Here is a 136,178-nt window from a genome sequence, read left to right on the forward strand (position 1 = left end):
ACGCCATCGGAGCGTCTTCTGCATAGACTACACGGGGAAGACCGTTGAGCCGGAGAAGTGCGACCCCAACAAAAAACCCCAGCCGGTCTCCACGGAATGCCACAACAACGAGTGCTTATGAGGAACGCCTGTGCGGGGAACTTTACGTCCAGTCGGTTTCGACGGCGATGGATTATCCATCGGGCCCGGAGACGCCACAGTGACCCCGACGGCGAGCCAATGGTCTCGCGGTCCGTCCGTAATTCACCCAAATATGCTGCCACCATCAGGTGACGTTGGACAACCACTATTGCGATTTAAAATAATGGTGATCTACCTCAGGATGTACATGTGCTATCTGCTAGCCCCGCGTCTAAAGCTAATCTTTTCCCCCTTTCTGGCTAAAGTCTTTTAATTTAGCCACAACGAGATCATTTACCTGCGCCGCAATACTCCAACACAACCCAAATAAGCTCTTGTGTGTCGTCATGGAAACTCGGATTTAGCTGTAATTGCGTTAAATCGTGGCTGCAGCATATAAACTAAATCGAACTGATCCACCGGGGCCCCGTCGAGATGTTTACTGGTCGACCAGATGAGTTCGTGTGATTGATTCCCGATATTTTACGCCCCGTTTTACTTTCGGCGCTAGCATTCTTGCTACATCTGGCAGTAGTCAGGGCTACTGTAGCGTGTCAAAGCTAACTAGACGAGTAGATTTTATGGGAGTTAGCTGCTGCGTTAACGGAATTAGCCGCAATAATTTCCAGGAACCCCACAACCGTGAATTCCCCCCCACCCGGTGGATTAGCAGAGTCTCAGCTGCGTTGCGATACTGGAACGCACCATTTTGATGGAGGGGGGAGGTGTTATTATTAAGTGATGGACTATATTATCTCTTGTATATGAAAGACGCCCATTAATTTTATTCACTTCCAGACTTCACAGATGTGTATATTTGATTTCCTCATTCCTGTCGTTGATTTGTTGTAAAACTAAAGAGCATCGGGCCGATATCCCTTCAGTGAAGGACCATACTATTTTATAATTGCAGCTTCCTTTTTAGCTATTTATTTTTGTAAAGATTTTTACATTGGACGTGTAATTATCACGGCTGCTGTCATTGAGATTTTGTCTATACGAAAGGTCAAATAAACACATATATGTCAAATCCTGATCCTTTATCGTCTGTACTTTGGTGGGTCGGGGGCAACGGCAGCGATACTGCGAGCAGCCGGTTCAGACAAACGTTCAGGTTTTCCATATTTGTCCATCGCATGTTTTACGAGCACCGCGGGCCGTTAAAAAAACCCACCAATGAAGGCCAGACAAGTGGAATTCTTTTAGGGCGTTTGCCAGCTTTTTAAATGCAGAGTGAAGCGGGTTTTATTGCTCCCATACTGGAATAAATTCTCTGCTGAGACGTCTTTAACAGACAACCTATAATAACACACTCAGCGGGGAGGATTATTCACAGCTGAGTGGGCCGAGGAGATGTTTTTATGTACAGATAGGCCCACAATATGATGCACAAGCCTGAGTGGTCTGCTTCCATCAGTCCTCCCCGTGTTTGTGGATGTCCTGACAATAATGGTTGAGAGGCCAATGCAAGGTAAAGAATGGTTAGAATCTACATTTATTGAGAGACATTTTGTCATTTCAGTCTTGATAAGACCTCGGCCGGTGCGTAAATATCAATATTGGTCTTTAATAATAAGAGAAAAACGAATCTAGATGAGGTTCTGTGCTGCCAGATTTCACCAGAGGAATAAAAATGGTTCTTTCCCACATCCCTAAAGATGAAGAACAGTAGGAGAAGGTGTAAAAACGTTGCACAGCTGCGGGAAGCGCCACGGGAAAGGTCCAATTTGTTGGGAAAAGTCGGAATTCCAGAGCAGCCGTCGCGGCTGAACGCGACACTTCCTGGGTCGGTACCGTTAGAGGCGCGCGTTGCATTGTGGGAAAGGACAACGGCGGGCACAAAGGAATGGAAAGAAAAACAAACCCGCCGCTAAACTTTCAACCTGCACCTGTTGGGATGTGAATTGGGCCCGGGGTTAATTGGGTGTTTCTGGCGGCTGGTGGGCGGACGACAGCCGGAGAAGCGGGGGGAATGTGAGTGATCGGAGGGAAGCGGCAGAGCGCACCGCTGTCCTCAGCTACCGCTGCTTTATTTGTCAGCCGAGCCGTTCGCGTCCAGAGGCCCAGACACAACCACTGGCCCCCTTCCGAGAAGGTAAATCCCCTTCCCCGGCTCCGCCCGACAGCGTTATCCCAGATGCCAGCGCTGCCGTTCGGCGACGTTGTCGCCTGCGTTCCGGTCTTGTCAAAGAGACGAAGTGCGTCGTTGTCGCTAGCGCTAGCTCGGGAGCTAACCGCGGCTAGCCGCCGTACAGCTGCGTCGGTTTCACCGCGGTGGAAACGGAAACTCGGATGACGGGACTTCAAAATAAACCCAAACAGCGAAGCGGAATCGGCCGCTTTCAGTGTCCCTTTAAAGGCGGAATGTTTAAGATTGTATGCGTATGTACATCTTCGAGAACGTGCGGGGTTTATAGACACGTTTAAGAATAAACTTCAATGCTTTTCTTTGCTATTTACGTCACGTGAGCTTTATTTTGAAAGCCAACCGGATGTACTCCTCCGCGGCTGCGTCAACTTGTGACGACTAGCAAGCGTTTGCTAGAGTGAATAAATTAAATCCACTTTCCTGTAGTTTATATTGTGGCACAAACGTGCGTGTGCAGCCTTTGTCCTCTCGTGTCCCCCCCAGAATTCCGCTTCAGTGCGTGACGATGCAGATCTGCGCTGATATTCTTCCATAATATGATGGAAACAGAGGTGCCAGGTTTGAGGCTAACGTTACGCCTCCCTGCCAACGAGCCCCCGAAACGGCTCCTTTTGGTGGCTTTTCCCAGTTCCACGGACCCAAACATGCCAGTGTTTTAAAGCTTCTTCACTCAATCCATGGATCGTTATTATTCCCTAAACACAGCATCAAGTCACTCCCTTTATTTAGCGACCAGGTGCCCACTTGTGTCACAGCAAATGTGCATTATTTTATGTCAAAAAAAGGAATCCAACTCGCCATAAAGTTTGACTCCACCAGGTAACCATTGAAATCGCTTGACTCTGCTAATGGGATAACTGGGGCCTGGGAATGTCTTTTGAGTTCCATCTTGTTCACAATCCGCAGCTTCTGTGTTCCCCGGGCGCCAACAGGTCCGCCGTCTGAAGTGTGTTATTTCTGATGGATTATTTCTCCACGGCTTTAAGTCAGGTATGGGTCTTTGGATGGGCTTCCAACCCCCCTCCCGCTCCTCCCGCACAGACCTGATCCATAACTCACTCCCCCTTGGCTGAGCCGCGGCAGCGCGGAAGCGAGTGTACTTTTCCTTGGGCCTGAGCGTGAAGCGGAGCGAGCGCTCCCTGCGAGAGCCCCTCACTTCAGCCTTTGTTTGATGGAAAATCTCATGCCTCAGAGAGTCCAGACAGCTGCTGCGCATCCTGTAGTGCCCTGGCCTCCACATGGGGCTGGCTCGCATCGCTGCGCATCTGCTTTGATTGTTCTTACGTAACCCGGCGTTTTGTCCCCCCCCCCTGTTCCGTACCCTCTCTTAACCTCCCCCCCAAGCGCACCTCAGTCCATCACCCACCAGCGTTACGGCGGGACGATGTGGCGCAGGCTGACGTCTCTGTTTCCACGCCGATCTGACGTAAATCCGAAGTTTTCCCTCCTCTAACTCCTCTGCAGGACTTGGTTCCGGCTCACAGGAGACCCGACTCCACCATGGGGGCGAAGACCTTCACCCACAGCTCCAGCTCCCACAGCCAGGAGATGCTGGAGAAGCTCAACGCCTTACGCAACGACGGTCACCTGTGCGACGTCACCATCCGGGTCCAGGACAAGCTCTTCCTGGCCCACAAAGTGGTTCTGGCCTGCTGCAGCGAGTTCTTCCGCTCTAAGCTCCTGGGCCGGCCGGAGGACGAGGACAAGTTCGTGCTGGACCTCCACCATGTGACCGTCAGCGGCTTCGCTCCGCTGCTGGAATACGCCTACACGTCGACGCTGTCCATCAGCACGGAGAACATCATCGACGTCCTGGCGGCGGCGAGCTACATGCAGATGTTCGCGGTGGCGAGCACGTGCTCGGAGTTCATGAAGTCCAGTATCCTGTGGAGCCCGAGCAGCGGCAACAACGGCAGCAACGGCAACATGGAGGTGGACAAGGCGCACGAGGCGCCGGCGGAGAGCGCCTCGTCCAACTGCGCCATGACGCCGCTGGACGGCAGCGTGTCCCCCGTCTCCTCCGACTGCAGCGTGATGGAGAGGAACGTCCCCGTGTGTCGCGAGTCTCGGCGGAAGCGCAAGAGCTTCATGACGATGGCGTCGCCCGAGAGTCCGCTCAAATGCAGCGCGCAGATGGTCACCACCTCCCCGCAGATCCCCAACCCCTCGCCGTCCTTCTCCGACGGCACCGCCAGCCCATGGAGTCCTCCCTGGCCTTCCCGTGGACCTTTCCCTTCGGCATCGACAGGCGGTTCCACTCCGACAAGGCGAAGCTCCCGGAGAGCCCCCGCTGTTTGGATCAGGGCGCTGCGGGGACGTCGGAGGTGGTGGTCGCGCGGCGCCTCGGCGACTATCTCGCCTGCGAGAGCTCCAAGGTGGCGTCGTCGCCGGTGGCGGCGGAGGAGGAAGACGTGAGGGTGAAAGTGGAGCGCCTGAGTGACGAGGAGGTCCAGGAACCTCCGCAGCCGGTCAGTGCCTCTCAGAGCTCCCTGAGCGACCAGCAGACGGTTCCTGGAAGCGAGCAGGTCCAGGAAGAGCTCCTCATCAGTCCGCAGTCCTCGTCTATAGGTATCCGTGTTTCACCGCCCCCTACAGGTGTCCGGTGGTACTGCAGCATTGGAACTGCCGATCTGACTAATTCCCCCCTCCCCGCAGGATCGATGGACGAGGGCATGTCTGAAGGTTTGCCCTCCATGCAGAACGCCCCGAACAGCGGAAGCCACGCCGAGGATGACGAAAGGTGCGTCCCGAGCAGGCGTTTGAAGCCACGCCTCATAAATTTAGGCGTCCCCTGAAGTGCCAGAACAGACGACGCACTATGAGTGAGTCCTGCCTGCCGCTGTGATCGACTGACTCTGACGGCGTCTGTGTTTCAGGTTAGAAGGGATTCAGTACCCGTATCACCTGTACATCAGCCCCTCGGCCCGGTCCAGCACCAACGGGCCCGACAGACCCTTCCAATGTCCCACCTGCGGAGTCAGATTCACACGCATTCAAAACCTGAAGCAGCACATGCTCATTCACTCCGGTAGGTCCCAGGAATTAATCCGTCAAAGCCGGTTCCCACCGCTAAGCTAACGTTGGTGGTGCAGCCACCAGCAGGTTTCTGTAGGGGCACTGATGCATTCTGGGAAACCAGGTGTTAGCACGCTGCTGTATGGATGCTAACCCCCCCCATTTCCTTCCCATCTTCCCACAGGCATTAAACCTTTCCAGTGTGACCGCTGTGGGAAAAAATTCACACGGGCCTACTCCCTAAAGATGCATCGGCTGAAGCACGAAGGTAAACGCTGTTTCCGGTGCCAGATTTGTAGCGCCACATTCACGTCCTTCGGTGAATATAAGCACCACATGAGGGTCTCCCGACACATAATCCGCAAGCCGCGGATTTACGAGTGCAAAACGTGCGGGGCCATGTTCACCAACTCTGGCAATTTAATTGTACACCTGAGGAGTCTGAACCATGAGGCGTCCGAACTAGCAAACTACTTCCAGAGCAGGTGAGGAGTCACGGGGCGCTGGCCCCCATCATTCACTCAGATCCCACCTGGATCAGAACGTTACTGCAGTCTGGGTTCTAGAACCGCGGGTCCATTTCACCCTGTCGCTGCTTCTGTTCTGCTTTCTTTTGCTTCTGTCGTGACTGAGATGACTGACGGGAGGTGGAGGCGTGTGTGTCTGCATTCATTCCATTTAATTCCAGGGCCCAGCTTCACTTTTTCCTCTTTCTACAGGAAGTGGATGGAAATTAAGGTGGTGGATGGGAATACGCAGCTGTTAGCTTAGCATGTATAGCATAAACGGGGGGGTAATATAACAAGTATGCACCGTCAGGAACGCTCGGTCCCTTAAACCGCCTGTCCAGATCCACCTGGGAAGGTCAAAAACTTAGCATCATTATGCTAAGCTAAGCAGCTGTCTTGGCATTAGCATCCTTCCAAACGTTTGGTATCAAACCTGAGGCACTGTCACACGTGCTTTAGCTTTAGCTTTAGCGTTAGCGTGTGTGTGTGTTCCAGCATCTGGCCACACAGCAGCTTAATGCACCTTAAGTGTGTTTGTCTCCACGGAGATGGATTTTCCCCGATATTAGCTTTAAACAGTAGCCGCGGCGGCTGCACAGCCGGGAGTGTTTTCGCTCCTCAGACTTTTCCACTTCCCAATCAACTCGAGCCCTCACAGGTCGGCGGCGCTCGAGCGCGGACGCCGACTCCCGGGTTTTTACGGCAGCAGGTCTGGGATCGTAACGGCCTGGAAAATCCTCTCAGCTCCACATAAAACAAAGGAGACTCGGAGATGGAAGCTGCTGATCGCGCAGAGCCGCTCAGCTGTCATCTCTGCCCCAGAGGGGTTTAATAATTAAAAGTTTCCACGAGCTGCTTCTTTCCTCTGTTATATAACAGGAACGGTCAGGAGCGTCTGGGAGTTGTCGGAAAAACAGGGAGAAAAGGGGGAGCGGCTAACGCTTTAGCCTCCCAGAGGAGCTAGTGCTAGTTTAGTTCACCTCTGTGTGTGTGTGTGTGTGTGTGTGTGTGTGTGTGTGTGTGCGCGTGTGTGTGTGTGTGTGTGTGTGTGTGTGCGTGTGTGTGGTGCTTTCAAACCATCTCAGAGGCCTAAACGTGGCCTCAACGTATTTAAACGATAGTTTTGGGTGATATTTCTGGGAAAATGCTGAAGAAAAAGGCCTGTGTGGGTTCCAGAAGGACTCATTGTTTCCGTCTTTGCAGTGATTTCCTCGTGCCCGACTACCTGAGCCAGGTTCAGGAGGAGGAGGAGGCCTTGGGAGTCCAGTATGAACTGGAGGAGTCCCAGCATCCCAGCGCCTTCCCGGGCGGCTGCGCCACCTCCTCCACCGCCGCGGCCCCGTTAGCCTCCTCCTCCTCCTCCTCTTCCTCCTCCTCCTCCTCGGTCCACTTGCCCGTCATCGCCCAGGTCTCCTCCTCCACGCAGAACTGTGAGAACTTTACCGACTTCCGTTCGCCGGAGCCCCTGGACCCCCTGGAGGTCCAGGGGTCCCCCAAGGCGGGCGTGGCGGCGGACGTGGCGGCGGAGGCCAAGACGGACAATGGCGGAGGAGCGAGTTCTCCGGACGAAGAGCGGCGGCGCAGGCAGCTGGCTTCCATCACCGCGGAGTGATCCCAGCCACCTCCCCGCCCCCGCTGACCAATCACGCCACACGGGAGGACGTGGGACGAGCGAGGCGGCGATCGGCCCGCCTCCGGCCGTTAGCCCCACCCCCTTTTTTAGCAAAGTGCCTGAGAGTTCCTGCGTGAGCCAGGCGGCCGCCGGAGTCTTTGCGAACTGAGCGGAATCAACGTGATCGTGGTGTTTGACCCGTGGTGACGCTAGCTGGTCAGGCCGGGACGGCGTTCCCGGGACGGCTTTCCCGTCAGCGGCGTCGCTGAAGTGTTCAATGTCTTTATTATCTATACTGCTAACACTTGTCGCTAGTTTTGTATTTGGATGCTGGTTGTCGGCTGTTGTGCGTACGACCGTCCGCTGTGTGCGTTTCTTTTAGCCACTCCCCTTTCGCCTTTCCCTTAAATCGATTTTAAAAACTTGAAATGAGTCGAATCGATCATCTGTATCATAAAAATTAGCTTCAAAAGATCAAAACTTCGTACGTTTCTCGTCCAGGTTGTAGCGTTTTCCTCCTCGACGCTAATGTAGCATTTATGTACGAGCTCAAGTGGTCAGAAGTGTTGAGATTATGATTATTACCGTTACATGTTTTTGGGTATCCCTCGTCTCCATTAGCAACAGCTAGCAGCCGATGCTAGGGGTCATCGGCTTACCCCCCCGCTAACCCCGAGTTTAATATTTTCTGGGGTTAAAAAGACGTTGCACTCCCCAGATTTGCACAGCATAGCGAGAGAAAAAAAATAGCAGCTACAAGACACTAGCATTTAAGAAAATCCTGCGTTTTAAAACCTCCGAGGAAGATCGCTAACAGAAATTGGGAAGAAATCTAAAGCCAGCGCAGCTATCTTAGCCGCTAGGTGTCACGTTTTGCACCACGAAAGCTGCGACGTGTTTTTTTTTTCTTTTTCGCAGCGTAAAGGCTAAAGTAGCCGTTGCCCCCATCATTCACTGAGAGCTGTCTTAATCCCACCGGCGCTAGGTGCCGCGCTGCCCGGTTTAACCGGCAGAAAATCATCGTTCCCGTAGGACCAAATATTGTCGGATTCGCAGCGGCAATCCGTAGTTGCACACGGATCAAAGAGATAATCGTTGGATTAAGTTGTTTAAGAGGCTAGCCTTAGCTAACGGACCTATCGACCCCAGTTGCACAATGGCCGATTTTAACGAGAAAATTTTCTATCCTCCATTTCTACGTCCTGCTTTTCATCCATTTTTCTCCGATGTCTGTAAACAAACTAACCTTTTTTATATAGAAATGCTGCTGTTTGTCAGAAAAGTGCCCAGATTATTTTTGTGAATCACTGTGTGCAATAAATGGACGCTAAGTTTGTGTCGAGATGCTAACTCAGAAAAAAAAAAAGAAAAGAAAAGAAAAAAACACGAATGTATTCTCTCGTGTCCTTGAAATGTGACGGAAGGTCAAATCAAAAGAGGCTCCGCCCCCGTTAACTAAAGCATGTGCGTTTGACGGCGCGGGGTTAGCGTCGGTTAGCATGCCTCCTTCTCTTCTGCCCGTTTGTGTGCAGTGTTTTCGGAACATGCCTTTTTTTAGCGTAAACTCGATGTTGTAGAACGTTTTTCCAGTCCGAAGATAAAACCGCGGTAGCTGTTTATATTAGCATATATATATAGATATATATATATGTAAATGTGTGTGTGTGTGTGTGCGTATATATTTCTATACACACTGTATTTTTGGTGACTTTTGTATCTTTGCTGTTTTCTGGCATCTTCCGATATTCTTGTTAAATGTGAATAGAGGCGTTTAGTTTGGGGGCGTGGCCAACGTTGTGACTATATAAATCTATAGAAAAGTACGTACACTCACACGCTGTTGCATATCCTTTCTACTGTTGACGACCACCTGACAGGTGTTGTGTTCCGTGTCTTTGATACTGTATTTAAAAGTGGGCGGGGCTAAGCCCTTTCTAAAAGTGGGCGGGGCCAAGCCCTTTGTGGTGTTGATTGTTTTAACTGGATCGTGTTGAAAAGCCGACTCTGTATTTTGGACTTTGTGGTTGTTCTTTGATCATGTTCTGGCTCTGATGTCCTGTTTTCCCTTTGAAATATATAAATATATAATTTCTTTTTTTTTTTAGTACCAGATGTAAATAAAAAACTAGTCTAAACCCGTTTCTCTTTGGTCATCGAGGGGAGCCGGTTGGTTTGTTCGAGTCGGACTAAACCAACTCTGCGTAGCTGCTAATCGCTTCGACTTAACGATGGATGAAACTCGACTCCACTAGCACGCCGCCCCCTGCTAAGCCCCGCCTCCTGACCTTCTGTCAACACCCATTTTCCCCTGAAAGGCTGATCCGATTGCTCCGGGTCGCCTCCAGCTGCTCCGCCTTTGCTTTCGGTAACTTTGCTAATCGACTTTGGCTAGCATCGCTAGCATTGGCATCTGGTGTCAGGCAAAAACGGCTAGGTCTAAGCTTAGCGTTATCGGTGTATGCGCTACTCGCTTTGATGGGTAAAAGGACTTTAATGTAGTTTAAAGAGCGCCACGCCCACCAGGAGGCGGGGCTTCCCTTCCCTTCTTATTTTCCGATGATTTGAGGATTCCGGGTCGCTAACGGGGCTAATTTACTCCTTTTATACCGAGCTTTTGTTGAGCCGAGGAAGGGACATCAAAGGAAAGCCCGTCTTCCGAGAACCGTTCCTGGAGACGGAGAATATTTCTGATTCCGATTATGTAACGATCCAAGACGGAACGCCGTTGACTCTGGACGCGCCGCCGCTCCGTTGCGTAACTCCGGGCCTTCGCTTCGGTCCCGCGCAGCCAAAAATGCGTTCGCAGCTTGTTTACGTTTGGGGGGGGGGCGTTTGATTCCAGCTGCCAGGAAAAGAAAACGACTGTCACATATTCCCAATCAACGTAGGGGTCGGATCGAGCGGAACGTTCCACGTGTGGCGGCCGTCATCGGGCGCCAGTCGGACACTGGAGCTCCGTGTTGGGCGGAATGACCTCAGGGCGGCCGGACGCTCCCGACATTGCGAAATCTATGTTTTTAACTTTCCAAGGTGGAGGCAGCGTTGACAGACATCCCCCTTTTCCACAGCGTGTGTGTGTGTGTGTGTGTGTGTGTGTGTGTGGTGTGTGTGTGTGTGTGTGTGTGTGTGCGCCGCACCACAAACACGTCCACTTCATTCACTTACAGTATTATGTCAGTTTCCATTCATTCCTGATGAGCTTCCCAGACTTGTGCTGGCTGTTTGGTTCTTTCCACTACGGCTCCGGACCTTAATCTTCCTCTCTCGTGTCGGAAAACCCTCAAATTAGCCAGACGCGGAACATCCAGCCGTCATTCCAGGGTAAAATCCTCCTCGATCACGTGACGTCCCACGGCGGAGCGGCTACAGGAAGGAAGAGGAGGTGAACACTCTGGGAAGGCTGTGCTGACGCCCCCGGAGGCCAGGGAAGGACAGGGAAGAGCTCCGGGATCCTTTGTTTGGATCCGTGGATTTCCGAGGTCTGTCAGCACCCCTCCTGCCCTCGTGATGGAACGTTCCACTGGGGAACTTCCTGACACCAGGGTGCTACTTGGCAGCTACCGACGGGTCACCGTAGTTTTAAAGAACAGACGGTATTCCCGGCGGCGAGTCGAGGGAAAACCGTGTCGTCCGTGTCGTGGATTTTTGACCATGGTTAGCATGACGCTACGCGGTAGCTACCAACACCAGACGGCGGCGTAGGGTTTTACGTTAGGCCCCGCCCATCTCGTGCGTTACGCCTAAACAGCGTATTACGTTAATAAGCCGACCAAAGTCATCCCAGATTTCTTCATTAGCTTGGAAACGTTTTTTCCCATGATTCCACTTTGTCTCTACGAAATATGTTTCCTAGCCCGACGTTTAATATCGCCCGGAGACTTTAACACCTGGTGAAACCTCGTAGCGCCGGCGTTCGGCTCCACCGGAGACATGGAACACCGCCGCGGACACTCCTCGCATTCGTCTTGGCGATTCCAACATCCCGAAATGTCGCGTCTTTGAAGTATGGTTACATTTTAGCATGTTTGGGAAGCGCGTGCTTTATGAGGCTGTCTCGCGGCGCTCCCGCTGCTTACATAAGCCTGATTTATTACCCAGGAATTTGGCTCCGGACTCTTGGTTGGCTGCCGGGACGCTTTTAAACGGCTCATCCCAGTTTTAGCTAAACGGGAAAGTGGTACCGAGCTCTGTTCATGCTGCGCTAACCGGCTACCGTCCCAGAAGTCCAGGCAGTGCAGGTTAGCGACAGTAGCTTGGTATTCCGGTGCTTCCGTGGCTCCCGAGCCAGGTCGCTAGAGGGTCCGGACTCTAGGGGACCCGGCTCCCAGAACCTGCCGTCCACGTGAGCCCTCAGAGACCCGAGCCAGAGCCTCAGTTTGTTCTGGTTCAACAAACAAAATGTGAAGCTTTTTAGCGGCGCCGCCAAACGCTTCGCTCTTCCCTTTAAAGCCGAGCCAGCAGCTGAATTTAGCCCCGAGACGTTTGGGCGACGTGTTCTCGTCGTAAATTACAGCTTCAGACAAGTTTCCTCTGCGTTGCCAAGCTGGATTTCTGAAAGGCAACGTCCTTGCTAATGGCTAAAGCTAAAGCTACTACTGTAGCAGCCACTGGGGTGGCTAAGCTAGCTCGTAGTCCAGTTTGGTCAAAACTAGAGCGACAAAAGTAAAAACGAGCGGGTGTTTTAGCTGCCGTCGGCCACCGGGGGCGCTACAGGTGCTATTAGCGGCTATTTTAACAGTTTTTTTTCTGTATTTTTCTGTATTTTTCTCTCTGCCAACGTGGCCAATTTGACGCCAGACGCTATCGAGTTAAAACTGCGGCTAAAACCGCGCAGAGATGAATGATGTCTTTCCCCTTTGATCTTCTTTGTTTCTATCCTTCACTTAGAACACAGAAAAGACCGTTTTTGTTTTTTATTTAAAAAAGAACAGATTTCCTGGAAACTTGGTATTCCCGCTCCGTAAATCATCCCTCAAAGGCACCAACACGTGTCGGCTGCGTCTGATCTGCATCTGGTTACGACCCCAGCAAGTTTCCTCAGAAGCTAACAGGAAGTCACGGTCTAGACTCCGCCCCCAGCTGCTGTTGGAACCTTTGAAAATGTGTTTAATTTTTAAATGTGCAAAAATCCTGGGATGTAGGGGAAAAAAAGGGGGGAGAAATGTGCGGAACGCTCTGGGAACGCCTGTTTGGAACGTCGGGATTGAAGCTAAAGGCTGCACGTGTGCTAGCATTTCTGAAAAATGTAGCTTTTATTGGTTTTTTTTCTCTTCTTCTTCACCCCCCCAAGCAACAAACAACCAATGTTTGATACCAAACTACTAGCTTAACTCTGCTAAGCTAAAGTTGTAACAGTGAGATTTGAGTCATCGCCGATTCCAAAGAGCGGGAATGAGTCAACGACGGACTCGCGTTTGCTGTAACACAACGGAAAAGGGGGGCGGAAACAGCTAATTTCTCTGGAACGTATTAGCATTCTTCTGAGAGCGTCCCGGCGCTACGTAGCAGCAGCAACGCTAATGAGTCACTTTTGAAACATTCCAGTCAGAGTTTTACGGGTCCAGGATTTCAGCCAAAGAGCTTTCAGGAAAAAAAAGCCCCACCGTTGCCACGGAGACTATCTCTCGGCTTGCGCTGTGGTACTTGGACGAGCCGTTAGCGTCTCCAGCGGCTCACATAAGACGAGTTTTTGTTCCATCCTTCCAGAACTCTTTCCGTGGCGTTTCTGGGAAGGCGACAGTAAACCTCCCGCGACACCTGCGACATTTTCCAGTCGACCAGCAGATGTGCTAGCTAGCCTCCGCTAACTGTCAGTGGTACAAAAATATCGTGACAACTTTATTTAGACAGAAAATCCGTTGGCAGGCTAACGAGGAAAATGTCCCGATTGACAGCTCCTGCGAAAGGCTACCGGGCCTGCGAGCGGTTGCTAGCTGTTTGCTAACGGCTTATCGTTAATGTGCGCTAAGGGTAGCGCTGGCGCTCCTCCACAGCTTCATATTTGTCATATTTCCAGCGTTAACCGCGTCTGTGCTCATCGAGCCGTCTTTATTTCCATCCATAGCTACAGGATAGCATCGATGACATCATGCTAGCGCGGTTAACCGTTTACAGTCGCGCGTCTGTGGAGGGGAAACTACAACGGACAGTTTCAAAAACAGCGACATCACTTCCTCATCAGAGGGGAAAATGAACCAATGAAAGGAGGAATTTTCCCCCGATCCCGGTCGCTTCAGAATTCCACAAACGTCCCGGGACTGTTTCAGCACCTTCTCGCTCTGGACCTGCTTCAGTATGTGGGTCAGCAGATGGAGCTCGTAAACAACAGACGAGGAGGAGGTTCTGGATGCTCCTCTCCTCAGGAATGAGCGCCGGTCCTCCGCCAGCGGTGCTGACGTCAGGAGCGGCCTTGGGTCAGGAGCAGCTGGCTGCTAATGAACGCGGCCACGGGCAGAAATGTGGGCGGAGCCGCGGCGAGGCTGAAAACACGCCGGCAGGTGTTGCGTAATCAAAGGTGAAGCGAGCGAGGTCAGTTTGAGCGGCGAAACGGAGGCGTTCCGAGCTTTCCAGCGTCATCGGAACGGTTCGAAGGGCACATCTGGGAGCCGCGCTGATCCAGGAGGCGGCTTTTACTGTAACACATGTGTCAAACCCGGTCCTGGATCCTGCCGGGTTTTCTGTCCCACCGGGCTGGAAATGCTCCCGGTGGTTTAGAAAACCCGGCAGGATCGACACGCCTGAAGAATCCACCTGTTGACGGAAGAGCCCGGAATTCTTCTCCTCCTCTTTTCAGTCTTTCTCTCCCTTCCTCTTTGTGCTAATTGGCTCATTTGGCCCCGCCCCCACTGACAGCCAGCGACTGACATCCACCGACTGACGGCCACCGACTGACGGCAACCGACTGGCATCCACCAACTGACGGCCACCGACTGACGACCAGCGACTGACGACCACCGACTGACGGCCACCGACTGACGGCAACCGACTGGCATCCACCAACTGACGGTCACCGACTGACGGCCACCGACTGACGGCCACCGACTGACGGCAACCGACTGGCATCCACCGACTGACGACCAGCGACTGACGACCACCGACTGACGACCAATTTAGCATCTTTTCGTGTCAGTCTGGTCGTCGTCGGTAGTTTTGTTAAACCCAGACAACAAAAGCGCGCAGCCGTCAGTGCTGCTAACTGGGTTAGCTGCGTCAGGGCTCCTGAACGGACCTCCCAGAGTCCTGATCAGGTTCCGGATCAGCACCCGACCTTGTTAGAAGCACCTGAATCCCGTATTTCTGTCTGATCCCAGGTCAGAGCTCCCGAAGCTGTCAGAGCCACTCAGCCCCCAGGAAGTGAAGCAGGTGCAGGTGGCTCCTCCCACAGGTGGACCTGAGCGTGTGTGTGTGTGTGTGTGTGTGTGTGTGTGTGTGTGTGTGTGTGCTCCACCTCTCACCCTCACACACATTCCTCCAGGTCTGATATTCAGCTGCGGCCTTAGATGACGTCTGGCCCGCCCCCCCGCTGACCTCGCAGCAGCCCGTCTGCCAGCAGGGGGCGGTTCCTGGTCCGAGCGAGGCGCCGCTGGAATCCTGATCCAGACCCAGGAGGTCAAGAGGTGAACGTAAATATTTACAGCTGCTGCTAATCTGCTAATTGGGCCAAATCTGCCGTTTAATCCGACGCTCTGGACTCCTGAGTTGAGCCGGAGGCTAAAAGTTACTACTGAGTGTTAATATTTCCGTCACTGCAGGTTTGCATGTGCTCTGAAACAACTTTAGAGGCTTTAGCATCCAGCACAATGCTAGCACGATAGCAGAAACAGTTCAATAGCATTGTGCTCTAAGCTTCATCAAGCTACAACGTTCTCACACATTAGCTAACCAGACAACCACCTGTTGTGCGCTGTGCCTCACGCGCATTAGCCTTTAGCGACGTCGTTTTTCTTCCTAATTTGCAGCGCCGTTAGCCTTTTAGAGACGGTTAGCCTCGCTGTACGGTCACCTTCACCAGATGTTTATTGAGATCCTCTTTCTCACGTTTATGAATGGAAATAGCGAAACGGTTATTTCCCCGCGGCACTCTGCTCTTGCTAACGTGCCAAAGCAAACATTAGCGTTACCCAACTCAGCAAAGCGCATCTTCCAGGAATCCCGAGGAATCCTGAAGGCCCGGAGCAGCCGGACCTCGCAAACATAGCAAAACTCTACGAGATGGAAGGGACAATAATCCCTTTTAGTGGGAGAAACACACGGGAACTAGGAAGGATCCCGTCCAACATTTTCCTCCCCCATCCGAGAAGGAATCTTCTGTTCTCAGGGAAAATTCCACTTGGCCGTCCAAGACGGCGTCCTGAAACACCGTTAGCCTCGATGGTGCCGTCTGTTACGACTTCACGTAAACACCCGACAGCGAACATTTGAATAAATCGGCCGAACTCGATTATTCGGAGGATTCGCAGGTTCCGATATTAACCCAAACTTTTGAGAGTCTCGGGAATCTGGCTAGCTATAGCCACCATGGATCTGCACCATTTATCTGAATGTTTGCCCTCTAAACAAATGCTATTATAGCTGCTAACTTGTAGCTCAGGAGTCTTTCAACATGTCGGATCCCTCAAGGACAGGAGACATATTTAATACCAACAATCCTCCATGCGTGATGCTAATGTGGCGATCCGTTTCAATCGTCTAAGAGTTATTTTTGAAGCTAATTAGCAGGGGGGAAAAAAAGCGGGCTTGACTTCAGTTTTGCGGCTAAGCTCATCAGAGGAGTGCTTCGCTAGCTTGTTCCGTTATTTTGTCGGAATGCTTGGAAGGGACAGGCTTTTACCGCCGGTGTCATGATGTCAGCCGGCAGCAGCCAGGTCGAGTAACTAGCCAAACGCCGCCAGTGTGGTCCTCGCTAGCAGTTCCAGGGAAAGTTCCAGACGGGGGGGGGGGGGGGAATATTACATCAGCCCTCAACACCAAAATAACCTCGCTGTTTATAAGCTGCACATGTGGAGGGTTTAAATGGCAAAAACACACTGTTAGCTGTTAGCATGAGCCAAACGGCCCCTTGTGTTAGCACAGTGGGGCTAGTTTTCTCTGTAGTTATAAAGAGCTGGTTCAGCCACATTTATTAAATGTACTTATTAAATGTACAAACTTATTAAATGTACTTATTAAATGTACAAACAAGGGATCCGCTGATAGAGGCGACTCGCGGCTCCGCCTCCTGTCACGTGTTTGTGTTTACATCCGTCTTCTCCTTGAGTCGCTCCAGTCCACCTCCGCCGGTGTCTTGGCGCCCTATTGCGGACAACCGTGGTACTGCAGCTGTAGTGCCGCAGGCCGCCGCTGGAGGGCGGCAGAGTCACAGTCCAACTGTGTCGTGACAGAGAACTATTTATTCTAAAATGAGGAATAAAAGGAGCTCAGAGGTCCCGACCTGCCGTCACCTTTGAAGCGTCTCACAACCTGAGCAGCACTTTTTGGCATTTGTGATTGTTATTTCTTGGCTATTAAAGCGGCGCGGTAACGTCAGCTGTCAGCTAACTTTAAGGTAAATAAGGAGAGAGTGGGGGGGGGGAGTGTTTTCTCTCTCATTTGCTAACATTTCGCATGTAAAATTCCAACTTTCAGGTGTCTTTGATGGTGTCGGTTGAGGAACGCCGCCGCCGCCTGATGAGACCAGCACGAGTGTCAAAGGTCAGCAGGTTGTGGAGGTGACGGCGCTGACGAGGAGGACGAGTTAGCATGGCGCCACTTCCTGTCCCCGCCAGTTCGGAAGCGAAGCCACTTGTTTGGTTTTCGGGTCTTTGGCACCAACTCGTAAACACGATCGCGCCGATCCGTCAACAGCCCGGCGGCTCAGGCGCTGGGATCAAAGGCGAAGCGCATCACTTCCTGTTGGTGTCCAGCGCCGCGGCCTCCCGTTCTCGCCGCCTCCGGCTCCTAATCTCCACTGCGGATGCAAATCATCAAGAAACGTCCCGACCGAACATTTGCATTAAACAAATGTGGGGAAAAAAGGTCATTTTGAAACGCTGCCTCCGGGCGGCTGCGGCGGAGTGCCGCCCTCCTCACGCCGGAGTTAAAGGCGCCGCCGCCGCCGTGCCACGCTCAGAACGGTGCTGCACGCCGGGAATTACCACAGCCGGGGAGAGGAGAGAGAGGCTGGCGTGTGTGGATGTGTGTTCGCACGTGCGCGCGCGTGTGTGTGTGTGTGTGCCCAGGACCATGGAGGCAGGTGAGTTTCATTCATTCCCGGAGCTCAGGAGGGAAAACGGGAACTCCCGAGGCCCCGGATTACTTTTAATCCTTAATTACGGGCGGAAAGTCTCCTAATTTTTCCGTCCTCGTTGATGATTTCCTCCAATTTCAGCTAAGTTTTCGCGTTTTAAAGGTAAAGACGGGCAAAGAGGTTCGGAATTCTTGCTTTTAAACTCTCGGCAGGGATTATTGATTTTTGTGTTGCTGGGAATGTCGAGGTCTTAATCTGCCGGATTGATCGGAAGTTTGTCGGATCCACTCGGGTTTCTGCGTCGGTGTGAACCGCCTCATTTCGGCGGCCCCATTTGCATGGCGTTCCCTGGCATTTCCATGATATTCCCACGCCGGCGTTCCCGGACGCCGCTAAAACTGTGGCGCATTCAAATGACGACTCGTTTGTGGGAAATTGGACGGACTGTTGTCCGACTGTTCCGGGGACTCACCGCCTGTTTCTGTATTCCAGATTATTCCAAGCGGGTCTACCAGGGCGTCCGGGTCAAGCACACGGTCAAAGACCTCCTGGCTGAGAAGCGTTCCCGGCAGACCGCCGGGCCCCGATACAACGTAAGAGCCGCCACCGCCGCCGCAACGGCGAGCAAACGCCGCCTTTTGTCCGTCTGTCCCCACGTTTTGTCCCGCCAAGCCAAACACGGCGGCCGTGCTTCGCCGTTCCGTTGGTGTCGCCATTGTTGATGTTTTGGTTTGTTTTGTGGAGCAGCCATGCGTGACCCCGCCCCCTACGCCGACCTTACAAAGGAGCACAATGCTCGCCGCCGCCGCTGCCGCCGCCGTGAGCTCCCGCAGGTGGAGGAGGGGTGGGAAGGCTGAGGTGGACGGGAGCAGAAGAATGGACAACCTATGCAAAGTTTGATCCGTGCGCACCTGCCGGCTCGCATTGTCCCCGCGGCGGACAAACCTCCCATTGTTGCCACAGAAACGCACGCCATCACGCTGGCGACCGCAGCCTGTAGACGCCCGCTCGCACAAGCAGGACAGCCTTTTCATCCCCACAAAAGCCCTCTGACACACAGAGATTCCCTGTTTGTCTTCTGTTTGCGTCGGCATGCCGACACTAAAGCTACGCAGGCCGGCGGCGGTGGCGGCGGCGGGCCTGACGGGGCGGGGCCAAGTGCGAACAAAAGGAAATATCATTAGATGCAGTGAAAGGTTCGTGTACACAGACTCAAACGTTAAACCACAGTTCACGACCATCCCCAACGGGGGACACGTGAGCTCACTTTAGCATTTTGTTAGCTTTTGCTATCTGTTTGATCCAGCTGAGTCACAGCGAGCTAGCTAGCGGCGCACCTGCTAACGGCCCCAGCTGCTTGTCAGATCATTGATTTTGTCTTTTTATTGGTTCCAAGGCAAAAAGATTTGCATGCTCGGATATTGGCCTTATCTAGCGTAGCCTAGCCTTTGATGCAAAGCAGCACTCGCCGTCCGAGCTTCATCTGCGACCTCCAGCGTGAGGAGGAGGAGGAAGAGGAGGAAGAGGAGGAGGAAGAGGAGGAGGAGGAGGAGAAGGAGGCAAATGTGGCCGTCAGGGGTCAAACAGAGGAGATGACAACAGCTCCAGATGTTTGAACTTGATCGTTAGTGATGAGAACGTCAATGAAACATTAGCTTGTCTAATTCAGTCAGTTAAAACAAATACCAGTAATTTAAGCGTTAGCATCACTTCTTAAAAGATAACAACAAAGGAGAAATAAACAGGCTAAAATTTCTGTCCGTGGTGGTTAAAATATATCATTTTTAAAAAGACAACAACAACATAATTTTATCCCTTAGCTAAGTCCTAATGCTAACACTCACAGAGCTCCTGGAGCAAAATATTTTATTTGGAGCTGTTCTGAGCTACCGTGTGTGGCCCACTGACCTCTAATGCTAGCTGAGGTGTCGACTGAGTATCAATGCCAAAAATGAGCTAATTAGCTAGCCCTGGTAGCTCACGCTACGTTTAACATGAGGGCGTCGTCAAGCGGCAGCTTTAATTAGCCGGAGTCTCCCCACTAGTCACTCATCTGCTTCGGCCCTCCGAACCACCTGTTAGCATTGCAGCTATCGTACATATGGGTATTAGATTAGCATAAGCTAACAATTTTATAGATGTTGAGGAAGCATTTTTTTTTTAATTATTGAGGAATTAAGGTTGGAAAACAGCATTAAAAACATAGATCTAGCGCTAAGCTAATTTTGACCAGTGACCCATTTGGAGGCCTAGTGACGCGGCGGCGGCGTAGCTGCTAGCACCTTTAATGTGAGGGAATAAAAGAGCTTTGAGCTGAGAACAAACCCTGACCAGAGTTGACCCGGTCGTGTGAGGACACGGCAGCACGCAGAGCTCTTACATCATCACGCCACATCTGGTCCCCCCTAGCCCCGCCCCCCCTGGCGTGGGGGGGGGGTCAGAGCTCAGAGCTTTGGAACGGGAGAGTCCAGGAACGTCCTGAGCTGATTTCCATACGCTCCCTTCGGAGCCGCACTGAGCCGTAGCCGCGCCGCAGGAGGAAGTCTTGGCTCCTGCAAATCACATTCAAATTCTGCCCTCAGGATTTGGTTAGCTCCCGGCCGCCGCGGCCGTGCTATCGGCCCTTTCATGCTAGCAGTATGCAAAGAGGAGCGCCGCCCCTCCGGGTTGAGGGGGCAGCTGGTTCCACAGCAGGAAGCAGAACGTTGATGACGGAGGTCATCTATGGAACATCGGCGTTCCCAGGAGCCCTTTGATCAGGGTTTCCAGGGTCCCCCCCCCCCTAAAATGCAGATTTTTGGAAACCCGACCTCGGTCTGGATGGATCAGAAAAGGCTCCAGAACTACTTCCTGCCCAGACAGTCCAGAACAAAACAGCGTGTAGAAAACGATCGGCCCTCCGACGGAGCCCTGAGGGACGCCAGAAACCAGATTAAAGCAGCTCAAGGAACAAGGAAAGTTTATTTCGTACAACAAGAGTTGAAACAAACAAAACCAGCTCTGGGTTTGGTTGCTATAGTAACGGGTGGCTTTGGCCCCTCCCCCTCCGCCTGACCCTGCTCTGGAGTAGAAGTCCGAAAGGTGCTGATGTTTTCCGGCTCTCTGCTTGTGTCCCCAGGGCGGCTCCCCCAGTCCATCCTCCCTGGTCCAGGTTCCAGGTCAGACTCGCTCCTCCCCTTTGAGGCTTCTTCTTCTTCTCCTGCTCCTACGATGACGACGGTTCTTCCTTCTCCTTCCAGGCTCCCACGTGCTGCCCGGCTACTACGGCATGAGGCGCCCCTTCATCTCCGACTCGGACTTCTCCAACAAGCAGTTCTCGCCGGACGTCTACTCCACCACGCTGGCAGGGAAACCGCTGTCCTGCGAGTCCGCCGCCGTGGGCGGGTACCCCTCGCTCATCGACAGCTACTACCCAGAGGCCTTTGGCGAGTACCGCAGCACCGCCGCCTTCTCCGCCCCCGGAGGCTCCTTCCTGCCCTCGTCGGCGCTCTCGTCCCTGCTGCCGAGCTACGTCGGAGAGTCCTCGCACCTGTTTGTGGTACGACGGGTCCGTCTGGGGGGGTAGAAGAAGAAGGAGCAGCTGTTTATTTTGGTTTGTCGGACCTCCCGTCACAGTTTTCTGGTCTTTTTCAGAGGGATTCGTGGGACCAGTCAGTCCCAGAGCCAGTGTCCCAGGTGGAGCCTCTGTGCCCCACCAGCCTGGCCTCGGTTCCACCCTCCATGTCCAGCCCAGACCCCCCCGGGAGTCCGTCCCAGTACCGCTCCCCCAGCCGCTCCTCCTCCATGAGCGGTCAGCCCTACGCCCTGCACCCCCTGGAAGATGCCCACTACCACTCCTTAACCCCGAGCACCTCCTACCCCCTGGCCTCCGCCCCCTTCCCCTGCCCCCCCTACATGAGCAGCCCCATCGGAGACCTCGTGTCCAAGATGGGGACGGAGGAGACGCCGGAGGGGCAGGTGGGCCTCAGCGCCGACGGCGAGGGGCACCCCTGCTGGCCCAAAGAGGACGGAATAAACTCCTGGTCCCCCTACGAGGTCAGGAGGGCCTTCTGACCAGGGAGGGGGGTCCACACAGACTCCCACAGCTGCCCGATGTTTTGTTATCTGGACTTCGTTTTGGACGAAAAAAAATAATCTTTTCGTTGTTGTTTTCGTTTTAATCCAAAATTAATTTCACGCGGATTCTTTGAGTTCCATCTTTGACCACCAGGTGGCGCCGTAACAAAGACTGAAGCTGAGAGGAGCAGGAGGGGGCGCGTTGGGTCGGGATTTTAGCTTCTTTCCTCCCTTTTTGACTTTTAAAAGTTTTCCGACAGACTTAAAACCGGAAATTCTGCTGTTTCGACACCTGAAAAACTGATTTAACGACCAATTAAAACAGTTCTGAACCTCAAACGCTCAAAAACCATCACTGGAATTTTCTGATGTTTTCAACATCAACATTTTCTCCCTTTTTTTATTGCATTTTGATGAAAATATCAGCAAAAAAAGAACAATTAAAGGTTGAATCAATCTGGGCTGTAAAAAAAAGGGCTGTAAATATTTGTACAAACGACTTTTTCCCTACTTTTAATTGTAAAGTTTAATTCTGCTATAACTTCGTTTGTTGGCGACGATTTATTTTAATTTAAATGGGATTTATTTGCCTGTTTAGCTGATTAATTACGCCTGATTAACCTTAATTAACAGCAGAAAGTCCCAGCTTGACACTATTGAGCACTAGAAGAGATCAGAACTTATAATAAATATAAGTAAATTGTGATAAAAGTCGGTTTATTTAAACGTCGGGATAAAAGTAAAGTTAATTCTTCCTGCTGCTTTTGTTAAACATTATTTTTTAATGAATTTTGATGCGTTTAATCACCTGATAACCTGGAGTCGCGGCTGCCTTCTGCTCTGCGGCCGCACGGGGGCGCCGCTGCGGCGGCTGCGGGAGCGGCCTGCGCAGTCCTGCGGAGGTCCCCGCTGCTGGGACCGAGCAGAGAAAGACGGATGAGCAAGTGTTCGCCTCAGAGATGCGGCGGACACTCACGCACACGCGCGCGGAGACGCACGGAGACGCAGGAAGGCCGCGGCGAGGCTGAGAAATGTGCGTTTCTGCGGAGAGGGGACAGAAAATAAACACTATTATTATAAACATACATCGTCAGCCGGCTCAATTAGTCTGTAATAATAAGGAACCCACCTGGGGGGGGGGGGGGTGGTGGTGGTGGGGGGGGGGGGGGTGATAGTTACGGGAGAAAACTAAAGAAGAGTGAAATGTGTCCAGATGTTTGTTTCCTAATGAATGTTGTCACGTTTATTTCAACTGCATGAAATAAAATGCAAATGTGGCTGCAATAAAAGTTGACTTATTAATAACGTTTTCGCTGGAATTGTGACGCGTTTCCCTGTTAGGACCCGTCATCAGGGCCAAACTGGGTGGAATCGTTAAACCCTGGAATATTAAACAGGTGAGTGCGGGGCAGCTTCAGTCAGCCGGTCACTGCGGGTTCAGGCCCGGGTGGGCCCGTTCAGAACCCACCCGGGTCCCGCGGAGCGTCCATCCCCATCGGGCACAGTCTCCCTGCGGTCCCCCGCCGCAGCGGAGCTCTGCGGCTGCGGGTTCTGCCTCCCGCAGCCTCCCGCAGGTGAGTGCGGCTCGAGGCCTTCGCTCCCAAAGATGGCTGCTGCACTATGCCACGCCCACTTTCCCCACATTTTTATGTGTCTTTCTGCGAATTAAAGCTTAAAATATGCCGGAATGTGATGTGGGCACGCGCAGCGGTCGCGGTCCGGGCGCCTTGGCACATCTGGGGCGAGCTGCGGTGCCAGGCACGCGCTCAGGGCGCATCCACAGCTGCAGTGCTCAATAAGGGGGTGTGATGCTCTGATATTGCAAAAGGAGGATAAAATTGATCAAAATACGGTTTCTGTTCGGTCAAAGTGTGAAAATGGCCTGTATTACATTAAAGTAGACCCTAAACAACGTCCGTGCGTGGTGATTTTTAATGAAAAATCGATAGAAGTCCGCTGCCTCTGAATATTCAAATTGAAAGTAACGCGCAATCAAATCATTGTCAAATCATTGTGTTCTAGGGGTTTTAAATAGTAGGCATGGAGGGAGAAAATCTCAAACTAATATGTCCCCAGCTATATTACAATATTGTTGTATGCTCTGAGTCTGCTGGAAGACGTTTGTGTCGAGATTTTTGGAGACTTTTGCGCAAATTTCGTTCTTGGCCATTTTTGCTGAGGCAGAGAAGGACATTGTAGAGCCTCCCAGGTCTGCTCCAGGTCCCCGCAGCTCGTCTCAGTCGTCATGTCTGGTGAGTTTGACCTCGGATTTTCACCTGCAAATGTGTTTTGCGGCATTTTCCGTTGCTGAAAGAGAGAAAACGGAGAAAAGAGCTGCTGATTAGAGGCAGAATTAGACGCACCGCCGAGTCACGTGCACGGCTGCGCCGGCTCTGCCTGGAAATCCACTTTAACACTGTAGTTTAACTCATTTCTGGGGAGACTTAGACAACATAACCTCGCGAGGACGCACATTTGTACACTTTAATGACACCTGGCTCCTGTATGACGAAATCCACTTTGGTTTTCCCCGCATTAAAACACGCATTTAACGCAACTTTCTCAGACACTTTGGGGGATTTTTTGGCCACAGACGCGGCTCAAACCTGCCGCCCGGCGCGTCCTGTCTCTTAGGTTAATGCTAATACTTAATAGAGTGCGTGACAGCAGCGATGGAGCCGTCTGTGCGCTCTGCCTGCGCGCACCAGGACGCTGGCGCGGGGAGCCGCGCTGGAGGGGGGGAAGTGTCGGCGGCGGGAGCTCCCCGCGCCGTCCGCCGCGCTCCCAAATCATCCAACAGCATTAATTGATATGAATATTTATCAGGTGAATCTCCGAAGCAGAAGATTCGGCTTTTTGTTTTTTTCGTGTCCCCCCTTTGCCCCAAACGCTCGTCACTGAAATGACGCCTTCAGGCCCCCATTACGCGCACCTATGCGTCGTCTCCCAGTTCTTTAATCGAAGTCACCTATAGGAAATACGCCGTCGATAACTGCGCCATATTACCCGACTGGGGCATTAAAGGGGGGCAGGAGGGATTTGAATATTAACCGAGAGAAGCTGAGGTCTCGGAGTTCGGAAAAACCCCGAACTTTATCGTCCCGGCGCGGTCCGAGTTCGCGGCGCCGGGTGACGCGACGCCTTAAAATGGGATTTTAGTGGGAATTGTCCCGGTCGAAATGAGCCAAAGTGCAACTAAAACTCCGAGCAACCAATTCGACGTTTTAGCGGCTTATTCTCGAGCTGTTTCCAACTCTTTGTTCGCGCGTCCCGCGCGTTCGCCCGCGGCGCATTTTTGTCCCCCTTTTATCAAAACGATCTTTCGCTTATTCCCGACTGCGAATCTGCCCGAATCGTGGTATTTTTTACGGTTGGTTCTGGTTTGGGAATCCCCCCCCACACACACACACACTCATGCGTACTCACGGTTTGGCGTTTTGCGCCGGTTTTCCCCTCTTTTGTTCCGGGACTGTGCAGCGTGGCTCCGCCACAGGTCGCGCTCCGGCAGCGGTGGGAACACACTGCGGGACCGCGGCCGGAGCGCGGCGCTGCCGGAAACAGGCAGCTCAGCCCGGGAACAGCGGGGTGCCGCGGCTCGGGGAGCGCCGGGACCCGACGGCGATGCGCTTTTACGCGCAGCTCAACTCAAATCAAACCCCAGATTTCACTTTCATTCCTCTTTTTTTTTAGATTAAGATTAAGATGTACTTTATTCATAAAGATAAAACATCCACATTATGTCGGAAGGTGTTTGCGTGCAAAAACACACTTTTTTTCCCCAGTTTTCACTGCGGATGAGTTCGGTGTTTGGATTGATAAACGAAAATCTGTTTAATTCAAAGAAAACACACGTTGTGGTATTAAAGGGAGTGCCGCTGTGAGGAGGGTGAGGAGCGGTGGGGAGGGGGGGTGGGGGGGGGCGTGAGGCCGTCAGCGTGCCCGCTATTGTCCCTGGACAGCGACTGTTTGATAAGCTGCGGCGGCGCTGTTGTCTTCATGCAGATAAGCCGAGGGTGTACCAGGGCGTCCGGGTGAAAACCACCGTCAAAGAGCTGCTGCAGAGGCACCGAGCCCGCGAGGCCAACAGCAAAAAAGTCAAAACGGTAACTTTCTCCCTCCTTGTCCCCCCTCCCTCCCCCTCCCCCTCCCCCTCCCTTCCTCTCCTCTATTTACCATTAAACCGCCCCTGAGAGGCGCAAAATCTGAGCGCATATTTGTCTTTGCTATTTCTCATGAAGCAACCTGAACTCAGAAACCCCCCCCCCCCATTATCCCCCCCCCTCCACAGATATCCCAGGCATGCTTGGAGCTCCAGGAACTCTGCGCCTCAACATTCACGGGTAAGTTCGACCTCCCCACATTCGAGCCCAGAACCGGAGCGCGAATACGCGTCAGTCAAACGGCTCCTCGCCCCCCCCCCCCCCATGAATCCCGGGGGATCCAGCCATATCTATCAGAGCCGCGCGTGTGGCAGACGAACGCACCGGTACTCACGTGGACGCGCCGGCGGTGAAAAGGACCCTGAACGGGCGAAATAACAGCCGCGCGTCTTTTATGGTGACATTCAAATGCGCCGCTGATGCCATCACAGCATCACGCGGCGAGTTTACAGGTCCATTCAAATGTCCCCGTGTTATCATGCAGATCCAGAGGACACCCCCCCCCCCCCCCCCAAACACGCACACACACACACACACACACATCGGGGCTCAAACGCATCAAAATGCATTTATTTACCAATTCAGCATAATTTAGAGGGGAGCCTATCAGGCTGCGCTGCCTTCACGGACTCTGTTCCTCCGCTTAGGTCGCTACCTGGACCTGGACCCTCCTCCCGCCGCTCCTCCCGCCGCTCCCACCGCCGCTCCGCCAGCTGTTGACGCGCGTGCGCTCCAGCTGCGCGCGGCCCCGCTCCCCTACGCTGACACTTGGTGCGGCATCCAGATGCAGGACGGCGTCTTCGCCGACTTCCCCCAGTCCGGGGACCGGGTGCTGCCGGCGGGGGACCACTGCGGCGGCGACGGCGGCCTGGAGGGCGGCGGGGGCGGATACGGCGGCTCCGCGTCGCCCTGGTGTCACGGCCTCTCCTCTGACGCAGACTACTACGGACCCGCGATGGTACGTGCACGTTTCATATATTCCAGCATCCTTGTCTTTGCAGGGTGTGCAAAAATCCAGAGATTAGGCGCGCGCCCCCGGAATGAGATCCTCAATCCAAATCTCGCGGCATCTCGTGTGCAAAAATGAGATCCTCAATCCAAATCTCGCGGCATCTAAACGAGATTTTATTGGTGTCACTTTGCTGGTTTCCCTCCTTCGCCATCGGAGGTTTCAGCACCTCGGCTGCGTTAATGTGCAGCCGCGGACACAAACGGGTCCGAGATCACAGAGCGACTCTTCGGGGGGGTCAAGCACCTGTAAATCCAGAGTGACCCCCCCCCCCCCCCCCCCCCGAGGAGGTCACCGTAGCGAGGAGAGCCGACCCAGAGGGCTGAAGCCGCTCTGCTGCTGCCTTCACCATCCTACATCTTCTTTCAGGCTGCCTGCTCCTCCCCGGAGTCCCTGAAGTTCTGCAACCCGGCGGACCCGAGCTGCTACTCCCCACAGGACTCCTTCTCCTCCTCCTCCTCCTCCTCCTGCTACGACTCCCCCACCAGGATGGAGTCCGGCTACGGCGGCTTCGCTTCGGAGCACTTCCACCACCCGCACTGCAACCTGCAGGACTGTTGCTGCCTGTCGCCCCGCTGGCCGGCCCAGCAGGAGGCCTTCTCCATCCCGGACCACACGCCTTACTACACCCCCACAGAGTATCCCTACGCCTGTCCGGTGGAGGAGAACTATTTCAGGAGGGATCTGTCGATGGGCTCTGAAATGTGCTACAACCTTCTATAATGAGTGTTTCCGTGGTTTCCAACTGTAAATATTCCGCATTTCATCCCGTTTTGTTCCTCGTGGCTCCGAAAGTGTGTGTGTGTTTTTTTTTTTGAGAACTGAACGGATGGAGAGCTTCTATCAGTCCGATTTTTTTAGATTTATTTTCATATTCTGTTTCTAATAAAAATGTGTCGGTCTCACAGAACTGGCTGTTTTCTTTTCCGGGGAATCCTGCCAGCGGCCTCGGAGCAGATTTACTGCAGGAAAGGGCAAATATGAGGGGGGGGGGGGCAGAAATCCAGGGCGGTTACGCAACGCCAGGCGGATCTGACCCGACATGCAGGTCCGGCAGATAAGAAAACACGAAGCAGAGCCCGACTTGTGCCGACACCTTCGGGAAAAACAAAAAAAAACCAGGAGGGAAGTTTGGAACGTTCGCAGAAGCAAAATAGGAACCAGGTTTTTATTTTAAAAAATAATCATTTTAAAACAACCCCCAGCCCCCAATAAAAACAGTTGTGTGACCTTTGACCCCAGGGCTGACAGATCTGACCCAAATGTTGCCTTTCATGTCTGCGCATGATGGAACCAGGGCTGCAGGCCGATGAAGGTTTCTTCCAGGTAACGGAAAAAGTCCCACTTTTATAAAAAACGTCAAAAAGTTCGTAAAAGTCACGGTTGACGGGCGAAAATGTCAAGCTGGGCTCAAGATTTACTGCTCAAAAAGCACTGTAAAAACTTCATGGAGTGCTTTATCGTGGACAAAATTCCTGTTTTATGGCTTTTAAAAACTGTGGCGCGGGGCTAGCCTCGCCGCGGCGCATCGACGTTTGGAGCTAAAACTTTGTCGTCCGGCTGTTGAGTTAGTCAATCTGATAAAAGTGACTTAAAAAAAATATGATGCAGGAAAGAGTTAACGGTTATGGTCCCAAAGCTAATTGGAAGCTAATCCGCAAGACAGACGTTGAAAAAACGAGTTGACATCAGTGAGAGTCGACCCAGAACAACAAATCCAGACATGTAACTGAAACCGCCCCCACATTTCCGCAAAGCTTTGCTTAGCTATTGACCTTATGATAGCTACTGATAGCAGCACATTACCCAATAACTTTAAAACAACTTGATTAAATGTCTCGAGGTGAAAAGTGCACAAACGTGTTAGCATCACTTTTTGGCAGAGTCAAATTTGAGATTACTTTAACGACTTTTGGTTGAACTTTTGGGTCCTGGCTGTAACGGAAAGAGAAGTTTATGAGCTAACCACGCTAGCTAGAGCTTCTCCACGTCACAGACCCTCTACCGGGGTCACACCATCAATACCCGTTGTGAGCCCGTTGTGTTTGGTTCTAGGGCGCTAACAAAAGCAGATGCAGTTCTTTCAACACTGAGTTCCTGACGTACGGCTTGGCAGTTAAAATAAAAGGCTTAGCCCAGAGCTAGGTATGGTGGCCAAGATGCCTGCAATCATGCTACAATCGCAGAGCAACCCCCCCCCCCCCCCCCCCCCCAAAAAAAAAACAACTGCAAGAGAGAAATCCAGCAAATTCACTCCATAGCAAAAGTGCACCAGGCCACTAGGGGGAGCCGACAGTCTTAGCTGAGCAGGATTCCCAGATTAAAGTGAGCGTTACTTGCTAGTTCCTAACTTTGTACGGAATAGAAAGTATGTCAGCGCCGGGCCGAGTCCCTAACGATCCGATCCTTAGAGTGACCTCTCTTCTGTAACACACTCAACCTTCCGGATTCCTGGTGGCCAGAAGAGGTTGTGATGAATTCAATCCCTTCAGAGGAGTCCATTGTTGCTAGAAACCTGCGCTAACTGTGAGCGATGCTAGCACCTGGGCTACTTCAGAGGAGCTCCTTTATAAGGAAATCGATCCAAAGACATCTCAGTTTTCTCTTTTGCCTCCAGAAACGACCTCTATGCTACGACCTCTCCACCTGCCATGTTCTTGCTTTTACCTATTGATATGTGCACGTTGGAACAGCGCACGAGCCCGAGGAACCGGACGGTTTTCCGTCTCGGTTTCTCGCTCATTTTAAAGTCATTCCAATCGCAACGTTCTCTGGCTCCAAATTCCCGCTTTGACCTTAAAGTAGGTGAGTAAATGCCAACTTTGCAGGGAAGGTGAAAAACCCTCGGAGGATGACGGATTTAAAAGGAGGGAATTCTTAAAATCCTGATGGAATTCAGCTGGTGCTGGTTTCATTCCCCTTCCAGTTAGAACTTGAGTGGATCTCTCTGTCATCCCAAAAGAAAAGCTTGGACGAGCCAACTGGATGAGTGATGGAAATCTTCCCAGCTGTTCGTTTCGGCTCTGCGACGCCGCGTCTGTTAGCTCCCAGCGGTGAGCGACCATCTAAACATCCCAGAATTAATCAAGTGGTTTAAACTGGGATTTGAGATATATTGATTTGAGCAAACGTAATTTTCCTCACACGCCAGCGCCGTCTGTTGTCCAAGCCCAAGCGGCTAATGTCGCTAATGCTGGTTAGCCCCTTTGACAGGACCCCCCCCCCACCCCGTGACTCAGACGAGCACATTAAAGTGAAAGAGTCTGGGAATGTGGCTCTGACATCAGCCGTTTGTACGGATCCACCCAAACCTGATCAGTCTGCTGATGCTCGCTCTGATCTCTGAGTGTAAACAAGCTCTCGCCGCCGCTCGGGCCCCCGTTTACCTCCAGGGTCGCCCCAGCAGCACCGTTGCAACTGGCGCGAGTGCACGTGGGCGTGTTGCTCTCATGGCTCCTGATGGGAAAGTGTTTATGGATCAAACCTGTTTGGTTTCACTGGTTTATCACCACACCAGGCGTCTCCATCTGTGTTATCACAACATGCTGGAGGCTAGTATGCAAGGGGCTAGCGAATTGAACCAATCTGTTCCGGCCAAATTTGCTGATTTGCCGAGGGGGTCAAAGTTGAGACAAAAGAGCCTGTAGCTGCTCAGGCGCAGGACAATGACTCCACAGGTGCCCTGCAGCCTCCAGACAGCCCAACGGCCTCAGTCTTCCTGCTAGCTTAGCCGTCATGTGGAGCTAAATAAAGACTGACTGGACATCAGAAAGAGTCGCACCTCAGACAGGCGAGTAGCGCTCATGCTAATGATGGACGACTTGGATAGAGGAGGGAGGTATTTAGAGACATTTCAGCTGGCGCCAAAGACAATAAACCTCTAATGGAGGCTAACATAGCAGGCGGCGCTGGGAATGTAACCCCCCCCCCCAAGCCCCCCAGCTCCCCCTTCCAGCATCCAACGAAAACCACTTTAATGTTGAAACTGCATGATCGTTTTTTTCAGGTTCTAGTTGCTCCAGAGGCTGCAGCCACGCCATAAAAACAATAATAAATCTTCACAAAAATAAACGGGGTGTGTGTGTGTGTGTGTGTGTGTGTGTGCATGCGTGCGGGTGTGTGTGCTTCCACTGAGCCATCACCGGTGGAAATCCCCCTGCAGATGTTCAGCAGCAGCTGATCAATGTGGGGAAACAGCTTCAGTTTTAATGAGGACAACAACCCTCTCCCATGCAAATGTTGATTCATCTGAAAGTCATTCCCGGTGTTTCACACCTTCCCACTGACTTCCTGGAGGCTTTTGTAGCCTTTGCTGTGGGAAAAGACGCCATTTGTCGAGTTGTAGGCTGCCTGGAAGGACATCCAAGCACTAAAACTGTCCCTTTATAACAAGTCTTCTTATTTCCACGTGTACAAAACATAAACAAACTGAAGGGCCAGAAACAAGATAACACAACAGCAAACTCCTACGTATTCGGAGAGCCTGAGATGAAGCATTAATTAATGATTCCCAGCCCTTTTCCACGAATCCCAACTGAAGCGATTCCTTGTCTTTCAGGTCACCTCAGTCCAGAATAAAGTGGGGATTTATTTGGGTGGGTGGGGTGATATTAGCTGTGTGAAAATTGTGTGGAGGGGAGTTTTTCCTTGCCAGTGTTGCTTGTCTGGGGTTAGGTCCTGGGATTCTGGAAAGTGCCTTGAAACAATTTTGATTATATAAGACGCTATATAAATAAAGATTTGATTGATTTGATTTGATTCCAGTTACCCAGCTCAGAGCCAGATATCCCACACATGCAGATATCTTTCACTCCAGGGACGGTAGGGGCTTAACAGTTCTTGGGCTCGGGAAAGTGGAACTGAGCACATTCAGGACGGCCGGCGTGACCTCGCAGCCTTAAGAAATGCTGTGATTAATCTGTTGTGAGTGGATCCTCCCCCGTGAGACACGTCCGCCAGCAGGCCCGGTTCGTTGACCCAACGAACCGGGCCTGCTGGCGGACGTGTCTTCTGGGAGCGCCCTTATCAAATCAAATCAAATCAATCTTTATTTATATGGCACTTTTCATACGCTAGGTAGCACAAAGTGCCTCACAAAGGATAAAAACAGCAAAGAGAACAACAGAATTAAGAAAAGGACAGACACACACACATGCATACAACACACTTACACACACACCCACACACATAAACAAGCTGAGGCAAGCTGAGACATGGCTGGGCACCGAGACCTGAGGCGAAGGAGACGCCACCTTTGGAGGCCCACCAGGCCGAGGGAGGTCACAGTCCGCGACCACAGGTGGTACCGCCACAAAGACCACCCCGACCCGGACAGTCCGGAGGCTCCACACCAAAGCACAGAGCCCCCTAACCACCCAGTCCAGGGTCTACAATGGGACAGCACCCCCAGCGGTAGACCGGAAACATCTCCCAGCCTGGCAGGCCCCCATGAGGAAACACCATGAGGAGACACTGGAGCTAAAAACTGAAGGACTAAAACAGTAAATGGGATAAAAGGTATAAAAGCTAAAAGCTGAGGAACTAAGAATTGGAGCAGTAAAACAGTACTAAGACTACAACAGACTAAAACAGTAAATGGGATAAAAGGTTTAAAGACTAAAAACTGGGAATAAGAACTGAGGGAGTAAAACAGTAAAAGTGTCAAGTAAAATAAGGATAAGACATAAATTTAAAATAATCAGAAAATCAATTAAAGGCTTGATTAAAAAGGTGTGTCTTGAGCCTCTTTTTAAAAATCTCAACAGTCTCTGCGGCCCTGAGGTTCTCCGGCAGGCTGTTCCACAGTCGGGGACCATAATAACTGAAGGCCGCTTCCCCGTGCGTTTTAGTGCTTACATGTGGAATGGTTAAAAGGCCGGTGTCGGAGGACCTCAGAGTCCGCGAGGGATGATAGAATAAAAGCAGGTCGGATAAATAAGTCGGGCCAAGACCATTAAGACATTTAAAAACTAATAGAAGACCCCTTATGAGGTGCTGCTTCCGCCCAAATAACAAGTTTATATCAAAACCATTAATGCTCATCTCAGGAAATCAGTGACTCGCAGGCAGGAGCGCCACCTTCGCAGTTGGCAGATCTATTTACACATGAAACGGAGGGGGGGGGGGGGGTTAGCATTACCTATGTCTCAACAACCACCATCCCGGCACTAGCGCTACCCGCATTAGGAATTTGATTAGATAACTACGGGGACACCTCCATGTTGAGCGGCAGCGTTGGGAGCAGGTTGCTTGGAACGAGCCGTAGCATCCTGGACTGTTTCTGGATAATCCTCAGACCGCGGCGGGGCAGGTCCCGGCAGGCTCGAACCCGCGTGGCCATTTCGACACGGTAAACGCCAAATTCGGGAAAAACCCGCACTCACAAAAAACAGTTAACACGGTCATGCCAGATCAACCAAAGCCGGAATGCCAGGGTAGACCTTAGCAAAGGGTTTACTTTCACTACAGATGATTAAACAAAGGGATTTAAATTGTTGTTGATCACGTTCCTCCCACAAAGCTTAGCTACTTTAGCGAAATACTTTACTTACTTTTACTTGTTTACGTAGTTTATTACAGAAAAGAAATTAGTGGAAAGTAAATAATAGGACGAACATCAAGTTGGACTCGATGGGGCAACATTTACAATGAAGGAGATGAATAATAAAGAGCAAAAAAAAGAGAAATAGCTTTGAATTAGCAACAAAATAAGTTAAGGGCCTCAGTAGGGAACAAAAACACCCAAATAGGCACTTTTCCACTGGTGGGATTTACTGGTGAATACCCAGGGAAAATTACTGGAACTATTCATCTCACTTGGCCATCTCACATCTCCATGGTTGAGTCTGGACGGCGGGGTGGGACCCTTGGCTTTGATCAGTGTGTAATGGTTGTGCAACCGTTTCCACCGGGCCAGCCGCCAAACGCCGAAATAATTACGGATTCAGAACAGAACAGAAAACAAGTGGGAAGGAGGTCAATTTGGAAGGAGCTGAGGCCAAAACAGGTACCATTTAAGCACCTCAGGCCCCACCCAGGAGTTCTTTTAGGCTGATCTAAGTACCTACCCTGGAGCTAGGACTCCGTAAAATTACCCCAAAGTTCTACAGCTATTTTCCTGCTATGAATGCTAATCCCGACTTAAAATTGTTTATTGCTACCTTTAGCCTTGTTCAGAATTTACCAAAACACGCACCCATACGGACAAGCACGCCTCCTTTGGCACTCGTTGTCGCTGGGGTTTCCCCTTCATCCCGTACAACCTGTCAGACGCTTTTACTCGCCACCATGTCAGTTTGCATCATCAATACGCGTCCGCGGAGCGCCGCAGCTGCTCTTCTTCCGTTACGATTCAGCAATCGGACATTTTCCTCAATCAAACATTCGTTGTCAAGGAAGTAGTTGTGATTTTAATGATTAAACCACAACAATATCACTGGTCTATGTGGACCGCTTTGGTACGTTTAACATGTCGATCCAGACTAGTTAAAGTTAGACCGAGGATCTGGTTTGAATCTGGATGGACTTTGATAGGAATATGTAAGTAGCATGATGCCACCCTGGTATATTGCGCCGGTCTCTACCTTTACCCTAACACCTATCAAGAAGGTTAATAGTACATTTTATTTGTAAAGCACGTTACATTTTAGCATTAGATTTTGGGCGTGAAGTGTTTTATATTAACGCAGGATCCTTGTGGCACTCTTGTGAATGTGTTATTACGGTAGTCGAGACCTGCGCCCTAATGCTAACACCTTCTCTTTGGCCCCTGATTATGTTGGTACTTGTAAATGAGCCTAACTTGAAGTAAAACTTTAGCAGCCTAGAAAACATCGGACTTATAAAATATGCTCCAAAGGCTGAGTCGAGCAGGTTTTGCTGACATGTGAGGACCCCAGAGGTCTAATTGTTTAGACCCTCCAGAAAAAAAGGGGACGTCTTCCTAGAAAGTGAGAGCAGAATTAACAGGAGTTGTCTATCCGCGGCCCCTTTGAGATGCCGGTTTTCTGACACCTGGGGCGCAATCTTTGCACAATCGTCTCCAGCAACTGCTCACACGCTCTGAAGTGCTGCACGGGCATGTTGCTGCCGTGCCTCATGGCGAGGTATTCTGTCAAGGGAACGCTTCGGCGCGCACACACCTACCTTTAAGATTAAATAAACTGTTAATGAAGGGAGAAGGAGGAAAGGACCGGATTGAGCATATCCCGGCCAATTCCAAACCTCTCGGGAGATTAGCGTCAGACAGTTTGCATGCTCACAAAGAGTTGCAAGGCCAGGCGAACAATAGCATTCACAGTTGTGGAGTCAGCAGAGCCCACCTGTTAGATTACGCAAGATTTGACACACAACCCTAAACAAACAGATTAATCCTCAAAGGGTGCAGTAGGATACGAAAAGGGAATTTTATGACTACAATGCCTTAAATTCCTCATAGTTCTGACTCACGACTTATCGGTATCTTCACTCCTGCCCACTTCTTGGGTAATTACTCAGGATCACATTTGTGGTTGCTCTAATCCAGCATCAACTGTTTCCCTTCTGTGACTTTTAGCCAAGAATACCAAGTTCCCACCAAGTTCCCATAGCAGAAGCACGATTACAAACGGGTGTTTTCGGGTGTGGGATTTAACAGATATCTAACAGATTCAACAGATACGTTTCCTTCCATGATAATGGTTTTCCCCAAGGCCGTCGGCGTGAAGTACAGTCAAACATTACTCGAGGGCTTCTGGAGGCAAAACCATTCACACAACATGCAACACAATCTCCTTCTGCTGTTGTGAGCCATGTTAGCGCCATTGCAAACACCAGAAATGTGATTCAGGCTAACCTGACGGATCATTTCGGGACATATTTCGGCTAAATTCCCTGGAAGTTGGAGGCCACACGACCTTGGTGACCCTGTGTGATATCTTTGCCAGGTTTTCAAGAGCCGCGTCTCAAAAGGTATTCCCCGGTTGAAGACCCTTCCAGGCACCCTTAACCCACCCATGGGGCTCTAAGTTCACCGCGGGGACTTTTTAAAGTTACCCGGCACTTAATTGACCTGGGAATATTAATTTCTAATATATTTTACTCTCAGTTTAACGACCAAGGTCAGGAAGCAACCATCTATCATTAGAAAACCTCCTGAGGGTGATTCCAGGTATCACTCACAGGGTCACAGAGCCCAGCAACACCTTTGATGAATATGGTGGGAGTTAGAGATAAGGGACAAAGCGCTCGCTGTTAACCCCCAGCTAACCGCTAGCGCAAATTCTGATTTCGATTTCGATTTCTGATTTTCCGCAGTGGTGTTGTTGTTGTTACAGGGACGGATCAGCTCGTCGTCTCTACCAAAGCAACAGCACCTAATGGACAGGAAACAAGTAGTTTGGGGTCTTCCGTGCTTCTGCAGGCTCTTATTAACTGCCAGTGCTAATGAGGCAAAGGCAAACGCCTCAAGGCCAGAAGAAGATGGATATCGCGTCAACTGTTTCAGCAACCAGCAGTCGTGTATGAGAGACCTCCGGCAGGCAACATCAACAGCGGTAACGCCTCCATGACACATGGAAGCTAACGCTAGTGCTCATAAATATCTCGAGAGTGCAGTAAATCAACACAGCAGCATAACAAATGTAAAATACTTAAACTAGTTCTGGTGATAAACGTCCAATTTAAGTGGCTGTCATCTGGACTAGCAGAGCCGCCGTGCTGATTGATCACACCCAGATGTCACTTTGCTAGTCAGGCTTTTGCTAGCTTCTCTTTACATGTTTCTTTACATATTTAATGCTACTTCGAATCCCGCTGGACCAGTTTAGCCAATGTTTGCTTGAAGACTCTGTTAACTTGGACTTTAGACTCTATAAACATGTTTTTATATTATATATGTGTGTGTGTGTGTGTGCGTGTGTGTGTGAGCCAGATACTAAAGTGTCAGATGTTGTTTTTGCTGAGGTTGATGACAATAATAGTTGTGAGGGGAACTTTTTACCTGAAACGATTAAACAAATGTTCCAAACTTGTATTTTGAAGCAGCTACAAACCCAAATACATTTGCTATTTTGCAATTTAACAGAATATTTCACAAACATTCCATGAAAAACAGGACGGTCTATTCAAACATTTCCCTCAGACATTTGGAATGAAGAGGGAGCTCCTGTACGAGTCCTTGACCCCCTCTTCCTCAGCTTTTCGTTCCTCCAGGAGTTTATCCAACAGGCTTGGGGATTCTGACTCGGACCCAGTGTCCTCGTCCAGAGGCTGGTCAGGCAGCTCGCAGTCCAGCTGGGGGTGTGGGTCCTGGTGGAGCTCCGGATCTGTAGTCTGAGGGTCCGGCTGAGGGATCATGGTGGTCAGAGACATGGACAGAGGCATGTGGACCAGAGGTGACGCCGGAAGGGCTGCAGCACTAGCGGCGAACTGGACCCCCGGGTTGGACATGGTGGATATGGTGGTGAGGGGTTGGGCCCAGGGGAGGTAGGTTAACCCAGAGTCTGGGAGCTCCATCTGAGGGAGGGTAGCTTGTGCAGGGGCCATCGGTATGGTCTGAAACACAGTGGAATGGAACCATTGGGGCTATCGAGCACAAGAACGAGAGAAAATTTCAAAAAAGAAAAGCAATATCTTAATAGCGTTGTTACATAAAATGAGCTCTGCCAGGTTTCCTTACTGGCCAGAACTTCCTGGCCAGTCCAGTCCTGGTAGTTTGTCGTAATTATCTTAACCGTTTCCGAGGTAGTTTGGTTTATTTTAGGGTTTTGGTTTGCTGATCTAAACATACTGTGGTTTGTAGCAGGGCGACGCTAGCGCACTGTTTCTACTACTAACGAGCAGATCTTGTTGACGTTTACAATGCAATAAACCAATTATGATGGATCCAGGCACGCAGGATCTTTGGCCTTTTAATTGCAGGATCATAGGTCAGCATCCCTCCCTGTGGTCTAGAACTGCACCCTCACCCCAAAATTGGTCAGCAGGGGGGTGTGGGTGTAGGTCAGCATGGTGTAGCTGGGACACAGGGTCTGCATGTACACGTCAGCGGCGAGGGCGGGCGTGGCCGAGTACGCCATCGGCTGAGTCGAGCCATCCTGTTGGCCACAGTCGGTCGGAGACCAGGGGGTCGCTCCCAGCTGCAGGCCGGCGCCGGCGCCAGGGGGGGCCCTCCAGCCCTGCTGCGCCGCGTCGCTGGCCTCGGCGGGGTGGCACACGCCGCCATCAGAGCTGAAGACTGAATGAGACAGACACGGCGTTCAGAGACAAACACGTCACCGTTTCAAACTGCCGCAGCCGGCGTGAACACGTACCTGGCGCGTACGACGATTGGCCGCTCGGATTCACCGCATCCTAAAAATAAATACGTTAACGTCAACATTCCCATCTTCATGTTGGTCTGTAAATATGCCGAGTTTATACTTGCAGCAGCTCGGAGAACCATAAAAGTACAGTATGACGGTGTGTGTGTGTGTGTGTGTGTGTGTGCGCGTGTGTGTGCGTGTGTGTGTGTGTGTGTGTGTGAGGAATTTGGTATTTGGTATTTGGTTTGCATGCAAGCACGGTCTTGAACAGCTTCTCTTTTCCACTCGATCCAGGGAGATGGTTGTTTTGCGGATGACATTTCAGGAAAAGATCGCTATCGCTGCATCGTGAAAGTAAACAATAAACAAAGGTGTGTTGTTGCTACCAACGCTCACCTGTTAGCCTCTCTGATAGGTTTGAGATTCAACGAAAAAAAATACACAAAAGTCTTTCTTTGGAATCAAACGAAAGGATTCCTGCCACTCCAGAAGATCCCTGAGTTCTGAAGAACCACTTCAATGCACTGAGGAACTTTTCCATGCGTGACCAGCAGGGGAACCTCATCAGCAACAGGGCGGATCCGTCTTTTAACGGGTTCACGTGTTTCTCTGAAGTGAACCATGACAACAGATGTACAGAGGTGTTTGTACAGCGTCTGAAGTGTCTAACGGATGTTTAGACAACCACTCTGGGCACTGAAATCTTTATTTTCGTTCCTGTTGGGACTGTAGTCCAACTAGAGTGGGCGGGTTCAGAGAGCCTATGGACACAGGCTAGCATCAGAACCCGTTTGTTGCTGTTGTGGAGGTAATGCCTGTGAACCCTAACCCTAACCCCTAACCCTAAGCTTAACCTGAACCCTAACCCTAACCCTAACCCTAACCCTAACCCCTAACCCTAACCCTAACCCTAACCTGAACCCTAACCCTAACCTGAACCCTAACCCCTAACCCTAACCCAACCCTAACCCTAACCCTAACCCTAACCCTAACCCTAAGCCTAACCTGACCCTAACCCTAACCCTAACCCTAACCCGAACCCTAACCCTAACCCTAACCTGAACCCTAACCCTAACCCTAAGCCTAACCTGAACCCTAACCCTAACCCTAAGCCTAAACCTAACCTGAACCCTAACCCGAACCCGAACCCGAACCCTAACCCTAACCCTAACTCTAACCTTTGGCTAATCCAGGATTTGTTGTGGTTTCTGATCAACAAATCCCCTGTTTTAACTGCGTTTTTAAATGTTGACCACGTAAAGAGTTGGTCTCCACGGGCCCGCGGTTAGCCGGGACAAACAGAAGCCAGCGCAGGTGGAGCAGAAACTCCTTTGACAGCTAACGTGCAGCTGAAGAAGAAAAACACTTGGTCTCATCAGTCAAAACGTGTCAAGAAAGCACTGATGCAGTTCAGATTCTGTGGTTAGAAAAACAGCGGAATGAGAGCGGAGGCAGAGTGGTGTGGACAGATGGCGTTTAAAAACCACGCCGCCGTGGTGCTATCAGAGGGTGCGGGGACCCTGCTAGCAGACAGGATTGCAGGTGGAGTCAGGCTGAGGGAATTATGACCCTGGTGACCTTTGAACTTGCACGTCAAGTGGTTTTGAAAGTACCCGTTCTGACTGGAGGAACATTGTGGCGACTGGCTGCGAATTCTGTGACACGACCAATATCTCCTGGACAGTGGCTTTAGCTTTGCGCTAACGCTAACTAACGTCACCTACTAGTTGTATCTAATCACCGGCAGTTTTAGCTTTTTTTGGTAATTGCTTAATTAGTGAGGCTAGTTTTTTTTACCGCATCTGACTACCCTCCTGGCCCATCCAGTCACGCAGGTGCGTCACAGATACCGCCAACGTTTGGTCATCAGGCTTTTGGTGAGATAGCAGCGTAGCATTTTCAAATGGTGCCGTCCATCGGACGCTGCCGAGGACTGACGGCCTGTCTCCTGAGGGTGGACTCTTTTTATCTTGATAACATCAACAAACACAATATCAGTTGTCGTAAAGTGGAATTCAGGCGCCGGGCATGTTTTAACTACAAACCGAGCACTTTTTGATCAAAGCTCCACGTCGGCTACACACTCCTAAAAACAAAGCCCACTGTTGGAGCAATAATCCAGTGGACTTTTGCCGTCCGGCCGCCTCTCGGGTCAGGGAAAGACGCGTTCCGCCCTCCTGATGCAAAGCAGGAAACTGCTGAAGGCTTTACAACATCTAGACCGTTATTACCAGGAAGTCCTCTCTCTTTTTTTAAAAATTTAATTATACATTTGATGAACTTTGCACCGAGCTCAAAGAAGCGTAAAGAGATCGGCGCTCTACTTTAGGACGCTCTCCACCTGGGTGAATAGAGGTCCACAGGTGACGCACAGGGGATTAATTCTAATACCTGCGATTAGACAGAGGTTAAAGGGACAACCGCTGGTAAATGCGAGTAAAGAAGCGACGCTCAAAGGCAAACCTGGACGGTGATACCGGAGTTTTTTAGTCTTTTTCCTTTGCCGACATTCTTTTATTTCACTTTCAAGCGGTGCAACTTTTGTATGATACTTTTAACCACTCTGTAACTGTGTGTGTATGTGTGTGTGTGTGTGTGTGTGTGCGTGCGTGCGCGTGTGTGTGCGTGTGTGTGTGTGTGTGTGTGTGTGTGTGTGTGTGTGCGCAGTAAGTGGGAGGACTTTGGGACCTTTGGCACAGCAGAGCCTTTTTGCATAGGGCTGCGTGCCGAGCCCTGGAGCCTCGCAGGGAATATCTGTAACTGTCATGGAAAAACACCTGGATTATGGGCCCCTGTGTTCAGCTCTTCATGTTAGGAAAATAGCAAAAGCTGTGTGGCAGAGGATCAATGAAGAGAGCTGGATACAGGAAACGGCCCCCGAGTTTGAGGCAAAACACCTACTGGCCAAACGGTGGTACTGCAAAGATGCTATATGCTGTATGCTAACATGGGGAAAGTCTAGATCCCCATTTAATACTTAAAACCAAGTTCTGGTGTATTATTCTCCACATTGCTGACGTGCAATGGAGCAACGGGAGCGTTCGTTAGCTCATCTGCATGTTAGCTTTGTGGGATCAGCAGCTTAATTATTGTTTAACCCGCTCAGATTAATGACCATCAGTAATGTGCCCCACCTTCAGTTAATGTAGTCACTGTTCAAACTCATGAAGTTAGAAAGATATTCACAGATCCGGCGCTCAATATGACTACGTTGATCATTCACTCGTTATATTAACGAACCCCTCTAACAGAAACACACGGCTCTTTGATATTAGTTCCTGTGTTGGGTTTTCATTAAATTATTATTCATTATTTTTGACGTTAGAACTTCCTGAACCGCCGCCTCCTCATAACGGTCACGGTTGTGGCGGCTCGGCCACAATCAGCTCGTTACCGGGCTAGCGAAGACGCAGCTACGACCGTGGAAACTGTTGAATGAGGCCAGGAGAGCCCGAGTGGTAGTTCGGAGATGCTAGTGTGGAATCTTGACCCCTACGGGGCTACGGAACCTGCGTGTTTTTCTCACACACTGAAGTGGAGCAATTTTTTCCTTCATGGGCCACTGAGCAACTTAGGAATGAATGAAGGCTCCGCCCCCAACGCGGTATCCAGTTCTCTAAATAGATGAGATAAACAGGCTGGTTGGGGGGGCGCAGAGAGAACGGTAACCTGTGCTGTAAGGCTCCACGCCTCCCTAGCGATTATTTACGCACCTCAACAGCAGGCAAATCCTTTCATTCATTTCAGGTTGGCGGAATCACAACGAGTACGATCCAGCCCCCATCACCAGTAAAACCACCTCAACCTTCTGTTAGCTAGCTAGCTAGCGCTAGACCTTACTTACTATAACACCACCCGTGACACCCGCGTATCATCTGATCCTCTAGTAGCTGGAGTAGGGAAACGGACAAACTCACCCCCCGCGGATTTGTAAACTAGCCTTGACTACATCACATGACACGGAATATCAAATGAATGTCCATTAATAATCAATGACCCTACAGACACGTGCATTTTGGTTGGCGTTGGGCTACGATGTCGTCACAGCGTTAAAATCTTGGTGATATTTGACTGAAACCTCAAACGCAAAAATCGTCCCGTCGTCTTATATCCATCTCAGAACATTTTCCAGCCTCCTCTCAACCCTCCCGATGTCGCCACATCAGCCTCAGGCCGACCTCAAATCCCCCCCTAAAGCTAACCTTTAGAGACAAGCGTCAATTTACTTTTCTTTTAGCCGTCGTTAACCTTTATCGTTAACCTTTTACGCAACAAGTTCATTATGGACTGGTCATAGTGGGACGTTGGCGGTTGCAGGGGGAGAATCTGGAGGTTTATCTCGCATGTTTGTGTGTTTGTGTGTATCGTGTCATGCTCTGCTCACCACAGCAGGGGGCGCCGTCTTTGTGCTCTGCAGCTCTAGGCTCCTCTTCCTCCTCAGCAGTTCTTTGACGGGGTCTCTGACGCGGACACCTTGGTACGGTTTGGGTCTTGCCAGGGCTGATGGTGGCACCAAGAGAGAAAGAGAGAGCACGGATGCTAAGGCAGGGTTGATGAGCTAAAGGGAAGTGGCGTGTCGAGATAGGGAAGACGGCTTCTTACAGATGCTAGGGCAACATTTGGGGCAGGGCTGAAGCAGGTTCCCACCTCCCACATAAGGAAGAAACAATTTAAAATGTGGCAACACTCGTGTCAATTCTGTGGCTATACTGGGATAGCTTAGGAAGACAACTGAGGGGGCGGAGTCAGTGGCTGTGTCCTCGGCCTCTAAAGCCCCGCCCATCACCAGACTATTAAATCACCAGCTTTTTACACGAGCGGCACACGTCAGTGGGGGTTCAGACTGAATTTATGGGGGGGGAATCATTCCACAAAATAGGTCCAACTGGTTCAGAGATCCAGGTTTTGTTGTTGTTGTTGTTTTTATACCCCTGAAGCAAATGAGGGAGGTAATAAAACTACCAAGGTTAAAACACATGGAAAGGATGCAACGTGTTTTATGGCTATGCAGCTTGTGAAGCTTAATAAAACGGAAGCAACGATACCGAGAAAGTGTTACAGCCGAGCAAGAGAAGCATTCGGGTTTGGTTTCTGGTCCTGTCGCGCTAGCTGAGCTCTTCATTGTGATTCCTCGTGCATGTTTGTTTTGCACATTCAAACGTTAGCGGTTTTCAGTGGCGTATCGTAGCGCTATTGGCTCTAACGGTGAGAGACGGTGCCATAAACCAGTAAAACATTCAATAACGATACCAGATCTTAGGATCCGCAGCCTGTCCACAGCTAGAGATGCAGATTAGCTTAACATTCCGATGTTCTTGCAACAGCTGTACAAATGGCATGCATGTCATGGCAGGCATAAACCCGGGACAGGTCCTGCTCCCTGCTTTGAGGTTTATCTGACTCAGAGGACATCTTTATATTTCTCTGATTTACGTGTCCAGAACAAGCTAAATTCGAGCGCTAGGCGCAGGAAGTGCTTTGCAAATAAATAAATTTCTTGAATTAGTCTTTTAATCTTCGACCCGTATTGAAATGAAATGTTTTATTATCACTGTTGTCTTGAAAGAATCTCGCGCGTAGATCCCTGCACGCCTCAGACCCTCGCACCCCAACTCAAAACTGATTACACTTTTATGTACGTTCTATTTTAGACGCGAACACACGTGCACGCCGCTGCACTGGGACTCAACAGAAAAGAGGAAGTGCCACAGCTGTGCGCCAGTTTTGCATATTATCATTACAGGCCAGTCACAATATACAGCCAACTTCCAAATAATCACCTTCCTCTTTTCAGCAAAGTCCAATAAAACGGTTTTAATGTGTATCCTGGGCCTTTGCCTTTGTTTTCCTTGCCAGGAAGCTCCGCAAGCCAAGCCAAAACTTCCACGCTAACATTCAAAGGGGGAGAAAAGAAGCAGTAAAAATTCCCGAAGCTAAATCCAAGTCCAGATAACAATCACGACCCAACAAAATCAGCCGCAACAAACAGTCGAATCCACCACGAAGGAGCCCAAGTTCACACGGGTTCTGGAAGCAACCCCAAACCCAAGCGTGGCGGCACGGCGGGTGAGACGTGAGTTTAAAACCCCTCTAGTTTAGGAACAGATACATTTATCAGAACTTACATTTGTCCCAGTGCATGCTGCGGCTCTGGATCACTTAGAAACTGGATCAATCTAACGAACGGGAGACGATCCGAGTGTGGGGCCGCTGACGGAGGAGCTTTATAACCCCGAGATGGGCAAGAGTCCCCCGGGACCTCGCTAGAGACATCTGCCTCACACATCTGGTTTCAGTGCTCGTCATTACGGCTAAAAAAAGACCCGAGAACAAAGATTATTCTATAGACGAGCTGAGATGCATCAAAGCAGACTGGGGGGGGGGGGGGACAAAGACTCGTTAATTCCTGTTAATCACACAGGAAAATAGAGTCGTATAAGGTAAAGAAACACAAACTTTAGTAGGTTTCTTCCTCTAACAGGGAGAAACCTTGGGCAGGACCCGGGTCACATGGGTGGGGGGACCCTCCTGCTGGAGGTGGCTGGGTAGAGAGAGGAGGAGTGGGGGGGGGTGACAGGTAGAGAATAGATACACATCATGCAAGTGCTTTAATTATGCTGCGCTATCAAAGCTAACTGGGTTGCTGGGGTCAGAGGTCAGCAGATTGTGCACAGCTGTGGTGTCGTAATACCTGTAGATGGATGCAGAGATAGGCGGCGTTGGGCGGTAGAAACAAAAACTGTGCAAGAGATTGTGCGAACACAATAGCATGACAGAGCTGTGTTGTTTCTGGCTCTTGGGACATTTGCATGCTTGAGAAAGTGAATCATGATGAGGCCCAAACTTCGGTTCTTCCAGATCGACGCTGCTCAGCCAAGAATCGCAGGTTTTACTCCCCAAAAGCCCCCGCGTGCCTTGGTCAACTGTGGGACACCTGTTGTCGTCCTTAACGGGCTCATAGAGTAGCGATAATTACAGCAGGAAAGAAACGAGCCGACGAAGCGAAAATAGCCGCCGGCAGTGCAGCCTGAGAACTGTAGCTGCAGGTGTTGGGACCAGTCTGGTACCGGACGTGCTGCTAAAATGTTCCCTGCGCGTCGTTGCTAAGAGAATTTTATTTATGGGAAACACATATGAGAGTTGGGATTGAGAAGAGGAAAAGAAGTTAGCAATACCGCACGAAGCAGTCGCTCTCGATCGCAACATTTATCATTTATAACAGGAAGTGTCGTATTAATGATCCAGTTTGGAGCCGCGTCACGTTAGCTAACAAGATTACCGGAAAGTTTCCCAAGAACAGCGGTAAAATGGGACCGTCTCACGTTGGGGGCTAGATAACCCGTCCTTGGTGAAAATCTGGCCGCTTCCTTGGGTTTTTATCGACGTGCATGCGTCTGCTGGTGTCGCAGGGAAACACCTGCAGCCACGTTCGGCTTCACTGACCAGCGCACCAAAACCGCAGGTGCTTCTCAAATGAGTCGTCTGTGTTTTTCTGCGTCTCTAAACTGCTGGTGGGAACAAACGACGTACAGACTCCAGGCTGAAATGCACAAATGCTAACCTTATACTCTTACACATCACTGGACATTTCTGTAAATGTGCCAGCGTTAGCGTAGCGTTAGCAGTGCTAGTGATAGCGTCACCAAACTACAAACAAAACATAGAAAACAAAATGAGACATGAAGACGGAGACATGGGGGACGATGCGTGCTGTGGGGGGGGTCCATGTAGCAGTTTATACCCCCCCCCCCCCCCCACCACCACCACCACCACCACCAGGCTTGTTGGGGTCTCGTCGGCTGCATTTCAGGGCTGATCTTATCATCTGGACCTTCTTCCTGCAGGCGTCACCTCAGGGGGGGTCACCGACACCTGAGGGCCCAACCAAAACCACCAGGTCCATCAGCCCCGATCGGTCAAATGTGTCTCTAAGGAGGTGTGTGTGTGTGTGTGTGTGTGTGTGTGTGTGTGTGTGTGTTGTGTGTGTGTGTGTGTTGCTGATGGTCTGAGCACCATTGCAAACCCTTAGAGACTGGGAGACCAGTCCGAGCCTGGTCCTGCTCAAGGGTTCTTCCTGCTCAAAGCAAAGTTTTCCTGCCACTGTTGCCTGCTCAGGTGTGTGTGTCTCTCTGTGTGTGTGTGTGTATATGTGTGTGTGAATGTGTGTGTGTGTGTGGTGTGTGTGTGTGTGTGTTGTGTGTGTGTGTGTATATGTGTGTGTGTATGTGTGTGTGTCTGTGTGTATATGTGTGTGTGTGTGTGTGTACCTTGTCCTGGAAAACCATAAAAGGTCTGAAACACGCCTCAACCTGTAAGTCAAACAAATCTGACAGGGCGGCTTCACTTTCACCTTCCCTCTCTCTCTCCTTCCCCCTCTCCTTCCCCCTCTCTCTCCCTCTCTCTTTCCCTCTTCCTCTTGTTCTCCCCCTCTCTCTCCCCTCTCTCCCCCTCTCCTCTCTCCCCCTCTCCTCCCCCTCTCTCCCCCCTCTCTCCTTCCCTCTCTCTCTCTCTCTCCCCCCTCTCTCCCCCCTCTCTCCTTCCCCTCTCTCTCCCCTCTCTCCTCTCTCTCTCTCCTCTCTCTCCCCCCTCTCTCCTCCCCCTCTCTCCCTCTCTCTCCCCCCCTCTCCCCCCTCTCTCTCCCTCTCTCTTTCCCTCTTCCTCTTGTTCTCCCCCTCTCTCTCCCCCTCTCCCCCCTCTCTCTCCCCCTCTCCCCATCTCTCCCCCTCTCCTCTCTCTCTCCCCTCTCCTTCCCTCTCTCTCCCCCTCTCCTCTCTCCCCCTCTCCCCCTCTCTCTCTCCCCCCTCTCTCTCTCTCTCTCTCTCTCTCTCCCCCTCTTCTTCCCTCTCTCTCTCCCCCTCTCCCTCTCTCTCTCCCTCTCTCTTCTCTCTTTCCCTCTTCCTCTTGTTCTCTCCCCTCACTTTTTCTCTCTCTCTTTTGAGACCCTTCCCTTCCTCCCCCTCTCTCTCCCCCCTCTCTCTCCCCCCTCTCTCCCTCTGTCCATCCCTCACTCTTCTTTTTCTTCTTCTTTCTGTACAGATTCAATCAAAGTTTGACGTCTGAAAACCTGAAACAAACAGATGGAGAAAAACTGCTTGCACAGCTGCTGGTACTGAATAAGTGATTAAACTGTGCGTGCGTGTGTGTGCATGTGTGTGTGTGTGCATGTGTGTGTGTGTGTGTGCGTGTGTGTGTGTGCATGTGTGTGCAAGTGTGTGTGTGTGTGCGTGTGTGTCACACTCTCTTTGTTCTCTTGGAGTTCAGAAGTTCAGGAAGAACCAAACGAGTCTCTTCTGCTACTGATCTGCACGAAAAAGCTCCCAAAAATTCACATGAATAAGTTGATCCCGTGATTATCTTGATGACCTTTGACCTCGGCTCAGAGCAGACTAGCGTGCAGGACGTGGGGTCAGGACCTGACCACCGTTAGGTCCGTCGTCGGGTCCGTTACATTAGAAAAACACGCCAGCTTCTTCTGGTTGAGGTCAAAGTTCAAAGCTGCGTTCAGCCGTGCGCCTGCTTTGAAGCAGCTAGCCGCTAACGGCTAATCTCGATTAAAGAGACCGAGTAAGCAACCGAATCGGAGCAGATCCGGAGTGGATCTGATGTCAGCAGAGAGTTTCACTCCTGACGAACGCATCAAAAATGCCAATCGGGTTGGAACTAGTCGCTCAGAAAGTAATTTGAGGTGTGACTCGGGTGAGGTGAGTCGGGGCTTGTAGCGCGGGCAGACTCGCGCACACCCGACGCTAACCACCTCCTCATCCTCTGCACATTCCTGACTCTCAGGAGGGAGCACCAGCACCGGCTCCTCACTTCTGATCCACAGAAACTGCGCTGATGAAGCAGCGTGCACGTGTGGGCTTGCTCAGTTTCTGCTAAATGAATCCACACACACACTCTGACACACACACGTGTGTGCCTTGCCTCCACAAAGAAGGTCGTCGGCTTAACACTCGTTACTGCTGTCACTACTCACTCCTAAAGCCCTCACACTGATCTTTAACCCCAACCTTGAGTCTCAAACCCTCAAACACACCTCTCAAGTTCTGAGGACTCGACAGAAAGTCCTCACTTTGTTAGTAAAACACAAATATTGGTCCCCACTATGTACCATGCATTCATACACACACACCTATGTAGGCTAAGAAACACAGAACTGGGACTGTAGTTTCACATGCACGTACATTTAATTACAGATTTGCACCATGTTATTTACAGTTTATCTGTAGATTTAAACTAATGTAGTTTTATTCATTGTGTTGCATGTTAACTGTATACAAGTGCTAAATTATTTTTTTCACAGTTTGATTGCTTTTAATTTACACTGCCCGTGTTAAATAAAACTAATATCAAAGTAGAACTGTATTAATTTGTTATTTTGCGTCAAAAAAGTCTCTTTAAGTCTCTTTTATAGTACTTTTTTAGTGTTTTACTTTTTTAGACACTTCTGACATCTAGCGGCAGAGTGACGCAACTGCAACGCTGGCAAATAAATATGCAACCACGAGATGGCGCCAGAGAGCTCTCAAAGAAACGGGACTAAAACGAGTTTGTTTGTCAAGTTTTACCGTTTTTACACCATTTTTTTTAAAATAAAAAGATTTACTTATTTATTTGGTAGGTGTGCAGTTCTCTAAAAGGGATTCTTAAAATATTATTTTTCTTTAAGACATGGCCGTGTTGGTGCAGTAATCTGAAAAGACTCAAGTAGATTAATATTGTTATTAAGTTATGACTAAATCAAATATTTAAGACGACTTTGATCTCTTTTCTTTGGTGTCCCCGTATCATTCCGGGTTTTTTTTGGGTTTTTTTTTTGCTGTTTTTAATATGGTTAAAGGCTGTTTACTTTCTTAATTGTGCGCCTTAGAAAATAATAAAACACAGTTATATCAAACGTCTCAGAGCTGGAGCTAAAACGGCAACAGCGCCACCCACTGGTCAGGTTCGAGGTCAGGTTCAATGTTAGGTATGCGGGTCAGTCTGCCGGGCAGCAATAGTCACGAATTCATGTTTCAGGTTCATCAATAGAGAAACGAATTGAAAATTGAATCACATTAAAGGTGAAAATCAACCTCCATCGAGTCAAAAACGCGAGGAGAACAAAAAGCCACAACCGTCGCCATAGAAACCGGCTCCAAATCGTGATGACGGTGAACTGAGGAACCTCTTGTTAAAATAATGTCAGATTATTGTGATTTATTGTCTTCTGGATGGGATCAAATCCAAACTCCGGCAGTTTAATCAAGTTCAGTCTTTTCTTCGACCCACCCACCCACACCCACACACACACAACACACACACACACACACACACACACACACACACACCAACGCGTTTGCTGTGTGACAGCAAACGCGTCATAACAGGTCCTACCACATGTGCGCTGAAAGGGCGTAGTTTTCAAACACCCAGTTCCAAGTAACAGTTTATCTGTGTGTGTGTGTGTGTGTGTGTGTGTGTGTGTGTGCGCGCGTGTGTGTGTGTGAGAAGGGGGTGTGCTGGGCTTTATGACATTTAAACCCACCTATTAAAATATTTATGATCCAAGTTTCAAATCCAGAAACACAGTAATCGTGATATTGAGCCTTTTTTTGTCGAGTCTCAGCTATTTATTTAACTAAATTTTTAACAGGAAATAGTGTCAGAGCGATCTGTTAAATCGATGACGTCCCTAAGGTGTTTTTGGACGGCGTCGGATGGGCGTTCTCAGGCGGGGGGGGGGGGGCGGGACCTCCACCTCTCCGCAGCCGCGTCGGAGTCGCCAAACCCGGACCAACACACAGGTGCGGGTCGCACAGCCTCGGTCTTCCCTGGACTCCAGTTTGATCTCCAGCACCGGTTCGAGATGAGGGAGCGTTTCAAACGGAAGAACCGGGATGAAACGGCCGGTGGGGCCGGCGCTGAGCTCACGGCCTGGCCCGGGGCTCCTGCAGCGGGCTCCTGGGAACCTGCAGGACCCAGGTTACCTGGCAGCAAAAAGGGTACGGCAGCTTATCCAAACAAAATATAATAAATTCAGATATTATATTATATATTATATATATATATATTTATACTATACTATAATATACTATACTATACTATACTAATATACTATTATAAAATATACTAGAGAAACCTGGCCCACAGTTCCTCAAATGGCCGCATGGGTCCAAAAACAATGCGAAACCACAGAATTGTCAGAATTTGATGCGGCACTTTAAACAATAGGTCAGAATTCTTGATGCCCCTGAACTTGACCGTGTGTGTAAATAGTGGACACGCTGCTCCATATGTGGACCTGGAAGTTGCAAAATATGCACATCAACATCAACACAAATGACGACCTTCGTCTCTCCTGCCCTCGCCAGATGCCAAGTGCTCCATTTATGATAGCAACAAGGTTTACCTGGGCGTGCGGGTTAAAATGCCAGTACGAGATCTTCTGAAGAACATCCGTCTGTCACAAGGTGGTCTACCTCTGGAGGATCAGGTGGTTTTACTATTTTATGATGGGGCAACAGTTTTTTCTTTGGTAGGGTTGATTTGAAAACTTGTCTAAATGTGCTTTTTTTGGGTAGGGGCAGGAAAAGAGAGTCAAAGGTGAGTAAACTCAGCTGAAATAGCTGTTCCTTTGCCTCATTTTAATTAAAAAAACAATTGTGCGAACACATAAATTGTTCTGAAATTCTGCTTTCAGTCGACAAAAAGCGTGTCAATACCCGTGCCGCACGCCAAATGCTGAGGGTGAGTGGCAGTGAAAACGTACGTCCCTTTTCCCACCGTTTTTTGATTGGTCTGCATTCCTACAGAGAAAACATGCCAGTAAAAGTTTGGAGGAGCTGGCCATCATCGTGGAGGTCCTAGAGGAAGATCTCAGGACCAGCACCAACCACGGCTCCTCTCCCCCCCCCTTCCAGCCGCCCCAGTCACCCAACTCGAACCCAGTGGGTAAATCGGGCGCAGGGTACAACAGTGACGAGATGATCCCAAGCCCTGAGGCCTACCTCACCAGCTCACCCGGCAAGGCAGGGTACCAACAGGTCCCCTCCCCTCCTGGGTTCATGAGTAGTGGCCTCCAGATTTGCAGCATGTCAGGAGGAGATGGACAGATGCAGGATTGGACAGAGCCCCCGAGTCCTGACTGGGACCTCAACAGTTCCTTTTTCTTCTGGACACAGCTACAGAGAGAGGAGTGTGTCCTCGGGGGCATCACGGATGCGGTACTACTGCGCACCGACATACATGGCAGGACGTAAGTTCAGTTTGCTCTGGATTTGGGAGCTAGCATCGTGGTGAATGAAGCCATTAAATGCAGTTGTGCCTCCAGATCCCTACACCAGGTGGCCTGCATTGGGAAAAGGGCGCTAGGCTACTGCATCGCCAAAAGGATGGTGGTCCTCAACAGCCTGGACCTCAGGGACTCTGCTGGAATGGTGACATGAGAGATTTGGGTCATGTAAACTTATATCTTCAGTAAAAGTCACCCTCCCCCTCTGTCCATAGACCGCCCTCCTCCACGCCGCTTCGCACAACCACCACCTGATGGTTGCAGATTTGATCCACCTGGGAGCTGATGTCAATGTGAAAAACAACTCCGGGAAGTCTTGCCTCCACCTCAGTGCCGAAAAAGGCTACATCCGGGTCCTGGAGGTTAGAGATGGGTTTTCTTCTGTGTGATCCTTGAAAACAATTCGAGGTTAAGTAAAGATGCGTTCACGTCACTGCTTTTGTTGGTCTTCCTGGGAAAAGGTGGGACGAGTTAGCCTGTCGGAGGGATAGTCAACAAATGTTGTTGGATTAGGTTAAACGGTTGATATAAACCTTGCAGGTTGAATGATCTGGCTTTGGCAACAATGTTCCCAGGATAGCATCGCCCACTTACAAGTTTGCACGCACATAGAACATCATGCTAGCTTCAGTCCTTCTATTGCGTTACGATGTGTCGAGCTGAGCAATGAAGGTATCAGACTGTGGAGTTGAAAGGCTCCGATCAAAACCTACTGAGCTGGTTTAGCGCAGTACATCTCTCCGCGATGTGACATTTGGCGTTTTGTTATTTTTGAGTTTACTCAGAAGCTAGTGTGTCACCAGCGATTGAACTTGCTCCACTTCATTGTTCCTCTCAAGAGCTAATTTACTGTGTCGCTAATATCCTTACTTTTAGCGTCACGGTTGTTTTTTTTCAACTTGGACGGTAATTTTTGTCCTGTGTCTACCTGCCGATACTTTAGCTGTCCTAAGTAGGGCTGAGTGATTTATTGCATTTGCGATAGTATCACGATAGGATAAAACAAGGTGTTCTAATGCCAAAGGCTGTAAATCGACTTGTCATGTGGTCTGGTAGTGTTGCTCGTGGAGCAGGGCAGGATTTAACCTGTTCCACAACGGTGTCACAACTGTTTCGCACGACGGCGAAGCGCCGCGAATAGCTGAGAAGCGGCGGCAGTTTCCTTTCCCATGTTAACAGAATTGCACCATGCGTCACTTCAGTGTCTGGTCCATTACGTGTGCGAGCCGAGAGCGACCGCGTTATGCCGAAGGGATCTGGTCGATTTTCCGATCCGGTCGATTTTCAGAATGAAACAAGTAAAACAGCGCAAGTGACAAATGCGATGCTACTGGCAGGAGATCAGTGAGCTTCATTTTAGCTATTTCAATATTGATTTAATAAAAATTGCCATTAGATTATTGTCCAAATTCATTTAGTATATAGGTCCCAACCGATCCGAAGTATCGGATTGGGCCCTGACACCGTTTCATTGTGCAACAACGTGACATCTTAAAAACGGCAACCACTTGATCGGCTGTAAATGCAACAATCTGACATTTTGATGCTAGTGGTGGTGGCTTTTGTTTAGCGTTAGATCTGGTCCTGTTTCCTCACATGTATGGTGGTGCTACATCAGTCAGCACACACACCGGTCCAGAGACTGGTCCACCCCCAAGGACAAAACACCCCGACACGAACAGAGGAACAGTTTTTGCTGGTGGTCCTGGGATCCCCCCAGTTAATTTAGAACTCATGAGGCACTTTGGAAAATCAATCAATCAATCTTTATTTATATAGCGTCTGTTACAATCAAAATTGTTTCAAGGCGCTTTCCAGAATCCCAGGGCCTGACCCCAGACAAGCAACAGTAGCAAGGAAAAACTCCCCTTTAACAGGAAGAAACCTTGAGCAGGACCAGGCTCATGTAGGGGGACCCTCCTGCTGATGGACGGCTGGGTAAAGAGAGAGAGGAGAGGAGAGGAGAGGAGAGGAGAGGAGAGGAGAGGAGAGGAGAGGAGAGGAGAGGAGAGGAGAGGAGAGGAGAGGCACGGCACAGAGCATAGGTGAAATGTCTTCGAAAAACGAAAGGAAGCCAGTTGAATTCTCTTAAACCAAGAGATCTCAACCAGACGCTTCTATTAATTACTTCTATTAATAACTTTAAAGTTGGCCTGCTGTTGGCTTGGCAAACTGGCTTGGCAAACTGTATCGGATTGGTATCGGCAAGACAGTGTTTATTTAGTCATGCATCGGATCCGCGGCAAGAAAAAAAGGATTTGGGCAACCCTCTTCCACAGGCCAAATGAACACCTGCATGCTAACTAGCGCAGAAGTAAACGAGTCAATGTGAAATAAAGAACTTCTATTCCTAAAGTTCACCGAGCTTCATCTCTTCAAATGTGCTCAGGCTCTGATGTGGGGTGCTAGCTAGTCAAGCCTGAGTGTGTGAAGTCCTTTTGATGCTTAGCGACCTTTTCCAATGATACTAACATTTCTTCTTCTTTTTGAGCGTGCATAGCTTGTCATTCACATGTTCAGAAGTCGGTGACTCATAGGAATGTATCGCAAGACATACTGTAAATATCCGCGGTGTCGACGTAACCTAGTTGATAAGGCTAGCTTTTAGGCGAACGATACGAAAATATAAAACTGCTTAGAGATCCTAATGTAGCTATCATACCTTGTACTTTCCTCCTCGGAACAAACATCAGATTATCTCTAATCAGATTTCCTAAGTGATTGAGGTTCAGGTGGATTTAAATCCCAACCCCTCATCATCTTTTCCTTTTAGGTGTTAAAACAGGCAATGATTGGAGGCGTCTATGTGGATGTTGAAGCCACCGACAACTCTGGTAAGATAATCATAATATTAAGGAAACAAGATTTAGCTAGTATCCTTTTTTTCTTATCCTTTTTACTAAGTTTTCCTATATTTCACACACAACCTTGGCATGGGACATTGCAAAAAAATAGATATTTAAAACAATATAAAAATGATTTAGTTTTGATTTCCAACAAACACACCAGTGGATCTAAGGGACCAACCAGTTTGAGAAATGCTTGAGATTTCAGTTATGAAATAGAAAGTGGGAGAACAGTAACATGAAAGCCTGCGACGCTGTTGCTGTACTGGTTCTTCAAGTAACCAAAACAGACTAATCTAAGTGTGTGTTTGTATTCCCAGGAATGAGTGTCCTCCAGTGTGTTTCAGTGGCCATGAAGGCCACCATGAGGGACCTGGAAAATGGTCAATCCTCCCATTGGGGCAGACTCCACGCCCTCCGCCAAGAGCAGATGATGGAGACGCTGGAGTGTCTCCTGCAGATGGGTAGCTACCTTCACACCATGGTAAACACCCGAGTAGCAACATCATTTTACGACATTCAACTTGACTTCAGACAGTCTTGACGTTCACACAAGAAAACCAAATTTCCGCGGTAGTTTGATTATATAAAATGCATGTGAACGCTGTAGCTTGACAAAAATCCCCCCAGAGAAGTCTGAACGTAGACGGAGCAACAGCCCCCGGACAGCTCAGATGTTTTATTCGAGCATGTTGACGGCAAGCTGCCACAAAATCCAGCTCCATAAATTATTCGCGCCAATTGAGCGACAAGTGGAGTCCGCTTTAGATGCGCATGTACTTACTGTCAGTAAGCCAATGCTAGGCTAAGTTCCATCAAATAAATTATACATTTGCAACAGTTAGCTTTCCCACATCAGATGCCTTGCCGCCTGTTTTTTAACAGTTGTAGCCCTGAGACGATTGTCCTTTGTTTGGATTTCAGATTTGCGCAACAGAACAGTGAATAACCTTAACAAATAATGACTCAGCTTGACTTACAAACGTAGGCCTTGTGCCTATTTACAAAGCTAGGCTACATCTTTCTGGCTCCCACACCGTTATTACATGGTAGGGGATTATTTTAGCTTGCTTTAAGTGTGCTTGTATTCTTTTAAAGCGTCATCCTAAAGAATTCATACCAGAGAGGTCAGACTTCTGCACCCTACAGATAATTAGAGGGAGGTTGATCGGTATTAGGCTGTCAGCGCTCAGCTAGCACCTTCCCTCTGGCATGACATAAACAGGTTTTACAAAATAACAGAGGCCCATAAAAAATGATTGTAAAAATGTCAGGGTTGACTGAACGTAATTATAGCTACTACTCGTATATCATGCCGGTGTAGCCAAACCATGGGAAGGGCTAACTTTAGCTAAAATGAGGGTGATAAACACATTTCATTGCCTTTAATGTTCAGCCTTATAGGTGCTGAACATTGATTGTACTTCGACGTCGATATTTTTGGAGTTGCCATAAGTACCGGGCAGAGTTTTTTATGTTCGCCAAGGGTAGCTATGGCAACGGTAACGTGGGTCGTACAAATTTACAATGAATTTGCATATGTGAAGACACTTATATTACCCAACTGTCGTCTCATCCTATTTTTCTTTTTGTCTTTTTTCTTAGGGGAATCGAATGATGCAGCCAATTATTGTTTGACCCCATGGCACTCTGGCCCAACTGGGCCTTTTTGGACCCGACAGTAATGTTCTGAGTTGGTTCAGGCTTGAATTTGTCATAGAGAAAACCAAAGGCCTTCATTTGGGTCGGCCTCTGAGCACAAATTCAAGCCCGTTTCGTCAAGCATCGAGGTTTTTGTGCCAGGTTCTGTAACCTGCACAAACACCAGGTGATCCTCTGTTGGTTTCTATGAAACTTCAACCGTTGGTTACATTGGAGTAACTAACCCAGTGTGTCTGTGGGGATGCACATCTGTTCTGATGTTTCGTGGCACATTTAAGGGTTTTTTGTTAAAATCCTGGGCCCAAAATATCCCAGCAGACACAAAGGATGTAAACATACTTTAAACATTTTTAAATAGTGTCTTGATTCAGCATTTGCTTTGCTAATTTCATTTACATTTGTCCTTGGCTACTACGACTTAAGGTTCAAGGGATCTCTAGATTTTCGGTTCTTTAAGCTTTCTTTTTTATACTTTTAGCAGGTTTTACACCAGTCAATGTTAACGAAGCTAATTTGAATTATTCAGCTTTTATATTTCCTTTAAGCTTCCAAAAAGTTACCATTAAATGCTTAACGTGCTGCAGGAAAAAAAAGAACAAAGAGCTGAACAAAAAGAAATAAAATTAAAAGGAAACTAGTGTTTCTGTTGGAAACTACATGAATGAACTCTGACACTTGTGTTGGGTTTTAAAGCCTGTTGTCATATTTCCTATTTATACAAGACGGTTGAAAAGACAAACAATAGGAAATTTGTGGCACTTGTATTGATATGTTTTCATTAATAGCAAAGATTTGCCGATATCTAATCCAGGGGAAGGCTGGTGATTCAAATGTATTTATCATAGCATAATGTATTTATGCTAGTGTTGCCTTAAAGTGTTGACACACTCTTTAATCATAATGTGGGTACTTATAAGGCATGGAGATTGTTTGGTGGTTGGTTTTGTTTGCATTCTAAAAATTGGAAACACCTATTGTCACAAACCAGTACAAACTGGGCCAATGCTAGCTAGCTAGATCCTGAAATGTCTATAATGTCTTGTGGCAACGGATCACATCAAAGGTCACTCTGTATCGCACAAGGTACTTGGAATTGTTTGATCTTTGAAGTCCGGTAACGTTTGTGCTCCAAACTGTCCCTTTACTGAAATGTGACGTATGTATGATTAAAGGTGTTTTCACATTGGTGATGGTACAAGTCAAAATTATGTAACAATAATTGTACTTTTAAGCACATTAAAGATCAGGTGGCTGTAACATTGTCTTTCCATTTATTTATTTGACAGTTCCTATCGATAAAGCCTGCCCCCACGGCAGGACTGCTTAAGCTAACTCCCATTGTAAAGAATTCAACGTTCCAGGACTGAAACATGCCTTCTGCTCTGTTCCTCTTGAGCAAATGCTAATGCTAACATGAACAACACTTGCATCTTTTTTTTTTTCCAAACCAATGATATTTATTAATCATGTTGCAACGATGCGTTTCACAACCCTCGGCCAGATGTGTGGGGGCTTGCGTGGCTGTTCCTTAATTTCGTAATTTCATCGCTCCATTTGATGGGAAAAATCATTTATAATCTCTTATACGCGCCCTTAGATGACACTCACAGGTGGCCAACATGCAAGTGTACACAGAAATAAGAGGTTTGAGATGTTTTCTGGCTCTCTGCAGCTGTGATTAATTAGATAAGAACGAAATTACACACCAACAGCAGTTTAATCAAATGTGTGCATTCGGCTTTCCTTCATTGGAAGGGGTGTGTGTGTGTGTGTGTGTGTGTGTTTGGGGGGGGGGGGGGGGTAGCTAGATAACAAAAAAAGTTCACCTGCAGGGGAAAACTGGATACAGTCTTTTTAGAGCATTCAGATTTCTGACTGATGGAAATTTAACCCTGTAATTATTAGGGAATGTGAAACGGAATGTGAACTCGAACATGAACGCACAAGGTTATCAGACACGTCATTTTCGGAAGCGCTGCGATGAAAGAGGCCTGGAAATGTGACGCCTCTGTTGAGAAAATGCCCTTGTTTAAATGCTGGAAACTCAGATTTGACATTTGTTCAAGGTCAGAAACTGCAGTTCCTCTAGCGGCCACTCGAGGCTTCAAATGAGTCCGGATTTAATTTTTTCATGTAATCTAGTTGCCATCATTAAAGCTAAACAGCAGCTAGCTGTCAGCTCAAAATCACAATATTCTGACCCTAAATATTTCTACTATGTTGTCTTGCGGAAAAAGGGAAAGTAGTTTTTTGGTGGTTGTGCCTGTTGGCTGATATTCTGAAGCCTCTCAAACCCCCTATACGACCCTCTTCCTACCCCCCACCCCTGTTCTTCTCCCTATTTGGCTATGCTGCTACAACCTTCTCATAATGAATTTAAAGCCTCCTCACTGGTGTGCACACAGCCTGGAACGGTGCTGCAGGCCGTCTAGCACCACCGAGTTCCATCCCATCCTCTCCTCCATACCATCACTTCTGTGGTTCCCCCCACCCCCCGTCCATTCCCCCCCTATTTGCAACACCCTCCACATCATCTCCAATTCTACCGTGACGCCGCGTTGCTCGCGTTTGCCTCGCCTTGCCTTAACGCTTCCACCAACCGCTGTTTCCAAGGTCGAGCTGAAACCGTTGCACGTTCCTTTGCCGCATTAATTGCCCCACATCATCCAAGGTTACCATTTACACAAATGTGGGCATATGTTGCATCATTTAACGTCAGTCCAAAATCTGAAATATATTTCCATGTTTCTTTGTGCCTCTATGTGTGCACATGCTGGGGAAACAGTTAAAGTTGATGATAAAGGTCGGCGCATTCATTCTCTGAAAGAGACGCTGTCTTAAATTTAACCAAGAAAGGTTCGGATGAAAACGATGTTAACGGTGATGAAAGCTGGTACGTTTTAAGCACCACCAGTTCCAGTGAAATTACATTAAAAAAGTGGCAGCTATGTTAGGAATATGATTACTTTTATAGCAGTATTGTCCTCTAATGCCATTTACCTGCGAGGCCCCTGAAAGCAGCGCCGCCCTTTTCCCGCCCTCTGACGCATTGACGTCACTCTTCAGGCCTCCAGCTCAACCCTTCCAAAATATGAAAGAAACGCGGATATTAAAGGATAAATAAAGAAAATGACAACGTATGCATCTTTAATGAGGAGCTAACAGTGCGCCGGGATCGCTGAGCCCGTCTAAAGCATAGAGGAAGAGACTTTGACGGCAGCTAGCCTAAATGTTGCTAGCTAACGCGATACTCGTTAAGGTAACGTGAGTGACAGCGAGCTGAGGGTTTAGGTTTGGTTATTGCTGAAAGGGCCCCTGAGAGATGGCTGACATTGGCCCACGTATCAAACAGAACGATTGAACTGCTTTTCGACACCGACGCGTCGGGAACCCCCCACATGGGGCCCCCGACTCGCTGTTGCTGGCTGGTGGCTGTGAAGGGGGCTCCGAGGCACGATTGATATTGATCCATATCAGTGACACTAAATAACTCGGCGGTTCTCTCGAACCGGAGAAAACGAGGCGAAAATGTCCCTAAGGACGTGCAAAAAGGAATTAAGAAGAAAAAGAAACAAGAAAGTGGTAAGTTGTATACTACGTACCTGTTTAAAAGGTAGTGACGTCACTTCGTCCCAATCCCACCAAGCACCAGAAACCGTTCTCAGCATTTGTGTCCAACATAAATCGATTTATCCGCTCGGTCTGTCCAAAATGTAGCTAATATGTATTTTTTCTTTAACATGGAATATTAACATGGAGCATTGATAAAGCTGGTCTTTAGTTATCCCACACAGATTTTAAATGTTGAGTTTGCGCAGCAAAACACAAATATAAGTGTGTGTGTGTGTGTGTGTGTGTGTAAACAAAATAATTTGTAAAGTTCTGAACGGATTTAAATGAAATTTCCAGGAAATGACAAAGGGCCGATGAAGAGCTGATTATTAATATGTGGAGAAATGACCTGTTGGTGGCGCTCTGGGCTCTCCTTTCTAATTTCTATTATTGTGTATCATCATTAGTATTTATTGACATTATCTGTTGCTATTGTTATTATTGATTTCCTCATGTAAAATATGAAAAAACCTTTTCCTGTGAAGATCCCTTCCTTCCTTCCTTCCTTCCTTCCTTCCTTCCTTCCTTCCTTCACTCCACCATACCTGTCATCATCATCAAAATCTTCTTCCTCTTCCTCACTCTACTGGGTTATGTGTGTTTATTCTCTTCAGGCCAGCAGGGTCTTGATTGACAGCTGATCCTACAGACCATAATAACCCTGCTGGATGCACCGCTGAGTTTTTTGTTTTTTTTCCCTTACGCAAGAGCGACACCTGGAGGACATAAAGACGCGGAGTCTTTCTAAATATTCCAATGCGTGTGATTATAGTGATGTAGGTTTTGTTAACATTTGACACATTTTAGTCGTCCGTATGAAAACTGTAAAAAAAAAAAAAAAAAATCCAGAATCCAAACCCTTTTTTTCGGCGCAGCACCGTATTTATGGCTCGATGAACAATCATCCGACGGGCAACAAACAGATGGAAGCCTTGATCAATACATGCTGCAGCGCTCTGCCAGCCTGGTGTAATTTTTTATTCTGATAGTTCACTCCCGTCTCCTCTCCTCCTCCTCCTGCAAGTATTGTGTTATGTTGCCTCATGCACTTGAAAGGCCTACAACTGCTCGGAGAGATACCAAGAGATTTCTCTCTCTCACACACACACATGCACACACACATGCACACGCCCTCTGTGAGCTGGGAGATGAGATAGGCAACGCAATGCTGTCTGTTGACTGCCCGAGCTTAATATCCAGGAGGGTGTTCAGGTCAACCACGTGCAGTAAAGACCAGCGAAGACATCAGTGAGAATTTGTTTATTTGGCTGTAATTTACCTGACATATCATCTCCTGACATCGACCTGAATTTCAGATGCTTAAAATCGATCGATTTAAACAAAAAACAAAAAACCCGACACACAAACAGGAAGTGGTAGCCAATGTTCATCGTGTCAACAGGTGATTGTTTAATCGCAAAATACAGCCGAGACAAAAGTGAACGTTTGCCGGAAGAGAAAAACCAAAACCTGAGAGTGATTTGGGTTGGGGGGGGGGGGCAGCGGATGACAGGAACGAAGTTAACTCAGTTTAACTGATGCGTGGAGGTCTTAAAGCCATGCAGCTAACAGAATATTGCCTTCAAGTGACACTCACACATGCTTTATCCAAAAGCAAACATGCATCGGGTAATTCAGGGGTAACGAATATAAATACTCAACTTTTTTTGTCTTTTTTTTTTCTAGCGGTGCAAATCTTTGAAACAGTTCCGATAACGAACAGAGCATTTGCACGCACTTTTTTCCAGTCCGTCAAGTTCAGCTACTGAGCAAAAGTGGCGGTGGGGAAATGGAGAGGGATCAAATAATATCTGCGATGGATGCGCGTCAGTGCTGTGTGTGCGCGAGAGTCACCCAAAAAAGCACGAGCAAAGTCCGTCTCTACTACCGATCCAAAGAGCGTTGTTTTCCCCCTAAAACAATCGTTAAGCGCCAGGAAGTGAAAAGTGGTCACAAGGCTGTGAGTGCAGTTCAGATCACAGTGGTCACGGACAAGTTCAGCATCTCCTCCTGAAGCCACCTCGCTAAGGCTTGAAGTTAGTGGTGTCCCACCCTTGGAAACCTACGTTTTCACCTCCTCTTGAAACATATATGTGTATTTTTATATATAGTAAATTTGTAGATTTTTTTAATTTTTTTTTTAATTTTTTTTTTAGAAAAGAACTACCAAAATCATGCAACTACCATTTAATTTTTGTGTGAGACAAAAACCAGTTGGTGCTCGTGACTTGATTGATCTGTCAGTGCTGGTCCGGGGGTTCGGAGGTGAGGGTTTGTTTTTTTTAGGCACTGCCGTCCTGTTTCAGCCGCTGACTGCGAGCCTTGTAGACCTCGATCAATAAATCTTTGACGTACTGGATTTCCCGCTCCACAGACTCCGCCTTGTCTCGAAGCTCCCTGTTCTGTCCCTCCAAGCAGTGAAGCTCCTCCTCCAGAGAATCAAGCTCCGCCCTCTTTCGCAGCCTGTACCTTCAAAACAGGGAAAAAGAAGTAACTCTTTCTTGCGTTTTCATGAAGCCACCCTGAGCCCCCCCCTCCTACCACGAAGAAGGTTTTTTAAAAATGTAAATAAATAAAAACACTCTCCCCGACAACAGTAGGCAGGGCTGACTTTGGCAGGCAGAGAGGGACTTTCCACCGTCTCCGCTCTGCTGGTCATCTCTAGTTCTACGGCTGCTCCGCTCGTCCTGCAGCACCTCGACCGCAGAGTTCAGGTGATTCCGAACATTTGAGAGTTATTATTGTTTTTACAAGGCTGATTTGGTTAAGTTCACACAATGCAAATGAGGCTTTTACCCACGTTGGAAGATTCCATAGACGACAGATGCAGGTCACACTTTAATACTGAGAGTGCAACGGCAGTGGTGACATTTCGCATTGAGTCCGTGTTTAAAAAATATTGTTTCCTCTCAGAATTTGTTATGGATGAAGAAAAGGTTTTTCCTTCGGGATTAAGTGATATTTTAGTTATAGCACCCTCTAGTGGATGATGTTCATTAGACGACCATTATATGTCAGTGACCAATTCGAATTACTGTCACATCCAATACATCTAAAACATGCTAAAATTCTGTTAATTAACTGATTAGAATCTAAAAATAACACTTAAATCCCTATATGACAGAGGTTGACCAGTGTAGACAGATGGATGACCTCACTTTACCCCATAGGGAAACTATGGTTTTAAATTAGTCATAATTAGTTGAATAGGCCACTCCCACTCTAATAAACGTGGTTATTTACAACAAATTCATTGTTACCGTTCTTTAAAGGTTATCAGATTAAGTAGATTCAATAACCCTATAACAATAATGGTAATGATCATAATTACTATTAGCATTATTAATATTGTCATTGACAACATTATTATTATAATGAGTAGTATTCGTATGATTATTGTGTTAAACATTTTCGTATTCCAGACACACTCCTGCTTCACTAGGATTTGACGGCTGAAGTCTTCGTGATCTGTCACCAATCCTGTGGCTCTAAATTAGGAATCACTCAACCAGATATTCGGGATTGCAAATGTGTTTAAAGTAGCACCACCTGTCGGTTGCCGCATGTCATTTTTTTGCTGCGATGCTACGTTTGTCAGGCTACACAAAAACGCCAGGCTCCTCTGCATCATCGCCGTTTGGCAGGACGCAGAATCTAACAACCATAACGAGCAGCTCGTTACGGTTGGTTCAACTGTGTTTTTTCTAGATCATTTTTATGAGAAAAAGAAAGAAGAACTACGCACAAAATGCCATTTTCTGTATATTTTCGTTTTTTCTTCAAATATTAATTTTGACAAATCCGTATAAAATGACTTGATACGCACAAGCCATTTTATTTTTTTAACAATTCTTTTTCTTCAAATTTTAGCTCTTTATTTTTCTGGTATCTTTGCCTCTCTCTGAATGTCTGACTTGTGAATAACATTTGAGACTTGCTCTCTTCTACTTTTAAAATAATTTCTGAGGGAAAATAATTAAGATATTTATTGGAATAATAACACATTTAAATTATCGTCGTGACAAAGGTTGGACATGGTTTTAACCTTCAACCAGTTGACAGGATTAAGTAATTCTAACACAAATTAAAATCTCTTTGTTAAAAAAATATTTCAATATTTGAAAATGATGGGTAGTTTTAAGTAAACGTGTACCAACTTGGGTGTTTACCTGTGAGCAGCAGTTTTGTTCTGGTCTCTCTTCTTCTGCTTCCTCTCTCCACTGTTGCACTCCTGAGAGCCGGCGCCCATCACCAGAGCCGGTTTGATGGGGCAGTGCTCGTCTTTTAGCCTCTGGGTGGGGCGGTGGATGGTGGCCCCCAGGAGCGTCCCATCGCTGTCTCCTCTGGACAGACATTCGTAGCTTTGGTCTGCAAGGCATTCTGGATAGAGGTAGTGGCCGTGTTGCGGCTCCACAGCCTGCGTTTGTGGCGGCTGCTCTAGGTCACCGATAAAGCTATGGTAAGGCTCCGTGCTGGCCATGGATTGGTGGAAGTAGCCGTCACCGGCCACCATTGTCTCTTGGGGAATCCCCCCAGAAAGTCCTCCATCTTTGCAGTGCAAGACCTCAAGCCCCGTGCTGTCGTAACTTACGTTGACCTTCACGTTGTGCATCAGCTGTCCCTCTCGTTTGTGGTGGCCATCGTACGAACTGGCCAGGCAAAAACCTCTCGCAATCTCTTCGCTGCAAAACATTCCTTCCGAGAAACAATAACTTTCCTCTTCCTTCAACGATAAAGCACATTCTCTCACCTTCTTGACGGTTCCGAGGCTGTTCTTGCTCACGGTCTTCAGTGTGGAGTAGTGGTTCACCGACAGCTCTGTGCTTCCCGAATAACTTCCCCTGGGGCCCCAAGTATCAAGTCCCACTTCATCCCCGACTTTCACAGCCTCGCTGAAGATTCTTCGCCCGTTGTTGTGGTGGTGGTAGCGGTGGTGGTAGTTGTACGGAGCGGGTCGCGCAATTTTGGCTCTGCTGATGGGACTGCCACAGAAGCTGGCCAGGTCCAGTTCCCCTGTTGCCAAGGTAACAACCACAGGGCTGGTTTCTGATTGGCTGGTCCCATATGAGCCGTAGGGTAACTGGTAATAAGACTGGGAGCCCATGGCTTGAGCACCCTTGTCACATTTTGAAGATTTCTCAAACTTGTTGGTGGTCGATGTGTTTTCGGATCGGAAGTAGTCCTCCAGCTGAGCCAGCTCCTCCTGTAGTAGTGAGGTCATGACCTCGAGATCCGAGGGCACCTTGACATCGTGTTCCAATGGCGAGGGCGGAAGGGATGAGCTGGGGGAAGACTCGGTCGTCGACACAAATGAAGACAAATCAACTTTTTCTGTCATCCAATCTGAATGACCATCACCTAAAAAATGAATAAAATCATCAAGTCAACCGAGAAATCCATTTTTTTTCATTCACTCACGATAACTGAAAGCTAAATTAGAAAGACAGAAAAAAAATCTTAAAATCACGCACGGCAGAGGACAATCGTAAAAAGGAAAAAAAAAAAAAAAGCAAAGTTAAAACTACGCAAAATACATCCAACAAATCCAAGTGAACAACTAACCGATCATCTGAAAATGATTGAACAGCATCGTCTGCATTCGATAAAAATCCACTTAGCTGTACTCACTGTACGACATTAGCCCCGTGCTGCACTGCGGCTCCGACCTCGGAATGTGGAAAAATAAAAAACCGTCTTGGCCAAACTCACCAATTAAGTGCTGCCTCTCTGCTGGCTCCTCCCCCGTCACAAACCCTGATTGGCTGCGGCTAGCCTGTTGGAGAGGGGGAGCGCAGAGCTCGCCCGTGCAAGTGGGAGGAATTTTGGTGCGAAGGATCGATGCCGCCATTGTGTCGCCTGCTCCGATTAAATTGTTCAAAAGCATGAACTATACAACCGATGAAAGAAAGAGTTGTGGAAACACCTGAAGACCTGCGAAAGGGAATTAAGCAAAGTAGCAAAATTAGAAATGTCACAGGTTTTGACGCAATGTTAAAATGATTCATCTTCATCGGCCAAACAGGTTCATTTGGGTTTAACAATGGGAAAAAAACAATTTAATGTTTAAAATGACATTTAGTTACTTTCCTTGAACTCTATTGATTTATGGCTGCCAGTGCACCTGTCCTAAGTGGTGTGTCAACACAATTATCAGGCTCAAAGAGGAAAATTGTTCAATAAATATTAGAAAATTAAATAAAACAGTTAATAACACTTTCCCACACCAATAACACCATTACAGACTCTTACATGTATAATGTTTTTTTCTCACAAATATTTATTTCTTTAACAGAAAAATAAAATAAAATTCAAATGAAAATGAAGTTTAAATGAAAAATAGAGTCTAAAAAAAGTGAATTGATGACGTGAAGGCAGTTGTACTTACCCCATAGTTTCGGACTAGTTCTGTATAAGGTGGAGCGCAGCGCACGGAGCTTTATTCTGAATAGAAGGAAGACGAGTTGAGCGGTGACACTTCTAAAAAGCCATCTTCGGGCTCTTTTTCTCTGCTCTTAGGCGTCAGGGACTCTTCATCAGTCGCTATTTGCACGGACAAGTCACGCCGACACAAAGTTTTTAAATCCGCTACTTCGTGTAACTCCTAAAGCGCGGGCCTGATCACGGCGGACCAGATCACTCCGCAGCGTCCACCGCTCGGACGGCCGTTACGTCATCAGCCCCGGGACTTTCCCCGAGAACCCGAATCTGCTCCAATTCTCTTTAATATCACACCTGATCCGACGCCAGTGGTGTTAATCTGCTGGGATCCGCATTAATTGTTTACCGAAGTCATTACCATTTGTTTTAAAAAAGGTTAACAACCTGGATAAAGTAACGGAGCAGACGCGGCGGCGGAAAGTAAGCGACCGAGGAATGAATGATCCTAAAATGCCGAGATTATCCTTAAAAACCCGAGAAGTGAACGTTAAAAGTGCAGTGGAAAGGACGCCGAGCCGCCGGAGCGTCTTCAACAGCGTGCACTAGTTTCGGGGGCTGCGAGCGGAAGGAGACGGGGTTGCGGTTCGAAGGTGTAACTTTAGTTGCAGCCCTGTTGCATCAGATCCGCGGGGGATTCTGGAGCGCCTCAACAATGTGGCCACACCATTGGTTTAACTTTTTTAACATTTAATTTCTATTGGCCCCCCCATCACCCTAATCACGAGCCATCAGCACCAGCGCCAGACTGGTTCCCAGTAACCAGACTGGTTCCCAGTAACCAGAGAGCACTGGGGGCGCAGCGGCAACTTTGTTGCCCTGCATTCTGCTGGTTCTGCTGGTTCTGTCAACCCAGGCGGGATTAGTTGCTGCTTTAGGACAGAGCTGACGTCAGAGGTGATTAAAAAAGGCTCTCGCGCTGAAGCTGTTTTTGCACATATAAAAGTTTTATTTATTTTTATTCAGTCCAAAAGTTCTAATTTAAGTTTCAGCAACCAAAATTTAATAAGCAACTTGTTCTCTCAATGATTGGGGGGGAAAACCCTACAAAAACAACCACTAACAATACCCCCCCCCCCCACAAACAAGCTTTCAACGTAGTTTAATTCACGTTTTTTTCTATTAAAAATCCATTTTTTTCTGAATCGACACGCTTTTATTCTAATCGATGGATTTTATCCATAAACATTGTCTTTTTAATCCCACACTATCAGGCTGTTGCATTAATGTAATCATAATGAATAATAATAGCAATAAAGTCAATAAAGTTTTTTGACATAAAATGTCAGTATTTAATGATTTAATCGCATTAATGGTGATGAACGAAGCTTTAGAACAATGTTTCCACTTCAGCGTAATTAGAAATTTAGCATCAATTAACGGAGCTGTGTGTCAGACTCAGGTGTGTGTTGACACCTGAGCTCAACTCATCCAGGAGTGTGTGTGTGTGTGTGGGGGGGGGGGGGGGGGAGCTCAGTGGGCCTCATTAGTAAAACTGGAGCAGCTCCTAATCTCCTCCGCCTCTCCTCTTCCTCCTTGACAAACCAAACATTGATGGAGGCAGCAGGTCTTCCTGTTGCTATAGTAATAGGCAACAAGGTCCACAACACCGGAACCAGTTCTGGTTAGACTGGGAACAGGGAGGCTAAATGGACTGGTTAGACTGGGAACAGGGAGGCTAAATGGACTGGTTATACTGGGAACAGGGATGAATGAACTAAGCAGGAAGCTATTAACCAGAGGTGTTATAACCCAGTTATAAACACCTCTCCCCGTGTGTGGTGGTAACCAGAATGAATCCTTCCCTCTCTCCCTGATTGCCAGTTCAGGGCGCAGTCTTGCCCCCATCTGTCCGTCACTACTGTAAGTGCAGACGGGGCCTCTCCAGCAGCGCTCGCCAGGATGGGCGGAGCCTCCTTCAAAGACGCAGGCGGCCGCGGCGCGTTGGTACCAGTTACACCATCATTTCATCACCAGCGGCTCCCTGTGAATCCTGCTTACATTAACTTTTTACCGGCTTGGCAGCGCGGGCAGGGATGCGCGGCGGTGCCAGCGCTCCAATCCAGTTAGGCTTCACCCCCCCCCCCCCCCAACGCTTGCACCCGGCGTATTGTTATTTGTTGATGAGCTGTCGTGTTTGCGCGAACAAACGGTGCAAATTGTGGCGGCTCCTCACAGTTACAGTGGGATTACGGGGGGGGGGGATTAAGAGGACAGTAGGACGGGGGGGGGGTTCAAAGTGTGTGTGAGGGACGGCGGCATTGTTGTGATAAGTGTTCCCCGAGGAGACCGTGTGAGGGAGGGTCTCACCTCTGATGGGAGGGGGGCAGCCTTAATTGATTAGCATGAAGCTAAATGGACGCGCCGGGCCCGGAGGTGGCACCGGTGGCCGCCGGTTCCGGCCCAAAAAGGCCAAGGAACAAATGAAGCCGCCGTTTTTGGCGCTCGCTGTCGGGATGAAAGGAGGGTTTAAAGCCGCCGCCGCGTGAGCAGCGTCCTAATCTCAGGTTATGCGAGTTTTCTGCAGCAAGTGTGCGTTTATTTCTGCGTGTGTGTGTGTGTGTTTTGTTCTGTGTGTTTTGCCCTCAACGGTGGGGGGGTGGGGGTGGGGGGGGGGACTTCTCCCAGCTGCTCGCTCTGATACACGCAATCTTTGAGGAGGTGTTGCAAGTGCCCGGTCTGCTGAAGCCGGGGCCGAGGCTGTCACGCCGCTTTTTACAGTTACGAGAGGAGAAGCTGACGCTGGGAAATAGACGCGAGGTGGCCAAAGATCCTCTTGGTTTGATGTCGCGACCTTTGACCCCGGCTCGATGAGCCAGTTTACGTCCTGGATGACCATCGTGGTTGTGGTCAGAGGAAGAGGGCTTCACACCCGCGATGGCGTTGTTAGCTTCTGCTAACAAATATTGTTCTCTGCTACATCAGCACATCCACCCGACGGCAGGTGGGGGGGGTCTGGTTGTCACAGGTGAGGGGGAAACTGGTTTGCTAGTGTAAAACCATCAAACACCACCAGTTAAGAAGAGCCAGCACATGTTATAATCCCACGTGGAAGAAGCTAATATCTTTAAAGTTGGAGCCTGTTTAGCCCTTAGCATCAACTATCTTTATATTACTCACCTGAGTGTTGCCCTCTTGTGGCGGTCCGCTGAACTGCACCCTCCTACTTACACAGAAAAAAGATCACTTTGTCCTTTTCAGGTCACATTGTGGCTAATATTTTCATTAGATGCTATCAAATTGTAGCGGCTACCCGTTGGCCAGCGATGACGTTAGATATGTCATCATTGTTATCCTGAAATATCGGCCAAGCTAGCTCTCCCCGCTACAATAACAATGACATCACAGCGGCGTGTTCGGAAGTCCTCCGGCGGGACGTTTCCCTCAGCGTCATGGAAACTCCCCCAATCAGGAACCAGCAGCTGCAACAACAAACACACTGTTGCAGCATTGAGCGACCGCGCCTCGTCCACGCCGGCAGCCCCATCGGTTTCACGTCATCGTGCATCGGCTACTCGCTGTCACGTGACTGGAGGATTAAGTGGATCTGGTTACCCGCTTTCCCATCATGCACTGGGGCTTGCATCCAGCTCCTTTAGCACCTGGATTAAAAGTTAGAACAGGAAGATGGTTGTGAGAGTCAGAGGAGCGAGACCAGAAGACGAAGAGTCGTTCCATCAACTGAGCTGGAGACCAGATGACACCTCAGATGCTCCTCAGCCGTCGGCCCGAGCGCGGATTTGGATCCAAGTGTAATCCGACTTGTTAGAAAACGCGCTTTTTGCTCTCTCTCTGTTGTGTCGGTGATTGACAGGTGTGTTTCTCTCTTTAACTGTGCTGATCTTTCAGCTCCCCTTCTTCTTTTTTTCTGGATCCTCCGAAACTCGTGAGGCTTCAGTCGCCTTTTATCGTTTCGTTTGACCCAGAAAAGTCGATTGATTTTCTTCTGTGTGTGATATTTCAAACCCTCCAGCACAATCCAGGCTAAGCTAACAAATGGAAAAATGGGTTTATTATTGTCGCCTAGCCTAGCGGAGCTCCAGCAGAGGACGTGCCGTTTAATGAGCCGCGGATGCTAATTGTGTTGGAGGGTATTTGCTCTGTGTAAACACGCGGATTCGGGCGAACCTGAATGACTTTGCCTCCTGGATGTCCCTTCACCATCGTCCGACCCTCCTGTGGGAAATCCGAGGGGCTGTTGTCACACAGAGGCAGAACAAACCGCAGACTGGGTCTCGGGGCGCCGGCGGAACTGTCAGAACAAACCGGTCAAAAGGAGAGAAGACACCAAAGGCTGCGGTTTCTGTTCAAATCCACCACCTGGAGCGCAACATATTCCTCCACACACACACACACACACACACACACACACACACACACACACCACACACACACACACACACGCACTGGTGGGTTTTGTGAGGATATGGCAGGAATCACCCGGGCCGATGTGGACCCGGTACGGCTCGTGTTCGGCTGCTCTCGCCTCTGTTTGTCCCTGATCTTCAACATTTTGGTAGAAGTGTGGATTCCAATAAAGGCTTGTTTAACAACACATTTGGCTCCCCGACTCCAGAGAGCCCCTCATGGCCCAGAGGCGTGAGCTGCTCCTTTGAACATCCAAATCCCCGCGCAGCACCCGGCTTCCCTTTGTTAGTCGCTGGTGGATGTTCCTTCGCCGTGTTTACGCATGCGCTCTGGAGACGGCGGCGGCGGCGGCGCGCGCTGGGAGCTTTTAACAGCGAAAAGATCATCTCGTTCAGCTCATCAAGGCCCAGTTAATTGAACTTTTACGCATCTCGGCAGGAGCTCTGGGTGAACATATTGTTTTAATAAAGAATTCATCAGGCATCCGCGGGGGAGCCGAGCTAACGAGCTCCTCCCTGGACTGGAGACGAGAGACCTGAAACAAACAGGCTGCTCTCAGCCCCGACGTCTGCCGCCCTCTCCTGCCTGCTGCCGCGAACACACGGACGTGCGCGCGCGCGTGCACGTGTTGCGGCTTCAGAGGCGTGCGGCATTTCGGCCTTTCTATATTTACCTTTCTTAACGAGGTGCAAATTCCACCAACTGTCAGCAATGCCGGGGCGTTCTGCCAGACCGGGACCTCCTCCGCAGGTCGTTAATACCAATTAACAATGTCGACGGGGCAGCAGATGCTCGCTGAGCCGGGCAGGACTCATTGGACCGGATTCTCAGAGGTTCCTGCCCCGGTTGGTTCCTCTTTGAACGGCAAAAAAAAAAGGAAAGTGGGATCAGCTGTTTGCTTTAGCCTCAGTAACATTTAGCCTTACACAGAGGCTCCTCTATACGCCGGATGGGTGTGTGCAACATGCTTCATTAGCTCTGAGCGCAAGGCTAGCTAACAGGAAAAAGCCTGTACGGAGCAGATATCCACTTCTTTCTAATCCCCAATAGCCCAGGCGGCTAACGACCACAGCAGGTTTGCCCCACGTCCACCCAGCAGCTTGGATGATGACAGGATCCTGGCTGCCCTCTTCACCTCCTGGCTGTTGGTCTTGTCTTCGGGCTAGCTGGGGGCGGTTTCGGCTGACCAACACAACAACTGTCCGATGTTTGTCGACCAATCAAAAATGTTCCCCCGCGAGAGGAAAGAAGTCGCGAATTTCTTCCGATTTGATAAGGGAAGAGGAGGATTTTCACACAAAGGCTTGAAAGTCCCGGGGAGTCATCCGCTCATTGAAGCTCCGGCGCGTCGTCTTAGACCTGAGGCCTCGGCCAGGCGGAGACGCTCGCCATTGTCATCTTGGGCGCGACGCACGCCGGTGGAAAGCGGCGGATCAAAGGCGGGGAGGAGACGAGCACTGAAAGAAAGACAAAAGAAGAAGCTAATTCATCAGAAAGTGTCGCCGCTCCGGCAGAGCGGAGGGGAGAACCTCCCCAACACTCGCTGTCAAACTGGTCACACTGGTCCCTGAACTGGAAACTGCAGCGAAACCCATCAATCCAGATCCTTTGATCTTTGCTTTTCCATCTCACCTTATCTGGGCCGTTGGAGGCCTGGAATGACGTCCTCGTTATGCAGGATCGGCGAGGTCAGGTCAGGTCAGACAAGCTAACGCACCACGGTAGTTAGCGAGTTTATCAAACCCATGGAGGGTGGTTCCTGCTCAAGGGTTCCGGCAGTGGCCGGAGTCCAGCTTTGGACCCACCCCCAACATTTAGGCTACTACGGGCCTGCTGTTGCTCAACATGTGGCATCAATGATTCCCTTAGAAGCGGACCTGGCTCCGGACTGTTGTCTCTCAGGCAACTTTTGGGAAGCAGAGCTCCTCCGGGAAAAGGGAGGAGGCTGCAGAGGTCCAACGAAGTTGGGGGGGTGTGACTGGAGCGGGAGGGGGTGGAGGTGGGTCGGGGGCATTATAAGCGGCAGCCTTCCTCCCCCTCCTCCTCATCAACTTTTGCTCGCGGCCGTGCGTGTTCCGCGGCTCTGCAGACATGACGGCACCTGTCCTGCCGACGTTCGCGCTCATCGCCGCGCTCGCGGTCCTGCGAAGTTCCGCGGCGGCGCAACTCAACGACACGTGAGTTTTGCACACTTTTCGCGGAAGTTTGGCGCGCGCAAGCGAGCGCACGCGCCAGTGTTTGGCGTTGCGGGGGGAAAATTCGCCTTCGCTCGTTTGCGTGATTGTTATGCAACAAACCTGCGCGTGTTTGGATTCGGCTGCTTCTCTAGCTTGAGACCATAAAAAGTTCCTCCAAACAAAAATAAAGACTTTTATTGCGTCGTTTGCTATTACGCAACTTCTTTTTTGCCCTTTTTAAACTGGTGGGAGTTCTGGTGACTCGTGACCATGACCAGATAATCAGCACGTGAAAGAGTCCAGATAATGAGGTCTTTACTCTGGTGACCAGTTATCAGGCCGATTGTTTTGCTCACTCATCCCAGCATCGACCTGTTGTGCTCTTTTATCTCCTCTGTTCCTCATGAAAGGGTCACGTTAAAGCTGACAAACACTCCAGACTTTCTCGGAGATCTCTGCCACGCCGGTGAAGCAACGCCGCGTTTCTGAGCCCTGACCTCATGCGTTCGGATGACTTTGTGACCCCCCCACCCCCAACCCAAACAACACGGACCGTTATGAAACCGCTGTGTGCTAATCCCTCCCAGCCACAGCGTCATCAATATAAGCGTCGCTATAAGCTAACGGCGCTTTAACCTCCGTGTTGGTTTTCTTCTCTTTCCCGTTGACATTTGTTGCCGCCCCCCACCCCCTTCTGCCTGCAGGATTTTTGCAGTGACTGTGAGCTCCCAGGTCAGAGGAGGGGAGCAGGAGACCCTGTGTGCCCAGATCCACGGCGCCACAGAACCCGTCGCTCTGACCGTCACCCTGGAGATGGAATCCACCGCCAGCGTTGTCCTGAAGGAGGACGTCAACGTTGACTTTTACCGCTGCCTGAACTTCCAGGTCTGAGTCCAGAGCCACATTTGGCCGAAGCGCGTCTTTAAATCCCTGTTTTCTCCTTAGAGACCAGCGTATTTTGCTGTCACACACACACACACACACACCACGTTTCCTGACATGCTATTAAAACTGACCTCTGTTTACCGCCCAGAGGAGGCCGTCGATAAAATTCTTTCTCTTTAAAGTTCTGCTCTGGTTTCCATCGCGTGGTTACGCAACTCGCAGGATATTGATGTGCACCGACCCGCCGACCTCAATCAGCTTTGTGACAATAGCACTTAGTCTCACGTTGCTCCCCAGCGTTTGGCCACTCATCAGCTGAACAAAGGCTGCTTTCTGCCAGGGGCCGTGGTGTACCTGCATTCCTCCAACCCCCCCCCAGAAATGCAATCCTGGATCCCGCAGCACAAGCACCCGGTTCCAGTACCTGTTACGCAATCGCAGCCTCTTTGGCGAGTGAAAACATATGGCATAAAAGCATGACGACGTTAATTTACCCTGGGAAGCCTGTTGTTCTTCAGATTTGACAGATGTTGCAATGGAAACTGGGAGGAACGTGAAGCAAAGCAACGTTGTGAGCCTCCGAGTTGCGCTAGCTCGCCTAGCACCTCCCACCTGGAGTAAATCCAGTGCTTCCAGCTGCTGCTGTAGTTTTATTTTGAAACTTAAGGGTTGCCAACGACGGCCTTCTGAGCGTCTTTGCCACTTTTGCAGGTTCCGGTGGTCCGCTCCAGAACCGTGGCGACCGTTAATGTCACCGTTGCCGGCGAAAGCGACTCGATGAGCAAGAAAACCAAAATCCTCATCGAACCTCCCGCTTTCATCCACGTCATCCAGACCGACAAACCCATCTACAAACCGGGGCAGACCGGTACGTCTCCAACTTTGGCTCCCAGATCTGCGCTTCCTGCTTTAGCTTCCCTGCGCTGCTCACCGATTCAGCTGCACTGGCAGAAATTAGCATAACGCTGAGTCTAGCCAGAAAACTTTAGGAATTATTTCTGTGTTCAGCACACAGAACTGTGGTTCCTGAAGAGTTCCTGCTGGTTAGCTTTGTCTCCTGGGACATTTCATGGATTTATGAAGAGGGCTGAATACCATATTGGGGGCGGAGCCTTCATTCGTTCCTATTAGGCAAAAAACAGTTGACTTCCGGGTCTGGGAAAAACGCTACAGCGCAGGTTCCGTAGCCCCGTAGGGGCCGAGATTCCACACTAGCATCTCCGAACCACCACTCGGGCTCTCGCGGCCTCATTCAACAGTTTCCACGGTCGTAGCTGCAACGTTCGTGAGCCCAGTAACGAGCTGATTGTGGCCGAGCCGCCACAACCGTGACTGTTATGAGGAGGCGGCGGTTCAGGAAGTTCTAATGTCAAATATAACGTAGAATCATTTCAACAATTTTAACTGAAGGTGGGAAACATTACTGATATTCATTAATCTGAGCGGGTTAAACATTAATAATTAAGCTGCTGCTCCCACAAAGCTAACATGCAGATGAGCTCACGAACGCTCCCGTTGCTCCAGTGCACGTTAGCAATGTGGAGAATAATACACCAGAACTTGGTTTTAAAATGTATGTAGCAACAAAGTATTAAATGGGGATCTAGACGTCTCTTTCGCCATGTTAGCATACGGAAGAAAAGTGTTTTTGGGTCCGGTGGAAGCGCGTGACTGACGCCATCTTTGCAGTACCACCGTTTGGCCAGTAGGCGGGAGGCTTCCTGTAGCCAGCTCTCTTCATTGATCCATGGGATATTTCAAGTTAGCAGTTCAGTCCCGCGCGCTAACTTCTCGTAAAAAACCCCACAATTATTAGCGTCGAGGGCCACCAGAGTGCAGGAAGGTACTTCACCCTTCCTTTGGTTCCCTCCAGCAGAACATTGACCCAGACGTTCTGTTGACTTCCTCATTTTCCACTTTCCTTTCAGTCCAGTTCCGGATCGTCTCCATGGATATCGACTTCATCCCTGTCAACCGAGTGGTGAGTGCGTTCCGGTGCCGTGTGTGTTTTCACAGGTCGGTTCTGGAGAGCGGTGCCATGTCGAGCACGCGTGTGAATGTGAGCGCCGAGGTCTATTTTGGTTCAGGAGAGTGGGAGGGGAACGGAGGGGCTGTTTGTTGATTTTTGAGGACCACGTGGGCGTGAAGCTCCGTGTGGCGCGGCATGATAAACACGCCGTCGGAGTTCATTTGGCACACACTCTGACCCAAACATCTGAATCAATACGGACTCGAGGCGTTTTCCATGGGTGTCGCCAGGATGAGGACGGGAATTCATTCAGATGTTCAGACTTGTTCGGGTCTGGCGGTGCCCGTTAGCGCCGGTGTCTGTGCGTCCTAACCTTCTCTTCTCTTCTCTCTCCCCCAGTATGAGCTGGTGGAGCTGCTGGTAAGACCACACATGACATTTGACTCATTTCCCTCCATTTTCCGAACCTTCACCGAGGTCTTCCTCCTCAAAGGATCCCAATAACAACCGAATCGCCCAGTGGCTGAATAAACCCATCGCTGGGGGCATCCTGGATCTCAAACATCCCATGATCCCCGAGGCCGAGCAAGGACGCTACACCATCAGCGCCAAGACGGATAAAGGGGAGACGATTCTCCACGGCTTCGACATCAAGGAATACGGTGGGTTTCGGCTCCCATCTTCGACCTTCTGCCCTGAGATCTGTGTTGAACTGGGTCTCTTCTGCCCCAGTGTTGCCAAAGTACGAAGTGAAGGTGCACCTGCCCCAAGTCATCACCATCCTGGACCGAGAGGCGACCTTCAGGATCTGTGGCAAGTGAGTGTCGTTTCCACCTGAGGATACCGGGCCTCTTCCTTCCTTTGACCTGCTCCTCTGCTCCTGCAGATACACCTACGGAAAACCCGTCATCGGGTCCGTGAAAGCCGACTTTTGCAGGAACGCCTTCGCGTTTTACTGGTACTCCGGCGAGCAGCCGAAAGACATCTGCAAGACCTACCAGCTGACGGTGTGTAGTCCCGATCCGGCGCTGGCGCCTCTGTTGCCAACCGCTAACTTTCCTCCCGACCTTCCAGACGGACAAAAGCGGCTGCGTGTCGCAGACCGTGAACGTGAGCGAGTTTGCCCTCAACAGGCACATGTACGCGGACCGCTTCGAGGTCAGCGCTGAGCTGGAGGAGTTCGGCACAGGTGGGTAGGGGTAGGGTTGGGGTCCGAGAGGCTCCTGCTGGTCCTGAGCTCTGCTCTCTGGGTTGTTCAGGGGTGGTTCTGAAGGGCGCCGGGCAGACCAGCTTCAGCAGTCAGGTCAGAACGGTGACCTTCAAAGATGTTCCTGCGTCCTACAAACCCGGGATCCCGTTCCAGGGGAAGGTAGCCGGTCCGGTCCGCCTTTTACCCGCCGCTCGCCTGTGCAGAATTCAACTTTGTGTCATTCGCAGGTGAAAATGGTTGGCCCGGACAGCAAACCGGTCCCAGACGAGCCCGTGTACGTGTTCGTCGGAGACTCTAACCTGACGCTGACGACCGACGCGAAAGGAATGGCGGCGTTTTCCTTTGACACGGCGCCGTGGAGCGACTCGGTGACGTTGAGGGTGGGTCAACAAACGCGTCCCGTCGCTCCTCACATTCTTCAAGGTGCGACTGAGATTTCCGTCTGTCACCAGGCGAGGTCGAGAAAGACGGAGGAATGGGAGCGCTACGAGCCAAACCTGCGCCGGCCCGAGTACAGGTCGGCCAGCCACCACGTCGCCGCCTTCTACTCCAAGAGCCGCAGCTTTCTAAAGCTCACGCAGGGCAACGGGAAGCTCCCCTGCAGCCAGGAAGCATCCGTGCGCGTGCAGTACATCATCCAGGGGGAGGAGCTTAGGAAGGGACAGGAAGTGCTTGACCATTTTTACCTGGTGAGGCTCTGGAGGTGACACACTGGCTGCTTCATGTGATCGAAACTGATTCTCCATTGTTTTGTGTCTGCAGGTGATGTCCAAAGGAAGAATAGTTCAGCACGGTCGTGTCCCGGTGGCTGTTAAAGCAGGAAGTGGTAAGAGTCAGACGATAGGTCTTAAATCAATAGTAAGGCGGTGTACCACCATCCCCCAACAGGGGGCAGTAATGAGTTTTCTCTTTCTGCCTCAGTCAACACGGGGGAGTTTTCCGTGCCGCTCCGTCAGGTCAGCAACTTGGCACCGGTGGCACAAGTGGTCGTTTACGCCGTGATGCCGAGCGGCGAGGCCGTGGCCGACAGCCAGGACTTCCCTGTGCGGCTCTGCCTCAACAACAAGGTGCAGCTCCAGACCCTCCGGGAACTGGTGTGGTCAGGCGGTCTGGTCTAACCCTGGCGTCTCTGCAGGTCTCCCTGAAGTTCTCCTCCCTCCAGGAGCTTCCGGCAGAGAAGACCACCCTCAGTCTGAAGGCCCACCCGGGTTCCCTGTGCTCCGTCAGAGCCATCGACCAGAGCGTCCTCCTGCTGCAGTCGGAGGAGGAACTCTCCGTCAACTCTGTGCGGTTCGCAGCGTTAGCGATGCGGCTAACAATTCAGACTCCTCCTGACCATTTGCTGCTCCGCTCAGGTGTTCCAGGAGCTGCCCTACCAGAAGCTGTCCGGATACAACTACGACGTCGAAGACAACGAGCCATATCCATGTCTCCCGTCGCCGGTGCCGGACTTCGGAGCAGGCGGCCGCTCGAAGCGCTCATTCTTCTACGAACCTCCGGATCAGAAGGACGACGTCTACAGCATCTTTAAGGTACCGAAACGTCCACGTCGATTCATCGGAAAGGGGAACGTCTGTTTCTGACGATGGGATCTTTTCCAGGAAATCGGGATCAAAATTCTGACCAACTCCGACGTGAAGAAGCCCTACAACTGCAGGGAGAGGCTCTACGAGGACGACATGTTCAGATTAGCTTTTGACGGTGGCTTCCTGCTCCGCAACCAAGGCCTCGTTTCTGTCCCAAGTGTATTCGTTAAAGCCGATCTGTTCTTTTCTAGTAGAAATGGATGCTCCGGTTCCTCTGGCCTTCAACACTATGAATTCCGAAGGGGTGATGAAAAAGGATGACCAAAAGAAGGAGACGGTCAGGACGTTTTTCCCGGAGACGTGGATCTGGGATCTAGTTTCTGTGGGGTAAAAAATGGACCCACTTTCTGCACCTTTTTTGGGGTTTTTTTTAAGTTGAAACCGGTTCAAACTGTTTTTTTTTGCAGAGACGGCGGCTCGACGGACCTGGAGAAAACCGTCCCGGACACCATCACGAAGTGGGCGGCCGGAGCGTTCTGCGTCTCCTCCGTGGGGTTCGGCGTGGCGCCCAGCGTCGGGCTGACGGCGTTCCAGCCCTTTTTCGTCAGCCTGACGCTGCCGTACTCGGTGATCCGCGGGGAGGTCTTCACCCTCCGAGCCAGCGTCTTCAACTACCTGTCCGAGTGCATCATGGTGAACTCCCGCCCTCCCCCTCTTCTTCTGCGCTTTGTCACCGTTTGTGAGCCGGGTTCTGTCTCCGCGTGCAGGTCCAGGTCACGCTGGCTGAATCGGACCAGTACGCCTTCAGAAACTGCGACGGGTGCCAGTACTCGGTGTGCCTGTGTGGCGAGGAGAGCAGGACCTTCTCCTGGATCGTGACTCCGGCCGTTCTAGGTATCGGAACTCTGATCCCGTCTGAATTAAATGAGCTAGTTTTGCTGTTCCACAGACGTCGGATCCGTTTTAACCTCCTGAAATAATAATGGCGGCATTAAAAGCCGTGTCAGACGCCATCGCATTACTGTCCCGCAGCGGCGCCGCCTGCGCTTGCATCACCTTGACTTTGACTGTAATCTAACGACGCGGCTCCACGTCTTCATAATTAAAGACTGATGATGTTTGTTCCGTCAGACGCCAAACTCAGACGTCGGCTGACAAAGATGAGACGCAGCCGGCTAATTAACGCGCGCTAACGACACTGACAGATGTTGCGTTTGCAGCGCTGGGAGCGAGGAACGCGCGCCGCTGTTGCTGGCTAGCCTGAGAGCGGAGGATTTCCGTGGGCGCCATCAGCGGCGGCGCGGGCGAGGCTCTGATCAATGTCAGATTGCGCTCATCTGACAGTCACTTGTACTAACAAGTCAGGTAGCATCTCTGACGAAACGGCGGGAAACCACCCTGGGGGGGGCCGCTCCGTACGTGTCCTCGGAGTGAGGGATGCTGGGATGGGAAGAGGGAGCGGAATAATCAGGCAACAAATGGGGCTTAATGAGGCGGCGGCTAACGAGAGGCTGCGATTGGTGGTCCGTGTGTGCAGGTCAGGTGCAGCTGAAGGTCAGCGCAGAAGCTCTCAAGACCGACCTTCTCTGTGGCAACGAGGTCGCCACGGTACCCAAGACGGGCCAGATCGACACGGTGGTGCGCACCCTGCTGGTGGAGGTGGGTAACGGTCCCCCAACGTCGCATGTCCCGATGTTGCTGCTAACGTGTGGGTTGCTTCCTTCTGAAGGCTGAAGGAACGCCGCAGATGGTCAGTCACAACGCGCTGCTCTGCCCGGCGGGTGAGGGCCGCTTGTTAGCATAACATGTTGGCGTTGTTGAGTTTCCCATCATGCTCTCTGCTCTCGTTGCTTCAGGGGGACCCAAAGAGAAGAAAGTCTCGCTCCTGCTGCCGGAGTTCTTTGTCGCCGGATCCGCCCGGGCCTCCGTCTCCGTGCTGGGTCAGCTCACAGCCTTGTTCTGTAGAGGTCCTCGGCAGTCCGGCTTAGCGTGACTGGGAATTTGGCTCTCCGCAGGTGACCTGATGGGCCGCGCCATGAAGAACCTGGACAAGCTGCTGGCCATGCCGTACGGCTGCGGGGAGCAGAACATGGTGCTGTTTGCTCCCAACATCTTCATCCTCAACTACCTGAAGAGCACGGGTCAGCTGACCCCGGACATTCAGGAGAAAGCCACGCGCTTCCTGGAGAGCGGTAAGTTTCGGACGCACTTAAAGTTAGCGTTAGCATGTAGTGACGCGAACTGTTCCTTTATTTGTTGTGCTGCTGGTTGTGGTAGGTTATCAGAGGGAACTCACCTACAAACACGACGACGGATCCTACAGCGCTTTCGGAAAGAGCGACGAGTCCGGAAACACCTGGTGGGTACAAGCGCCCCCCCCCCCCCCCCCCCCTTCGCTTTTCCCTCGGAACACATGGAAAAAGTCTGACTGTACAAGTGGGACGTGGGTTGCGTCAGCGTTTCGAATCTTTCGCTAACGTTTTTAGCTTCGGTCTCACTCTCGGTTTGACGGGGGAAGAAAAACATCCCGCCACGGTGGGAAGCGTTTGGCACCTTCAAAATAATTCACTTCCTGCCAGAAAATATTAATAATTGCATTTAATGGGCTTAGAGCTCGGAGCCTGGGGGGGGGGGGGGGATTAGCCACTGGGCAGCGTGGAGAGTGTGTGGGTGTGAAACAAGGACTCAAAATCAGAGCAGGGATGGAGGAAGAAGTTGGATCGGTTAAAACTGCCTTTGAAAGATTTAACCCCTACGCTAACGAACGAGGTTTTACCGTCACCGCCCAGGCTGACCGCCTTTGTGATGAAGTCCTTCGGCGGCGCCAGGCCCTACATCTTTGTGGACCCCAAGCACGTGGAGGAGGCCAGGAAGTGGCTGGCCAAGCACCAGCGGCCCGACGGCTGCATCCGATCTGTCGGCAGACTCTTTCACAACGGCATGAAGGTAACGCCGCCGCCTCCAGAGAAACCGCACCTGGATGGTCCGGCGGAGGCTAACGCCTTTGTGTTCAGGGCGGAGTGAGCGACGACGTGTCCCTGACGGCCTACATCGCCGCCGCCATGCTGGAGCTGGACGGCAACGCTGAGGCGAGAGCGGCGTTCCACCTTCTGAGGTTTGAGGTAGCTGCTGAATTGAGGGTTTGATGGTGCCGTTGCGGTTGCCTGACAGGAGCCGGTGGTCCAGAAGAGCCTGGACTGTCTGAGACAGGCGGTTTCAGGGCAGCTGGACAACCTGTACACCTCCGCTCTGCTGTCCTACACCTTCACGCTGGCTGGAGACCAGGAGATGAGGAGCAAACTCATCACGTACCTGCACCAGAAATCCAGCGCTAAGGGTGAGCTGGGAGGGGACCAGCGCCCCCTGCTGGTCATGTGCTCGGGTTAACGGCCCGTTCTCCCTGCGACCCCGCTGCAGGCAGTACTCGTCACTGGGACCGAGCTGGGGCTTCGGGGAAAGGTCTGGATTCCCTGGAGGTGGAGATGACCTCCTACGTGCTGCTGGCCCTGCTCTCTGGCCCCGCCCTGCCAGAGTTCGGATTGGACTACTCGTCGGGCATCGTCCGCTGGCTCGCCCGGCAGCAGAACCCGTACGGCGGCTTCTCGTCCACACAGGTGAGAGAGCCTGGCACCTGACGGGAAGGTGATGTGAAACTGACCGCCGTGCTCTTTAGGACACCGTTGTGGCTCTGCAAGCGCTGGCCAAATACGGCGCCGCCACCTACAGCGCGGAGGGCAGCACTACGGTCACGGTGACGTCGCTGGGCGGCCTGAACAAAGAGTTCACGGTGGATCAAAGCAACCGGCTGCTGTACCAGGAGGAGAAGCTGAGCGAGGTGCCTGGGGAGTACACCATCAGGGCGGAGGGGCAGAGCTGCGTGCTGGCCCAGGTAAACCAGCGCTTTCACCCCACCTCCTGGTTTGGGGGTCGTCTCCCGGACTCCCCATGAGCCTTCTCTCCTCAGATCTCCTCCCACTACAACATCCCCCCTCCCCCCGACTTCTCCGCCTTCAACGTCTCCGCCCACACCATGGCCAAGTGCAACGCCAGCCGGCCGCAGCTCATCCTCTTCGTGTTCGTCGGGTACCAGGGCCGGAGGGAGGAAACCAACATGGTCATCGTCAACGTCAAGCTGCTGTCCGGCTACGTCCTGGAGCAGAGCTCGCTGGACCTGGTGGGTGGGGCTTAACGGGCCGACGGCCGCCGCACTCGGCGTCCGGCCGCACTGACGCTTGTGTGTTTCTGCAGCTGAAGAACGACCGCTCGGTGAAGCGCGTGGACGTGGAGGGCGGATACGTCAACATCTACCTGGACGGGGTGAGAACCGGCGCTCCGTAGCCCCGCACCAACGGAACCGCGGCTCCAACCGCTGCTTCTCGTTTCAGCTGAAGAAGGACGAGACGAAGATCTACAACGTGACGCTGGAGGAGGAGCTTCCTGTCCGGAACCTGAAACCGGCCGTGGTCAGAGTCTACGACTACTACCAGACCAGTGAGTAGCGGGTCCGGAACCGGTGGCGGCAGGGGCCTGTCGCCATGGTGACTGACGTGCGTTTGATGTTTCAGGTGACGAGGCCGCGACGGAGTACAGCTCGCCGTGCTCAGAGGGTGAGTCCGGTTCAGGGACGGCGGTTTGAGGGGGGAAAATGGCGTCAAAGATTTTACTTTTTCTTGCAGGTGACACCGTCAACGAGCTGTAGACGCTAGTGTGGAAGGATCGCCGTCATCGTGGGGGGGTGATAAGTTTCAGCACTAGCTGTAACAGTGAATGTTTTGTCGTAGCAAGTTTTTAGGATTTTTTTTTTTTTAACGTCAACCCCGTCTTTATTTGTTTTTTTAGTCGGCACGAGATCCGCGTGTGACACTGGAACTGTTTTTTTTTTTGTTTTTTTTAAATTTAGAATCTGCTGAACTCAACAGGAGATTCTCGGAAACGACTCGCTTTTTATAGTTTTGACAGGAAAAACCTCGTACGCGACGGAAAGCGCTAGCACAATTAAGGCGACTGTGAGTCCGAAAAGCTTCTTGTCATGGTTTCAAAACTCACAATAAAGGCTGTAAAATGACCCAGAAGGAGGAACAACTGCTGGTGCTTTTGTACGATTTAATGTCGACATTTTTCATTGAGGCAACATCTTGACAGCATTTTCGCTATTTAACGTACAGAACAGTGACGCATAAACACCATCGACCAACAGCCTAGCCAGTGTTGAAGAGTCGCATTTGTGGCTTGAAAAGGCAAGAATATATTAAGGTCTTTAAAGTAACCGCGTCGCTTTCAGGCACCACGACCATAAATTAAGTGAACCGACACGTGAAACCGGACGAGGTCGGACACAAACCGCCGCCGCTAACTACAACCTCAACACTCACGACGACAACACGTCTGTTTATTTACATCCGATGTGCCGCAAAGGCCATCCTAGTCTACGGTAACTGAGCAGGGTCAAAAGGCACAGTTCAGACTCGTCGGCGCCCCCTGGTGGTTTTGTATCTGGCCAGCAGGGTTGACGGCTGTTTCTCCTCTGTGTAGCATCAGCTCACCAACGGCTACTTGGCTAATGGACCGTCTTCTACATTTTGCGAGAAATCGTACGTAAGGAGCCTGAAATTAAGAATTAAAAATATTACGGTTGAGTGGAAGGTGGTTTATTGCAGTTCTCAGCAAAAAAAGAAAGCTAGTTTATCACGGCTGTTAATATTCTGTGAGAATGCAAAGAGCATGGAACAATGAAACATAATCAGGTTGCTAAGCTAAAGGTAGCTACTGTTAAAGCAGCTAACATTTAAAGTAGGTATAGCTAGCATGTTGCTAACTCACACACCAACGTACCGATTTCTTAAAGTCCCGCGTTACTTAAAAAAAACTCCTCCAGTTTCTTTGGATTGTCTGAACGATGGACTGAAGGTGTGATGTACCGAGAGCCGCGAGCGCTACGTGCGCCGCGAGCGCTACGTGCGCCGCGCGCCGATTCGAACGTCTTAATGTGAAGTCGCGGTTCAACGGTCAAAGGAAACATTGGCGTTGTGTCATTTGGCAATTTATGTCTTTTTTACACGTAAAAAAAAAAAGATACAAAAGTTTGAACAAATAACTACAAGATCTCCATTTGGCAATATAGAAAGGCTTCTTCAAAACATTTGGTTTATATACACGTGTGTGTGTGTGTGTGTGTGCACGTGTGTGTGTGTGAGCACGTGTGTCTGTGTGTGTCCCTTTTTTGAATCCAAAACAGGAAAAATTGTCTACAAAATAAAATCTGACGTGCAGTTTCGAGTGACCTGTGACATGTGTGGGAGCTGAGGGGCGGGGTCTTGGGGGTGTGGCCTGGGGAAGGGGGCGGGGCTCCCGCTCAGTTCATGAACTGCGTGTAGCCTTCGGCCCCCGTGACGATCACGTCCATCCAGATCCTCATGGCCTCCGCGGACGGCGCCACCATGAAGTAAAGTCGGTCGTGGGTCTTGACGCAGAAGGTGAGGGGGGGGTTCGGGCTCTGGAAGGAGAAAAGGAGGCGGGGTCAGAGAGGCGCTCGCGGGGGAGGGGACGACGGCGGCAGGAGGCGTGTCACCTTTGTGGCGCTGCGGAGGTGGTCGTAATAAACTTCTTCTATAGCCTGGAAGTAGATGACGCCCTTCAGCTTGGTCTCGTGTTTGTCTGGTGGGGGGGGGGGGGAATGTAAAGGAGAGGAGAAGAAGAAGAGCGCAGGCGGAAAACGTCAGGAGACGCGGACAATCCGCAAAACTTTGATCATCAACAATTTAGGGTTTGCGGTGATGGATGGAGAAAGACAAGCGCAGCACTTTTGCTCCTCTTTAAGCGGCGGGGCTCATTGTGTTTTCACGTTCTTACGCTACGCTAGCACACGATTGCAGCGTGTTTCATCAGCCGCTGCAGAACTAGCGGAGGGGAACCGGTGGGGAACTCAGCACCCGTCCTCTACCTCCAGGCACAAACACTCCGCCAGCCAACTTCAAGAGCAGTAGGTAGAAAATGCCGCGCTTCATTTCGAGGAACAACACTTTCCCGCTTAATGCGCGGCCATTATCCGCTAACGACCTCTTTAGCATTCAAACACGCCGTTTGCATCTCATTCCGCCGCGTCTCTTCGCCTCGCTTGATTAACGCCGGCCGCGCCCCGTTTACCCGCCACCTCTTCGCCGTTCAAGGTCAAGAGACGACGGGAGCGAAGCGTCTTGGCTGGCGTCCCCGGAGAGCTCGGCGCCGGGCGCGTCTGAACCTGGCTAATCTCAGCGCGCCTCCTCCAACCAGGTACGCTTCAAAGCGCAACCTTCAGAGGACTTCAAAGGCTCCCAGAGCTCCCGTCAAAATTAGACGCGGGCGCACGCTTCGCTCTGCACGTGCCGCCGCCGAAGGTCCCCAGCACGCCGCTCCGCCGCCTTAAAACCTGACGCCTCAGAGTCGCTACACAACGATGTTTCGGCTCCGACTCGGATCTTAAAGTCGCCGTTTCGACAGCCTTTGATCGTTAAAACCGTCCCGCGACCGACCGGCGTGTCCGTAGATCTTACCGACGTAGTAGGAGAAGGTGCGCTTGAGGCGGTCGAAGACGAACCAGCGCTTCTTCCAGGACTTGATCTTGCCCCCCATCTTCACCAGGTAGCCTTTGCACATCTTCTCGGTGAGGATGACCTGGTAGCACGTGTCCACGCTGTGGCCCGACGACTCCACGTGGGAGCGCAGGTCGAACTCCTCCTTCCGGATGGGCAGGTATCGCGTCATCGGCGGGCCTGGAGGAGACGCGGGCCGTTAGCGACGGGGTCGGGGTCTCCCAGCCACTAGGGGGCAGCGTTTCGGCCCCACTGGTTCTAACGGGGGGGGGGGGTCACTGACCTGAGAGAAGTTCTTGGCCCTCATCTTCACCTCCTTCTCCACCAGCTGCTGCCGGTGGAACGTCTCGTCCTGGAGCCTCTTCTCCGCCTCCTCCCGCCTCCTCCGCTCCTCCTCCAGCATCTGTCGGCGAGCCAGGCTCTCCCGCTCCTGGGGAGCAACGCTGTCGTCAAATATCCGGGCCTTGCAGAGAACCGCCCCCCCCCACACCCAGAACCCAGAAGGACTTTCAGCAACAAAGTGAACCGGTCATCAATCGGAGGATCGATCCCGGTTTCGGCGTCTTCATCAAATGACGATAAAAATGAAGGAGAAGACTAGGAATGTGCTGACTGGACTGTCCTGCCATTGACGTCGGGACGGGGACCATCCGTCTTACCCTGGACTCGATGAGCCGGGCCTTCTCCAGCTGCGCCTCCCTCAGCATCTTCTCCATCTCCTCGATCTTCAGGGCGTCCGCGCCGCCGACGCTGCGGTCAGACACAACGTCCGTTAGCTTCACCTGACCCTTTGATCTAGATCAAAGGTCGCCTGATCCGACCGGACGAACCTGGACGTGTTGTCCGGCGAGCAGGCCGAGTTGTTCCCGGTGGAGATGCTGGTGTCCACGCTGTCCGAGCTCTCCAGGCTCAGCGTGTCGTAGGGACGGTCGCCGGCCGCCGGCGGCTGGTGGTGCAGGATGGAGTGGTGGACCAGAGGGGGGGGCGCCCCGCGGCACACCGTCAGCGGCGAGAACGAGGACGGAGGCGGCGAGGTCAGGAGGTGGGTCTGGGAGCCGTGGAGCGCCTCCCACTGGTACTGAGCCTCGGCCACCGCTCGCTGCTTGAGCTCGGCCAGACGCCGCCGCTGCTCCTCGATCACCTGCTGACCTGGGGGGGGGGAGGGGGGGGGGGATTTTCAGCGCTTTTGTCCCGACACTTTTCCTTCGCAAAATTCCCAAATCCCGTAGATCTCAGGGATGATTTATGGATGAGGGGAAACACGCTAGAAGGTGGGGGGGGGGGGGGGCAGCGTCTGTGATCAACGTCTCAATTCTCTGACGGGTAAATCGATGGAAACCGCCAGGCGGCTCCTGATTGGCTGCCCGGGTCGCCCCCCTCTGATCCGCTGGCATTAGCGCGGCGCCGGATCCTCCGGGGGGGGGGCAGTGGGCCGGGTCTTAAAGGCTACCAGCCGATCAGAACACGAGCGGGCTGATTTCAGACGCCGGGGGTTGATGGGAAGATCAAGGAGGTCATGTGACAACCTGCTGAGCCCCTGGCTGAGGGGTTCAGTCTGGAGGTCTGGGGCGCCCGAACAGACCGGAGAGGGTCGGACTCGGGTCTCCAGCCCGGCGCCGTGGGCGGGGCTAATCCCACAGAGAGGAGCAGGAGCGGAGGTGTCCCCCCCCCCCACACACACACACCAATAACCAACACTGACGAGCTAAAGAAAACACGCTAACGACGCCTGAATGTCTGTAAACCGACGTGAAAACGTAATAATTCTGTTTTAACGTCTCGTAGCCGCTTCCAGTCGAACGTCTTCCCACATCAAAGCGGCGCGCTCGCCTTAATTAGCGCTCCCTCTTTGTTTTCCCTGTCCTCGTTTCTCTGGAATCCACTGGAAGCTACAATAACGGCGCCAAACGCGCTGTACAAATAAAATGTGTTGCCATTGTAATTATTATTTGCTCATCTCTTTGGAATAGTTACACATTCCAACCGGTGTTTAAACTCGGAATAAGTGCCTTTCCCGATGTCATCAGGACTAAATGCTGATTGCTCATCACAAAGGCTACCGAGTAACGACGTCGCCGCCATCCCAGACGAAGATTCTCCCGGTTTTGGGGGGAAATTAGGCCCATTTGGCTGCTCGCTACCAGACATTTGGGTTCCTGATGGAACATTAACTCTCCCTGAGCAGAGCTCGTTTTAATTTGACCTTCTCATCATCCGTTTTGGCAAAAGTCCGAGCAAAAAGAACCCAAACAGGTCGACCTTGACCTTGAGTCGGCGCGGTGGCGTCACCTTTCTGCTGCAGCGCGAGCTGCCTCTTGGCCTCGATGTCCTGCAGCGTGGCGGCCAGGTTCCTGGGGAGGCTGCCGGTGCTGCCCGCGGCCATCAGGGGGCCCTGCGGCGCCAGAAAACAACGGTCAGTTCCCGTCGGAGACGCGGGACCGGCGGCGAGGCCGTCGGAAGACCCGCCCACCTTTGAGTGGCGCCCCAGCGTGGCCGCGCCCTGCTGCAGGGGGGACGTCGAACCCGAGCGGGACTGATGGAGAGACGGACCCGAGTCGCTGTCCAGCTTGGAGCGAAATACCTGCGGGGGTAAAAGCACAAAGATCAGGGGGGGCGTGGAGAACTTGATGAATCAAACCCTAATCAGCAGCTCTCAGGTCCAATAATGCTGCATTGAGCTGTGGGATGGAGCACAAACCCAGAGGACCTGGCCCTACCCCCCCACCCCACCCCCCCGGAACACGCTCTCAACCACAGAACTCAAATATCAAACTGGAATTCCACATTCTAACACGACGTTCCAGGCGCTCTATCGCCCCCTACTGGTTGATAAGAGTTACAACAGGTATCTTCACCTCTAACACACACACACACACACACACACACACTGACGACTGTGGGCTGCAGATGAAGGAATAAGACAGAAGAACAAGTGAGCAGAAAGCCGGAGGAGGAAGAGAAGAGCAGCTACCTGCAGCACCGGCCGGCAGCCCGACTGTGACTTTGGGGGCAGAAGGGAGGGGCAGAGCGGGCCGGAGCCAGCCATCAGCCCCCGGTACCACTGCTCTAAATCTAGCCTGGACCTGCCAGCATCAGTGTGGTGCTGAGATGAAGGAGGGAGCAGAACGAGGGTGGAGGAGAGAAGAAAAGAGATTAGAAAGCATGTAAAGATGGCGGGGAGGATAGGAGCGTTTGTTTTATGCACCCTAAGAAGCTGGAATTACACTGATGTTTTTCCGTCTTCAGCACATTATTGCCAGCTGAATTATGCGTTTCCCCCTCCAGCTTCCAAATCCATATCTTCTTGATTTTAATTCTATGTCGCTGCTGCTGCAGTGACCCATTTCCTCAGAGGAACATTTAAGTTTTCAGCTGGAGGATCTACGGACTCACAAGGTTGAATAAGATGCACAAACCATGTTAAAAGTGGGGAAAAACAGGAAGGAAGACGCCACGAACCTCCACGGAGAGAGAGGGGGAGGAGCCACAAGGAGAGGGGAGGTAGGAAAAGGCGGGGTCTCCAGCGCCGGACTGCAGGGGCTGGTGGAGCGGAGACGTGGGGGACGACTCCACCTTTGGCATCCCATAAATCTGATTCAACTGTCCCATAGTCACATAGTTCTTTAGAAAGGAAAGGAAAGGAAGGGAAGGAAGGGGAGGAAAGGAAAGGAAGGGAAGGAAGGGAAGGGAAGGGAAGGGAAGGGAAGGGAAGGGAGGGAAGGGAAGGGAAGGGAAGGCAGGAAGGAAAGGAAAGGAAAGGAAAGGAAAGGAAAGGAAAGGAAAGGAAAGGAAAGGAAAGGAAAAACAAGGTCACTCTGGTGGACGGGCAGCGGGTTTGATTTGTGACCTCTGACCTCAGAAATGAGGTCATTGAGTATCAGCTTCCCGTAAACAGCCTGATATTGATTGATGATATCAGATCTACATTCACCTCTACAGTCACCAAATCAAACCCAGCTAGCAGCTAATGCTAACACCCCGCGTCTGTGCCGGAGCCGCAGGGTCACGACCAGCGGCGGACCGGCAGAACTCTAACGGTAAAAGTCCGGACGCGAGTGTCGCCCCTGGCGGCGCCAGCACGGGTGGCGAGCGAGCGTGCGAGACGGGTGTGTGGTCGCCGCCGTGCATCGGAAAAACAACGACGTCGGGAACCGCTCAACGCCACGTGGTCAGACGGGATGAGAAGCCACGAGGTTACTGGCATTTACAGCACACACGAGTCACATGACCACCTACACACGTCACGTCACACACAGAGGCGCTAGCGGGCGGGGTGGGGGGGGGGGCAACGGGCTTCATGCAGGGCGGGTTAGTGCTGTTACCTCTGTGGGGCTGCTGGGGTAAAACTGACAGGGAGGGGAGGGACGCGAGTAGGAAGCAGAGGCCCGACAGAGGGAATGCTGGGAGGAGCGGGCGTCCTCCGACAACAGGCCGGCCTCGCCGACGTGTGGAGCACTTCCTGTTTCAAGGATTGAGGCAGAGCAGCTGAAATCAGGGGGACAGGTAGCCGCCTCCCCTTGACCCCCCCCCCCCGTTCAGGTTGTTAGGGCAGGAACAGTTCACACCAGACGGCTGACCCCACACTCACCTCTCTCATGGCGGAGGAGGACTTGGGGAAGCCCCGCCCCCCGGTCAGGCCGTGGTACCTCTTCTCCAGCTCCGCCAGCCTCTCCTTCTCCTCTGCAGCGTCTGCAGGGCGACCGTCCGCTCCTCCACCAGACGCTCGCGCTCCTGAGACGCCTGCAGGCCCAGCTGGGTGGCCTGGGCCTCCAGAGCGGAGATCTTCTCCTGGAGGACAGAGGCGTGGAGTGGAGTGGCGTGCTAGCTAGCGTGGCTACCGAGCGCGCGTCTCCTCACCTTTCTCTTGGCCACGCTGCTGTGGTACTCCGCTCTCTCCAGGAGCAGCTGCTGGCTCATCGTCTCCCTCTCCTCCTCCAGGCTGCTCTCCCTCTCCAGCTGCTGGAACTCCAGGTCCTCAAACTTCTTGGTCCCGGCTTCCAGCGCCTCGCCGTCCTGATGGGAGCCCACCAGAGGTTACATCACGGCTCAGTCGGGCCATTAAAGGACAAACCCCCCCCGACCCTGAACGCTTGTTCTGGAGGACGCCGTTCAGGCGGACGTACTTGGACACATCGGAATGTGGCGTCTCCGTTCCATCATGTTCACACTGAAAACCAACCCTGACATGAGTGGAGAGCTCTCAGATGTGTCCTTTAGGGGGGGGGGGGACCAAACAAAAATGACCTCGGCGACAGCGGAAGCTACTCAAACACGGGATTAGTCTCCTTCCAGGTCTCGTCTCCAGCTCGAAAGGCTCCAAAAGGGTCAAAACGATCCAAAGAGTCAGAGGAAGGAAAGAAAGGAGCAGATCTAGCAGGTGGTTAATGGATTAGTCAGCGGTTAAAGACAGGACAGGAAAAGGTGCTACATTCACACATTAGAGAGATGTCCCAGGAGCAGCCTCAGGGGGCCTCACGTGCTCCCACGCTGACCCGGGAGGCCTCGCAAACACGGGAAGCCTCGCTAACACGGGAGGTCTCACTAACCCTGGAGGCCTCGCGCTAACACGGGAGGTCTCGCTAACCCCGGAGGCCTCGCTATCCCAGGAGGCCTCGCTAACACGGGAGGCCTCGCTAACCCGGGCAGCCTCGCTAACTCGGGAGGCTTGCTAACCCGGGAGGCCTCGCTAACACGGGAGGCCTCGCTAACCCAGGAGGCCTCGCTAACCCCGTAGGCCTTGCTAACACGGGAGGCCTCGCTAACCCCGGAGGCCTTGCTAACACGTACGTGTGGAGCCGAGAAGGAAAATTCCTTCGGCTCAGTGCTGGAGCCCGGCTCAGAGGTTCAGGGGACCTGGAAGATTCCTGAATTTTGTCTGGAAGGTGCTGCTGCTTCCGTCTGACACCCACCCTCTTGAGCTGCTCCTGCAAATGTTCCCGCAGCGACTCGGGACAGTTATGGAGCTGGTTCTTCAGCTCGGCGTAGCCCTCCTGGAGGCTCTGCAGGGCCCGCCGTTCAGCCTCCAGATTGGCCCTCTCCTAGGACACGACACACCCACACACACACACGCACCAACAACAACAACAACAACAACAGAGTGACGGGGAGAGAAGAAAACAGAGACACTCAAAAATCCACACCATGCAGATAAAAACATCAAAACGCTGCTGACAAATGAGCTACAAACTGGTTCTGTGTCTGTAAAGGTCATGTGATCGACGAGGAAACTAAAGCCGTTAGAATCTGAAGACAAAGGAGCTGCGTGACACCAGAAGATCGGAGGAGCAGAGCCCAAACGGCCTCTGGAGCCCGAGCGTCGCCACACAGATCAGAAGGGGGGAGGATTAGAGGTTAGCAGAGGTCGTTAGTACAAACGTGCAGGAGAGGAGCCCAAATCACATCTGGAGAACTGATGTGATCATCCAACCCGGAGGAGACCAGAGGAGCGCGTGTGTGTGTGTGTGTGGTGTGTGTGTGTGTGTGTGTGTGAGAGAACGTCCAGGCCTACCTTGTCCTTCTCCCTCTGGATGGCGCTCTCCAGCTCGTCCAGCTTGTGCTGCAGCTGCGCGATGACGTCCGCCTCCGACTCCATCTGCTCCGCCTCCGCCTGCCTCTCGCCCTGCAGCAAGGCGCGCTCCATCTCTGCCTGGAGGAGGGAGAACGTCTGACCTTTGACCCTCGGGGACGCGGCGGCTTCATTTCCTACCTCTTGTTTGGACTCCTGCAGCTGCTGCTCCAGCTCCATCAGCCGGGATTTGAGCTCATCGATGCGGGCGAGAGCTCGAACGCGCTCGTCTTCCAGGTAGCCCAGCTCCAGGCGGCCGGGGCTCCCCGAGCCGGACGAGTCCTCGTGCTGCGGGGACGAGGACGAGGAAAGATTTTAAGTGGCTGCGGAGTGGAGATCGACGTGGCTACATGCTAAAGGCTAACGGCGAGAACCTGTCTGTCTCCATTGAGCAGCGCTGCTGCTGCGGAGGAGCCGGGGGCCGGAGACGTCCTCACCTCCTGATGGGTGCTCTCCGTGCTGCTGCACTCCTCCTTCAGGTTCTCCTCGTCGCTCTCTCGCTGCTTCTGCAGCAGCTGGAAGGCGGCGGGCAACGGCGCCCCCGCCAGGACGCCGTCCAGCGAGGGTTTCTGGGCCGGGCCGTCGCTCAGCACCCCGGGGAACCCCGTCCTCCCCGAGCCGAGCGGCTCCAGGCCGCCGCCTTCTCCTTTGTTGTACTCGGCACAGAGGTTGAGGATGGTCTCCAGCCGCTGGCGCTCCTGTGGGGAACCGGAAGGGGGACGTCAGAACAGGACCCTCGCCCCCCCCCACGAGGGCCAGGCTGGTCTGGTGGTCCAGCTGCCACCATGCGGGGGTCACGGACCAACAGGGTCACCCGTCTTAACTCCAGGCTGCACTTCCTGGTGGATTTGGGACTTCACCCATCAGCGCCGGCTCTAACCTGTAATCTGCCAGGCTGTGTAACCCTCCCCCCCCCTCCCCCTCCCCCCGCCCCACCCCCCCGGCGGCGCCGTCCAACGTCAAGCGCTCCGATCCCGTCCTCCCACTCAACATCTGCTGGAATTAGAATAACTGCCGTCAGGTTTTGTCAGCAGAAGCGACAGAACGCCAACGGTCTAGGATCAGACGGCCTCTCAGGTGGGGGGTGGGTGGGGGGGGGGCTCGGGCGGATTAGACACGTTCGGCGTCGCCTAAATCGAGTCGACAGCAACAAATCTGTCAACAATCGCGTAGAGACGCGCTGCGGCTCAGAAGCACAAACAAGATCGGCAAGAATCCCCCGTTTTTCCTCCTTTTTTGCGGCTCTTTTCAACGCCAGAAGTTTGTTTTTTTTAGGATCGGAGCGCTCTGTTGCCGCGGGCGATAAAAATCCTTTAATTTAGAACTTTGTAGGGCCTCTGTAGATATCATTAGAAGGTCCCCGGGGGGGCTGCGAGAGCTGGCTGGGAAGAGAACAAGGTCGCACTTTGGTGTGTTAATCAAACACTGGGTACAAAATGGCGCGCTCCCATGAGCCCCTGGGAGATACAGTGGGTTTACAGCAGGATACGGTAGCCGAGGCTAAGCGTTACCAAGGTTTCCTCACGCTCCAACCAGGTGATCAACTCCCCCCCCCGCCATGACATCATTAGCCTCTGAGGATGCTAACTGGTCCCAACAGAAGCACTATCAAGAGGAAACTGGTTAATAAATGCAGCGAACCGGATGTGAGGCTTTACTGCCATCAGCAGGTGGAGGAATTCCTGCCCCCGTGTGTTTCAAATACCCCCCCCCCAGTTAAATTCTGACAGGACAAACCCCCAGACTCAGCTGGGGGTTTAACGGCTTCACTAATTAGCGTCCCCTAACTGCGCGTCCTCTCCAGTAAAGGAGCAGCTACGCTGACGGCAGACCTCTCACTCTGTCCCTCCTCCCTTCGCCGGCCTCGTCTCCCCACTCGCCTCTTTATTTTCTGGATTTTCACCCTCGCAGCAGTCGGCATCTCCTCCTCGTGTTTGCTCCTCTCCCCCCCCTGAGATTTGCCATCTCCTGTTTGCTCTGGTGCCCTTTAATGTTCCCCCCCCTCCCCCCATCTCCTCCTTGTCCTCCCCGAGCGCCCCGGGGGCCATCCTCCGTCTGCAGATCTTTGATCAGAGCAGATGCTTTCATACGCAGTCGCAGTTTTTTCCCCCCCCTTCTCCCCGACGTCACAGGCGTAAACAGGAATCTCAGGCACGGAAAGTTCAACAAAGCCTTATTCTGCGCGTGTATCTGCCGCCAAACGAGGCCCATTCATGAGCGGGCTGATCCTCCGAGGGCTCCGGGCGTTCAGGTCCCACGGGAGGAACAAACAGATGATGCCAACAAGAGGATTCGCTTTGTTTTCTTTTTTATTCCCAACATAAAAGCATCAAAGCCAGATTGGAGAAGAAAGGGCGGGGGGTTCTCCAGCAGCGGCCCACCTCCGTGGTGGTCCTGCTCCAACGTGTCGGTGATGAAGCCGCGGCGTCGCTGCTCCCAGTGGGGGCGGCGGGGATTTAAACCGCCGCCGCCCGGGGGCATCGGCACTTCCAAGGCTGGAGATGCAGCGATTAAAGGGGCGGCGGAGCCTCGACGCGGCCGTTCTAATCAGCAGGCTCACAGTCAGACTCATTATGGAGGCGCAACATCTGCCGGCACTTGCATCAGCCCGTTCGATCTGCCGTGCGTGCGCGGAATGTAAAACCCGACGTGCGCGTCGGCAGAGGTGCGGAGAGGAGCGGGCCGAGGAACCGGCCGCTCGCGGGCCGAGGAACGGCCGCTCGCGGGCCGCCGGCGGCTCAAACGCTCGTCCGTTGGCGTCGCAAAGCTGGTTTCTGAGGGCGAGCTCCCACTCTCTCCCACTCTCTCCCACTCTCTCCCACTCTCTCCCACGCCGAGACGTCCCGACGCTCACAGGAGATCTGCCAGGATTCGGGTGGCAGCTCGGTCTTCCCGGATAAAATCGAAGCTGGAAGCAGAAAATGCCGACGACCTCTGACCCCACTGACCCTCAGGTTTGGGAAAACAAATTCACCTATCTGCATGTAGGATGCACGTGTCTCCCTCACCCTTCCTCACCACCTTTGTCTCACCACCTACCAGCAGACAGGTCCCCTTACGTGAGTCTGGTCCTGCTCGAGGTTTCTTCCTGTTAAAAGTCAGTTCTTCCTGCCACCCTTGCTGGCTCAGAGGTCAGGCTCTGGGTCTCTGTAAAGCGCCCAAAAGTCTCTATATAAAGCACATGCACCATTTAGAGCAGGCTTTAGCGGTTAGCTTGTTCCTAGCTAAAGGTGGCAAGAACACAGCCCTCACTGTTAGCATCTGAGCTGGCCTGGCAACCACAGAGTCACATGGAAGGATCCCAAAAGTGCACCTACTCTCCTGAACCCGGACCCCGCACCTAATATTAGCATTAGCGTCGTTACCTTCACGAGAGCTGTCAGGCTGTTCACAAACGTTGGCTTCTTTTGAGCTACAGTCAGCAGGCAGACCACAACCCGCTCCCTGCTTGGACCTCGTCCCGGAGGACCCGGAACGGTCCCGCTGCCGTGAACCATGTGGTACCGGTCCATCAGACACACAGGCGGCTGCGTTACAAGGCTGAAGATGCTGTCGTTGCCCCCCACCCCAGGTCTTATGGGAGGAGGTGAGGACAGGGGCGGGGACTCCTGCAGTTGCTTCTAATAAAAGCAGAGGAACTTTTGGGCTTTACCTGAAATAGGCCGACAGATTTACACCAGGCGCGATGATGGAAAGAGGTAATTTTAGTTTCAGGGGGGCTGAAACCTGCCTCTGTTGATTCCAGCTCAAACGAGATGATAATTATCAAGGGGGCCGTTTTACCCCGTGAGGCTTGTTGCTGCCTTTTTAAAGGCCCGTCACAAACCACACGAACGACTCCAGGACGTGCTGCTTTGCTCATTTCCACTTTATGAAGCTAATATTTACAGACTTACTCCTAATTGTCTCAGTCTGACATCTCATATGACTTTTGAATGTTTCTTCTCGCTGCTCTACTCACGGGTTTGCGGTTAAATGGCGCCCTCTAGTGGGAGGCCACTGAACTGCACCCTCAAAATCCCCGTTAAACATCCACAAGCCAAATCCTCTTCTGCAGATTATCTGATAAATTAATTAAAGAACACAGATTCAACTGTCTGCCGGCCTGCCTGTGTGGATTTTCCCAAATATTCAGTCTCACGCGGAGCATCAGCCTGTGTTGGGGGGGTCTAAGTCGCTGCCGCTAAATATAATCTGGACAGTGAAGGAACAACTTGGATCCACAAACGTTTCAGTTTTTGCTGCGTCACAGACGTTGGTGACATCCTGCTAACGTACCAAAATAAAGCAGGAGAGGAGACGGGGAGAGGGGGCAGACTGGTGGGCTGCTGGCAGAGATCTGCCCCGAGATGACAACCACGAAGGTCGCGGTTCGTCCCAAACGCCCCTGCCCGGAGGGGAAAACGCCACGAAGTGCTGATGTTTCAAGGTCAATTTGCCCCAGTCGCACCAGTTCCCCCGGAGCCTCACAGACACCCGTCAGGAACATCAAAACAACTCTAAACATTATCCCGAAGAACCCGGATCCTCCCAGCAGCCTCCCGCTGCCTCTGAGCTGTTGACTCCCCGTGAACGCTCCCTCGCCCCTGAACGAGCCTCCGCGATAGGCGCCGCTCACACAGCTTTGTTTTGGGGTAATCGGTTGTGTGAATGAGTAGCAGGATGTGTGTGAAGCCCCGTAAACTGAGACGCTGTGGGGCAAGAAGGCGCTGTCACGACTGCGGCTAATTACAGGCCCCGCAGCTCCTCCTGCTGCCTCCTCAAAGAGCTGCGAGTTCCTGCCTCCAAACAACCCCACAACACATCAGGGTGCAGAGAACCCCCCCCCCCCCCACACACACACACACACACATGTGGCGCCCCCTACAGGCACGGCTGAGCGATTCTGATTCCGACTTTTTACGGTCACGTGACCGGCACCTGACCGGCGTTCTTCCGTCCTACGGTTTGAACTCGCGGTCGCGCCTGTGGACGGATGACCCCGAGGTGACCCCGAGGTGACCCCGAGGTGACCCCGAGGTGACCCCGCGCCCCCCTCCCCCCCGTCACCAAGGTTCCAGCCTAATTACACGCCCACTGTGTAATTACAAGCTTTCAGAACAGGACTTTGTTCCAGCTGCTACATTCAGACCTGAAGACAAGTTCAGGATGTCTAATCCTCCCCCCCGCCTCCCTAGACCAGGAAGCGTTTGGTTGCCGTGGAAACGCGCGGGCACTCACCAGCCTCTCCATCTCCTGCTCGCGCAGCCTCTCCTCCCTCTGCCGGCGGTGGTACTCCACCAGCTCGTCCTCGTTGTCGCTGATCTCCGAGATGCTGTTCTTCCTCTCCCTCATCCCTGGAGGGGCTCGGCCGGCGGCCATCTTCCTCTGCGTCCTGGGGCTGGGGACCGGGGACGAGCCGGGCAGGGAGCCCAGGCTGTACGCCGGGGACAGAGACCCCCCCGCGCTGGGCTTCCGCGCGCCGGCGCCGCCCTCCATCGGCGAGGTCGGCGACGGACTGCGCGCTCTGACGCCCCTGCTGCAGACCGGATCCTCAGACGTTGATCCAGATTTGGACCTGAGTCTCGGACTCTCGGGGACAAACTTCCCCAAACAGGAGGGGCTATCTGGAGTCCTCAAGGTGGGGACGGTGCCCGGGAGCGCCCCCGGGAGTACCGGGACCCCTCTCCTGGCCACCGAGGGGCTCAGAGGCGGCAGTTCCCTCATGCTGCTACCGTTCAGCTCCACGTTTCTCCGGGACGTGCGCGGGCTTTCAGGGGGCTGCAGCGCACGTGGACTTTGCTGAACAGGGGATCCCTGGATTATGTGGACTATAGGATCCAGTGGAGGTTGGAAGGTTCTGGTGTGCTGAGGGACTTGCCTGGAGGGGCTGGAGGACAGGGAGTCGACCAGACCAGCCACCTCCCTGAAGGGGCTGGCGGGCCTCTCCTGGAGCACCGTGGCCTTCTTGGTCCTTGGACTGGAGGGAGACGAGGAGGTGGGGAACTTGAGAGGGAGCCTGGGGCTACTTGGCATAATGTTTCTGCCCCCCAGAGACTCAGGAGAAATAACGACAGGCGACCGACTGGGGCTGGCCGCTCCTTCCCGTCCCTGAGCTCTGGGGCTCGGAGGAGCCTCCGTCAAGAGCTTCCGCTGGAGCCTGGGACTCTCCTGACCCGCCCCGCCAATGCCCAACGTGGTCCGAGGCTGAGGTACGGGCGGCTGGGAGGTGAATTTGTAACTGGAGGAGCGTAGAGGCACCGGGGGCAGCGAGCAACTGGGATCCAGGGGTCCTCCGCTGGGGGACGGGCTGGTGAAGCTCCCGCTGCTGGCTGCTGAAGGAGAGGAGAGGGGGGAGAATGGAGGGGACGTGTTCTCATAACTGGACCCCACTGACATCGCCCCCGGGCTGGTGGGGGGGGACAGCAGATAGCGGCCTCCTCCGTTGACCATGGGTGACAGGGGGGAGTGGGGGATGGCGTGGCCACTCAGGGGCTTCCCCTCCGAGGAGGAAGGCTGAGCGTCGTCCATGGCTAGAGAGTCCATGATGTCCTGGAGGTCCTTCTCAATGGAGCTGACAATGGCGCTGTGCTCGGACTGGACTCTGTCTCCGGGAGCTGGACCGGCCTGAGCTGGACCGGCCTGGTGATTCCCATTGACCAGGCTCTCGGCGTCTGAGGGAAGAGACAGAAAAAACGCGGGAAGCGATCAGGATGGAACGAGTCGGAGACCGCGCTCGAGAGGACAGGAAGGAAAACAAAGGACACGTGTGTGGAGGAGAAGAGACGGTTCTGGATCATATGGGAGAACATGTGCCTCCGTAACCCAATTACAGGTTTGCCCGAAGGACGCAGGCGGCGTAATCGAATCCTCGCCGTGTCTCTGGGTCCCTCTGGCGTGTCAGCATAGGACAATATCACACACACACACACACACACACGGTGTGACGTGGAGGAGACCAGATCACAGGTTCCATTTTATTAATACTTAATAAATCTTCTCTGTTTACGTGGAAACACTGGGAGGGTTCTCTCTCCCGGCGGACGTGATGTCATAGAAATGTTGTAACAGATGAGACCCTCCGCCTGCATCTGCTCCGAGCTTCGTCACATCCAGAGACATCTGGAAACATCTGCTGGAGACAACCTGCAGGAGGGGAGGCTCGGATAAAAGCCCCCCACCCCCCTCCCTGGCCGGGAGAAAAGCCCAGGCAATTATGTCATGGAGGCAAAACGCGCCCCCGGTTGCGCCGTCCAAACTTCATTTAGAAATCTGCTAATTTAGCATTAGCTTAGCTTTATCCACAACTCGCTTTTGCTGAGGGGTTTGACAACTTGACCCCTTTCGTGACACGTCCAAACGAGCAATTCGGCGTGGATTCCTGCGTCTTTCGGCGCTGATTGATTCACCACATCTCGGGTTCTCGTCGCCAAATTTCACCAGCGCAAACGATGATGGGACCAGGCGCAAATCATCTTTTTATTCCCTATTTCGAGGGCATTTTACTGACTCCCCCCGTATGCTAAATCCCAAACTAAATGTGGGCAAAAATCGCGAGGAATATCGGGATTGTGTGTAAGCGGCGGAAGGTGAAAACGACCGATTATTAAGCGGAGTTTGGTGACCGGCTCGACTCGCTGCTCTCCTCCGGAGCTCCGGTTACTCACATGAAGACACACAACCCGGTTCACCTGACACCCACCGAGGCCCTCATCCTCCGGACACCGGTCACACACCGGGTGTGTCCGAGCCCTGTCGCGCACACATACGCACACCGAAGAAGCCGCGGAGATTCGGCGGTGAAGGGAGATTTCAGCCGGGGGTTGGGGCGCTGGGCACCGCTGTTGCCTCCCGTTCCGCTAGCGTCGAGACGCTACACGCGCTTCCGGTTACCGCTGTCAACATAAAAGGACGTCATCCAGAAACACCCTGAATAGGTGGCAAAAAAATACTTTACAACGACCCTGTATGTCAGGGTACATTAAAAACCTCACGTATGTGTTGAGTTGTTCCAGTGATAAAGCTTTTCCAACGTTTTAACATTTCACGTGCTTTTATTTTGACAGCGCGAATCTTCTATATCCGGTATTACGGGCGCCTTGACGCAACTCCCCCAGTCCGGGGTGATTAGAACGACTTTAAGATTTACAGCGGTTTTAAAAAAGGATCACAACGGGGATTTTTGTGGCCTGCCCCCGTTATTGCCTCCCTGACGCGGATCTCGCCACTTTTATAAGACCCCGGGGAACAATAGAGCAACAAAACACCCCTGTAAACGACCAAATGTGGCCCTAATTGCCTATTTACAAGATTTTACCAGGATGAGAAAGTCACTGGGACAGAAGCTTCATCATTAAATGTTATCACCAAATGAACACTATCCTCTGCTTTAGTGTGGCTCTTGAATGCATCACTAAGTAGAAACGTTATCCCTGCATTATCTTGTGAAGAGCACATGTTCACGGTGATGAAAATCCGGCCGGTGGCGATAACATCCTGCAGCCAAATGACGGGCAGATAAAGAGCTTTTTTTATGGAGAGGTGATGCCAACAGTGAGAAGAAAGTTGGTCAGACGCTGCGAGGGCCTGGAGGGGAAACCCAGAGAGATTACAGAGACGCTGGACAGCAGAACAGAGCTGGAGCTTTATAAATAGTCAGTGAAAGAGATACTGTAACCCCAGACGTCCACCACTTAAAGTGAGCAGCTCAGAGCCACAAAGGCTTCTGTCAGCCCAACACTGAGGCCCAGGAAATGTCCAATCAGTGAGAGGACAGGAGCTGATGGACACAGCTCTTCACTTAATGAGACTCTGAGCATTAAAGTCAAGAGAATTCTGGGACAGGACAATGTGGCGTGCTGAAAAAAAACCATCTTTTAAGCCTGTTTATGAGCTACGAAGGGTTTTCTCTCCATAAAAGTGGTCGGTTTTAGTGACACACAGATAAGAAGGGTAATTTGCTCAGATTATTATGGGAGTGGTGCCCGCGTGCTTCATCCCAGTGAAGCTCAGGAACACGTAATTGAGGAAAATTGTACGTTTCCAAACAACGGAAGGCTTTCATTGCCAGGAGAGGAAGTCGACGGCAGCTATCGTGCATGTTCGCTCATCTTGTCCTCCGGTGGCAGACAGCGTCCCCGCTCGACAGAGGACGATAATAAAGATGCTGTGACGCATCCCCGCTGGCAGCGCTAGCCAAGAAACGCTACGCTTACAGTTGGGGGGGAGCCAGCGCCTCCGCACAAACACACACCCCTGTATTTCTATCTTTGTGAGGACTTTCATAGACATAATGTTCTCCCCTGACCCTAACCTCAACCTTAAAAGCACATTTTAACCCTCAAACAGCCCTTTGAAGTGGGGGGGATGAGCCAAAATGTCCTCACTTTGCTTGCAGAATGCTAATTACGGTACTCAGTATGTGGCAAGAACACACACACACACACACGTGCGCGCGCGCGTAAGCAAGCAGCTGAAAACTTTGCCTGGAGACGCAGAGGAATGAGATGCTCATAAAACATGCATGGCGTTAGCTCCAGCGCCTGCTCCCAGCTGGGCACCAGTCAGCCTGCAGGGTTCAACGAGTGCTGCCTTTCAAAGGCTAACACAAGACTAGCAGCGGAGCTAAAAGCTGGATTAATCACTGTGAAATAAGCGCTCAAAAACCATGCACGTTGAGAAAAGGCCTGTCTTCACGCGATGGCTGGAGGAATGCTAACCAGCTAGGCTAATCCACTGGTGATACCAAATGAACGGACGTTGGTTCTGAGCACCGTGCGGGATTTGGGGGACGAGCAACAAGTTGTTGAGCGTCCAGCTCTTTTGTCCTAGCCAGGGCTTCGGGGACGTACCTGGACAGAGTCTGTAGTCCCCGGTGGAGACGCTTCCTCCCTGCGGCACCATGCTCTTCATCCTGAGGGCCTCTTCAGGGTGGTTGAAGCGGAAGAAGGCCGATTGGCCAAAACACAACATGCAGCCTGCAAAACCAAACATCAGGTTTAAATATTTACTTGGGAGCAGTCAGAACTTTATTTAAAAAACACACAAACAAAAACACCTTATGAGGCATAATATAGCAGATAGCCTCCATAAACCAGGCCAGGAACAGGAAGTGGGGGCTTCACCAAATAGAGAAAACAAGAGGATCTTCCCTGAGAGGAAGGAAGCTGCATCTCAAGTGTAAATTACACTTTAATGAGTATCCACAACATCAAATTAAGTCCCGACGGTTTACGAAGCTCGGCTATCTGATGTGCCCCGCCCTGATATCCTGCTCCTGCAGGAAACACGTCCAATTAAGCAGATAAGACGCTCTAAAAATGCTGCTTCTGAACTCATTTAGTGGAAACGTAGCGGTGAGTCGCCTGCCTCCGGAGCCCCGCGACCTCAACGCATTCCCTCGTAATTGGCTCGTTGTTGCCGCTTTAAGGTGGTCGGATTAGCCAATGCTCCATTGATCCACACCGACGGGGGATTTGTTCGCCAGTCAGGGCTCGGGCTAGCCTCCCTGGCACAATCCATCACATCTGCTTAGCCACACTCGCTCGAAACAACATATATATATGATATAGAAGCTCCTGTGTGACCTCAGCACGACAGCTGAGGCCCTGAGCAGAGACGGAGCTTCTCGGAGGCCACAACGACAGCTAGTGGAAAGCTAGCGCAGCTAGAGCCTGATGGATGTTAGCTAATGGATAAAAACCTTGAACTGTGGTTGAGCGGCGAGTCCCCGTTAGCTCCGCGGATGGAACCTGAACCGTGACAAAAGACCGATGTCGATACGTTCCAGGTACAAGTCGGGCATTGTTGTCGTTAGCATTGGTGGCTAACTCTGGATCTTCTGGTGGGTGTAAGGAACTTGATGACACGCTAATATTACATTTTTATCAACAATACCCAGCAGTTTTGTATCTACGAGGGAAGTAAAAGTAGGAATCACCGTTTAATCACTATCGTTTATTCACACTTTTGTGGCTCCATTTTACTCAAAAATCGGCTCCTAGAACTCGCCGACTCGCTAAAACGAATCCAAATCCACGAATCCGCAGAGTGAAGCTCAGCCGCTCTTTCCAACTTTCCATCAGCGATTCCTTCGGTGGTCACAGATTCCCCGACATAACTTTGGTTTTCCACAGTCGATATCCGGAAAATGAGAACTCCATCGGTTCCCTCAGCAGGAATGCTGAACGGGGGATGTTAGCTCTGGCGGTCTACGGCGCCACGTCAGCGCTCTTCACCTCCCTCCCTCACCTGGCGCCCCCCCCCCCCCCCGACTCACGGTGCCTGACTTGTAGCGGCTCGATCTCCACCGCCGGTATCAGATCCGTCACTCCCAGGCGGAAGTGACAAACTCGTCCCAGCGTTTGGGAACGCCGCGCTGGCTCAACACGCCGCGCCGACTCAGCGCTTCTGTCAGACACAACTGTGTGTCGGAGCGTTTTGAGAAGACTCGATGTACTATCGAGATGTAACTGGCGGATCACCGCTGGCACACGCGCTAATAAGTTCAGCCTGGACCCCAGGGCCCCAATGGTGATCAGGCTGACAGATGATGGACGACATTTCTCTTCCTCTATGCTGTTAAGCCACGGGAAGCAGACGCCCGCTCAGTGTGTGTGTGTGTGTGTGTGTGTGTGGGGGGGGGGTCTGACAGCAGAGGCTCATACTGGGTCAGCAAACAACAGTCAGCAACAAACACACGCTCTCAAAAATGGCGTCAGATCGCTACATCCTCAAATTAGCGCCGCGCAGCTACCTATGACGGCGGATTCTCCGTGAACGCGGAGACAATTGAAGCGTAGCTGTAGGAGGGCAGCTCAGGTTTTGGGTGGCGCTCTAAGAGACGTATCGCGTTCCGCCTGGAGGAGACGGGGTAGGTTAGCGCCATAAATCACGACATTTTCATCACGGAGAGCAGGACGCCTCGTTTCCTCACGCAGGTAGAAGAAATTCATTAATTTGACGGAAGCGCCGGGGGAAAAGGTCAATAAAGGGACGGCATTAGCCGCAGGGAGGCTCGGTAGCTTAGCTGCAACTGTTCTATCAGCAGTGACCTGATCTGCATTACAACGGTTAGCTGGGCGGCGGCTAACGACACCGGAGCGCCGCCGCGACTTCACCACACCTCAAACCACTAACTCCTTTATTCAGCCCGGGGGAACCTCCAAGTGAAAGACGTTTGGGAAGAACCCTTTGAAGCCCGCGGGAATTGCGCGACACGTTGGTGACTTCATCCTCACAACAACTCCTCCGCTGGGATCGCTGCAGCCCGGAATTCCACAGACTGTTGCAGTTTTCCCAGAAAAAAAAAATGGAGGAATGTGAGAGATGACCGTGAAGAACTTCCACGCTGTTCCTCGAGTAATCGGGAACACTTCATTAGTGCCTGTCCGGATCACTTGCAGCCCCCCCCCCTCCCAAGACAGACAGCAGTATCCCTGTCCTCCCTCCCACACAGGAACCTCCTGACCTGGGAGAAGCATGTGAGGATTCTTCCCAGAACCAGCGGTTGAGGGATGAGTTTTCGGCAAAGCTGAGCTCAGCGAGACGGAGACTTAATAAACGGTTGTGCTTCGGAACGCTTTCCGACGAGGAATCGCAAATTAGAACGGGCGCCTCTCGCACGAAGCCGGTCCAGCTGAGGTGGGAGCGCCGCTACAGTACGTGTATACGTGAAGGACACTTTTGTCCCCCCCCCCCCATTTAATCACGCAAATGGGCTTCCCGACAGGTGGGAGACAGGGACGCCTCCCCAGGACGGATTTCTCCGGGCTTCATTACACTGAGTGCACTCTCAGCATCAGCGCGGCGTCCTTTTATCCTTTGAAGTGGTCTGGGAAGAACTTTGAGTGCTTAGCGTGACGCGAGCGGTCTCCTGGTGCAGCCCGGCTTCAGGGGTGACCCTGACATTTGCGACCAGGACGCTTTGTCCTCATTCTGGGAGTGGATCATAGAACGTTGGGGGGGGGGCGGAGCCAAGACGGACCTGACAAACCAAGGAGATCAAAGAGATCAAAGCTAATTACTGAGAAAATACATCCGCACGTGAAGCTGAAACTGATGAGCATGTTTAAATATCTGATATTTAGATGCTAGCGCAGCCTATTTTTGTAGCAAAAGCAACAAATGTCGTCTTATCAATGCAAACTCCTGATTTCACAACACCTTTGATGCTACAAAAGCCGTCAAGACTGCAAATCGGATGGATTTGACTGTGTGTTTGACACTTTGAGCCTGCAACTCCTTCCATTTCAGGAATTTCCTGCTTATTGGCGCAACCTTGAGAACGTTCCACTCCTTCATATTTTCCCTCTGACCTGTCAGAACACAAGCTTCAACAGCGCACTTTCACCTCCAAAACAGGCCAACGTTGCAAAAAATTAGCTAAAAAGCACAAAGGCAAAGTGGGGAATTTGATGGCTCACTCTCCCAAAAAAAAAAAAGAATCGGTTGAATAAATGTGAGCCGACAGCAAAGGAGACAATCGGGAAACTGTTCCGTGCCCTCTCAGACCGCTCGGCTTTAATGGCAGATCGCCCCCCCGGGGGTCGTGTGGCATTAAAAGCACCATCAGTTCGGGTCTGGAACGACCGCACGAACCCTGAGCAGCGTCTTTCCCAGCAGATGAGATCAGAGGGAGCTTCTCCTCCACGGTGAATCCGGATCGACGCGGCGAGACTCGGCAGCTGCCGTCACATGATGCGGAGGCGTCTCGTGTGGGTCACCGGGTGGCGGAAACCGCCGCAGCGACTCCACCGACTTGACCGTTAATATTTAACATTTTACAATCCCAGTGCAAACAAAAGTTTCGCCGGGGCACAAAAGCGCTCAACGGCCGCGGACAAAGACATTCAAGACCGGGCCGAGGGTTGCTATGGAAACCCAGGCGTTACACCCTCACTTAAAGCCAGATTTACCCATTAGCCAATGACGGGCTGAGGGGCGAGCTAGCCAAACCGCGTCTTCAAACCCTTCTGACATCACTGCGATGTCTAAAACACACCGCTAACACGGCTGGATCGTCTGCAAAGAACGTAAACTTCAATGCCGAGTGAAACTAAAAAAACCCGGAATTTACGTCTTCAGATTAAAACCCCTCAAAACAGTGAACTCCCAGAATGCAACAGGTCACAGCTTCCCTAATTTCAGGGACAGAACGCAGCGTCGGCTCGGCGAGACGTCGTGTTGGAGTCTGTTCACCGACTGTCCGAACAGATGTTCAGACCCCCCCACCACCACTACCACCTCCCCCCCCCCCCCCAGGCAGATGGTCTGAAACTCCTCCCCCTGCTCAGGTATTCCAGCTGCTTTTCCTGTTTTCAGGAAGAGATTCCCGTTCGTGCTACTGGACTCTTGGACAAATGGATCCATTCCATTAATTTAGATTAGGCAGATTAGCTTCTTTCATTCAAATAAATGAGCTTTGCCTCAAAGTGTCTTAACATCTCAGCGCGTTAATGTTAATAGTTAAAATTGGAGGCGTTATACTTAAGGGAAGGGATTAATTAAGGGATATTTCCTTGGTCCTATTTAGCCGCTGCATGCTAATAAGAACAGATTCTGTTGTGTCTTTATTGTCGATCTCATTTCCTAATGTGGATTTAATATGTAACAAGTCTGGAACACAATCCATCCAACCGTTACTGGTGCCGTACTGGTGCCGTACTGGTGCCGTACTGGTGCTGGAACTGTGGATACTGGGAGTGAAAACAGCCATTCCAAACAATAGGTTTAGGATTGGGATGAAAAACACTCTGGAATCTTTACATACAGAGTTGCAGCGCTAACACCAGCATGTCGTATGGACACAGGAGGCTGACCACAGCACCGGGACCCACACACACACACACACACACACACACCCCGGACTCTGGCTCCACTGGAGCCGACACCATGCTCTTAGCAGCCCCATGAGTGTTTGGAGGGGGGTCAAGTCAGAGATGACAGATGAAGATGAGCCACCGCGGGCGGACGGACGGACGGACGGACGCAGCTCGCTCATGGATCCAGGCCCGAGGAGCCGAAGGCCCGTGAACAAGCAGAAAGGAAGCTACGGGAGGCTAAAAGACCTGCTGAGGTCACATTGGCCACCAGGAATAGAAGTGAAACAGTAGACAGACACGGCAGAGCCTGCTCATGCCAGCGGGACATGGTGGCGGGGGGGTGGACATGCAGATCTGGCAGACCTGTGTGGGTTTGTGGTCTATAAACAGAACCAACATGGAGGCTGAAACCTGGCGTGCTGGTGTCTGGGGGCACTGGAGCAGGTGCTGCGCGTCCAATCTCCACACTGTCAATATTGACACTTCTGGGGAAATCTCCCAGATTCTCCCGGAGCTTTTATTTTGAAATGACCCCGCAGACTGGGTTTTATTGGGAAACGACCGCCAAATCTGCCCATAAACTGGCGCAAATGTGAGATTATGGTGAGTCACGAGGATATAAAGTTCATAAATCAATAAAAGTAGGAGTTTGAGCCGCAGAAATCCTCCTTAAAGCAGCCGCGCAGCGCTAAAGTTAGTATGAATGAGCAGGTTTGAAACTCAAAGTTGGGACATCTGAGTTTAAAAATCCGGACTAATTTACAAGCCGAACTTCGCGGATCGTTAGCAGCGAACAGGCTGCGATGCTCGCTCCCTTTAAATGATCGCACACGGAAGTGGAAAAATTAAAAAATGAGATTTTCCACTGGAGTTTGGCGACAGCGCGCGGCGCCCGGAACCGACGCGGAGAGGACATGACAACCGTGTGTGTGTGAGTGTGTGTCCACCTCTCGCCCGTTCACACACACACGTCGCAACTTTGAGCCCACTTTAAACCGGATTTGTGAGGGAAAGTGAAGGCAAACGGACTTACTTTAGCCGCGGTGACTGAAACTCTCCCGTCCCTCCGCTGGTTCCATCGCCTCCTGGCGTGATTTTCTTTTTTCTTTTTTTTAAAGACACGTGTTTTCCTGCGTTTATGGCGCTTTTTGTCCCCGACGCGCTTTTGTTATGATAATCCTCAAACCGCGACGGGCTTTAATACATTCTACAAAGGTTCGAGGGGGCCACAATGGGAGCCGTCGGCGCGTCCGCGCCCTAAAAAACACGGACCTCGCAGCTCCGCCTCGGTCCAGGTTCGGATGAAGGTTTCAGAGGCTGTAATCCGGCTCCATTGTCTCCCTCCTCCGCTGTTCTCTGAAGACGCAGAGCCTCCTGGAACCAACAGCTGGCTCCCACTCATCCCTGAGCCCGGAGAGGTAGGGCTGAGGAGGAGGAGGAGGAGGAGGAGGAGGGGGGAGGAAGGTGGAGATCCCAGACCTCGGGAGGAGCTGGGATCAGACCGCTGCATCCACAACTGAGCGACTGATTCACATTTATTATGTCAGACTCAAAAAATCAGATCAATTCATGAAAAGAATCTTACTGTAGATCAAAGCAGCCACCGAAGCATTTTCCTTTGATGTTTTTTTAGGGAATTCTGTGGAGTAGAATCGACTTCCACCACCCTAAAAGGCCTAAAAACATCAAATGCTAACTAAATGATGGAGTGGCTATGAGGCTAGCCAACTTTTATGTTACTTTTATGTTATCTCCGCTGGGGTTCTAAAGGCGATACCCATCCCAGGACCAGGGTACCCGTAGCCTCCGCGCACCTTAAAGGGTATGTTGGGTAAAGTCTGAGGACTGTTTTCACCCCAAACACGGCTCGATTAAAGGTCAAATGTGTCTCCTACTGCCTGACCCCACCACTTCCAACACTTCACCCCACCTGTACTCCCAGTTTTGCTCCTCAGCTAAGCTAATTCAGTTAGCATAAATCCGACCCTAGCCCCGAACTCAAGTCACCAACTTTCATCCCTGTAAAACATTGACTCAGACAAACCGTTTTAGTTTTCCACAGTCGGGATTCCCCTCCTCCCGGTTCGCGCTGTAAATCCTGGAGGATTGTTGCTAACCGCTCGGCGAATCACCCGCAACGCTATCGAATTGCCGCGCGCTCAGCAGAGCGGGTAATCTGGAGCCTCGGCGAATCATCGGCAAAACTGGGGAAACTCAGACAGGATTACCTGAGACGCGGTCAGAGCCCGACACGCGTCTCTGAGGAGTGTTGCTCATCTAATTACAGGAGGGAGGAGCCATGTTAGCTGTTGGGCAACCACAGCTGACTCACTTCCTGTTGCAAGGTCGGCATCAGCCACCACTAGACAAAAGGAACTTCTTTCCTGTGCTGAACTCCAGTTTACCCTTATTCCTCTAGACCCAGACCTGCTCCTGGCCTACAGGGGGGTCTGTCTGGGGAAGAGGGGCTGTATAAATAACCCCCTCTCAGGTTACTTGGGATCCAGGTTCAAATGCTAGGAGACTGCCTGTCATACATCACACAAGGTGAGGAAATGATCGTTTCGGAACGAGTCCTAAAAGGGCCGAAGAGCCACCATCAAAGGCTCCTACAGTCCCCAGAACCAAAACCAAATAGCTCAGTCCCAAGAACCAAAACCAAATAGCTCAGTCCCCAGAACCAAAACCACATAGCTCAGTCCCCAGAACCAAAACCAAATAGCTCAGTCCCAAGAACCAAAACCAAATAGCTCAGTCCCCAGAACCAAAACCACATAGCTCAGTCCCCAGAACCAAAACCACATAGCTCAGTCCCCAGAACCAAAACCACATAGCTCAGTCCCCAGAACCAAAACACATAGCTCAGTCCCTAGAACCAAAACCAAATAGCTCAGTCCCCAGAACCAAAACCAAATAGCTCAGTCCCGAGAACCAAAACCAAATAGCTCAGTCCCGAGAATCAAAACCAAATAGCTCAGTCCCTAGAACCAAAACCAAATAGATCAGTCCCTAGAACCAAAAAGGTGGAACCAAAGTAAAGTACAAGTTCTTCTTCTTTGAGGACAGCTCAAAGAACCCTTCATGGTTCAGGTCAGAAACTGAACCGAACTGGTTCTTCGTGGAAACGTCTGTGATTAAACACAAAACCAATAATAAGGGATCCGGTTTGGATCCCCAAACAGGGTCCTGGTTCTCAGAGACACCATAGAAGAAGCTGAAACACCTTTGTTGGTTCCAACCAGGAACCTTTTGTCCCCAGTGAGTGCTGTTATAGCAGATGTATTGATCTCCTACCTTGGGACAGGCGGACCGGCTGGGTGAGCTGAAGTCCGTCAACAGCGCACAGGTTCCCACAGGGGTGCAACGTGATGACCCCACACTTGTTCTCTATGTAGCAGTGGTGGGGGGCCACGCCGGGGCCCTGGATGCTGATGTCAGCGGGACCGTTACCCAGGGTGGTCCGGCCTGTGGGGAGGGGGGTAAAGAATGCGTCAAGTGTCCAGACCCACACAGAAATGAAGCCACAGATGGGAAACCCGCGCCCCTTGTGGTCACTATGGGAACTGCCGTTTCAAATTTCTCTTAAATCTGCTGGAAACAAAATTGAAGGAAAACGATTTGTTTTGTTCGCCGGGAAATTGTCCCGAGGGAATCGGCCGTTCCCCGGAGGTCAACCTCCTCGGGTCTCACCTTCGGGCAGAGGCAGCAGAGTGATGGCGACGCTCAGTCGTCCGCTCCCCAGGCTGACCAGGTGGGGGCGCTCTGCCTGGAGCTTCAGCCCCTTTCCGGTCTCCAGCAGGTCCAGCGGAGTGCTCTGAAACAGGAAGGCCACGCCCAACAGACAGACACGAGATGATCAGCTGTCGTTTGCTGATCATTAGCCGAGCTAATTGGCTGAGCGTGACGCTAACGAACGAGGATGTGCAGACAGCGAGCCCTGTCTGGGGTCTGGATATCTTCACCCCGGGGGGTCGTTTCAATAACCGCCCGCTCTGCTTACGCCCCCCTCTTCCTCGCCACACAACCCTGAAGTATCACCGTCGAGACGTCGCCATAGCAACGGCACCCCCCACGATTTAGAAGAAGCACGGAGCTCCTGGAGGGCGTTTGACGCACTAATGAATTAGCTTTCCAGTCTTTTACTTTGAAATTAGATTAAAAACAAGACAAATTCAGGCCGACTCAAAAGACATCAAAATTCTTGAAAGGGAACAAAGTTCCCTGAAAACTCTGTTGGATCAATTAGCATTCGCTCGCTAGCAAATAGGCTTCAAAGTCCATTTCGCGCTTCACTTGTCTGTGAGCGCGTTTGGTGATTAAACTCGGGTGAAGTGTTAAATGGACTCTGAAGGCCCTGAGCTCCTTCGCTGTCCCGGTTCTGGACCCTCTTACACTTGCTGCTTCAGCGCCGTCCGCGAGCAGCGACCCCGCCTCTTGGCCCGTTAGCCGGCCGCGTGCGCTAATGGGATTATCACATTGTGTTGGTGCGGCGGGGTCAAGCCTAAGAGGATTGCTGAGAGACTGGCTGGGAGGCCTCACTGGGAGCTGTGGGAGCCCCATATGCTACGTGCTGCTGCTCCCATGTGGCGGACGCGGCTACGCCTGCTAACGTACAGCGTTTACGTCAAACATCGGATCATCATTTGTCACAAACCCTTGACCTTTGGCCGTCAATAAGGCTAAACAGCAACTGGAACGGGATCCGATGGCGAGTCCGTTTAGCTCCGGACTGGACTGCCGGGCCCAGCAGGTGGGAAAAACAGGCAGTCAGCCTCAGGTTCGGTCTAATTACCGACTCCGCCTGTAAATTCCTGCTTTGGAATATGTGGTCAGATGCTGTCAGGACACGCCCCGTCTGGACCCGCTGACCTGAACCACCGCCGTGTCCCTGTTTACCCTCAATCGTAGCGCTAAAAGAAGCAGCAGCACGGGTCCAAACAGCGCCTCACTCACCTGGAGCACCTGCCGGCTCTGCCGTCCCCCCTCAGGTGTGTTCCTGTTCAGGCGGTCCATGTCCACCGAGCCGTCCACGGCGTCCCGCGGCGCGTGAAGATCCTGAGGAAGGAGATGGAGTCGTCAACCTAAGTCACGCGTGACTGGACCTCTGCTGGACAGAGACCGGTCCTCGGCAATGACCGGACAGAATCCGAGGATTTCTCAACCACGCTGAGCGGGAATCCCCCTCCCCACGCCGACGACACACACCAGTGCGTCAAGGTGTGATTCATGGCATTACCACACACACACACACACACACACACACACACACACACACACACCAAAACAACAGATGGTAGACGGCATTAAGACACAGTGAGGAAGTAAAACACACGCTAAGCACGCAAGCTAGGTTAAAATCTCCTGGTAATTGATGACGCATTTGCCAGTCATCTACACACACACACACACACATACACGCACACACAACCTGACCAAGCTAATTCTGAGTATAAATGGCTAAAAATACTCTTTTCTTGCCTATTACAAAATTCCTGCTGATCACACTCAACCATTAGCACAAGTGAGGTGGCTGTTGCTAGCGCACGCTAAAAGTGCTTTGGCTACATCCATAAACACGTAATTACACAACAGCAGTGGGACGTAACACCGGTGAGGTTTTGTTCCTTAATGTTTAGCATTTTTGTCAATACCACAACTGACCAGCAGGGGGTTCGAGTTGGTGGAGTTGGAAAAGTAACATTTTAAAGAACCATTTTTGAGGGATCTTGAGCAGCAGGAGCTAATGAGCGTACACACAACCTGTGTTTGTGGCCACGCTATGGCCAAATTAGCCGCTAAGCCCAGTTTGTAAAGGGGTGAAAGTCCGTATCATCTACAGAAAAATCAGGTTTGAGAGGCTGAGAGGACCTAGCACACACAGAACACGGTACCCGGAGACATTAGCGTAGCGAAAACATGCAGCAAAGATGGAAATCGCCCTCTGCCCCCAGGATACAGGAGGCAGCTGCAGGATATCTGGAATCAGCCCCTGAGCTTCTTCACGCTAACCTGACGCCTCCCCTCCTCTCCTGCCATCGTTACCTTCCTCCAGTTGTCCAGCAAACCGATTTCCATGGCGCAGGGCCGCCGCCGGACGCCAACCTCACGCCTCCGAGACGGCACGGCGAGATTGGTGCAGCACCGCCAGACACAGGCGAGCTCTTTGTGCTGGTCTCAGGATCCTCCACAAACTCCCATTCAGGAGGTGGACCTGTTCCTGCTTGCTCCACTAAACTGAGACCTACATTCCTGCCCGGCAGCCCTGAAGTCCCAGATAACAGAGACACGTGTGTGTGTGTGTGTGTGTGTGTGTGGTGATCAAAAGAAACAAAGTAGAAGGGAGTGATAGAGTGATGAATGATGGAAATAAAGGGCAAACAGAGAGAAGAGGGTGTAACAGATGTTTTCTTCTTAAAGGGGCACAAAAAGTGATATTTAAGGAGCTAAAATGCTAATCTGGGCCACATCCGCTAATCTGGGCCACATCAGCTAATCTGGGCCACATCAGCTAATCTGGGCCACATCAGTGACTCTGCCCGGTGTCTATTTCTGATAAAGACGTGGCAAAACCAGACAGGAAGCGCCTGTTAACTCCTTGGAAATGCTAACACAAAGTTAGCAGTAGCATCTTTGGGAATTGTGTGGAGCAGATAGTCTCCGGATGAGCGTTTATTCCCATCAGATTCGAAACAAAAGAGCCCCCATCTCTGCATAGTTTGTTGCCCTGCGTCCCTCCCTCTCATGCCGGGGCAGAAAGGCTGCCATTGTTCCCCACGGGGAGGGCATGAGGGAATCTTTTTAGTTTTTGTTTTGATGCTGATATGAAACGAAGGCTCGGGGTGGGAACGGAGAAAGTCCGGAAAGATGGAGGCTGCGGTAGATAGAGGGATGAAAATGGAGTGAAAGTCACATCAAACTCTGGAGTTTTGGAGTTTTTCCCAGGTTTTCCATGAACTTCCCGACCAATCAGGGTCCAGTCTTACGTCAAAACACCTCCGCTAACGATTTATTGCAAGTGAAAAATACCCAATTCTGAGCAATAAAGGAGGTCAAATGGGAAGATCATATATTTGGGAGCATGGCGCTTTAGCATGGCAGCTAACAGTATAGGGCTAATATGCATGATATGAGATGAACTATAAACTAGCGAAGCGGGGCCCCCTCCATGGGGGCTAGCATGTCGCTCCACCGTGTTTCGAGCCTCCAGTGTGAACTTTAGCATTGCCTAATGCTACAGCTAACAACAGTAGCATTAAGCGTCTCTCCGTCCCGGCCCGACTCAATCCCACTTTCTCCTGTCTGGAAGTCTGCGCGACTTTGTTTATCGTCATTCCGAGGCCAAATTGCACTTTCCTTTTTTTAGAAGCCGACCGCAGAAATGCAGTAAGGGAGCAGGAAGGGAAGCGACCTGACAACGCGTCGGCGTATTTCAACATTCTTCGGGCGGTTCACCGATAAACGCAAGAATAACACGACAGTTAAAGAAAACCACGTGTCAGGGAATTCAACTCGCACACCAACGCTAAAACAAAGCAAGCGGAGGGCAACAGTAAACCGCAGCCGGGCGACGCCCAGCATCAAAGTAGAGGTTTAAAATCCCAGGAATAGCTAGCGCGGCCAGGTTGCTAATGTGTCATGTTAGCACGGAAGCTAAGCTTTACAGACAAACGCTGTCATCAGACGGTCTCATCGGAAAGGAACCCGTCTTCTTCCGCCTCCTCCCGTGACTTTATCGCAAAAATGGCGGGAAGTGGTGGCGGTTAGCTTCGGTCAAGTGAGCTAATTAGCATTCGCGATTCAAAGTGTTTTTTCTCCAGATTTTGACGTGTCAGCACCAACGAGTACAGCTCGGGTGTTAGCGCTTAGCACGAGATACTGATCGCGCCATCTGCTCCGCGTTTGTGCCGTATCAAAGTGCCGCGAACGTACAGAAACAACGAAAGATCGGTCCAGGTTCGTAACCCGCCGCTGCGGAATCCGACGCTCCGGCCTGCGAGGATTCCCGAAAGCCTCTCATCATCCGGGCCCACAGCAGAAATGTGACCTCAGAGCCGCGTTTGGGTCCAAACCGCCGTTATCCAACAGCCCGCCGAGTCAGCGTTTGTCCTTACGGGGGGATTATCACCGACAAACTCAATATTCCCACTTTCAATAAGTGGAACGCTCTGGGATTACCCTGATGGATCAGGATATAGTCGATATTCCCCCTCTAAATTAAAGCTCCGACACCTGGAAGACGTCAAACCTACTGGTTGACCTCCCACCTGGGGCAGTTGCCTGTGATTGGCCCAACAGGAACGCCATATTCCGAGCGGTATTCCGTTGCTCATTGGTTCCGTTGACTTTTGGCTCAGAGTTTCCAAAGGATGCAGAGCTGGACGGACATTCCAGCACTGCGGGGACAAAGAAGCTCTTTGAACGGCAGTAATCCTCTAGAGGAGGAGCGGGAACGCTGCTGCAGCAAACTGGACTCCAGGACACACACCCACACGGACACACACACCCGGCACCGGAATGTTTCACTGCAATGTTGCGAAATACGATGTGGATCAAAATCTAGAGGACCGAGAGCTTTGTAAGAGTTCGGATTATGTTAGTAGCTCCCCAAAAAAGATTCTTTTCAAGCGGAAAATGAAATTTTGGCGGTCAGGATTCCGCTCCTGTCATCATTCCGGCTCTCCAGCATCCAGACCCCCGTCCAGGAGCTACAAGCGTGTCCCAGTGTCACTCACCCACTGTCTTTCTTTAATCTCTGATCTTCTTTGATGTCTGCTGCCTTAAACTGCGGCCGGCTCGGATCCCCGGACCGTTGCGGGAGGTGAACTCGGACGTGAGCGGTGGTGAAGTGGGGAAGGGAAGGACGGGAAGCACCGGGGGGAGGCTGGGACATCCCTTTGAGTCATGGAAACGGCACACGCTCCGGTCGCTCCGGAGGCCTTTCTGAAGGTCTTTGTGTTCTCCCGGCGTTCCGCTAACGGGCCCTGGAAACACTGACCCTCTGGAAAATGTGCGGAAGATCACGGATCCACACCTCAAGTTACGGCATTCCGCTAAAAATAAAACGGGAACGCAGATACGGCTGACGAAGAGCAGCAGCCAAAACACCACGACGTCACCCCCCCCCCAGACTGTTGTGTCTGCCAACTCCGCCGTTGCCATGGCGACGGCAGGGGGGAAACGTGCGCACGTGCGCGCGTTTCACCACGCGGTTTTTTGGGATAAGTATCGGCCGGTTGGGGGGGGGGGAGTGAAAGCCTGGAATGAATCAGTGTCGGAGGCACAAAAGACAGGACAATAAAGGCAGGAAATGATGTCGCGGCGAGGTCACATGGCCGCCTGGAAGGATTTCACTTGTTTAGACACGTGATGTCGGCGACCTCGCCTGCCCCCGCGACCTCCGGATCAGACGGGACCACGGTCAGTCGGGATGTTCCCGAAAAGGTAAAGGGAAAATCACTCGCTCGTTTGGGTTAGCGTCGCTAGGTAGCGGGAAAAGAGCGGGTCAGGTTCAGCCCAGGTGCTGGGGCGAGGGGGCGGAGCCTCCGTCTCGCGGTGATTAGGTCACGGAACAAAGGATTTATTATCGCTCCGAGAACCCACACAGCCGTTCCGGCCGCTAAATGTACTCCGACTCCAAGGTCCAAGCAACAACGGGGCCTGTTCTCGGCTCCCCTGACCGCGGAGCAGCCGGCGCTGATCCGGACACCTTAAGAGTTCTGCGGAGTGGCGCCGAGGCTCGCTCGCTATCGGCGTCCAAAGACCCGCCAAGGATGGAAATAAACCACACGTGTCCGGAATACCGCCCTTATCTTCCCGGGAAGTCCTCATGTGTTTGGTTCTCGATACCACAGAAGGTTCCGAACCAGAACAGAACCAGATGCTGTAACAACAACACGGGTCAACGCTAACCCGCTAACTCTTTACACACACTCACACACACACACACACACACACACACACAGACACACTCACACACACCGGTTGCTCACCTCGCTCTGCCGTTCCCGTCCTCTCCAGGTTAAATGGACCCATTCAGGGAGCCCATCCCCGCCCGGACCACCCACCCAGCTTTGTCATGTTGGCTAGAAACCGGTCCCGGTCGGGTTAGGAGCTGGACAATGGTCCGGGATGCAGGTGCTCCCATCAGGGAGGCTAATGAGAACCACAATAAACCCTAATGAATCTGCGCGGTCCCCACATGGGGCTGAAACCCTGCCCTTGCTAACACACGCCCACCGACCCGTGCAGCCGAACCGCCCCGGTTCTGCTTCCTGTTTGCTCAGCCTCGCCCAGCGGGCCTCCACAAGGAGCTCATTCTCCGGAATAAAGACCCACTGTGTGGTTCAGCAGGAGCCTGCGGAGAACCTTCAACTGGGACTCGTTAGCAAACACAGCTAAACAGTGAGGGCGCAGCTTCTCTCGGGAACAGACCTTTATGCTCCCACACTGGAGCGCCTGTCGGCTAGCTTGAGCCAGAACTCCTCTTGGTCCAAATCAGGTCCATTCGGGTCGGTCTGTTCTCGTAAATACGTTCAGCACCAGCAAACAAAAAGCCGCCTCTTGCCTGGCCGTCGTTTTCGTAAATAAGCTAAGCAACATTTTGGGTAATCCATATAAAAACAAATGCTAGCGTTAGCGCTAGAGACCTATTTGCGTGTCTAAAAGTGAAAGACTGAAAGATGCTGACAAACACGTATCAAAGATGTGGGTCGAGGTTCTGCTTTGTTGCTGCTAGCTAGCATTAGCATCTTTCCACGACTGTTATTGAAACTTCGATGAAACGTAAAAAAAAAAGTCCATTTTTAAAATAGCTTGTGATAATTGGTGGGTATCGAAGATGAGATGCTAACCTAGCTGCTAGCTAGAATCTTGGTTTAGTCACCTACAAATGTCCCACATTCCTGGACTGTTTATAGGAAGCTTGTACATCTGGGCCGGTCCATCGTAAAACATTCCCTGCTAGCTGACCGCGACGCTACTGCTAATCCGACGAAAATTATCCAGTGGCAGCTGGAGGGAAAAACGGCGTCTCTGCTAGCGAGAAAGAACTTTTATTTCAATTTATATGCAGTTTATTTCCAAATCTCTTTTTCTTTGGAGTTTTCTAATGAAAACTCCCTCTGGCCGCTTTGATCTGCACGCAGCGAAGGTTCAAAGAGAAAGACGCGCCAATAAAAAAAAGAAAGAGCTGAAACTGTTTAACATTTAGAAGATGCTAACCGGTAGCATCGAGCGCCGCCGTAGCTTAGCCTCCGGGTGAAAGCAGACTGCTGGGAGTCAAAGGTGAACACACACACTTAGCATAAACCGCCGTCTGAGACGCGTAAACGCTAGCTCTTTGATCTTTAATGAAACGCCACGCCGTGCCAGCACCCACGCAACCGCTGAAGCCCGTTATGGAAGCAGAGCTGCCGGGCCGAGCCGCGGGGAGACGCTCATTATCAACATCAGAGACGGGGGCCGACTCGGAGCTGATTGGACCCTTTTAATCGGGGGGGACGCAGGACGGCCTGGACGTGCCGGGACGGAGACTCGGGATTCGGGGCTGACGGTGGAGGAAGAAGCGGACCCGAAGCGAGCGGGTCGACATGGTGCCGGTATCATCCCCAGCATCATCATCATCGCCCCTGATGAAGAGAAACATTAGCCAACACAGTGGCGCTGCTGCCCCCTGGTGCTGGAGGGGGGGATTGCTTCCTTGATGGCAGAACCAGGCAAACGCCCCGATTGGACCGACAGAATGTCGCAGGTGGGCGCGGGCCCGCCCCCCTGGAAAAGGCGCCGATGCCAGAACCACATGCTCCTGTTCCAGAGCTGGAAATTCCACACCGGCACATGAAATCCCCCCCCCCCCCCCTCGCGGCCACGTGTGGCACCAACGGTAACGTTTGTATCGGTAAATTTCAGTCATCGCAGATAATAACGGTTAATTAACAGTTTATAAAGGTTAATAAAGCATTTATTAAGGCTCCTTTAAACCCACATTATTTGGTGTCAAGTAGTTAGCACGCGGCATTTCATTCCTGCTAGTGTAGCTGAATGACTAGCCACAGTTGAGGTTTAGCGATCTTATTGAGCCTTATTAAGTATTTATTACTGTGTAATTAAGTGTTAATTAATAGTCAAGGAGCAACACTCCTTGGGGAAAGGGTTAAGAAAGGCATCAACAAACAGCAGCTGGCAGCAACAGGTGAACATGAGTGTCGTAAAAAGGGGGCGATCTGGGGTCGTGCCCCCCCCCCGCAGGCTAACGACCCAAACATGATGTTTTTTTTTAATCTTCTGGTGGGTAAAAACATTGAAAACGAAGAGAGAAGAAGGTGAAACGAGGCCGCGGTGGAAGCAGCGGGGAGGAGCGAAAGGTGAAAACAAATAGTTCTCTTTGTTTTGTTGCTTTGATGTGCGCTAGGTTCTCAAACGCCCCTTTGAAAAGTTCGTAGCTTTTACGCCAGGATGGGATGAAAGGAAGCGTTCACCCACGAATGAAAGTTCCAGTCGCTCGTTTGAATGTTTCCTGGCCTACGAAGGTTTGAGGAATGTCCCACTTCCGGAAAGAGACGCTAACGCTGCGGGAAGTTTAAGAATTCTTTTAAAATTTCCGAAACTTAACTTGAAAGCTTAGTTGGGATAAAACGTGCTGTTGAAAGGGCGCCACCTTGTGGGCAAAAGGTTAAAACTCTCACCAATTGCCAACAAAATACAGTTTTCACTTGTTGCGCTCGGATGGATTCCGGAATATCGTACAGAGGAAGTGATAATAAAGTCGTAGGAGACAGGGAGTTTCCTCCCACGCTACATTAGCAATAGGTCATGTGTACTCCCGCGCTCTAATTAGCACCCTGGTGTCGCCACAGACCAATCAGGAGGCTGCAGGTTCTCCCTTTGAACTGTGGGACAGTAAATAAAGAGCCAAGAGAGCAGCTCCCATCAGGCACATGATGCTAGCGCTCTTCGTTTAACTGCTAACAAACAAAAAAATCGTAAAAATGTTGAGGTTCCAAATACAGCGGAAAAAGTTGCAGACGTTTAGGGTTGAACACAGCTCCGGGAAAACTTTGGCTAAAAGGCTAACCTCTGAAAGCTAAACACTTCAAAGGTCGCCACGTTTAGACGTTAACACTCTCAGAGTTGACTCCGTCCTGTCGACGTGAACTTTTATTTGAAGGCAACGACCTCCGAACATCCGCCTTCCTACCTTGAATCGAACCTTCTTCAGCATCGTCCTCGACTCCATCGGACGGGACCAAAAACGGAGGCGTTAGCAAACTTTTGCCAGCCTGCGCTCCATGAAAGAGCAACTCCAGCTCAGGGCAACATCAGACTGGTTTGAGTCCTCCAGGGCGACTGAGTCTAATGTGCCAAAGACAACAGCGTCTGTGCCCCCCCCCCCCGCCCCCGAAACCCTCCACAAAGCTTATCAGCCTGCTCATTCAATCGTAAAACAGACACGCCCCCTTTTATGACCGCAGGCCTGTTATTAACACCCGCCCTCCTCCAGCAACACCCCTCTGTCCAAATATGGTCGCAGGCAGGCTGTGACCTTCTGAAGCCCCGCCTCCACCCCCCCTCAAACACCCTCACCTCTCCTAGCGTTCATCCATCTGTTAAGCTAAACGTCTCAGCACCTGACGTTAGCCGCAGAGTGCTCGTTCGCCATCTGTGTTTCGATGGTGCTAGCGTGGCGCAAGTGATGCCGAATCAAAAACCAAAACTTTTTGCTTTAGACATTTTAACACACTAATGCAAAGGTATGCTATTTAGCAACTATGCTATCACAGTGGAGCAACCACAGCTGGGAAACATCTGTGGTAACTTATTGTAAGATGTCACACTGCTAAGCATATTAGCCACAGGAACAGGGCTAGCTAAGAGACTAGTTGACAGGTGAGACAATGTCCACCGCCAATTAACGCTTAAAACTACAGCTAGCAACTTTTTCTATTCTTGCCATTTGTTTCCATTAGCTCACTTGCGCCGCAGCTAGCTAAGGTATCCGGGAGCCAGCTAGCATTGATGACTTGCTTTTAAAAGCCTTAGCTTGTATGTTTTACACATCTCCTTAATAACCAGTGAAGCTCGGTGAGAACTCGCTAATACCGTTAGCAAAGCTGTAAAAACAGTGCTTTTGTGTCTTTGTTGCACCTGTTGTTGCCGTGGCGACGATCTGACACGTGATTTCTGTGTTTTCACACCGTCACCGTCGACATCCGGGACGACTGACATGTTTTAAGGGGGCAACAAAGAGCAGACGTGAGTCACGTATGTGGAAAAACACACAACAGCGGATCATGTTTAGTCTGGCGGCTGTGACCTTTCAGCTAACGCTAGCTAGGATTAAAGAGCAGGCTCACTTAGCCGCACGCTAACTGGGCTGGGAGGGAGGGATACTGGGAGGAAATAGTGGAGACTGGTTGGGAAGAAAATGGACTGGTTATACTGGGAGACAGAGGATAAATGGACTGGTTATACTGGGAGATAGAGGATAATGGACTGGTTACAGTGGGAGATAGAGGATAAATGGACTGGTTACACTGGGAGATAGAGGATAAATGGACTGGTTACAGTGGGAGATAGAGGATAAATGGACTGGTTACACTGGGAGGGGGGATAAATGGACTGGTTACACTGGGAGAGGATAAATGGACTGGTTACAATGGGAGAAGAGATAAATGGACTGGTTACAGTGGGAGAGGAGATAAATGGACTGGTTACAGTGGGAGAGGAGATACATGGACTGGTTACAGTGGGAGAGGATAAATGGACTGGTTACACTGGGAGGGAGGATAAATGGACTGGTTACAGTGGGAGAGGATAAATGGACTGGTTATACTGGGAGACAGGATAAATGGACTGGTTACAGTGGGAGACAGGATAAATGGACTGGTTACACTGGGAGACAGGATAAATGGACTGGTTACACTGGGAGACAGGATAAATGGACTGGTTACAGTGGGAGGGAGGATAAATGGACTGGTTACACTGGGAGAGAGGATAAATGGACTGGTTATAGTGGGAGATAGAGGATAAATGGACTGGTTACACTGGGAGATAGAGGATAAATGGACTGGTTACACTGGGAGGGAGGATAATGGACTGGTTATAGTGGGAGATAGAGGATAAATGGACTGGTTACAGTGGGAGATAGAGGATAAATGGACTGGTTACACTGGGAGAGGATAAATGGACTGGTTACACTGGGAGGGAGGATAAATGGACTGGTTACACTGGGAGATAGAGGATAAATGGACTGGTTACACTGGGAGAGGATTAATGGACGTTCATGAACACAAAATGAGTCTTTTTCAATAATACACTTTTATTCCATTAAAGATTTTTTCTAATTGTACACTGGAATGTTAAGATCCCCCATCAGTAATTTAGTCAAAAATGCTCAATCTCATTTTCAACATCTGCACAATCGTCGCTCGACTGAAGTCTGGGGAGAACAATTAAAAAAAGAAAAGAAAAGAAAAGAAAGGAAAAGGAAGGAAGGAAGGAAGGAAGGAAGGAAGAGACGTGGATCTGAAGGATGAAGATGTCCTGAAGGGAACTGTGGGGGCGTGTCTGGTGGGCGGGTCCAGTAGGCGGGGCTTGTGCCAACACCAGAGTAGGGGAGGAGTTAATTTCTAATCTGTGAAATCAGAGACGGACCAGAGCGAAAGACGGCGTCCAGCGACACTCAGACGCCGCGAGGAGTGAACTTTGACCTTCTCAGACGTGTGAAGATCCATGGAACAAAAAAAAAAAAAAAACACAGGAGGGGGGAATATTGATTATTAGTTTTTGCTGATAGTTGCAGACCGGACGAGCAACAAACTCGGAGCTCGCCGTCCTCAAAGAAAACCACGGGGAGAATCACAGACAGGCTGCAGCGATTACGGCTCCAAAATAATCATTAAAAAAAAAAGCGACGGCGGCGAGACCGTGGGGCCCCCCCGCCCCCCCCACGCGGTCACCCTGTACTTCATCTGAAAGTCCTCATGAAGGTTCTGCTTGGTGACGGCGCCAGGTGTGGTTGCTGCGTCCCCCTGTTGAATTAACTCTATATATAGATGATCCTTTCATACAAACATAAATACGCCACCGCGGCTCCGCTCCACGCCGTCCTGCCGGTGTACAGTCTGAAACAGGTGGGCAGCCAAGGAATCTGCAACTCTGGAGCATAGATTTGGACTTTTTGTTTTTTTTTGTTGGTGATTTTATTTATTTTGACGCTTCTTTGACTCCCCCCTCCCTCTCCCTTCCCGTTTGTTTTTACAGGATCTCGTATTTGTCGACAACAAAGGAGGTTTCTGAGGAGAATCTGACGGCGCTGTCGCCGTCTACGTAAGTCACTTTGGTAACCTGGAAGAGAAGAAAACACGGGTCACGAATCCACTGGGTCATTTCGGACGTCATTTAGTGCGTTAAAGTCCAACTAAAAACAGTTCTAAACGGGGCTGGATGAGTGGTTTGGGCGAGCGGCCACTGGAGGGCGCTGCTGCGCCACAGACATCAATGTGTAATCCCGCGTGCTGCCAGCAGAGGGCGACACACGCAGGTTCCCACCCACCTGGATGTCGCAGTAGTTGCGCTTGGACACAAAGGACACGTTGATTGGGAAGAAGTCGTTGGGCTGCCCGGCGACGCTGAACTCCAGGCTGCCGGTCTTGTTGTTGGCATCGATGACGGGTAGGCACCACTCCAGGATGTTTCTCCTGCTGTCGTGTTTGTACTCTCCGTCCAGGTCCCCGATGACGGGAGCGCCGACGCCGGACCTGCGGGGACACGCGGAGGGACGTGAGCGGCGTGGTCGTTGCTCGCCAGCGGCGTCAGCGCGGGCGACTCACGGGACGGGGATGCTGATGACCACGTCGTTGAGCTCCAAACTCTCCTCCTGCAGCTCGTACTCGATGTTGACGTCGCAGCCGCTGCCGCTCTCCGAGGGCCAGCAGTTTACTGGGGGCGGGGAGGAGGCGCACGTTAGCGGCGGCCGCGCGCTCCCGTTGATCGGGAACGGCGCGGTCGCTTACTGGTTAGCGGGATGAGGGACTCGTCTGTGGTCTGTAGCCTCCACTTCAGCACGCCGACGTCGTTGTTGAGCGGGAAGGACTTCTCTGGGTTCTTCAGGCCGATGACGGACTCGGCCGTGAACAGCTTCTTGTCCACGTTGGGGTGCGTCTATGAGGGAAAAGGGACAGGTTTTATCACTCTTGTCTCCCCCCCCCCCCCCGGGGGGACGGCAGACGCGCACCCACCTGCAGCTGCAGCCCTTTGTTGTCGTTGTTGTTGATGATGAGGCGGATGCGCCCGTTCTTGTCGTCCATCACCCGCAGCGTCACCATGCCCAGGACCTCCATGTTCTGCAGCCCGCCGTCACGGCCGCACGTCAGCGCGATCTTCTCCTCCACCCGCAGGTGCACGCTGGACGGGAAGCACGTCGGAGTTGACTGGGGTCCCCTCACGTGTGTGTGTGTGTGTGTGTGTGCGTGTGTGTGTGTGTGCTACCTCTCCATATTAACCGGAGGCGACAGCACTTTAGACACCTCCGACGCCTTCTTCCCTGAGGTGGACATGATGGTCTCCCCCTCTGATTTGAGCTTGTCCACAAAGTTGTCCACTTCTTTCCCTTTGGCGCCCAGTTTGAGGGCTTTACTGGGTCCGCTGGGTCTGAGGAGGAGAGCGCTGGTTGGCCACGTGGGGGCGCTATAGAGGCGCGGTTGGTGTGGGTGTGCTGGGGTACCTGACTGGAGCTGGGGAGATTTTGGGCTTCTCTGGTTCGACGATGCTGTCTGTCATGATGGAGCCCGAAGAGATGCCGGTCATGCCGGCGCTGCCGAAGCCGCCGAAGGCCGGCGCCTTCTTCCCGGAGCGCTCGGCGTCCCGCCGGGCCTGCTGCAGCTCCTTGGCCTTCCTCCTCATCTCCGCCTTGGCCTCTCTCTCCTGAGTCTGCGGAGCGACGCGGCAGACGTTAGCAAAGGCTCGGTCGGGGAAATTACCGGGCGGCGCCGCGCCGACGCACCTCTCTGACGGCGCGGAAGACCTTCTCCTCGTGGGAATCCATCTCTGTGAAGGTGCGGATCTGAGCCAGGTTGACGTTCTCTCTGTAGCCGAGCGCCACGATCTCGTCAAAGGCAAAGATCAGGTCGAAACAGTGCTCGGAAATCTCGCTTTCCTCCAGCACACGGCAGTATTCAGGGATCTGAGGAACAAAGCGCCGCGTAACTGACCGGACAACGAGCAGCTGCTTATTGTTAGCCTTCAACTTAGAAGTTTGAGCGCCCCCTGGTGGCTGCTCGGCTGTAAACACCCATTCAAATCCAGAAAACTTTATTTATACAAGTGGGGTGAGTGAGGAAGTCACAGTAAATAAGCCACATCGCTCCAGAAGGCGCGAGGTAGCGTCTTAAATTAAGTCGTCTGTGTTCTAAGTCGTGCAACGAACACGCCCACTTCTCGTGGACCGCTGGTCATCAGTGGCGTGTTCTGTTAACGCCCGCGTTCTTACCACACGGGAGAACAGTCTGAGCGTCTCCAGGTCCTCCAGGATGTTGCTGTTCTTGGTGGTGATGAGGACCATGTAGAGCTTCTCCAGCGGCTGGTACACGTAGCGGACGCTGTCGGTTTCTACGAAGGTGTGCTGCTTGCCCGTGTTCATCAGTTTAGGGAACGCCGCCAGGAGACCCTCGATACGCGTCCGGGTCATTTCCACAAACTGCCTGGACACGATGGCCTTTCCAGCCTTGGTGCACACCGCCGCTGCCAAAAGCACCTGCAGGATGGAGGGTTGATTAGCCGTCACGTATACATGCCATACATGTTTGTCTGTGCAAATAGGACTTTATAGGGGGAAAAAGGTCCATTGTGACATGATCTAACTGGAGGCTACTCAGGTAAACGTCTGCAAAAACAGCACTAATGGTTTGTGGCAGATCTTGGAAGCAATTCCCCTGAGTATTAACTCATCTATCACAGCTCAAAGCACACAGATGCGTAAAAACCTGCCACAAACCTGGCAAAGACTTCAGGACAAGTCCCACAATTAAGAGAGGTGCTTCCAACAGGTAGAAACGGCAGATACATGTATCATGCGTGGATGTTTTACATGAGTTTTAAGGTAAACACGTTTCCCAATCAGCTGATTGTGAGGAACTGGATTCATTCCACGTTGACAACGGCAGAAGTTCAACCTGCTAAAGAATCGATCGATCTTTGACAAACAAGAAAATAAGATTGCAGCAGTTCGCAACGCACAGTGCTGGCACACATGTGGACCTCGATATAGTTTTGGGTCTCAAAGCAGAGCTGCCTGCTGACAGCAGGTGAGGTTAGCTCGGATCCGGCTACTGACAGGAGCTAACGCTAGCGCTAGCCTCTGATGCTAGTTGAACGTCAGCACTGTCTGTGCATTCAGTGCCACCGACCCACCGCAACCAGTACTACAATAGCTGAAAGACGATTCATCCCAACTCTTTACACCACCAGAGATGCGCTAATCGGTGCCATCTCAAATTAATGCAGTGTTTGGTTTTCTTCTTAATTCGCTCTCGCTAAATGGGAACAAGCTGTTAGCTGCTTCCGAGGTTAGCCAATGTTTCAGGCCCGACAAAGTCGCTGGAAACATCTCGACATTCGGCTGTCACTCACCATTTTGGTCGCTATCTATGGAAGGATGGTATTCCGTCACTCGGTTTTCCCTTTTTCGGTGATTTCTAGTCACTCCGGAGAAGCAAAGTGCGAACACACAGCTGCCTACAAGTTATGTGATTGTTAGCTAGCTAGCGTCAATATGGCAGCAGCACAGAGCCACGTCTCCACCGGAAGTGCAGCGCAAGATCGGCCCACTGTAAAAAGCTGTGACGTGGGCCCGAAATGTTGTCTCTCCCTCTTTTTTCTTTCCCTTTTTTACTTCTAAAGAGACGGTTCTACTCGTTTATCTCGTGTGGGCCGTGCCAAAGTTCTGCAATAATTGGAAATACCCAGAGACGTCGGAATCAATTTAGATCTAGATCGTGAAGCTGTATATTCGGAACGTTTCTATGGAAAGTTATTTCATTAAAGAAAACTGCAGCAGTTGCTTTTACACGCGCACGTTTCCGAATTTCATGTTGTTTATTGGAGTTATACATAATTACAAAGCCTCCTAGAATATAGTTTGAACCAAACATCGAAATAAACATCGTTAACTAAGTCATGGTGCAACAACTGTTGTAATGTGCGCTTTTGTGACGAGGTAACGATGATGTGATGGTATGTATTAACTTTCTACAGGCCTTTAAAAAAAAAAAAAATCTGCAACAGCTATGGACGGAACCAAGGTTCATTTGCTGTTTTCCGCCGGTTTTGTTTGTGTGTTGCATATGAGCCGATACAAAAAATAATGTACGAAATTGAGATAGAATATGTAATATTAATTTACACACTGCTTTTCACAGCATCATATAAAGTGTTTTAGCGTCTTATGGTGAGCGCTATTGATTTAGGCTATCTCAGGGAGCGAAAGGGAGTGTGATTCGTACTAGTCTCGGTTTCGCACTGTTTCCATAGCAACATTGACATCTACGTTTACACTGTATCGTGGCATTAAAGTTTTAAAATTACTATTTGGTCCCGAGTATAGCACCCTTTATCAACCTGCCGTGTGGGGTTAATAAATTATGTTGAATAGTTTCTGGCCTAGATTAACAATTTCTATTTCCTCAGAATGTAGCGATATACTACAGATAGTTTGAGTCAAACTTTCCTGTTTACACAATTTATGCAGGACACCAACGTCAACAAGAAGACAGTAGAACCTATTTTGAGTGACAGGACACTGCAGTTTGTCATCAGAGAGCCGTAGAAGTGTGGCAGTTGCCTCCACCTTTATTCTATAAAACCCTACTATATGTGACCAACTTGAGCGCAAATGTTTTTGGAAAACATAACCAATTGTTTCGATCTAACTAAACCAAACTCGTGTTTCGCCTTTTGATTGGTGGTAGGGGAATATTATTCGGATATAATTCCAAAGGGGCCGGAAAGACACGGACGCCTTTTCGATGTGACAGAACCCGGAAATGACCTCTAACACAGATGCAATGACATCACGGCTCCTGCGCTCATTCAGAGAGGAGCCGTCCGGCAACCGCGGACCGACGGCGCTTTCGGCTATTTGATGGCTTCCGTATGAACAAAAATGCGCCCTTGACTTCTGCAGAAGTGGCAAAGAGCAGCGCATCATCGATATGTCAGTGGAAACCAGTTCTCCGGTAAGATTTGCCAAAAAATGCCCATTGTTTAGGAGAATATAGGCTAAGCTCCCGGGCGCTCGCGTGTATAACCTGATTTCCGCATTGCTTCTTTGGCGCGCTCTGATTGGTCAATCATGCCGTCTGTCTCCAAACTCGCCTCGCTATTGGATAATAACTTCTCCAAGGCGGGTCATCCCGGGAACGAGTTCCCCACACGATCAGTTCCCACATTTAAACCTATCGATTATGTACATTAAGGACTGTGTAATACACATTAATTACCAAGAAAAAACCCAACATCATCAACCAACTAACATCACTCCATGATATGTTCTTTAATCTGTTTTGCAGTCCTTTTAATCTAGCTAAAAAATACAATTGTGAATATTTTCTACATTTAAACGTATTTAAACTCCCCCTACCGCCCCCATTAAATATCGTTATGATTAGATACAAAGCGAGGAAAAAGCAATTGTAATCAAAAAGTGTTCGATATGATGCGCTTTGACAAGGAAATGGTTCTCACTGTGGACAATATTGCCTTTCTTTAGGGCTGACTGTCATTTAGAAATGAATAATTGGGGAGAGAACCGCACAAAAGCATATCAAACCCTGTAACCACACCACACCCAAAGGCCCCTGGCCCCTGGAACTGGCCCCTCCCTGCCTTTTATAACGGACTCATGAATCGACAGCACTTATCTTTTGGAACCAGAGATATCTTGGGGTGGAGGTCTTGAATAGAGGGCGGCGAGCTGTTAAAAAAGACCACTGTTCAGTATCTGGAGGCTACGTGACCTCAGCGCAGCTCTACCCAGACGCAGCGAGCCGCCCCAGCCCCACAATAGGCCCCACAGTGCCGAGACTCTGAGCGGGATGATGGAGGGAAGACCTGAGGAGTACATGAGGGTGAGGCGAGCGGGGCACACGTCCCGCGCCTCTGTCAGGGACGACGTCAGTGAGGATACCTTTGTTTTGCTGCAGATGTCCTTTAAATTTGCTCTTTTTCGGTCTGTGCAGGACGGAAGCGGCGAGGTTCGTCGGGTCATCCAGATAGGAACCCGCAAGAGCCAGGTAACCCACCACTCTGTTTCACTAAAGTCGCGTTTAAGTTGCCTTTTCACTCATTTAAATGTAATCGGAAGAAGTTAAAGTTAGCGGCGGATGGACGTGTGAAACTTTCTCTCACGTGGTCGTTGTGTCCCAGTTGGCCCGCATCCAGACGGACAGTGTGGCTGAAAAACTCAAAGAACTGTACCCAGACGTCCGCTTGGAGATCGGTGAGAAGGAGCCCTTTATTTTCACTAATTCTGGGTCCAGAGCATGAATCCTCAAGCCCATCTGATAAGCTAGCTGCTGCAGCAGAGGGGGGGTCAAACCTGCCTTTGCTGTCTCTGCTGATTGTTGCTTTCACATCAACTCTTTGAATTCCCCTTGCTCCAGTTGCCATGTCAACCACCGGGGATAAAATCCTGGACACGGCGTTATCAAAGGTAGCGGTGCATTAAAACGCCAGCAGATGGTCGAGTGGTCTCCTGCGCACGAGCAGAATCACCCACTCTCCTCTTTCATTGATGCAGATCGGGGAGAAGAGCCTGTTCACCAAAGAGCTGGAGAACGCTCTGGAGAGGAACGAGTGAGTGTCTGACGCTTCCGCCGGCTGATTGGCTCCTCCTTTACCTTTGATCTTCTTTGAAGGGTCTCTTTGATTTGAGAGGCCCCAGATGAACAGAGCGTGAGCGTGTTTCCTGTCTCCCCCGCAGGGTCGACCTGGTGGTCCACTCCCTCAAAGACCTTCCCACCACCCTTCCTCCAGGGTTCACCATAGGGGCCGTGCTCAAGTGAGTGCACGTGCAGGAAAACCCGACTTTTCCCTGCGGGAAAATGACAATATTTAACGTTTGGTTCTTTTCTGTTCTTCAGGAGAGAAAACCCCCACGATGCCGTGGTGCTACACCCAAAGAATGCTGGGAAATCTCTGGACGCTCTGCCAGCCAACAGGTACGGCCACGCCCGCCGCTCACGCCGCCGCCTCGGCCTGATTTCAAACGCTGTGTTTGTGTAGCGTGATCGGCACCAGCTCGCTGCGGCGGGCCGCCCAGCTGAAGAAGAGGTTCCCACACCTGGATTTTAAAGACATCGTATCCTTAAATCGGTCGTCGCGGCGGCGAATCCTGCGCGGAAGCACGTTGCGTTTTCCTGAGCGCTCCTTCCCAGCGCGGGAATCTCAACACTCGTCTGAAGAAGCTGGACGAGAAGGAGGACTTCGCCGCCATCATCCTGGCCGCCGCGGGCCTCCGGAGGATGGGCTGGGAGAACCGGATCTCCCAGGTGCGTTCCCTAAAAAAACCACACGTTTGCATGAAACGGCTCGGAAAAGTAACCGAACTCCTCCTGCTCCCGTCAGATCCTGGAGCCTGACGACTGCATGTACGCTGTTGGGCAGGTAGGAACACCTGGGCACGGCCCGTCCAGATGTGCACTGTTGGATGTAATAGACTATCTATACATGTGTGTGTGTGTGTGTGCGCTTCAGGGAGCTCTGGCAGTGGAGGTTCGTGCCAGAGACGCCGACATTCTGGAGATGGTGTCAGTCCTCCACGATCCCGACACTGTGCTGCGCTGCATCGCCGAGAGAGCGTTCCTCAAACACCTGGTACACACACACTCACTCACACACACACTCACACACACCGCTGATGCCTTCACGCTGCAGTTTCTCCTGTAAACATGGTGTTCATCGGTTTATAGGAGGGCGGCTGCAGCGTTCCGGTGGCGGTACACACCGTGGTGAAAGACTCTCAGGTAAGGTTCACAGAAGCCCCGCCCCCAAATTCGCCATCAGGCCGGCGTTGGTCGTAAATCCGGCCGCTCTGGCGCAGCACGAGGCCACACTCGGGTTTAAGCGTTCGTTTTCAGTACGTCGGTCGATGGATGTGACAAATTCAGGGTGAAATGTCGTTGGTGGGCGGGGCTGGCTGCAAATGACATCACGCTAAACGCTGCGGGACGCTGTTGCAGCTCTACCTGACGGGCGCCGTTTACAGCCTGGATGGATCCGACAGTCTGAAGGAGACGATGCAGACGAGCATCGCCGCCGCTGCTGACGGGGTAAGTCTTAAAGAAAGGTCTCTGTCACCTCCGCCCACGTTAACGCGCTCCTGCGTGCGTCCAGAGTCCAGACGAGGTGGACGAGTGCGTCCAGAGGGTCGGCGTCACCGCCAGGAAGATCCCAGGAGAAGCCCAGGACAAGGCGGAGCGACTGGGGGTGGACCTCGCCAAGCTGCTGCTGAGCAAAGGAGCCAAGGAGATCCTGACGGTGGCCAGGCAGCTAAATGACGCCAGATAATCTGGACGCGGTTCCTTTTTTTTTTTAAAGAAAAATCCTACATATTTCAGAAAATAGTGTAAACAGTCCAGTTTCCTGGAGTTTGTCACCAGATGGGTCACAGACGTCTGTTGCCTCGCCGAGTTGTCGAAACCAGAAAACGACCTTCACGTATTATCAGGAACAATATTGTTTTGACTGTAGATGCCAAAAAGGAGGGAAAAACAACAAAATACAACTTCTGACCCTGGATCAGGGCGCTGAGCGTCGACTAGCGCTGCGCTTTGCCTCTCACCGGTGTCCGTATTTGGCAAATCTGGCTTTTTATGCCAACAAAAATCAGAACGTGGCTGTTTTTTCTGCAGCCATTGAGTGAAATGTGGATGATTTAAGTTTGGGGTTTTTTTCATATAAAAGGTGTAGAATCACAGCTAAAGAGGTTTAAATCAATTAATATTGAGACAGAATATATTTAAGATAACTTGTGCTAAATTGAGAAGTTTTTTTTTCTTTGAATGGGTGCCGTGACACCATTAAAGAGCTGTTTCTTTGTCTTTATCTTGAGGCCTTATCTGGAAATTCAGCCATTTGTGCTGCAGTTTTACTTTGTCTCCCTCTTCCGGCGGACAGAGTCATTACACTCGGTTCTCTACGGTGGCCTTGATAAGTCAATATTATGACAGTTTCCAAACGTTAATGTCTGTGGTGGCTTCAGTTGCAACCCTGATCTTTCCTGGTGTAAATTAATATCCGTGGATTGTTAATAACAATGTTTCATACAATAAACAAGGACTGGTAAAGACGCAGTACAGTTGTTCATGTGTAAATCCTGAGAAACATTATATAGAAGGAAATCGATATATTTCCACATTAAAACTTCTCCTTTTAATTTGTCTTTATTCTGGTAATGCACTTCATGTAATATTTAAACAGCCCCATTGCTCCTCAGAATGCTAGCTAATGCTAACCTTCTAACGAGTGACCGGCAGGAGCAACCACTTATTGTCCAGTGTGGACCACCAGGACCACACAGCAAAGGCTGCTTTTAAAACTAGAAACAACTGTCTGGAGCTTGGCTTGATGCACAGGTGACTCCCCAAATAAATCTCAACACACCGCTGTGATTGTCTCACTGGTGACACCAACTGGTCCTGGTCCAGCTAAGCTAAGCATCAATTTGATTTAATGTTGTATTTGTTGTATTCTGGTAGTCAGATGAGGGTTTAGTGGGCTCTAAACCTAGGGTGATGCTAGTTAAGTTACAACACATAGACTAAGTGTCTCCTGCATGTTAAACTACCGTAACCATCCTTTTTCTAACCTGGCACCTCACGAAACACACAGGTACAGAAGTAGCCTGTAGCTAAAGCCTGTGTTTATACCTTTATTCCCATGGTGGCAGCTCCGTCGGGGCGGTGGCAGCTCCGTCTGGGTGGTGGCAGCTCAGTCGGGGCGGTGGCAGCTCCGTCTGGGTGGTGGCAGCTCAGTCTGGGCGGTGGCAGCTCCGTCTGGGTGGTGGCAGCTCAGTCGGGGTGGTGGCAGCTCAGTCGGGGGGTGGCAGCTCAGTCGGGGCGGTGGCAGCTCCGTCTGGGTGGTGGCAGCTCAGTCTGGGTGGTGGCAGCTCAGTCGGGGCGGTGGCAGCTCGTCTGGGCGGTGGCAGCTCCGTCTGGGTGGTGGCAGCTCCATCGGGGTGGTGGCAGCTCAGTCGGGGTGGTGGCAGCTCAGTCTGGGCGGTGGCAGCTCAGTCGGGGTGGTGGCAGCTCCGTCTGGGTGGTGGCAGCTCCGTCTGGGTGGTGGCAGCTCAGTCCGGGCGGTGGCAGCTCAGTCGGGGCGGTGGCAGCTCAGTCGGGGTGGTGGCAGCTCCGTCGGGGTGGTGGCAGCTCGGTTGAGGAGACGAGACGAGATAAAAGTCTTCCAAACAAAGTTAACTAGAACCAAAATTAGGTGAGGCTGACTTAACAAATCTCCGGTGGTGCCGCGAGGTGATCTAATGTACCTACCGGTAATTCTTTAACATAAAAGGTGATATTTTATAATCATTAATCAGGCATGATAACCGTTAATAGCCTTAGCAGGGAGATACAAAACTGACGCCCAGGCCTGGGACAACAGGCTTTCCCTCTCCTAAACTGGGCGGCACCCATGTGCCCTTCACCTGGACCGTCATGGGGAACTTCCTACCGCTTCGAAGGGTCCAGACCACCTGGGTTAGGGTTAGGTGGCACTTGTCCGAGGCAGTTTAGGACCCTCACCCCTGGGTATTAGCCCAATAGCTCCATCCTCAGAAGCTGTTGCTTCTACCCACTTGTTGAGTCTTTTGAACAGTCCCAAATCTGGACCCTGTTGTCGTTTCCTTCCCAAACACCGGAAGGCATTCAGGAATGTCCTCATCCGGTTGTTCCAAGGGGAAGGAGCTCTCTGCGGGAGCCCAATCAGTTATTTCTGTTGAAAGGGGCTGTCAGGGGTGGTGGGGCTCACCTCCAACCTTGCAGAGCTCAACAGCTGTGGTGGCTACTTCACCTCGGGGGGCCCCGAGGTCCCCCCCTCCTGCTAAGGCCTTTGGAGGCTGAGGCTCCATTTCCTGCCGTTTGAGGTGGGTATTGTCCAACGCCCAGATTCTCTGTTGGTGGCGCCGTTTCTAAGATTGTAGCCACTTCCTTTGTAATGTTGGGTGGTGTCGCTTCTTTGGTCCGATGTCCCCTGAATTGTCCTTCGAGGGCTCCAGTAACCCTCCGTGTGGGGAGGGCTGCCCAGTTATCCAGGGTGTCTCACCATTGTTGATGGAAGTGGTGCCTGATGACGTCACTTCCCTCTTCTTCCTCTGCCTGTTACTCAGTAGACCTCCATGGGGGCCCCTGAAGGGCTCTACGGTACTTGCAGGACCTTTAAGATGGGCTCCAGGGGCAGGAGACCACACCAGGAGCTAGCTAAGACCAAAACTGGTCTTTACCTGCTCCGATGAGTCTCAGTTTCGGCTGCAACCCTCAGATGGTCGGTCACGATTTGGTGTGGACGCCATCTCGGCGCGGGTCCATCCTGGTATCATCAGGCGATGAGTTCAGGGGCCTCCACCGTCACCAGAACGGCAGCGAGCGCCGATGCTACCGTGTCTCCGAGGAACGTTTCCAACAGCCCTTTACTAACCAGGTGACCCAGTAAAGTTGTGTAACGAGCGTGAGTGTGTGTGTGTGAGTGTGTGTGTTTGGGAAGAAGAAAAAAACCCCTCTTGCTTTATTTTATTCTACATTTAATATGATGAAAACAAGGCCCTGTACAGTCCACCTTAGCAGGGAGTATAATACTTATTTTACAATTTGTACACATTAGAACGTGGCGCTACCAGTTCAAAATGCAGTCAAGGATGAAACAAAAGTCCTCTTTGAAATTTGTAGCCTTCCATTCAAATAGAAGATGTTGTAGAATAACATGACAGGCCTGATGCAGATAACCAAAAAGCCATTTATGTGCATATTGCCTCCTGAACGGACGCCATGTGCTCATGATCTCTCTAACTACTAGACCTGACCAAAATGTTTAAAATTGTATTAAATATTTCAGCTAAATGTGAGGTGCAATTAATTCACACAGGAAAACAAAAAAAAAACAACAAAAAAAAACAGCCTTTTTTTTTTGCAACATAAATTAAGCACTCTTCCTGTTTTCTCAGGTCACCAAAATATATTTGACTTCTTTTGTAAACCAGGTCTGTACATATTAACTCTGTCTGGTTCTTTCTATTTAAAATCCCCTGGAGGGGAATCGGTCGTCCAGTACAGCCACCGTGTTGCAAAATCAACAGACATTTACAGTTAAAATGGGCCGTAGATTCGAACGTTCCCTCGGCGTCTGCGCGGCCTGACGTCTACCGCAAATCCTGATCTGATGGGGCCCCGAGGGGAGGGATGGGGGGGGGGATTTAGTGGCGCGTTTGCTAACCGGGCTGATCCAATGCTGTCCAAAGGCCACAAGAAAACAGGGGTTTGTACAAAAGCAGACCCACTTTCGAGACTGTAACTCCTTTGCTAGACAATTTCACCATCAATCGTGTGTGTTTCACCATTTTAGAGAAGAAAATTAAGTTTCCCAGTGTGTCCCAGAACCAATAATAAAAGCAGTTCCAAGTTCATTCAAAAGCATAGCAGTCCACGAAAAAAGAAACAAGGCTCTCGTTTTTTTGCGACTTGGTACGAGCTTTCAATGCCGACGGGGGTTTATGCTACGTAGGTGTACACTTTACGGTCCTCGGGAGTTCGAGCCAGATATTCCCGCTCTATGAGTCCTTCTATCCGCTTCTTGATCACTACCGGACTGGGAAGGAACCGTGCACGTAACTGCTGCGTGACCTGCGGAGACACCAAGCATCATCCTGTATTTACTGGCTTCCTGGAGGCCGGCGTGGTCGCCCGGCAACAGCGGGAGGGCGACTGGGAATCGGACGCGCGCACTCACCTCTGCTACAAGGACGTTGTGCTGCATCTTTTTTCTGGATTTCATGATGCGGACGATGGCGGCTTCGATTTCGTGCTTCCTGTCGTCGTCCACCTTCTGGCGCGTCTCCTTCCTCTCCGGGTCCGACTCGCCTTGTTTAGCAGCAACTGGAGACA

General features: G+C 51.3%; 12 protein-coding genes and 4 long non-coding RNA genes across 28 annotated transcripts in view; 9 read left to right on the forward strand and 7 right to left on the reverse strand.

The window, feature by feature from the left end:
• LOC130535148 (A disintegrin and metalloproteinase with thrombospondin motifs 8-like) overlaps nucleotides 1–1,156 on the forward strand; it is a 7,543-nt gene extending 6,387 nt beyond the window's left edge. For all 4 annotated transcript variants that reach the window (XM_057050041.1, XM_057050042.1, XM_057050043.1 and 1 more), the window contains exon 9: nucleotides 1–1,156. This exon is cut by the window's left edge. In XM_057050041.1, coding sequence (XP_056906021.1) covers nucleotides 1–121 — 121 coding nt within the window. In that variant the 3' untranslated portion in view covers nucleotides 122–1,156.
• A 465-nt stretch (nucleotides 1,157–1,621) lies between these two features.
• On the forward strand, nucleotides 1,622–9,540 carry zbtb44 (zinc finger and BTB domain containing 44). The gene is given in 7 exon segments (XM_057050046.1): nucleotides 1,622–2,215; nucleotides 3,734–4,457; nucleotides 4,460–4,837; nucleotides 4,925–5,009; nucleotides 5,146–5,297; nucleotides 5,469–5,769; nucleotides 6,997–9,540. Coding segments are annotated over 6 exon segments (2,013 nt in total). The 5' UTR covers nucleotides 1,622–2,215; nucleotides 3,734–3,769; the 3' UTR covers nucleotides 7,406–9,540.
• Nucleotides 9,541–17,443: 7,903 nt separating this feature from the next.
• LOC130535166 (POU class 2 homeobox associating-factor 2-like) lies at nucleotides 17,444–22,025 on the forward strand. Its single transcript, XM_057050078.1, has 5 exons — nucleotides 17,444–17,636; nucleotides 18,123–18,223; nucleotides 20,749–20,788; nucleotides 20,870–21,168; nucleotides 21,264–22,025. Exons 1-5 carry the CDS (start codon nucleotides 17,627–17,629, stop codon nucleotides 21,681–21,683), a joined length of 870 nt encoding a protein of 289 aa, XP_056906058.1. The 5' UTR covers nucleotides 17,444–17,626; the 3' UTR covers nucleotides 21,684–22,025.
• Nucleotides 22,026–22,386: 361 nt separating this feature from the next.
• LOC130535182 (uncharacterized) lies at nucleotides 22,387–25,569 on the reverse strand. Of its 2 annotated transcripts, XR_008953041.1 has the most exons (3): nucleotides 25,113–25,569; nucleotides 23,963–23,993; nucleotides 22,387–22,727 (listed from the first exon to the last, which is right to left on the reverse strand). It is a non-coding gene; the product is annotated as an uncharacterized LOC130535182 (long non-coding RNA). The 2 variants fall into 2 exon arrangements; XR_008953040.1 differs by lacking the exon at nucleotides 22,387–22,727 and having other exon boundaries at nucleotides 23,601–23,993.
• A 7-nt stretch (nucleotides 25,570–25,576) lies between these two features.
• Nucleotides 25,577–27,765, forward strand: linc.pou2af1 (lnc RNA pou2af1; the record flags this gene model as incomplete). Its single annotated transcript, XM_057050097.1, has 4 exons — nucleotides 25,577–25,789; nucleotides 25,975–26,026; nucleotides 26,494–26,804; nucleotides 27,225–27,765. Coding segments are annotated over 4 exons (930 nt in total), but the record flags the coding sequence as incomplete, so codon positions are not given.
• A 6,463-nt stretch (nucleotides 27,766–34,228) lies between these two features.
• On the forward strand, nucleotides 34,229–36,865 carry LOC130535191 (uncharacterized). The gene is made up of 2 exons (XR_008953049.1): nucleotides 34,229–34,394; nucleotides 36,150–36,865. It is a non-coding gene; the product is annotated as an uncharacterized LOC130535191 (long non-coding RNA).
• LOC130535165 (POU domain class 2-associating factor 1) lies at nucleotides 36,851–44,421 on the reverse strand. 2 transcript variants are annotated; one of them, XM_057050076.1, is made up of 6 exons: nucleotides 44,263–44,293; nucleotides 42,740–42,784; nucleotides 42,522–42,637; nucleotides 38,147–38,186; nucleotides 37,802–38,070; nucleotides 36,851–37,388 (listed from the first exon to the last, which is right to left on the reverse strand). In XM_057050076.1, exons 1-6 carry the CDS (start codon nucleotides 44,276–44,278, stop codon nucleotides 36,972–36,974), a joined length of 903 nt encoding a protein of 300 aa, XP_056906056.1. In that variant the 5' UTR covers nucleotides 44,279–44,293; the 3' UTR covers nucleotides 36,851–36,971. The 2 variants fall into 2 exon arrangements, with proteins under 2 accessions (XP_056906056.1, XP_056906057.1); XM_057050077.1 differs by lacking the exon at nucleotides 42,740–42,784 and having other exon boundaries at nucleotides 44,263–44,421.
• A 5,381-nt stretch (nucleotides 44,422–49,802) lies between these two features.
• Nucleotides 49,803–56,289, forward strand: zgc:113279 (uncharacterized protein LOC553749 homolog). Of its 5 annotated transcripts, none has more exons than XM_057050067.1 (10): nucleotides 49,803–50,121; nucleotides 50,491–50,612; nucleotides 50,701–50,722; nucleotides 50,820–50,866; nucleotides 50,932–51,374; nucleotides 51,450–51,555; nucleotides 51,626–51,772; nucleotides 54,184–54,244; nucleotides 54,577–54,740; nucleotides 55,862–56,289. In XM_057050067.1, exons 1-10 carry the CDS (start codon nucleotides 49,803–49,805, stop codon nucleotides 55,892–55,894), a joined length of 1,464 nt encoding a protein of 487 aa, XP_056906047.1. In that variant the 3' UTR covers nucleotides 55,895–56,289. The 5 variants fall into 5 exon arrangements, 3 of the variants coding, with proteins under 3 accessions (XP_056906047.1, XP_056906048.1, XP_056906049.1); XM_057050068.1 differs by having other exon boundaries at nucleotides 54,594–54,740; XM_057050069.1 differs by having other exon boundaries at nucleotides 49,984–50,121; nucleotides 50,396–50,612.
• On the reverse strand, nucleotides 49,968–59,728 carry LOC130535186 (uncharacterized). The gene is made up of 3 exons (XR_008953045.1): nucleotides 59,521–59,728; nucleotides 58,919–58,999; nucleotides 49,968–50,106 (listed from the first exon to the last, which is right to left on the reverse strand). It is a non-coding gene; the product is annotated as an uncharacterized LOC130535186 (long non-coding RNA).
• LOC130535188 (uncharacterized) lies at nucleotides 59,011–60,492 on the forward strand. Its single transcript, XR_008953047.1, has 2 exons — nucleotides 59,011–59,500; nucleotides 60,145–60,492. It is a non-coding gene; the product is annotated as an uncharacterized LOC130535188 (long non-coding RNA).
• Nucleotides 60,493–60,775: 283 nt separating this feature from the next.
• Nucleotides 60,776–66,551, reverse strand: atf5b (activating transcription factor 5b). Of its 2 annotated transcripts, none has more exons than XM_057050062.1 (4): nucleotides 65,916–66,551; nucleotides 65,240–65,461; nucleotides 63,700–64,888; nucleotides 60,776–61,993 (listed from the first exon to the last, which is right to left on the reverse strand). In XM_057050062.1, exons 2-4 carry the CDS (start codon nucleotides 65,412–65,414, stop codon nucleotides 61,813–61,815), a joined length of 1,545 nt encoding a protein of 514 aa, XP_056906042.1. In that variant the 5' UTR covers nucleotides 65,415–65,461; nucleotides 65,916–66,551; the 3' UTR covers nucleotides 60,776–61,812. The 2 variants fall into 2 exon arrangements, with proteins under 2 accessions (XP_056906042.1, XP_056906041.1); XM_057050061.1 differs by having other exon boundaries at nucleotides 60,776–61,999; nucleotides 65,916–66,550.
• Nucleotides 66,552–72,334: 5,783 nt separating this feature from the next.
• On the forward strand, nucleotides 72,335–83,172 carry LOC130535142 (alpha-2-macroglobulin). Of its 2 annotated transcripts, none has more exons than XM_057050022.1 (35): nucleotides 72,335–72,510; nucleotides 73,215–73,395; nucleotides 74,107–74,263; nucleotides 75,324–75,376; nucleotides 75,764–75,784; nucleotides 75,858–76,026; nucleotides 76,097–76,181; nucleotides 76,251–76,371; nucleotides 76,439–76,553; nucleotides 76,624–76,733; nucleotides 76,802–76,954; nucleotides 77,027–77,263; nucleotides 77,337–77,400; nucleotides 77,496–77,641; nucleotides 77,710–77,859; nucleotides 77,930–78,106; nucleotides 78,176–78,275; nucleotides 78,352–78,487; nucleotides 78,568–78,793; nucleotides 78,868–78,994; nucleotides 79,638–79,759; nucleotides 79,830–79,881; nucleotides 79,957–80,040; nucleotides 80,116–80,292; nucleotides 80,378–80,459; nucleotides 80,890–81,046; nucleotides 81,115–81,189; nucleotides 81,272–81,437; nucleotides 81,518–81,714; nucleotides 81,774–81,989; nucleotides 82,065–82,274; nucleotides 82,349–82,417; nucleotides 82,486–82,591; nucleotides 82,666–82,707; nucleotides 82,777–83,172. In XM_057050022.1, the coding sequence occupies exons 1-35, from the start codon at nucleotides 72,425–72,427 to the stop codon at nucleotides 82,797–82,799; spliced, it is 4,392 nt and encodes a 1,463-aa protein (XP_056906002.1). In that variant the 5' UTR covers nucleotides 72,335–72,424; the 3' UTR covers nucleotides 82,800–83,172. The 2 variants fall into 2 exon arrangements, with proteins under 2 accessions (XP_056906002.1, XP_056906003.1); XM_057050023.1 differs by having other exon boundaries at nucleotides 78,355–78,487.
• A 17-nt stretch (nucleotides 83,173–83,189) lies between these two features.
• On the reverse strand, nucleotides 83,190–113,269 carry phldb1b (pleckstrin homology-like domain, family B, member 1b). The gene is given in 24 exon segments (XM_057050102.1): nucleotides 83,190–84,593; nucleotides 84,669–84,754; nucleotides 85,630–85,848; nucleotides 85,948–86,098; nucleotides 86,328–86,418; nucleotides 86,499–86,817; nucleotides 87,958–88,060; nucleotides 88,139–88,249; nucleotides 88,640–88,771; nucleotides 89,128–89,289; nucleotides 89,991–90,127; nucleotides 90,253–90,348; nucleotides 90,351–90,456; nucleotides 90,526–90,681; nucleotides 91,578–91,706; nucleotides 92,177–92,314; nucleotides 92,375–92,521; nucleotides 92,608–92,931; nucleotides 97,454–98,886; nucleotides 102,064–102,189; nucleotides 110,329–110,499; nucleotides 110,725–110,848; nucleotides 111,988–112,089; nucleotides 113,077–113,269. Coding segments are annotated over 24 exon segments (4,737 nt in total). The 5' UTR covers nucleotides 113,110–113,269; the 3' UTR covers nucleotides 83,190–84,452.
• Nucleotides 113,270–122,330: 9,061 nt separating this feature from the next.
• arcn1b (archain 1b) lies at nucleotides 122,331–126,869 on the reverse strand. Its single transcript, XM_057049629.1, has 10 exons — nucleotides 126,661–126,869; nucleotides 125,522–125,785; nucleotides 125,036–125,215; nucleotides 124,757–124,962; nucleotides 124,522–124,683; nucleotides 124,272–124,437; nucleotides 124,047–124,194; nucleotides 123,864–123,972; nucleotides 123,587–123,791; nucleotides 122,331–123,378 (listed from the first exon to the last, which is right to left on the reverse strand). The coding sequence occupies exons 1-10, from the start codon at nucleotides 126,661–126,663 to the stop codon at nucleotides 123,289–123,291; spliced, it is 1,533 nt and encodes a 510-aa protein (XP_056905609.1). The 5' UTR covers nucleotides 126,664–126,869; the 3' UTR covers nucleotides 122,331–123,288.
• A 1,234-nt stretch (nucleotides 126,870–128,103) lies between these two features.
• On the forward strand, nucleotides 128,104–132,380 carry LOC130534938 (porphobilinogen deaminase-like). Of its 2 annotated transcripts, none has more exons than XM_057049631.1 (14): nucleotides 128,104–128,264; nucleotides 129,267–129,320; nucleotides 129,454–129,526; nucleotides 129,690–129,739; nucleotides 129,827–129,882; nucleotides 130,010–130,087; nucleotides 130,170–130,247; nucleotides 130,312–130,387; nucleotides 130,464–130,577; nucleotides 130,654–130,692; nucleotides 130,783–130,902; nucleotides 130,998–131,051; nucleotides 131,268–131,357; nucleotides 131,422–132,380. In XM_057049631.1, the coding sequence occupies exons 1-14, from the start codon at nucleotides 128,241–128,243 to the stop codon at nucleotides 131,593–131,595; spliced, it is 1,080 nt and encodes a 359-aa protein (XP_056905611.1). In that variant the 5' UTR covers nucleotides 128,104–128,240; the 3' UTR covers nucleotides 131,596–132,380. The 2 variants fall into 2 exon arrangements, with proteins under 2 accessions (XP_056905611.1, XP_056905610.1); XM_057049630.1 differs by lacking the exon at nucleotides 128,104–128,264 and adding an exon at nucleotides 128,740–129,155.
• Nucleotides 132,381–134,804: 2,424 nt separating this feature from the next.
• Nucleotides 134,805–136,178, reverse strand: part of LOC130535031 (cullin-3) — a 9,220-nt gene continuing 7,846 nt past the window's right edge. The window contains exons 15-16 of the mRNA XM_057049816.1: nucleotides 136,024–136,169; nucleotides 134,805–135,917 (exon numbers count right to left, since the gene is read on the reverse strand). Coding sequence (XP_056905796.1) covers nucleotides 135,786–135,917; nucleotides 136,024–136,169 — 278 coding nt within the window. The 3' untranslated portion in view covers nucleotides 134,805–135,785. The remainder of the gene's footprint in view (nucleotides 135,918–136,023; nucleotides 136,170–136,178) is intronic.

This window comes from Takifugu flavidus, chromosome 12 (assembly GCF_003711565.1).
Source record: "Takifugu flavidus isolate HTHZ2018 chromosome 12, ASM371156v2, whole genome shotgun sequence".
In the NCBI taxonomy this organism is placed as follows: domain Eukaryota; kingdom Metazoa; phylum Chordata; class Actinopteri; order Tetraodontiformes; family Tetraodontidae; genus Takifugu; species Takifugu flavidus.

Excerpts from the sequence above, each read along its gene's own strand:
- LOC130535166 (XM_057050078.1), top strand. Across the intron at positions 20,789-20,869 it reads CTCCCTGGTCCAGGTTCCAG|GCTCCCACGTGCTGCCCGGC; the intron begins GTCAGACTCGCT and ends TTCTCCTTCCAG. Across the intron at positions 21,169-21,263 it reads AGTCCTCGCACCTGTTTGTG|AGGGATTCGTGGGACCAGTC; the intron begins GTACGACGGGTC and ends GGTCTTTTTCAG.
- LOC130535165 (XM_057050076.1), bottom strand. Across the intron at positions 38,187-42,521 it reads AGACGGCGCCCCCTGCTGTG|GATGCGGTGAATCCGAGCGG; the intron begins GTGAGCAGAGCA and ends ATTTATTTTTAG. Across the intron at positions 37,389-37,801 it reads CCCTGCTGACCAATTTTGGG|ACCATACCGATGGCCCCTGC; the intron begins GTGAGGGTGCAG and ends ACTGTGTTTCAG.
- atf5b (XM_057050061.1), bottom strand. The coding sequence starts at position 65,414 with ATGCTTTTGAACAATTTAATCGGAGCAGGCGACACAATGGCGGCATCG. Across the intron at positions 64,889-65,239 it reads AGAGAGGCAGCACTTAATTG|GTGATGGTCATTCAGATTGG; the intron begins GTGAGTTTGGCC and ends TTCATTTTTTAG. Across the intron at positions 62,000-63,699 it reads AACAAAACTGCTGCTCACAG|GTACAGGCTGCGAAAGAGGG; the intron begins GTAAACACCCAA and ends CCTGTTTTGAAG.
- LOC130534938 (XM_057049630.1), top strand. The coding sequence starts at position 129,123 with ATGATGGAGGGAAGACCTGAGGAGTACATGAGG. Across the intron at positions 129,527-129,689 it reads AGACGTCCGCTTGGAGATCG|TTGCCATGTCAACCACCGGG; the intron begins GTGAGAAGGAGC and ends CCCTTGCTCCAG. Across the intron at positions 129,740-129,826 it reads TGGACACGGCGTTATCAAAG|ATCGGGGAGAAGAGCCTGTT; the intron begins GTAGCGGTGCAT and ends TCATTGATGCAG.
- LOC130535142 (XM_057050022.1), top strand. The coding sequence starts at position 72,425 with ATGACGGCACCTGTCCTGCCGACGTTCGCGCTCATCGCCGCGCTCGCG. Across the intron at positions 72,511-73,214 it reads GCGGCGCAACTCAACGACAC|GATTTTTGCAGTGACTGTGA; the intron begins GTGAGTTTTGCA and ends TTCTGCCTGCAG. Across the intron at positions 80,293-80,377 it reads CACGCGCTTCCTGGAGAGCG|GTTATCAGAGGGAACTCACC; the intron begins GTAAGTTTCGGA and ends TGGTTGTGGTAG.
- arcn1b (XM_057049629.1), bottom strand. Across the intron at positions 124,438-124,521 it reads CCTCCGGTTAATATGGAGAG|CGTGCACCTGCGGGTGGAGG; the intron begins GTAGCACACACA and ends CTTCCCGTCCAG. Across the intron at positions 123,379-123,586 it reads GCAACTACTGCGACATCCAG|GTTACCAAAGTGACTTACGT; the intron begins GTGGGTGGGAAC and ends CTTCTCTTCCAG.
- zgc:113279 (XM_057050067.1), top strand. The coding sequence starts at position 49,803 with ATGACGTCCCTAAGGTGTTTTTGGACGGCGTCGGATGGGCGTTCTCAG. Across the intron at positions 50,122-50,490 it reads GTTACCTGGCAGCAAAAAGG|ATGCCAAGTGCTCCATTTAT; the intron begins GTACGGCAGCTT and ends TGCCCTCGCCAG. Across the intron at positions 50,723-50,819 it reads GCAGGAAAAGAGAGTCAAAG|TCGACAAAAAGCGTGTCAAT; the intron begins GTGAGTAAACTC and ends TTCTGCTTTCAG.